The sequence below is a fragment of the Barbus barbus genome (genome assembly GCF_936440315.1).
Source record: "Barbus barbus genome assembly, chromosome: 29".
Lineage (NCBI taxonomy): Eukaryota > Metazoa > Chordata > Actinopteri > Cypriniformes > Cyprinidae > Barbus > Barbus barbus.
This window is the reverse complement of record NC_136757.1, coordinates 30,117,120-30,261,095: the sequence shown is the minus strand read 5'-3', so window position 1 is coordinate 30,261,095 and position 143,976 is coordinate 30,117,120. Positions and strand designations below refer to the sequence as shown.

The 143,976-nt window shown below is 36.8% G+C and overlaps 5 protein-coding genes and 1 long non-coding RNA gene across 7 annotated transcripts in view; 4 read left to right on the top strand and 2 right to left on the bottom strand.

Moving 5' to 3' along the window:
- Nucleotides 1-11,038, top strand: part of sncaip (synuclein, alpha interacting protein) — a 23,549-nt gene extending 12,511 nt beyond the window's left edge. The window contains exons 8-10 of the mRNA XM_079384777.1: nt 1-162; nt 4,591-4,677; nt 9,568-11,038. The exon at nt 1-162 is cut by the window's left edge and continues 8 nt beyond it. Of these exons, the coding sequence (XP_079240903.1) occupies nt 1-162; nt 4,591-4,677; nt 9,568-10,297 (979 nt within the window). The 3' untranslated portion in view covers nt 10,298-11,038. The remainder of the gene's footprint in view (nt 163-4,590; nt 4,678-9,567) is intronic.
- An 11,538-nt stretch (nt 11,039-22,576) lies between these two features.
- Nucleotides 22,577-43,576, top strand: snx2 (sorting nexin 2). 2 transcript variants are annotated; one of them, XM_079384776.1, is made up of 15 exons: nt 22,577-22,950; nt 27,389-27,494; nt 30,182-30,318; nt 31,771-31,840; nt 32,244-32,287; nt 32,366-32,507; nt 32,581-32,659; nt 33,620-33,695; nt 36,555-36,668; nt 37,524-37,617; nt 39,893-40,098; nt 40,929-41,072; nt 42,244-42,324; nt 42,411-42,482; nt 43,011-43,576. In XM_079384776.1, the coding sequence occupies exons 1-15, from the start codon at nt 22,867-22,869 to the stop codon at nt 43,059-43,061; spliced, it is 1,500 nt and encodes a 499-aa protein (XP_079240902.1). In that variant the 5' UTR covers nt 22,577-22,866; the 3' UTR covers nt 43,062-43,576. The 2 variants fall into 2 exon arrangements, 1 of the variants encoding a protein (XP_079240902.1); XR_013782358.1 differs by having other exon boundaries at nt 22,796-22,950; nt 40,929-41,805; nt 41,916-42,324.
- Nucleotides 43,577-47,664: 4,088 nt separating this feature from the next.
- Nucleotides 47,665-94,710, top strand: LOC306849611. Its single transcript, XR_013782357.1, has 5 exons — nt 47,665-47,862; nt 60,444-60,514; nt 62,624-62,752; nt 80,984-81,245; nt 94,031-94,710. It is a non-coding gene; the product is annotated as an uncharacterized lncRNA (long non-coding RNA).
- On the bottom strand, nt 85,255-99,401 carry LOC306849610 (peptidyl-prolyl cis-trans isomerase C-like). Its single transcript, XM_079384775.1, has 5 exons — nt 99,202-99,401; nt 97,433-97,546; nt 97,250-97,343; nt 94,040-94,224; nt 85,255-86,947 (listed from the first exon to the last, which is right to left on the bottom strand). The coding sequence occupies exons 1-5, from the start codon at nt 99,304-99,306 to the stop codon at nt 86,819-86,821; spliced, it is 627 nt and encodes a 208-aa protein (XP_079240901.1). The 5' UTR covers nt 99,307-99,401; the 3' UTR covers nt 85,255-86,818.
- A 5,348-nt stretch (nt 99,402-104,749) lies between these two features.
- prdm6 (PR domain containing 6) lies at nt 104,750-134,598 on the top strand (the record flags this gene model as incomplete). Its single annotated transcript, XM_079383983.1, has 7 exons — nt 104,750-105,167; nt 107,446-107,753; nt 118,439-118,566; nt 120,525-120,649; nt 125,118-125,463; nt 129,909-130,085; nt 134,484-134,598. Exons 1-7 carry the CDS (start codon nt 104,777-104,779, stop codon nt 134,596-134,598), a joined length of 1,590 nt encoding a protein of 529 aa, XP_079240109.1. The 5' UTR covers nt 104,750-104,776.
- A 7,863-nt stretch (nt 134,599-142,461) lies between these two features.
- The window catches only part of cep120 (centrosomal protein 120), a 31,671-nt gene continuing 30,156 nt past the window's right edge, over nt 142,462-143,976 (bottom strand). The window contains exons 19-20 of the mRNA XM_079385022.1: nt 143,580-143,725; nt 142,462-142,931 (exon numbers count right to left, since the gene is read on the bottom strand). Of these exons, the coding sequence (XP_079241148.1) occupies nt 142,751-142,931; nt 143,580-143,725 (327 nt within the window). The 3' untranslated portion in view covers nt 142,462-142,750. The remainder of the gene's footprint in view (nt 142,932-143,579; nt 143,726-143,976) is intronic.

Here is a 143,976-nt window from a genome sequence, read left to right as displayed (position 1 = left end):
GGAGTACGGCTCAAACGTGACGGTGCAGAACCAGCAGGGCGAGCGTCCGTCCCAGAGTGCCGAGCGGCAGGGTCACAGCACCTGCTCCAGGTATCTGGTGGTGGTGGAGACCTGCATGTCTCTGGCCTCGCAGGTGGTCAAACTGACCAAACAGCTGCACGAGTAAGAGCCTTCAATCAGCTGATGTCTAGAGCACATTATATATCTGACTCTGCAGCACAAAAGCTGTCATGAGTAACACAGGTATATTTATATCAATAGCCAACAATACATTGTATGGATCAAAATTATACATTTTTCTTTTATGACAAAAATCATTAGGATATTAAGATCATGTTCCATGAAGATATTTAGTACATTTCCTACCATAAATATATCAAAACTTCATTTTTGATTAGTAATATGCATTGCTAAGAACTTCATTTGAACAACTTTAAAGGAGATTTTCTCAATACGTGACCCTGGACCACAAAACCACTCATAAGGGTCAATTTATTTTAATTGAGAATTATACTTCTTCTGAAAGCTGAATAAATAATCTCTCCATTGATGTATGGTTTGTTATGATAGCACAATATTTGTCTGAGATACAACTATTAGAAAATCTGGAATCTGAGGGAGCAAAAAAATCTAAATATTGAGAAAATCTCCTTTAAAGTTGTTCAAATGAAGTTCTTAGCAATGCATATTACTAATCAAAAATGAAGTTTTGATATATTTACGGTAGGAGATTTACTAAATATCTTCATGGAACATGATCTTAATATCCTAATGATTTTTGGCATAAAAGAGAAATGTATAATTTTGATCCATACAATGTATTGTTGGCTATTGCTACAAATACACCTGTGTTACTCATGACTGCTTTTGTGCTCCAGGGACACATGTTGGTTGCATGTCTAGAGGACATTAGATCTTGGATGTCTTTAACTTTTTTATGCTTAAATTGTAGTAAAACAGAAGTTATTGTATTTGTACCTCAGGTGAATAAGGCAAATGTAAACCATAATTTGGGATATTTGAACTCCTTCATTAAAATTTGGGAGTCCTCTTCAGGGCTCGCAAAATTTGTAAATCCCTGGTATCCCTTCGGGCAGGTACTCTTCAGATTCTGGTAGCCCGAAAATTATTTTAACTAGCCCAAATAAAATAAAGATCATAAATGTCAATCAAAAACATTTTCAATACACGAATATCAAGGAAAGAGTTTTATTTGACTATTTACAAGGTATCTGCAGAATTCTCCATTTAACGTATTAAAAACTCTTCAGTATAGTTGTATCAAATTTAAGGACCCGTGGGAGCAATGTTCCTCTAATTGTTTTCTTTCTGAGCAAAACTTCTCTATCGGGGGTCATTTCTGTCTCCTGAGCAAAAGCATTCTTTACACCAGACCTGTACAGCACGCACACACAAGTGTGTAACTTTAACTTTAATGTGCTATTTATATTTGATTTGATCCTTGATGTAAATAAATGATGTATATTTTAGGTTAAAGAGGAAACATGTTTACTGAACAATACACTGCAGTTCAACAGTTTGGATCAATAAAGTTTTTTAAAGAGGTTTCTTATGCTCATCAAGGCTGTATCTATTTGATAAAAAAATACTGAATATTATTTCACAAAATAATATTGTGCAATATTGCAATTTCAAATAAATGTTTTCTATTTTAATATACTTTAAAATGTAATTAATTCCTGTGAAGCGAAGCAGTATTTTCAGAGTCACATGATCCTTCAGAAATCATTCTAATATACTGATTTATAATCAATGCTGGAAACACTTTACTGCTTTTTTATTTTATTTTATTTTATATACTGTATTTTTTGGGACGTGGGATATTTTAAAAAAACAAAAAGTTAAAAAGAACAGTGTTTAGTCAAAATAGAGATTTTGTTACAATATAAACTCTTCAAAAGTTTGGGGTCAGAAATTTTTTTCTTTCTTTTTAAAGATACTTTAAAAAAGTTTAAAGAAAGTTAAATAAACTTTATTCAGCAAGGATGTGTTAAATGGATCAAATTGATAGTAAAGAATAAATGCTATTTTGAATAAATGCTGTTCTTTTAAACTTTTGATTAATCAACGAATCAAAGAAAAAGAAAAACAGGTTCCAAAATAAATATGAAGCAGCAGAACCGTTTCAACACTGATAATAAATCAGTATATTATAATGATTTCTGAAGGATCATGGGACACTGCTGGAGTAATGATGCTGAAAATACAGCTGCAGATCACAGAAATAAATGCTGTTTTATAGTATAGGTATTAAAATAGGAAACCAATATTAGAAATTGCAATAATATTTCACTATATCACTATTTTTTCTGTATTTTTTAAATGAACACAGCCTTGATGAGCAAGAGACTCAAAAACAAGGTCAATTATTATCAGGTTTATAATATAGCCCTAACATAATATATCATCAAAACAAACTATTTAAACTGATAGAATAGAAACGAAACTGAAGCCAAACTGAAGCTGAGATCTGGAAGTTAAATAGGGGTGGCACGGTACACAGATGTCACGGTTCGGTACGTACCTCGGTTCGGGGGTCACGGTTCGATACAATTTTGGTACAACAGGGAAAAAAAAGACATCTACTTTGCTCAGTTTCATTTATTTTGAAAATGCTAAATATTATTACATGTTATATATATAAAATCTGTTTTGTTTTCATTGTGAGTGTACACAAATAAAAGCAGACCTTTAACTACAAGCAACAGCACAAATAAAAATACAATAGAGTAAAGATACAAATAAAATAATCAGTGATTTTCAGGGGTTTTTTAGGTACAGAAATTGAAGTATGATTAAAGTAATCAAAGGTAAAACAGCATTGCATATTTGACTGTATAAATTAAAGATTACTCTTTATTAAAGTTACAAAAGCGATTCAATCAAGAGCAGTGAGTGATTTCTTTGTTGTTGCTGTTTATTTAATATTAACTGTCACTTTAAGAGAAAGCACTGATACTGTACGCCCAGCCGGCTATGTCTGCTATAGGATACTTACCAAGACGGGCATTTTGACAGAATTTTGTGTGAATTTATCCATTAAAACACAATACTTCAGAGAGAGCTTCATATTTGCGCGCGTTCTGAGGCGCAGGTTTGTGCGCTTCTGATGAGCGCACGCACAAATCTTCTCACTGCGCGCGCGAGCTCGCGTCCTCTGGCTTTTAAATATTTGAGCTGGCAAAGCTTACATGACTTTAGTCTAAACACCGATATCAACGTGTGCTGTTCAGGTCTCACCTGTGCGCGCGCTATCAGCACCCGGGTGATGACGGAATAAATGCTCATATTCCAGCATACGGCATTGAACAAGAGTGAATGATTTGTCCACTTATTTTTTTTTTTTCTTTCTCATCGCTGTTGTTATAATGTACTGGGAAGCCAGAATGCGCATCCATTAACAGAAACATACATTAGCCGAACCCTATTTGTTTTACGTGTTATTTATAACTAACCACATGCGTTGTCAGAATTCAGTTGAACCGCGGTCCTAGCGCGTGCCGAACCGTGTGTGGAGAACCGTGCGGTTCGGTTTTTTTCCGCGAACCGTGCCACCCCTAAAGTTAAATATAAAAGCGTGAACATATGAATTCTTCTATATCTGTCTAAACATGGTTCTGAAGTACAGTTTGTACAATACTCTTGTGTGAGACTGAACATGTTTCAGAGTTTTGTTACCCATCCTCCTCTATTTCCAGCACTTAATCAAGCCACTCTTCTTTAATAATGAGGACGTTTTATTTCAGATGTCATTGTGTTTGTGTCGTCTCTCGTGTTGAGCGCACCGCAACCATTGAAGTATTCAGTTTCTACAGCGACTCATTTGGTGCATATCGTTCTCTTTCTATGAAACCTGTAAACCACATTCACCGGCTCTAACTCTGTCGTGACATCAGCTCTATAGCGGTTTGCCCGAGCATTGCTATTCGTTCCCTTTTACTGGCGCCATTCAATCAAATGGCTTCCCAACTCATTTTTGTGCGCGAGGCACATTATTTCTCCTGCGCGGCCACGGTGGAAGAAGAGCGCGCTCAGTTTAGAGGGAACACTGCGTGGGAGCCCTGTATTTAAGGCCCGTCGGGCAGGCAGTGATACATGTTGGTAGCCCGACTGGAAAACACAATAGCCCCGGGACGTCGGGCTAGCGATTTTGCGAGCCCTGCTCTTAGAAACCTCCCTACACTGCAAAAAATGATTCTCAGAAAATATCTGCCAATGGGCCAAGAAAAATCATATTGTTTAACCTTTGAATCAAGATTATATTTCTTACCCCATTGGCAGAGATATTTGCTTGTTTTAAGTAAAAAAAAAGTTTTTAATTTTTTTAGAAAGCAAGACTTAATATCTTAAGTCATTTTACTTGTCCAGTAAATGCATCTTGATTCAAGAATGTTTAGATATTTATACTAGAAAACAAGCAGAAACACTAAGTAAGAGAATCATGTTTTGCAGTGCTGCTGTTTTGTTTACCGGTGCTTAATAAATACATGAAATACATGAATGATTGATGTGTTTCATGAACATGAGCGCTGAGTGACCTGAGGATGTGTGTGTTTCTGACTTTGGCAGACAAGCGACGGCACGAGTCGCTCTACAGAACCAGCTTCATCTGCTGCTGCAGACACACGAGCTCAACGGCAGGCCGCCGTCGCCCAGGTCTGATATTACATTACTCATGTCTCTGATTCATGTCTGACAGACAGAAGCAGGGGATTTTGGCTCCATCCTTTCATTGAAGAAAACTGTGGTCAGATATACACAAAGAAACTCAAAGATCTTCACGACAGCACGCCAAAATAAAAGTTTGGTTTAACTTGAAGAAATTATGACAGAAATATATACTATTGCACAGTAGAATGTACAAACCCGATTCCAAAAAAGTTGGGACACTGTACAAATTGTGAATAAAAACAGAATGCAATGATGTGGAAGTTTCAAATTTCAATATTTTATTCAGAATACAACATAGATGACATATCAAATGTTTAAACTGAGAAACTGTATCATTTTAAGGGAAAAATAATTTTATTTTAAATTTCATGGCATCAACACATCTCAAAAAAGTTGGGACAAGGTCATGTTTACCACTGTGTGGCATCCCCTCTTCTTTTTATAACAGTCTGCAAACGTCTGGGGACTGAGGAGACAAGTTGCTCAAGTTTAGGAATAGGAATGTTGTCCCATTCTTGTCTAATACAGGCTTCTAGTTGCTCAACTGTCTTAGGTCTTCTTTGTCGCATCTTCCTCTTTATGATACGCCAAATGTTTTCTATGGGTGAAAGATCTGGACTGCAGGCTGGCCATTTCAGTACCCGGATCCTCCTTCTACGCAGCCATGATGTTGTAATTGATGCAGTATGTGGTCTGGCATTGTCATATTGGAAAATGCAAGGTCTTCCCTGAAAGAGACAACGTCTGGATGGGAGCATATGTCGTTCTAGAACTTGGATATATCTTTCAGCATTGATGGTGCCATTCCAGATGTGTAAGCTGCCCATGCCACACGCACTCATGCAACCCCATACCATCAGAGATGCAGGCTTCTGAACTGAGCGCTGATAACAACTTGGGTTGTCCTTGTCCTCTTTAGTCCGGATGACATGGCGTCCCAGTTTTCCAAAAAGAACTTCAAATTTAGATTCGTCTGACAACAGAACAGTTTTCCACTTTGCCACAGTCCATTTTAAATAAGCCTTGGCCCAGAGAAAACGCCTGCGCTTCTGGATCATGTTTAGATATGGCTTCTTTTTTGACCTATAGAGTTTTAGCCGGCAACGGCGAATGGCACGGTGGATTGTGTTCACCGACAATGTTTTCTGGAAGTATTCCTGAGCCCATGTTGTGATTTCCATTACAGTAGCATTCCTGTATGTGATGCAGTGCCGTCTAAGGGCCCGAAGATCACGGGCATCCAGTATGGTTTTCCGGCCTTGACCCTTACGCACAGAGATTGTTCCAGATTCTCTGAATCTTTGGATGATATTATGCACTGTAGATGATGATAACTTCAAACTCTTCGCAATTTTTCTCTGAGAAACTCCTTTCTGATATTGCTCCACTATTTTTCGCCGCAGCATTGGGGGAATTGGTGATCCTCTTGCCATCTTGACTTCTGAGAGACACTGCCACTCTGGGAGGCTCTTTTTATACCCAATCATGTTGCCAATTGACCTAATAAGTTGCAAATTGGTCCTCCAGCTGTTCCTTATATGTACATTTAACTTTTCCGGCCTCTTATTGTTACCTGTCCCAACTTTTTTGGAATGTGTAGCTCTCATGAAATCCAAAATGAGCCAATATTTGGCATGACATTTCAAAATGTTCAAGTTCAAGTTGAGCTTTATTGTGATTCCGCTACATGTGGGGACATACAGTGGAACGAAATGTCGTGCCTCGCAGGACCACGGTGCTACATAAATACAGACATACAACAATGAAGTAAAAAACTCTATAAACCTATACACAACTAACCTACTGACAGATTTAACTATAAGTATACTATATATAAGTATTTACCCTATACAAACTAAAAATTAGAAGATAAAAAATACAAACTATACGAATGCTTCACAAATACTGTACATGTGCAAAGAGAGACATTTGAGTCAGCAGCTGGTTGGGGAACAGTGCAGGATGATTTGTAGTGCATGAGCATGTAAACATACATATATTGCTGAGTCTTTTGTGGGATTGTGTACACGCCGCAGTGTGTGTAAGTGTCCATAGTGCACATAGAGGAGAGTGTGGTTTGTACAGGCCCACTCACCTGTGTGTAGCACACTTCGAATTGCGCACAAAAAAAAAAAAAAAAGATTCCATACAGTTTTTCCTTTGGTGTGGTAAGGTTGGGGGGCATGGTCCATGTTACAGGAGGTAGGGGTTTACATGGGGTTTCAGAGGGGGGCGGGGTGGTTTGAGTTCAGGGCTCTCACAGCCTGGGGGGAAAAGCTGTTGAGCAGTCTGGCGGAGCGGGCTCTGATGCTCCGGTACCGTCTTCCTGAAGGTAGGAGCTGGAAGAGACTGTGGGAGGGATGGGTGGAGTCCTTCACGATGCTGTTGGTTTTGCTGGAGCATCGTGTAAGGAAAATGTCCAGGATGGAGGGGAGAGGGGCACCGATGATCTTTGCAGCTGTGTTCACTGTCCGCTGGAGGGTCTTGCGGTCAGCAGCGATGCAGTTCCCGTACCAGACAGCGATGCAGCTGGTCAGCACACTCTCAATGGTGCCTCTGTAGAATGTGGTGAGGATGGGTGGAGGGAGACTTGCTCTTTTCAGCCGGCGGAGAAAGTGTAGCTGTTGTGCCTTTTTGGAGAGTGACATGGTGTTGGTGGTCCAGGTGAGATCCTCTGTGATGTGCACCCCCAGGAATTTAGTGCTGCTGACTCTCTCCACAGTCGAGCTGTCGATGGTCAGCGGAGTTTCTTCTGAAGTCCATCACAACCTCCTTTGTCTTCTCCACATTGAGGGACAGATTGTTAGTGCCACACCATTCAGCCAGCTGTGCCACTTCCTCTCTGTAGTGCGTTTCATCGTTGTTGCTGATGAGACCTACCACTGTTGTGTCATCAGCAAACTTGATGATGTGGTTGGAGCTGAACTTGGCAGTGCAGTCGTGGGTCAGCAGTGTGAAGAGCAGCGGGCTGAGCACACAGCCTTGTGGGGCACCTGTGCTCAGTGTTGTAGTGCTCGAGGTGTTGTGGCCGACACGGACTGACTGAGGTCTTCCGGTTACAAAGTCCAGGATCCAGTTACACAGGGAATTGTTAAGGCCCAGCAGGTTTAGTTTATTTAGTTTATTTAGTCTCACTTTCAACATTTGATATGTTATCTATATTCTATTGTGAATAAAATATAAGTTTATGAGATTTGTAAAATATTGCATTCCTTTTTATTCGTAATTTGTACAGTGTCCCAACTTTTTTGGAATTGGGTTTGTACTTAGTAACAACAAAAATGTGTGTAGTAATAATACAATTTATTAAAACACACAGAAACTCAAAGGCCTTTGTAAGAACCAAACAAAATAAAAGTTTAGTTTAAATTGAAGAAATTAACAGAAAGATATAATGTACTAATTAAAGTAGTAATTACAATAATAATATTCATGTTTAACAATTTTTGATCATGTTTTAATTTACAACAGTTTGCCAAAAAAAATTAAACGAGTTCCTTGAATTTCATTTGAGTAGGTTTTATGCTTTTTTTGTTTACCATCATTATTGATAGGTTTATATTAAATCCAGAAAAAAAACATTATAAAAATAAAACACATTTCATAGGGCACTATTATTGTTAACATATTAATAAATTTAAATAAATTCAAAAGCTTTATGAATTCAATTGATTACACATCCTTTTTGATGGAAATTTGATTAAAACATAATCCAGAAAAATTAATAAATAAAATGCATTTCAAAGGGCACTATTTTTAAAATGTTAATAAATTAAGAACTTTTATGGATTCAGTTGATTTGATGTCCTTTGTCATTATTTAAATTGAATTAAACCGTTAAATGGAATCCAAAAAATATATAAAATATATAAAGCAGCATTATTGTTCATATGTTAATAAATTGTTTAATTTATATTTTTATGAATTCAATTGATTAGACAGTCTTTTCAAATTAAATTTAATTAAACCACAAAAGGTCCAGAAAAATGACAACAGAAAATTAGGGCAGTCGTGGCCTAATGAATAGAGAGTTGGACTTGTAACCTGAAGGTTGTGGGTTCGAGTCTCGGGCCGGCAGGGATTGTAGGTGGGGGAGTGAATAACCAACACTCTCTCCCTCAATACCACGACTGAGGTGAGACCCTTGAGCAAGGCACCAAACCCCCAACTGCTCCGGGTGTATGTTCACTACTGTGTGTACACTTGGATGGGTTAAATGCAGAACACAAATTCTGAGTATGGGTCACACACCACTTCCCCCCCCTTTTTATAAAACACAGAATTAGGGAAAAGTAAAGCACAACTTTTATGGCACTATTATTGTAAATAATTAAAATGTTAAACCTTTATTAATTCAATTAATTAGACATCATTTCAGTTACTAAAATGTAATTAAAACACTAAAAAATGATTCTCTTAGTGTTTTTGTCTTTTTTTCTAGTATAAATATCAAAACATTCTTGAATCAAGATGAATTTACTGTACAAGTAAAATCACTTAAGATATTATGTCTTGTTTTCTAAAAAAAAAAAAACATTTTTTTTTTTTTTAATTTTGTTAGTTTTTGCTTAAAACAAGCAGAAATATGTCAATGGTGTAAGAAAAATCATCTTAATTCAAAGACTAAACAAGATTATTATTCTTACTCCATATTTCTGCTTGTTTTAAGCAAAAACTAACAAACCTGATTTTTTTTTAGAAAACAAGACTTAATATCTTAAATCATTTCACTTGTCCAGTAAATGCATCTTGATTCAAGAATGTTTAGATATGTATTCTAGAAAACCAGACAGAAACACGGAGTAAGAGCAGGATGTATTAGGGAGGCGCAGCCTGGATGTGTTTGTCTCACAGACGTCTCTCTCGTCTCCTCAGCTCTCATGTGGAGTCGTGGCCTGAGATGATGCTGACGGCCGAAGCGGCTCCTGATAACGGTCAGTGGACGCTGAAGCAGAGACACATGGACTCTGATGCTGTCCAGTGCAAGCTGCTGGGAAAAGATCCGGCCGGGGAGGCGGGGCCTGCAGCCGGACCAATGAGACGGCTGGGGCCGGGCGAGAGGCGGGAACTCAAGCTGGCACATCTCAAGCAGATCATGCAGCGTTCGCTCAGCGAATCGGACGCAGAAGAGTCCAAACCGCCCCGACCCGAGCGGCCCACGCAGCTGTCCATCGCAGAGCCCGACGAAAACAAGCACAAGTTCTCAACACACAGAACTTCCAAATCCCTGGACGCTTGCAACCCGTCTCCGTCGTCAGACCACAGCGACCCAGAAACCAAAACCGAAGAGCTTCCCGACGGCCAGAAGCTCACCACCAGTCCCAAAAGCGCCCTCAAGTCTCCGTCCTCTCGCAGAAAAACCTCGCAGAACCTCAAACTGAGGGTCACGTTTGACGAGCCACCGCGGAAAGATGGACCAGCGCCGGATGCCAAAGTCCCGTCCGGAAAAGACAAGCCGGAGACCAGCAAACGAGTGTTTGGGACGTTTCGCTCCATCATGGAAACCCTGAGCGGAAACCAGAACAGCAACAACAACAACGCTCAGAGCGCCGGCAAACACAGCGGAGCGTCCGGGAAGAAGAGCAAAAGCAAGACGAGCGACTGATGTTACACAAGAAACAGATTCAAATCCAGACTCTTTAGAAACCAGCTGCTCGATCACAGCAACCTTTTCCACACTGCAGAAAAATCTGCTTTAGTCTCGTTTACTGGTATAAACATCTAAACATTCTTGAATCGAGATGCATTTACTGTACAAGTGACATGATTTAAGATATTAGTCTTGTTTTCTGTAAAAAAAAAGAAGTATCAATTTTGTTAGTTTTTCCCTAAAACAAGCAAAATTGAGCCTTTGAATTGAGATTATTTTGATCCTTAAACTGTCTTAATATCTTAAATCATGTTACTTGTCCAGTAAATGCATCTTGATTCAAGAATGTTAGATGTTTATTCTAGAAAACCAGACTAAGAATATATATATTTTGCAGTGCACACTATTTGCTGTGTATATAAGAACACACTTGTTTTGAAATAGTAATTTTGCAATACTGTGATTTTGTACAGACTCAGTAATCCACAAGCAGACCGTACAGCGAACCAATCCTGTTCTTTATTCAATGATAGCGTGCACAGAACTCCTGAATCCAACGCTGCACCTTCAGTTTCTCATTTATTTCATAACTCTAATACCTTTATATGTAATCTGTATTGTTTTGACTTAAAGTATGGATTTATAATTTAACTATCATGTTTGAATGCAAGAAACACTATATTATTGGAATCATTGTAACGACATTTGGTGATTAAAATAAAGACGTTTTCAACTGAGCTAATTATCAAACGAGGGAAGAAACGTTCAATTAATGAATCGAGAAAACATTCAAGTGTTTCCGCAGGTCTGAAAAATTCATCCTTCCACAAATTAAATCAGCAGAAATCTCCAGTTATGGCATTAATTATTACATGCATTGCCAAAAAATAATCTATTTGTCTTCTAAACATCCTTAAATGAAAAAACATTTACTGGAGATGCTAAATGAGGATTTGAAGTCTTGAAGTAAGAAGGGGAATGAAAACTTGTTTTTGCTTTGAATTAAGTAGATTTGTATCTCATTGACAGAGATTTGTTCTTGTTTTAATCATAAACTCACTTCATTTTGATCCATTTATCAGAAAACAAGACTGCAAAATGATTCTGAGTGTTTCTGCTTGTTTTCTAGAATAAATATCTGAACATTCTTGAATCAAGATGCATTTACTGGACAAGTGACATGATTTAAGATATTAAGTCTTGTTTTCTGTAAAAATATATATATATATATTTTTTTATGCTTAAATTGTAGTAAAACAGAAGTTATTGTATTTGTACCTCAGGTGAATAAGGCAAATGTAAACCATAATTTGGGATATTTCTTAAATCATTTGACTTGTCCAGTAAATGCATCTTGATTCAAGAACGTTAGATATTTATTCTAGAAAACCAGACAGAAACACTGAGTAAGAGAAGGATTTTCTGCATGAAACAGAACCCCTGTGGGGCTGATCACACAAGTGGTCGTCATGCATTAGTGTGAATTTGACACGAATGCATTCAGCAGATGCTTTTATTGATGAGAAGGAGGGATATTTGCTCCGATCGGCCCGTGAGCGAGTTTCCCCGGAGAAATGAGCTCTGAATGGAGTTTAATGCTTGTGAAAGGAGAATATTTGACTCCAGGAGCCGATATGTGCAGATGTGTGATGCTGAGCTGATGAATTAGAGCTTGTTTGCTGGAGCTCGGCTCTGAAACAGCAGCTTTAATTGGAGCCGGATGAGAGAGAGAGAGACTGTGTTTAAGACTGTTGTGCAGCATGAAAATGGAGCAGACGAGCGCTTGATTTGACAGGAGGAGAGTCGTCTATAGATTTTTGTGTCCATTGTTTGGGCTTATTTGTGTGCTGCTTTACTCAGTCAATCAAATATAATTGACACCGCTGGGCTGCTGTTGTTTCTGGATGAAAACAGCTGCGGGAAACGATGGGAAAAGGTTTCTGCCAGAACGGTGACAATTCCTCAGCCGTCAAGCGCATTAATTGATGCCGTGACACAGATGAGGGATAATAATGTAATCAACCTTTAATTGTGCCGCTTCTGTTCCTGCTCCATCAAACAACATCCACACGCCGTCACAATCTGGAGAATAGTTCTGCATTCTGTGTCTGTTTGGAACCAAAGATTGTTGTTTTATAAAATGGCCATAACTTTTTAAAACTAAAAACAAATTATATCTGATCAGCAACTTCAGATTAATGAGTGAATGTGAAAACAAAATCAGATTTGAATATTAATGTTGTTACTCCTGTTTTATTAATTAAAACATGAAGAAATTATTTGATACTTTACACACAAACCACACCAAAAACTATTATGCAAAAAATACACAGATATGTTTTTCAGCATTGATGAGAAATTTCATTTAAATATATAACTGTATGAAATTTATAAGAACATATAATCTGAAAATGACCAGTATTAACCCCATTGCACTGCAAAGAATGATCCTCTTAGTGTTTCTGTCTGGTTTTCTAGAATAAAAGTTCTTGAATCGAGATGCATTTACTGGGCAAGTCAAATGATTTAAGATATTGAGTCTTGTTTTCAAAATTAAATTTTTTGCTTAAAACAAGCACAAATATCTGCCAATAGGGTCAGAAAAATCATCTTAATTCAAAGACTAAACAAGATTATTATTCTTACCCCATTGGCAGATATTTTTGTTTGTTTTAAGGAAAAACTAACAAAATTTATATATATTTTTACAGAAAACAAGACTTAATATCTTAAATCGTTTTACTTGTCATTTTTTTGCAGTGTGGCATGGAATTTGTGACTCAATGTTGCTCAAAAACAGTCCAAACTTATGAAACCTGCATATTTATTTCTAAATGTTACTCTGAAAAGTTTTCAGACAAAATACATTCATTTCACTTTCAGATGAAAAAGTGGTCAATTTTTCATGCTGCAGTGGCGACACAAATATTCATGCTAATCAATCAAATTCAGTCCAAAAGTGTGAGATATGGGGTAACGATGAAAAATATTTTACAAAGAGTGTATTAACACTAATATTAATTAATTGGTAATTTTACAAAAAGTATTTTTAACACCTAATGGAAGTAATTGAAAAAAAAGGGTATGTATCTTGAGGGTCTTAAAGCATTTGCAAACTTTCGTTCCCTTACTAAAAACTGCTTTTTTTTTACGTTTTTCTGGGTTAATTGCATCAGTCAGATTATGGTCTGTCAGTATATTGATGAATTAATAATGATGATGTTTGTGCTGTAGAGAAGCAGAACTCATCCATGTGAGAATCAGCAGCTTTGATTTCTGTCAAATTTATTAAGTTTCAAAGAGTTCATAAAGAGACGGCTAACGATGATATACTGTTTCTGCTTCCTGATGCATGTTTAACTTCAGTGATGTTTGGTGACTTTTTATTGAACTTTCCATTTTTCTGAAGAACAGCAGACAGTTTAAGTGTTCAGGACAAACAAGGGACTCGTGAACAACTATCACTAAACAAACAATCACAGCTGTGGATCATTCAGGGAACAACAGTGTTAAAAATCAAGGGGATGTAAACTTTTGAACGAAAAAATCATTAGGATATTAAGATCATGTTCCATGAAGATATTTAGTAAATTTCCTACCGTAAATATATCAAAACTTAATTTTTGATTAGTAATATGCATTGCTAAGAACTTCATTTGAACAACTTTAAAGATGATTTTCTCAATATTTAGATTTTTTTGCTCCCTCAGATTCCAGATTTTCTAATAGTTGTATCTCAGACAAATATTGTCCTATCCTAACAAACCATACATCAATGGAGAGATTATTTATTCCGATTTCAGATGATGTACAAATCTCAATTTCAAAAAATTTACCCTTATGACTGGTTTTGTGCTCCAGGGTCACACACACACATGTCTGTATGTATGTATGTGTATATATATATATATATATATATACAGTGGGGATCGAAAGTTTGGGAACCCCTTGCAGAATCTGTGAAAATGTGGATAATTTTACCAAAATAAGAGAGATCATACAAAATGCATGTTATTTTTTATTTAGTACTGTCCTGAGTAAGATATTTTCCATAAAAGATGTTAACATATAGTCAACAAGACAAAAAAATAGCTGAAATTATTAAAATAACCACATTCAAAAGTTTAATACTGTGTGTGGTTACCTGGATGATCTACGACTGTTTTTTTGTTTTGTGATGGTTGTTCATGAGTCCCTTGTTTGTTCTGAACAGTTCAACTGTTCTTCAGAAAAATCCTCCAGGTCCTGCAGAATCTTCAGTTTTCCAGCATCTTTTGCATATTTGAACCCTTTCCAGCAGTAACTGTATGATTTTGAGATCCACCTTTTCACGCTGAGGATGATTGAGGAACTCAAACACAACAATTAAAAAAGGTTCAAACATTCACTGATGCTCCTGAAGGAAACATGATGCATTAAGAGCCGGGGGGTGAAAACTTTTTGAATTTGAAGATCAAGGTAAATTGTACTTCATTTGTCTTCCAGGAAACATGCAAGTATCTTCTGTCGCGTCAGAAAGGCAGTACTAAATGGAAAAATATGATATTTTAACAAAATAAGAAAAATTTGTACATCTTCATCCTGTTCAAAAGTTTTCACCCCCGGCTCTTAATGCATCGTGTTTCCTTCTGGAACATCAGTGAATGTTTGAACCTTTTATAATTGTTGTGTTTGAGTCTAACAAGTGGGAGGCACATATGCAAACTGTTGTAATTCCTACACCGTTCACCTGATTTGGATGTAAATACCCTCAAATTAAAGCTGACAGTCTGCAGTTAAAGCACATCTTGTTCGTTTCATTTGAAATCCATTGTGGTGGTGTATAGAGACAAAAATGTTAGAATTGTGTCGATGTCCCAATATTTATGGACCTGACTGCATATATATATATGTGTGTGTATGTATATATATATATATTTATTTATTTTTATTTCCCATTAATGTCCTATTCCTATAGCAGCCATTTACACTACAAATGTGACTTTTTTAAAAAGCATTCAGTCATTGTTTTTGTGCATGTGCTCAACAAGTGCCACAAAAGTTTGAAGGGGAAAAAAATCAAAGTAAAACTTTCCAGTCACTAGTGATCGAACAGCAGCAGAGGGTTAAATATAAAAAGGGTTCATGAGGAAATGAATGACTATCACATGTGTTTGTTTTCGTCACCGTGAGAGAATGAAGCTGAACCCGATCGGCAGTAAATGATCCGGATGTTTGTCAGGATCCGCCGCTTCATATTTATCAGATATCGATCACTACAGCGCGTTTGATGTCAGTGCTTTTGTCTGTTCGCTCCGGCGTCTCTGGCAGTTCTTCATTGGCCTGCGATGGCTCCCTTAACCTGTTTCATTGATCTCGGGCCCCGGGCCCCTGGAGAACCGCGGCATCATTTGGTGCCGTGTTCCTCCATCCACCTTATTTGTTGTAAATAGCAGCTCATTACATGAAGCGTCCTGTCACGGCTCAGCGGCGGCGCTGCAGAAACACGTCCCTCAGGAGCTCCAGACGGACGTTTGAGAGACGCTGGAGCTTCTGCTCTGACAGATGCGCTCATACTGTATTTACTGAGGAGCTGGATGTTCATCTGTCTGTGTGCCTTCATCTAAAAGAGTCATTTCCAGAATAAAACCGAGCTGCTGATGCTTCAGTGACTGAGCGTTTGTCTTGTGTTTGACTCCACACTGCAGAACATGATTCTCTTACTCCGTGTTTCTGCTTGTTTTCTAGAATAAATATCTAAACATTCTTGAATCAAGATGCATTTACTGGACAAGTGAAGAAAAATTATCTTAATTCAAAGACTAAACAAGATTATTTTTCTTGCCCCATTAGCAGATATTTTTGCTTGTTTTAAGGAAAAACTAAATTATTGTTTTGTTTTTTGACAGAAAACAAGACATAATATCTTAAGTGATTTTACTTGTACAGTAAATGCATCTTGATTCAAGAATGTTTACATATTTATTCTAGAAAACAAGCAGAAATACGAAGTAAGAGAATCATGTTTTTGCAGTGCAGTGATTCTGAACCCTCATGTTCCTGTTTCTTTTTGCACAAACGTTAGTTATTGTTTTCACATTGGACCGGATTGTTTTGTTCACACAGCATAACAACTTCACCAAAAATATTTATTTTTTTGCATGTTCAGCTGCTTCACCCATTTGCTCTTTTTTTTAATCACATAAACGAATACAATTAGATACAACAATAATTTTCTTAAATATTTATTACAATATATACTGATAAACTCTTCAATGTTGTGAGAGACTGGATGCTTTTGACTGATTTCTATTGAACTGCAGCTCAAACTATTTTCAAATATAGTGAATTAAGCTACAAACGCCATAATAAAGCACAATGTTTCCATCTAACATGTATTTTGAGCTGCAGCTCATTATATTAATGCAGTGTTTCACTAGTTTGCAGTAAACCAGAGACCTCACTGAATATGTTCATAGATTTGTGTTGGATGTCTTTGGAATGGAAATATGGATATTTTATTTATCAACATCATACTTCTTTCGCTTATTTCAGTTAATGTCATGAAACTAACGACCTAAGCTAGTAGTAGTGCTAACAGTTTGACTCTGATCACTGTTTGGTTCATCTCATACCGAGCTACAGGCAGAAACTTAAATCTGCAATACCTGTATTAAGATCTGTTAAAAGATGGACTAATGAAACAGAGCAAGCCTGTTTCTCTCTCACTGATTGGACTGTTTTTGAAGCCGCTGCCACTGATCTGGACGAGCTCACAGAGACTGTAACATCTTATATCAGTTTCTGTGAGGACATGTGCATTCCTAACAGGACTCATCTAATCTATAACAATGACAAACCATGGTTCACTGCCAAACTCAGACAGCTCCGTCAGGCCAAAGAAGATGCGAAAAGGGGGATAAAGTCTTGTACAAACAGGCCAAACACACACTGGAAAAGGAGATCAGAGTGGCAAAGAGGAATTATTCTGACAAACTAAGGAAAAAATTATCTTCCAGTGATCCTGCTTCAGTGTGGATAGGAATGAAGGATATCACCAGCTACAAGACACCATCCCCCAGCACTGTGGAGAATCAACACCTGGCAGACGACTTAAACGAGTTTTATTGTCGTTTTGAAAGATCACCCCACACCCGCCCAGAACACCCCTCCACACAACCATTCACACCTCCAGCAACCCCTCTCTCCCCCAAACGAAGGAAAGAAGGAAAGCACCTGGTCCAGATGGTGTGTCACCTGTCTGCCTAAAAATCTGTGCTGACCAGCTGGCCCCCATCTTCACACAGATCTTCAACAGATCACTGGAGCTGTGTGAAGTCCCCTCATGCTTCAAACGCTCCACCATCATCCCCGTCCCAAAGAAACACAAAATTACTGGACTTAATGACTACAGACCAGTGGCCCTAACGTCTGTAGCCATGAAATCATTCGAAAGACTGGCTTTGGCTTATCTGAAGGACATCACTGGACCCTTACTGGACCCCCTGCAGGTCTGTGGATGATGCAGTCAACATGGGACTGCATTATGTTCTGCAACATCTAGACAGACCAGGGACTTATGTGAGGATCCTGTTTGTGGACTTCAGCTCCGCTTTTAACACCATCATCACGGAAACCCTTCAAAATAAATAACTCAGCTCTCCGTCCCCACCTCCGTCTGCCAGTGGATCAACAGCTTCCTGACAGACAGACAGCAGTTAGTAAAGCTTGGTAAATACACATCCAGCACTCGCACCATCAGCACTGGAGCTCCTCAGGGCTGCGTACTCTCCCCACTGTTCTTCTCCCTCTACTCCAGCGACTGCACATCTAAAGACCCCTCTGTCAAGCTCCTGAAGTTCGCAGATGACACCACACTGATCGGCCTCATCCAGGACGGTGACGAGTCTGCTTACAGACAGGAGGTTCAGGAGCTGGCTGTCTGGTGCAGTCTTAACAACCTGGAGCTTAACACGCTCAAAACTGTGGAGATGATCGTGGACTTCAGGAGAACTGTGCACTGTGACTGCAGTGGAGTCATTCAGATTCCTGGGCACCACCATCTCCCAGGACCTGAAGTGGGATATTCACATAGACTCCATTGTCAGGAAGGCCCAGCAGAGGTTGTACTTTCTTCGCCAGCTGAGGAAGTTCAACCTGCCACAGGACTTACTGAAACAGTTCTACTCTGCCATCATTGAATCCATCCTCTGCACTTCAATAACTGTCTGGTTCAGCTCAGCTATCAAATCTGACCTCAGAAGACTACGGAGGGTAGTCCGGACTGCTGAGCGAATCATTGGTACAACCCTCCCCACTCTCCAAGAACTGTACTTTTCCCGAGTGAGCAAAAGGGCTGGTAAAATCACTCTGGACCCCTCACATCCAGCACACTCCCTCTTTGAACTGTTACCATCTGGTCGACGCTACAGAGCTCTGTGCACCAGAACGACCAGACACAGGAACAGTTTCTTCCCTCAGGCAATACATCTCATGAACACTCAACAAATAAACGTGGAACACACAACTCTATTATACATTATTTATTCACCACACATACTTATTTTTTCATTTCAAATTTGCACATATCAGACCTGTACACACATAGTTGTCTATATTATATATTGTTTTTTCTGCTTTGTACATTGCCTATTTGGATATTATTCTTTTATTATCTGTGTCCTGTCCTGTTACTGTCCTTCTGTTGCACTGTGGAGCTTCTGTCACTACAACAAATTCCTTGTATGTGTAAACATACTTGGCCAATAAAGCTCACTCTGATTCTCATTCTGAAGATGCGAAAATCAGAGAAACAGACAAACCGAATCATTTGTGTGAGTCATTTACACTGAAACCGCTCCAACTGATTCAAACTCAAGATTCTCTAGCAAACACCAGATCAAAAAATAAATTGGGGAAGTCGTGGCCTAATTTACAATCATGTAGGGGGTCGCTCCTCAACCACCACCAGTGTGCAGCATCCACCTGAATGATGTGACGGCAGCCACACTACAACGGTGCCGGTGCCAGCACACACACACATATACACACACACACACACACACACACACACACACGTTTATCTAAATGGGTTCATTCCATAGGCGTAATGGTTTTTATACTGAACAAACTGTGTGTGCTATTGCCCTACACCTAAACTTAGCCCTCACAGGAGACTTTGTGCATTTTTACAATTTCAAAAAAAACTTTTTTTAGTTTATTTTTAAACTCATTTTACAAATGAGGACGTCCCCAAAGGGAAGTTTTTATATGGTTAAGTAGGTACGCACACACACACATACTATATGACTTTTATTTATCAGATGAACACAAAGTAAATCATCTAAACTAAATAATCTCTCTTCTTATAAGACAAGTATGGGACGTCCAAAAATGACACTTCAAAAACTACACAAAGTGAATATGACAGTAACTCATACAACCTCTGTTAATGAATCAATATTTTCAATATAATATCAATATGAAGAAAGAAAGTCATAAATATCTGGGACCACATGAGAATCTTAATTTTTGGGTGAACTATCACTTTTAATAACAATGTGATGACGTGCTTAGAAACATATTCCAGACAGAATGCAAGAATGAGCTGAATTAATGAGGAGTCATAGAATTAAAACAGACAACATTAACGTTTTGAAAGGCCACTTTTTTGTGTTTTCTACGTCACTGTCTAAAAGGATAATTCATCTTTTAATTGTTTATTTGGGGCATTTTTATTTGGGTTTTTCTCAGCAAATATTGCTACATAATTATTAGTGACTAATTATATGAATTAATGAGCAAATCATGCAATTATTAAGATTTAAAAAAAATCATTGAGAGTCCAAATTCCTACTCAATGCGTCACATAATGACATATTATTATTATTATTAATAATACTTCTCCATTACCTGGTAAGAACATCACAACATGAATTACAATTAAGCAAACATACAATGTTCATTTAAACAGTTTTTTGGAGATTTGTAGCATTTAATAAAAAAATAATTCCCACAAAAATCTTAATTATATTTAAATTTTCCTCACTGATTTTATTTGCACTCAATCTTGTGCTTCCAGCCAATATATTACACAGCTAACACCTCTATCACAACAGAACGAATAATGAATAGACTTTTTTGGGGGAAAACACAACTTAGCTACCTCAACATGCTTCCTCAGATTTGATGGTGAACTTCTGAAGCCAGATATTGAGCTGATGAAAGTCATAACTGAAGTAGAACTGTGTGCTTGATGCATTGGTCTCACGTCAAGCGTGCACTTTTGAGCTTCCGTTTACCATATTTAATGTGCATAAGATAAAATAAAAAGGTAATGTACTTTTTAAATTGAAATAAAATTGTAGTAAAATTGAGTAAAAATAAATTTTTTTCTTCAGAAATGTAATCAAGTAAAAGTATAAGTAGTCAGTTTAAATTGTACTTGAATAAAGTAAAAATCCCCCAAAATAATACTTAAGTAATCAAGTAAAATTACTCAAGTATTTTACACCTCTGCTAGTTTATGAGAGAGTGTGTGTGTGTGTGTGTGTGTGAGTGAGTGCATGAGAGAGTGTGTGTGTGTGAGTGAGTGCATGAATGTGTGTGTGTGTGTGTGAGTGAGTGCATGAATGTGTGTGTGTGTGTGTGTGTGTGTGAGTGCATGAGAGAGTGTGTGTGTGTGTGTGTGTGTGTGTGTGTGTGTGTGTGAGTGAGTGCATGAATGTGTGTGTGTGTGTGTGTGTGTGTGAGTGCATGAGAGAGTGTGTGTGTGTGTGTGTGTGAGTGAGTGCATGAGAGAGTGTGTGTGTGTGTGTGTGTAAGTGAGTGCATGAGAGAGTGTGTGTGTGTGTGTGTGTGTGTGTGTGAGTGAGTGCATGAGAGAGTGTGTGTGTGTGTGTGTGTGAGTGAGTGCATGAGAGAGTGTGTGTGTGTGTGTGTGTGTGTGTGTGTGTAAGTGAGTGCATGAGAGAGTGTGTGTGTGTGTGTGTGTGTGTGTGAGTGAGTGCATGAGAGAGTGTGTGTGTGTGTGTGTGTGAGTGAGTGCATGAATGTGTGTGTGTGTGTGTGTGTGTGTGAGTGCATGCATGAGAGAGTGTGTGTGTGTGTGAGAGTGAGTGCATGAGAGAGTGTGTGTGTGTGAGTGAGTGCATGAATGTGTGTGTGTGTGTGTGTGAGTGAGTGCATGAATGTGTGTGTGTGTGTGTGTGAGTGAGTGCATGAGAGTGTGTGTGTGTGTGAGTGAGTGCATGAATGTGTGTGTGTGTGTGTGTGAGTGAGTGCATGAATGTGTGTGTGTGTGTGTGTGTGTGTGAGTGCATGAGAGAGTGTGTGTGTGTGTGTGTGTGAGTGAGTGCATGAGAGAGTGTGTGTGTGTGTGTGTGTAAGTGAGTGCATGAGAGAGTGTGTGTGTGTGTGTGTGTGTGTGTGAGTGAGTGCATGAGAGAGTGTGTGTGTGTGTGTGTGAGTGAGTGCATGAATGTGTGTGTGTGTGTGTGTGTGTGTGAGTGCATGAGAGAGTGTGTGTGTGTGTGTGTGTGTGTGTGAGTGAGTGCATGAGAGAGTGTGTTTGTGTGTGTGTGAGTGAGTGCATGAGAGAGTGTGTGTGTGTGTGTGTGTGTGTGTGAGTGAGTGCATGAATGTGTGTGTGTGTGTGTGTGAGTGCATGAGAGAGTGTGTTTGTGTGTGTGTGAGTGAGTGCATGAGAGAGTGTGTGTGTGTGTGTGTGTGTGTGTGAGTGAGTGCATGAATGTGTGTGTGTGTGTGTGTGTGTGTGTGAGTGCATGAGAGAGTGTGTGTGTGTGTGTGGTGAGTGAGTGCATGAGAGAGTGTGTGTGTGTGTGTGTGTGTGTGTGTGTGTGTGTGTGTAGTGCATGAGAGAGTGTGTGTGTGTGTGTGTGTGTGAGTGAGTGCATGTGTGTGTGTGTGTGTGTGTGTGTGCACACCTGAGTGTGTGTGTGTGTGTGTGTGTGTGTGTGTGTGTGCACACCTGAGAGTGTGTGTGTGTTTGTTTGTTTGTGAGTGTGTGTGTGTGTACACCTGAGTGTGTGTGTGTGTGCGTATGTGTGTGTGCACACCTGAGAGTGTGTGTGTGTTTGTTTGTTTGTGAGTGTGTGTGTGTCTGTGTGTGAGTGAGTGCATGAGAGAGTGTGTGTGTGTGTGTGTGCACACCTGAGAGTGTGTGTGTGTGTGTGTGTGCACACCTGAGAGTGTGTATGTGTGAGTGAGTGTGTGTGTGTGTGTGTGTGTGCATGCCTGAGAGTGTGTGTGTGTGTGTGTGTGTTTGTTTGTTTGTGAGTGTGTGTGTGAGTGTGTGTGTGTGTGTGTGTGTGTGTGTGTGTGTGTGTGTGTGTGTGTGTGTGTGTGTGTGTGTGAGTGGGTGTGTGTGTGTGTGCACACACCTGAGAATGTGTGTGTGTTTGTGTGAGTGTGTGTGTGAGTGAGTGTGTGTGTGTGTGTGTGGGGGGGGGGGGGTGTTGTGGGCGTTCTGCGCTGTGAGGGCGGAGCATGAGCTGCATGAAGCGCTTCTGTCATGAGACTGAGACTGGGTCACATGACAGGCTCATCACACTCTCGCTCAGTTTCTCCGGCTGTTATTGTGGAAGATGGCGGAGGAGAGGGATCCTCCAGCGCTGTCGGGTTCTGCTCAGACGGAGGGCGACGAGGATCTGTTCGTCAGCGCGATGGAGGTGAGATGAAGCTGCTGTCGCGTTCACCGACCCCCCGCGGCCGATCGACACGCCCTTCTGCTCACACACTCTAATCACAAATCAATATTCATAATCAGCCAAACATCAGCGGCGTATTTCCATCTGATTCTGACAGATTTCATTGAATTTCATGAGAGTAGAGATGCGAGTGCGCATGCGCAGCAGGGTTCTCTCCGCACATCAACACTGCGTCGCGTCAGCGCAGACTCGCGGTATTACCGTCGACAGATCGAATCATCGTCATCAGTTCACATTAGAAGCGTGTTCCGTTCACATTAGATTCGCAAACCAAACTGATAACGTGAGGAAGCCAAAGTAAGAGTAAAACATGATTTTTGTATAATTTTTTATCTGATTTGGCCAATAAACTTAAAATAATATTAGTGTTATTTTGACATTTGCCCAAGTATGTCATATTTTTTTTATTATAAAAAAAAAAAAAAAAAAATACAGCATCGTGGTATTCTCTGTGTGGAACAGCAATGTTATGTTTAAATATGCAAATGAGGCATTATCTCATTAAATATGCATCAATTTGAATGCATTTCCAGCACATACATCAGAAGATCGGATGAATCCAGGGTCATAATTCTCGTCATATTAGAGTTAAAGGTTTTTCTAGAAGGGATTCTGGATTTCTCTTATTATCACTGAAAATACTGTCAACAGACTGAAATCAAACACATTTTACCATGTTTTTAGGAGTGAAATGTATAAACCAGTGTGAATGACATATGAACAAACCTTCAGAATATAGAGAGGAATAAAACTATAAAGTTTGCTGTTTGTAAGAGAAAATAAACTCTTACGGATTGTGTTTGAAATCTACAAATATACAAATGCAATAAAATAAACACTTCAGTGTGTGTTTTGCATGTTTTCTTTCCAGTAGACTGAAAGAAGACACGATATGGAAATAGAGCAAAAGCTCAGAAAACTATAAGTGCATGAAACATCAGTTTTGCTTATGCTTCTGTGAAATGAATGTAAGAATATCTCCGTCATAAGCGCCAGATGAGATCTGCTCATGTGATGTTTACACCCCGTCAGCAGATTCTGAGACCCTTCACTCTTCCTGTGCTTCTGGTCACGGGTTTGTCCTGAGAGAGGAACACGTTTATGACAGGAGTGAGTGAACATTAACTTTAATGAGCTGAGGAGAAGAGGCGAGAGTCACAGTAACTGATGGAACTGATCTTCATTTGTGACTCTATTAGTTCCTGCAGATCTACTGAACAAACTCGGATCTAAAGGAAAAAAGAAAACATTTAGTTACAAAGCTTATAATAACTATATATATTTAAAATAATTAAAATAATATTATTATATAATATAATATTATATATTATTAAAATTATAATATTATTTTATAATATACTGTATGATTGTATAATATGATATTATTAAAATTATAATATTGTTTTATAAAATAGATCTAATAATATATATTTTAAAATTTTAATATTTTTTATAAAATATATATTTAAAAATTATAATATAATATTATTTTATAATATTATGTATTATTGTATAATATAATAAATATTATTACAATTCTAATATTACTTTAGAATATATAATAATATTATATATTTTAAAATTATAATATTGTTAAAAAAATTATATAATATATATTTTAATGTTATAATATTATTTTATAATATATTATTATATAATAATAATAATATATATTTTAAAGTTATATTATTTTATAAAATATAATAATATTAAATGTTTTAAAATTATAATATTATGTTATTATATATTATTATATAATATAATAATAGTATATATTTTAAAATTATAATATTATTTTATAATACAATGTAATATTGTATTATAATAATATATATTATTAAAATTAAAGGGGAAAGGGGGAAAGGGAAGTGGTGTGTGGCCAAGTATGGTGACCCATACTCTGAATTTGTGTTCTGCATTTAACCCATCCAAGTGTACACTCAGTAGTGAACATACACCCGGAGCAGTTGGGGGTTCGGTGCCTTGCTCAAGGGTCTCACCTCAGTCGTGGTATTGAGGGAGAGAGTGTTGGTTATTCACTCCCCCCACCTACAATCCCTGCCGGACCTGAGACTCGAACCCACAACCTTCAGGTTACAAGTCCAACTCTCCCATTAGGCCGTGTGTGTGCGTGCGTGTGTGTGTTCTGCGCTGTGAGGCCACGAAAATAATATATTTTTATATAATATAATAATATTCAGAATGAGCTTTATTGGCCGAGTATGTTTACACATACAAGGAATTTGTTGTAGTGACAGAAGCTCCACAGTGCAACAGAAAGACAGCAACAGGACAGGACACAGGTAATAAAAGAATAATATACAAATATTCAAATAGGCAATGTACAAAACAGCAAAAACACAATATATAATATAGACAACTATGTATATACAGGTCAAGTATGTGCAAATAGAAATGAGAAAATTAAAATTAGTGAGTGTGGTGAATGGATAGTGTATTAGAGTTGTGTGTTCCCCGTTTATTGTTGAGTGTTCATGAGATGGATTGCCTGAGGGAAGAAACTGTTCCTGTGTCTGGTCGTTCTGCTGCTCAGAGCTCTGTAGCGTCGACCAGACGGTAACAGTTCAAAGAGGGAGTGTGCTGGATGTGAGGGGTCCAGAGTGATTTTACCAGCCCTTTTGCTCACTCTGGATAAGTACAGTTCTTGGAGAGAGGGGAGGGTTGTACCAATGATTCTCTCAGCAGTCCAGACTACCCTCCGTAGTCTTCTGAGGTCAGATTTGGTAGCTGAGCTGAACCAGACAGTTATTGAGGTGCAGAGGATGGATTCAATGATGGCAGAGTAGAACTGTTTCAGTAAGTCCTGTGGCAGGTTGAACTTCCTCAGCTGGTGAAGAAAGTACAACCTCTGCTGGGCCTTCCTGACAATGGAGTCAATGTGAATATCCCACTTCAGGTCCTGGGAGATGGTGGTGCCCAGGAATCTGAATGACTCCACTGCAGTCACAGTGCTGTTCATGATGGTGAGTGCGGGGAGAGCAGGGGGGTTTCTCCTGAAGTCCACGATCATCTCCACAGTTTTGAGCGTGTTAAGCTCCAGGTTGTTGAGACTGCACCAGACAGCCAGCTCCTGAACCTCCTGTCTGTAAGCAGACTCATCACCGTCCTGGATGAGGCCGATCAGTGTGGTGTCGTCTGCAAACTTCAGGAGCTTGACAGAGGGGTCTTTAGATGTGTAGTCGTTGGTGTAGAGGGAGAAGAGCAGTGGGGAGAGAACGCAGCCCTGAGGAGCTTCAGTGCTGATGGTTCGAGTGCTGGATGTGAATTTGCCAAGCTTTACTAACTGCTGTCTGTCTGTCAGGAAGCTGTTGATCCACTGGCAGACGGAGGTGGGGACGGAGAGCTGAGTTAGGTTATTCTGAAGGGTTTCCGTGATGATGGTGTTAAAAGCGGAGCTGAAGTCCACAAACAGGATCCTCACATAAGTCCCTGGTCTGTCCAGATGCTGCAGGATGAAGTGCAGTCCCATGTTGACTGCATCATCCACAGACCTGTTTGCTCTGTAGGCAAACTGCAGGGGGTCCAGTAATGGTCCAGTGATGGACTTCAGATGAGCCAAAACCAGTCTTTCAAATGATTTCATGGCTACAGACGTTAGAGCCACAGGTCTGTAGTCATTGTTATAGATTAGATGAGTCCTGGTAGGAATGCACATGTCCTCACAGAAACTGATATAAGATGTTACAGTCTCTGTGAGCTCGTCCAGATCAGTGGCAGCGGCTTCAAAAACACTCCAATCAGTGAGGTCGAAACACATTCAAAATATATTATTTTATTATATAATATAATAATAGTATATATTTTATATATTTTAAAATTATAATATTATTTTTATCATGTAATATATGTTATTACAATTATAATATTATTTTAGAATATATAATATCATATATTTTAAAACTATAATATTATTTTAGAATATATATATATATATTCTAAACTTAAATTATTTTATAATATATTATATATTGTAAAATTATTTTATTTTAGAATATATTTTTATATAATATAATGCAATTATATATTTTAAAATTATAATATTATTTTAGAATATATTATTATATAATAAAATAATATTATATATTATTAAAGATTTAATATTATTGTTTCAGCTGAGCTGAAGTGTGAGGAGTGTCACTTCCAGCTTTTTTTAGTGGGAAATGAGCTTCATTTTTTCAGGGTGAAACTAACAGTATTATTAGAGTATTATTGTTAGATTTAGATGATTTACAGTTTTCCAGATTGATGATTATTTTTGTGATCTCCTGACTTAGCTTTGAATGTTTGTGCTGTAAAGTGTTGGTTGGTTGATTCATCTCTGGCCGGTTGTTGTATTGTCTCTGATGCGGCTGACAGAACACTGTGTTTTCTCTCTCAGTCTCCAGAAGCGGCTCATCTGCCTGCAGAAGACATCAGCCCCAGCTCTAATGGACCCAAAGCAGAGCCCATGCTGCTGGACGACGACCCCGATGACCTCTTCGCTGGTCTGTGACTCTATAATCAGAGTTTGATTATAACGCAGTCCCACTCTCTCTATATGTTAAAATCAGTCTCCAATCCAGTAATGAGCCGTTTACATATTCAGAATCTGGAGCTTCAGGATTGGATAGTTTTGAGAATGTTCTGTTTCGATTGGCTCACAGTTTGAGGCACAGCAGAACATTGATGTCACATATTCTACGGTTCAAATGTTTGTGGTCAGATATATATTTTTTTTTAATGAAAGAAATTAATACTTTTATTCATCATTGATGCACTAAAATGATCAAAGGTGACGGTAGGCATTTATAATGTTACAAAATTTATCTTTCAAATAAATACTGTTCTTCTGAACTTTCTATTCATCTGTGAATCCTGAAAAAAAGGAATCACAAAAATGAATTCCACAAAAATATGAAGCAGCACAACTGTTTTCAACATTGATAAGTGTGTGTGTGTATATACAGTGGTGTGAAAAAGTGTTGCCCTCTTCCTGATTTTTTATTTTTTTGCATGTTTGTCACACTTTAATGTTTCAGATCAAACAAATTTAAATATTAATCAAAGATAACACAAGTAAACACAACATGCAGTTTTTGAATGAAGTTTTTTTTATTATGAAGGGAAAACTAAATCCAAACCCACATGGCCCTGTGTGAAAAAGTGCTTGCCCCCTAAACCTAATAACTGGTTGGGCCACCCTTAGCAGCAACAACTGCAATCAAGCGTTTGTGTCCTTTATGTTCTTTTAGCTCAGCGGCGGTTTTCGTCTTGGAACTCTGTCATGCAGGCCATTTTTGCCCCGTCTCTTTCTTATGGTGGAGTCATGAACACTCACCTTAACTGAGGCAAGTGAGGCCTGCAGCTCTTTAGATGTTGTTGTGGGATTTTTTTTCCCCTTCATAAGAAAAAACCCTTCATTTAAAAACTGCATGTTGTGTTTACTTGTGTTATCTTTGATTAATATTTGAATTTTTTTCAAAAAATTTACTAATCAGCCAATCACATGGCAGCAACTCAATGCATTTAGGCATCTAGATGTGGTGAAGAGACTTGCTGAAGTTCAAACCGAGCATCAGAATGGGGAAGAAAGGGGATTTAAGTGACTTTGAACATGGAATGGTTGTTGGTGCCAGACGGGCTGGTCTGAGTATTTCAAAAACTGCTGATCTACTGGGATTTTCACGCACAACCATCTCTAGGGTTTACAGAGAATGGTCAGAAAAAGAGAAAATATCCAGTGAGCGGCAGTTGTGTGGATGAAAATGCCTTGTTGATGTCATAGGTCAGAGGAGAATGGGCAGACTGGTTAGAGATGATAGAAAGGCAACAGTTACTCAAATAACCACTCGTTACAACCAAGGTATGCAGCATACCATCTCTGAACGCACAACACGTCGAACCCTGAAGCAGATGGGCTACAGCAGCAGAAGACCACACCGGGTGCCGCTCCTGTCAGCTAAGAACAGGAAACGGAGGCTACAATTCACACAGGCTCACCAAAACTGAACAATAGAAGACTGGAGAAACGTTGCCTGGTCTGATGAGTCTCGATTTCTGCTGCAACATTCAGATGATAGGGTCAGAATTTGGTGTAAAGAACATGAAAGCATGGATCCATCCTGCCTTGTCTCAATGGTGCAGGCTGGTGGTGGTGGTGTAATGGTGTGGGGGGTGTTTTCTTGGCACACTTTGGGCCCTTAGTACCAATTGAGCATCGTTTAAACGCCACCGCCTGCCTGAGTATTGTTGCTGACCATGTCCATCCCTTTATGACCACCATGTACCCATCTTCTGATGGCTACTTCCAGCAGGATAATGCACCATGTCACAAAGCTCGAATCATCTCAGACTGGTTTCTTGAACATGACAATGAGTTCACTTTCATCAAATGACCTCCACAGTCACCAGATCTCAACCCAATAGAGCAGCTTTGGGATGTGGTGGAATGGGAGATTCTCATCATGGACGTGCAGCCGACAAATCTGCAGCAACTGCGTGATGCTATCATGTCAATATGGACCAAAATCTCTGAGGAATGTTTCCAGCACCTTGTTGAATCTGTGCCACGAAGAGTTAAGCCAGTTCTGAAGGCAAAAGGGGTACGACCCGGTACTAGTAAGATGTACCTAATAAAGTGGCCAGTGAGTGTATATTTATATAGTAATTTTTATTCTTATGTCTACTTTTTTCTTTCTATTCTCTTGTTTATGTATTATTTTTATTTATTTATTTCCCTGGAGCTCCTGGAGTCTATCTATCTTCTTTGTTTTTTTATTTTTACTCTTAGCCCTAGTTTTTGTTGTATATTTTATATGTATATTTCATTGATGATAACAATCATGTTTGTTGAGCAGTAAATCAGTATATTATAATGATTTCTGAAGATCATGTGACTCTGAAGACTGCAGTAATGATGCTGAAAATACAGCTGCAGATCACAGAAATACATTACAGTTTAACACATATTCACAGAGAAAACAGCTGCTTTAAATTCTAATAATATTTAAAAAAAATTTACTGGATTTTTGATCAAATAAATGGAGCCTGGGTGAACAGAAGAGACTTCTTTCAGAAACATAATAAATTGCATATTGCATTACAGCCCATGTTTTGTTAATAATCAGCTGAAGTATATAAGCCTGGTTTTCTCAGCAGCGTTTCTTTAACTCAGATTATTTCTGTCTGTCAGAAGCGACGGAGGAGGTGTCTCTGGACAGTCCAGAGCGGCAGCCGATCCTCTCGGATGGACCATCGCCCGCCATCACGCCCGTGACGCCCGTCATGATCAGCCCCAGAGTGGACATGTTTGACCGCTCGCCGGACCAGGTGAAGCATGCTTTACTGTCATCTCATCTCATTCTCCTCATATCTGACAGAAGATGCGGTTTAACTCACAGAATCACATCCAGTTGGACTATATTTCACTGTTTTCTAATATTACAGATTGCTATTGTTATGAATTTGATCTAATAGTATGTTATTTCTGAGTCATTGGAGTGTTTTTGAGAGATTGATTAGAAGGAATCAGTTCAAGAGTCATCTGTGAATGATTCAGACTCCACTGTTTTCAGACAGGTTTCCTAAACACTTCAAACCTCTCACTCTGTGTTCAGCTCAGATTAGAAGATGCCACATCAACAAATACTATAGTCATTTACAGTAAATACTGTAGTGTTTTGAACCATACTGTAGTATAGTAAAGTGTATTATACTGTATATTTGATAGTATTTCCAACACTTTGAGCATGCTGTAGTATTAACTATAGTGACCTGATCAACTCTAATAAATCCTGTAGTTATCTGTAGTTTTTACTGCAGTAAACTGTAGTGTATTGTAGTATAATATACCCTATAGTTGTAGAAAACTTGAGTAATGTGTTTATATTACTATAGTTGTTCTATTACCACAGCTACTATAGAATTACCACAACACATTCATTCAAGTACTTTACTATAGTATGGTTCAGAAACACTATAATATTTACTATAAATTACTATAGTATTTTTTTCATGTGACCTGTTCTGGCAAAATGAGTCACAATGAGCAAAAATGAGTTTTTTTTCTCATTCTCTATTGAAAGCCCTTCAGAATGATGCATGATTTGTTGGAATCAGACGAAACATAACTGAGCTCCAGCTGTACATTTAGACAAAAACTGATTTAAAGTTTCCTGAAGGTTCCAAAGCAAAATCACCAGCAACATTACATCTTTCCCCACTTCCTTTCTTAATAATCATCATTCAGAATCACAATATAGATGTTTTTAATGTATCTTTGTTGTTATAAATAAGAGCCAATGCAAACTTTCCTTAATAATAATTACTAGATTAATAATCAAAATATAGCTATTTTTTATTTTCTCTTTTTTGTTATAAATAACAGCCAATGCAAAAAAAAGAAGAAATATAAGAAAGAAACAAGTGTATAGTGTATTACTTTTTTATTTTACATCAAACATAAGCATTCAAGTAAGAAAAACAAATAGTAAAATATAAAAATCACTTAAGTGTGTTCATTAAAAATGAATAGATTAAATTACTGCCGTAAATCTGTGTATAGTGTGCGCTTCGGATGAGAATCAGAAAACATACAAATAAAGATGATTATAGATGTTTAATTATTATTTGGAGCATTGGGATCGCTAGACGAGGGGAGCTTAATGAACTCGTTTTTGTGAAAACCATCAAATTCGACCAAAATAAAACAAATTCACTTTTTTTTTGCCTGTAGCTCAAAACTGACCCGTTTCTCATATTCACTGGGTTTTTCCTCTCTAGGATGAAGATGAAGAGGAAAACAGGGACACGTTTGACATCCAGATCTCCGTATCTGACCCTGAGAAAGTTGGTAAGGTGGACGCGGTCAATCGATAGACCTTTTCAAATGTTATCAGGAGCAGGATTCGCTCTGAGCTGCGTTTAGCGACTACAACACCGGAAACTAAACTAAACCAAGAGTGTACTTTTACATTCATGATGCCTACATACTCCCTGCTAGAAAAACTCAAGCGTTAAACATGTTTACAGTCGCTCATTTAGAGCATTCATCCTTTCATTCACCATGTTTTTGGTCAGAAATCAATTTCTGTGACGTTTTGCCCCAAAATATCAGTCAGAGTGAATGTTGATGAACACACTCGCGTCCGTCTCGTATAACCTTGCAGTTTCCTTCAGTATATATATATATTACCACATTTTCTTGTGTATTTGTGCACACATGGTGATTGTGATGAATTTCTTTGTTTTTCTAGGTGACGGCATGAATGCGTACATGGTCTATAAAGTGTCGACCAAAGTAAGAAAGGCTTCAGATTCTGGTCTGAGATGCTGTGGATCTTCTGGAAGAATTGTGACTCATTCTCTGTGTTTGCAGACCAGTCTGTCCATATTCAGCAGAGACGAGGTCTCCGTCAAGAGGCGCTTCAGTGATTTTCTGGGTTTGCACAGTAAATTAGCCTCCAAGTACATGCACATCGGCTACATCGTTCCTCCTGCGCCTGAGAAGAGCATTGTGGGTAAGTCCATGCAGGAATCATCAGAGACGTGTTCTGCTGGCGTCAGATTCATGATGAATGGTGTGTTTTTCAGGAATGACGAAGGTCAAAGTGGGGAAAGAGGATCTGTCATCAGTGGAGTTTGTAGAGAAGAGAAGATCTGCTTTGGAAAGGTATTCAAACTAATTATTTTAATGAGATGTGCATTCATTTAGTCACTGATTTTAGTTTCGTTCAGCGCCAGCACAAGGGCTGGGTTGATTTCTTGATTTTAATCGATTCTCATTTTGATGAACCGATATCGAAATGATCTGCGCTGTTTTATAAAAGTTAATGTTCGAATAAAATATTATTTGTAGCTCCACCCATCCAATAATCCTAATAATCCTAGTGCTTCGTTACTTTAAGTCTCAGCTTTCAAATTCTGTCAGTTTTATCACTAAATTCAAGCGATAAATGTGTTTTTGTGGCTCTTCAGTGTTGGGTTAACACATTACACTGACAAATATGATTCTCTTACTCAGTGTTTCTGTCTTGTTTTCTAGAATAAATATCTAAACATTCTTGAATCAAGATGCATTTACTGTACAAGTAACATGATTTAAGATATTAAGTGTCTTCTGTAAAAAAAAAAAACATTGTTAGTTTTTCCTTAAAACAAGCAAAAATATCTACCAATGGAGCAAGAAAAATAATCATGTTTAGCCTTTGAATTAAGATGATTTTTCTTGCCCCGTTGGCAGATATTTCTGCTTGTTTTAAGGAACAACTAACAATGTTTTTTTTAACAATGTTAGTCTCTGCAGTCTGGTGTTTTCTGTTCGGCTGATGCGCTGGAAAGATCACTCGTGTTCTGCTCTTTTGTGGCTAAAAGGTTAAGCAAGAAATATTAGATAAATAATTATGGAGGTTTGCTGCTGTCCTGCTGTTCTCGCTGCTGCAATCCTGGTTTTGCACAAACTGATGAATCGAATGAAAATTACAGTTAAGTGAGGCGCTGACATTTCTCTGGCCTTTTTATCGGGCAGCTGACTGACGTGAAGGTCAGCGGCTCGGCCGGCGCTCCTCGGCTCTGCTGTAGACTTCATCTGCTACAGAACTGGATCCTGATGGGAGATGTGTTTGTGTTGCAGGTATCTGCTGAGGACCGCCAAACACCCGGCGCTGCTCAAAGACCCCGATGTCCTGCAGTTTCTGGAGAGTTCAGAGGTACCTTTGCCGTTTCTGCAGACGATAGATGTTTTATATGGGGTCGTCGTAATATCAGACAGTTACTGAGCTGCTCCTGGATTTTATTCCCATATGAATCCGCTACATAAGTCGTTTTTCCCATTGCATGTGCAGTTTACAGCATTTTGTAGCTTTAATAAATTGGCATTAACAATAACTAGAGGTAAAAGCTACTATTGACAAATTGCTAAAAAATTTACCGTTTCTTATATGGAAGCTCATTTCTGACACATAAGAAATGGTCAACAAAAAAGTCAATTGTGGGATGAAAAAAAAAAATGCAATCTCCTTTTTTTTTTTTTTTTTCACACAATTATGACTTTTCTTTTTTGAGAAAAACAGTCAGTATTGATAGATCTGAACACTGAATGATCAGTGCAAGAAATAAACTTAGAATTGCAAGAAATAAACTTAGAATTGCAAGAAATAAACTTAGAATTGCAAGAAATAAACTCTGAATTGCAACAAATAAACTCTGAATTGCAACAAATAAACTCTGAATTGCAACAAATAAACTCTGAATTGCAAAAAAATAAACTCTGAATTGAGAAATAAACTCTGAATTGCACAAAAATAAACTCTGAATTGCACAAAAATAAACTCTGAATTGCACAAAAATAAACTCTGAATTGCGAGAAATAAACTCTGAATTGCGAGAAATAAACTCTGAATTGAGAAATAAACTCTGAATTGAGAAATAAACTCTGAATTGCAAGAAATAAACTCTGAATTGAGAAATAAACTCTGAATTGAGAAATAAACTCTGAATTGAGAAATAAACTCTGAATTGCAAGAAATAAACTCTGAATTGAGAAATAAACTCTGAATTGCGAGAAATAAACTCTGAATTGAGAAATAAACTGTGAATTGAGAAATAAACTCTGAATTGAGAAATAAACTCTGAATTGCAAGAAATAAACTCTGAATTGAGAAATAAACTCTGAATTGAGAAATAAACTCTGAATTGAGAAATAAACTCTGAATTGAGAAATAAACTCTGAATTGAGAAATAAACTCTGAATTGAGAAATAAACTCTGAATTGAGAAATAAACTCTGAATTGAGAAATAAACTATGAATTACGAGAAATAAACTATGAATTACGAGAAATAAACTCAGAATTGCGAGAAATAAACTCTGAATTGCGAGAAATAAACTCTGAATTGCGAGAAATAAACTCAGAATTGTGAGAAATAAACTCAGAATTGAGAAATAAACTCTGAATTGCGAGAAATAAACTCAGAATTGTGAGAAATAAACTCAGAATTGAGAAATAAACTCTGAATTGCGAGAAATAAACTCAGAATTGAGAAATAAACTCTGAATTGCGAGAAATAAACTCTGAATTGCGAGAAATAAACTCTGAATTGAGAAATAAACTCTGAATTGCGAGAAATAAACTCTGAATTGCGAGAAATAAACTCAGAATTGAGAAATAAACTCAGAATTGTGAGAAATAAACTCAGAATTGAGAAATAAACTCTGAATTGCGAGAAATAAACTCAGAATTGTGAGAAATAAACTCAGAATTGAGAAATAAACTCTGAATTGCGAGAAATAAACTCAGAATTGAGAAATAAACTCTGAATTGCGAGAAATAAACTCTGAATTGCGAGAAATAAACTCTGAATTGAGAAATAAACTCTGAATTGCGAGAAATAAACTGAATTGCAAGAAATATAAACTAAGAATTGACAGATATAAATTCAGAATTGCATGAAGCTCAAAACTGCAAGATATAAACTTACCAAAGATATAAAATTACCATAAACTTGCAATTCTGAGAAAAATGTCTTTAAAAAATCTAAAAAAACCTCAATTATCTTTTGTAGTTTTATTTTTTTTATTCTGCTGCAGAAACAAAAATTCAGAATTAAGAGAGATTCACTCAAAATTGTTACAATTGTGCATAATTTCGCAGTTATCTTTTTTGTTTTATTCCTCGGCGGAAACAAGCTTCAGTATGAATGTGAATGTCTTGACTGTTTAAAGCACTTCAAATGATTGTAAAAACATGCATGCAGATGTTTTTGTGTTTTCTCCATTAAATTCAAGTGAGAAGTACACTATATTATGTACAGTGCTGCTCATAAAGTCACCCGTTGAAAAATGATTCTCTTACTCAGTGTTTCTGTCTTGTTTTCTAGAATAAATATCTAAGCATTCTTGAATCAAGATGCATTTACTGGACAAGTGAAATGATTTAAGATATTAAGTCTTGTTTTTTGTAAAAAAAAATATACAAATTTTGTGAGTTTTTGCTGAAAACAAGCAAAAATATCTGCCAATGTCTTACCCCATTGGCAGATATTTCTGCTTGTTTTCAGCAAAAACTAACTTTTTTATTTTTATTTTATTTTTTTTTAGAAAAGACTTAATATGTAAGTAAATGCATCTTGATTCAAGAATGCTTAGATATTTATACTAGAAAACAAGACAAACACTGAGTAAGAGGATCATTTTTTCCGTGTGATCACCTCCTGAATAACACACCGAACAGATCCAATGCATTTCTGCTTCTCCGGTCTCTGATTTTCTCTTTATAGGCCCAAAAGCGGCTTTGGCGTGAGCGCCGAGAATGTCTGTATTAAGTATGTATAATGGAAGACTGCAGCAATTGTAAAGGGCTAAACGCTCGGGCCGATTGAAAGCTATTTTTGCCCGCGGGCCCTCTGAGAGTTTTCCAGGGTGAAGCGTATTAAATTGGACCGGCATTGAAATGTACGGGACTGGAGAAAATCCCGGTGCGTGGCGGGAGGAGAAACGCTCCCCACGGGACGAGGTCTGAGCCGCGGCCTGTTAACCGGTTTGTTTGCCCTTATTTGTCATTTTATCCCAGCTGCCGCGAGCGGTTAGCACACAGGCGCTGAGTGGGGCCGGAATATTGAGGATGGTAAACAAAGCGGCCGACGCTGTCAACAAAATGACAATCAAGATGAATGAATCGGATGCGGTAAGGCTCTGATTTTTGGACTTGAATAATGAGATGAATTAATGAGCTGCTCTCTGGCTGCAATCCTAAGTGTGTGTGTGTGTGTGTGTGTGTGTGAGAGAGAGAGAGAGAGAGAGAGCGGGGGTCAGGACATGTGACACGATTGTGCTCTTTATACACTGAACACAGCTTACAGTCAGTACAGTGTCACACATCCAGCACACTTACATGGAAACATGGATATAACACAGCTTATAACAGCATATATAGGTTCGTAACTGGCTTCCATGAAGAACCTTTGACAGCCTTTCAAATGCTCAAAAGATTCTTTAGATTACGCTGCAAAATATTATTCTCTTACTCAGTGTTTCTGTCTTGTTTTCTAGTATAAATATCTAAACATTCTTGAATCAAGATGAATTTACTGTACAAGTAACATGATTTAAGATATTGTCTTTCTAAAAAAAAAAAAAAAAAAAAAAAATATAGTTTTTCCTTAAAACAAGCAAAAATATCTACTAATGGGGTGAGAAAGATAATCTTAATTCTAAGGCTAAACAATTGGCAGATATTTTTGCTTGTTTTAAGGAAAAACTAACAAAAAAAATACAGAAACAAGACATTATATCTTAAATCATTTTACTTGTCAAGTAAATGCGTCTTGATTGAAGAATTTTAGAAATTATTTTTTAGATATTTATACTAGAAAACAAGACAAAAATACTAAGTAAGAGAATACATTTTTGCAGTGTGGAAATGTTATTCACACTAAACTTTGTTTTTTTTTATTATTATTAAAGAACTGAGTACTGAGCTTTATTTTTAAGCATGCGTAGCGTTATATTGATGGTTTCTTCACTGTGTTTGTGTATAAAGTGGTTTGAGGAGAAACAGCAGCAGTTTGAGAATCTGGACGTTCAGCTCAGAAAGCTTCACGCTAGTGTGGAATCACTGGTGTTTCACAGGAAGGGTAATAATACTAATAACATCATATAAATATTAAGAACACATGTTTCATGAGCTATCTTTATGATCTGATACACTAATAGTCAAAAGTTTGGGGTCAGTGTTTTTTGAGTCTCTTTTGCTCACCAAGGCTGCATTTATTTGATCAAATATACAGTAAAAATGTGAAATTATCATTTAAAACGGCTGTTTTCTATGTGAATATCAGCTGTTTTAAATTCTAATAATATTTAACCATTTTTACTGTATTATTGATTAAATAAATGCAACTATTGATGAACAAAAGAGACTTTGTAATTATTCCAAACTTTTGATTGGATCATACAGCGGGTGAAATAAGTATTGAACACGTCACCATTTTTCTCAGTAAATTTATTTCTAAAGATGCTGTTCACATGAAATTTTCACCAGATGTCGATAACAACCCAAGTAATCCATACATGCTAAGAAAACAAAAATAGAAATGAAGTTATGTGTAATAATATGGAATGACGCAGGGAAAAAGTATAGAACACATGAAGAAAGGGAGGTGCAAAAAGGCATGGAAAGCCAAGACTCCAACAGAAATGATCAGTAATTATTATTATTTTATCCAAAGCGATTTACAAATGAAGACAACAGAAACAATCGATTGTAGTATTAAAACAACTAAAAAAAAAAAAAACAAATAGTGCAAATTTTTTCTTAAATTCAAGTAGTAATGGATTTTATTTACACTAAGTGAAAATAGCAGTCTTTTTTAGCAATATGTTATTTAGTGCAAATAGCTATAGATTATATTTACACTATGCAGGATTTTCTGCTATTTATACTACTTGTCGCAAAATAGTGGCAATTATCTGCACTTCAGTATTGTATTACATTATAAACCAGTACGCAATAATAACATATTGAGTGTAAATTATCATTTTAATTCAAATTATTAAATGGATGCCACCTTATTGATACAATAAAGCCCTCCCTACATCTACCCTAACCGATACTTTATTTTCAACTTTTTGGTTATTTCTTTAATTTTTATTGACAATAAATGCTTTTACGATGTGATATGAGATTTGAAAAGGGAGAAAAAAAGTTTGGCAAAAGGCGGATTCTAACCCAAGTCGATCGCGTCAAAAAGCACGCGCTTTACCATCTGCGCCACTGGATCTTACGATATAAAGCCGTTTTTTATAAGTTTGACAGGCCCTTTCACACGTTGGTGGGGACTTAGTGTAAATAGTCTCTGCCAAAAGGTGTAGGACACTCCATTTACATTATCAAAGATCATTATCATTAGCAGAATTAAAGCACTCTCAAAAACTCCCATTAATCACTGAAGTTGCTTACATTGTGAAATTAATATCTTGCTTACATCATAAGCACTTCTGCACTTTGTTGTTTCTGATGCGAGAAATCGGCAGAGAGCAGAATTCATTCAGGGAGCGCTGAACAAAACCGCTGCGATGACTCATCTGGACGCCTCTTATTGGTCATTGTACTCATAAACTCAACAGAATCACGTGTGATTGGTTATAGGGTGCTGTAGAAACACTCGGCTGTCTCTGGCTCCGTGACAGCCAGCGAAGATGAGCGAACAATTTAGCAGCTGATGATGAGCCGCACTGAATGATCTAATCACACCGGTGTGACTGTTTATTAAATATAAAAAATATTAGTTGGCTATTTATTGTCTTTTGGAAGCTGCATTCAAAATCCACTTGCCTCAAAAATCTGAGGGGAAATCACGGTCCGGGAGTAGCGGTGTTTCGGCTGGGCCCCCTCTGGTCCAGTCCCCGGGGCCCGTGTGTTAATCCGTCCCTGAAGCAAACTCTCGACTGGTTTCAGAGAAAGCAAACGGCCAGCCAATCACCGGACTTGAATCCAATAGAAAATAAGAATAAAGATCAGAGTTCATAGAAGAGATCCACAGATCCTTCAAGATTCGAAGACTAAATCACAGCTGAGCAACGCATGCCACTAGTTTCTCCTGCAGGAGGCGTCTTGAAGCTGTCGTCACCAACAAACGCTTTTGTACAAAGTATTAAATACATTTCAGTAGTTTTTCCCTGCGTCATTCCATTTTATTACACAGAACTTAATTTCTATTTGCTTTGTTTTCTTTGCATGTATGGATTACTTGGGTTGTCATCGACATCTGGTGAAAATTTCATCAACAGCATCTTTAGAAATAACTGAGAATAATGGTGATGTGTTCAATACTTACTTTACCTGCTGTAAATGCTGCAGAGACTCCTCACTGTTGAGCATCATGTTGCTGTTCTCTCTCTGACTCTCAGAGCTGTCTGTGAACACGGCGTCGTTCGCTAAAAGCGCGGCGATGCTGGGGAACTCGGAGGATCACACGGCGCTGTCGCGAGCTCTGTCACAGCTGGCCGAGGTGGAGGAGAAGATCGACCAGCTGCATCAGGACCAGGCCTTCGCTGACTTCTACCTGTTCTCAGAGCTGCTGGGAGACTATGTGCGGCTCATCACCGCCGTTAAAGTGAGCAGAAGACATCAGGAACGTTTCATACGGCTGTTTTTCCAATTAACTTCATTTACTGTCGTTTTCTGACAAGGCAAACATAAAAGATGCACTGCAAAAAATTATTTTAGTGTTTCTGTCTTGCTTTCTAGTATAAATATCTAAACATTCTTGAATCAAGATGCATTTACTGGACAAGTAACATGACTTAATATTGTCTTGTTTTCTGTAAAAAAAAAAATAAATAGTCAAGTTGTTAGTTTTTCCTTAAAACAAGCAAAAAATATCTGCCAATGGGGTAAGAAAACTAATCTTAATTCAAAGACTAAACAAGATTATTTTTATTACCCCATTGGCGGATATTTTTTGCTTGTTTTAAGGAAAAACTAACAACTTGATTATTATTTTTTTTTTTTTAGAAAACAAGACAATATTAAGTTATTTTACTTGTCCAGTAAATGCATCTTGATTCAAGAATGATTAGATATTTATACTAGAAAACAAGACAGAAATACAAAGTAAGAGAATGATTTTTTGCAGTGTATTTCCAAAAGAGAAAATCGAATCGGATGAAGCCGCTCTCGTTTGTTTCATTCACAGGATCATGCAAACAGAATCATTTGCTTGTTATTTAATATTTGCATCCTAACTATAATGACAAACAGTATGTTACTGTGATGTAAAATCACTCCTGGTGTGATATGAGGATTGCTCATGACATTTTGGCTGTGAAAGTACTAAAGCAGAACTCATTAATACATACAAGGCTATTTTTGGTTTCCTAAAACCCCATTCATGAGTGGAGGGCTTCATGATTTGAGTAGTTTAGTCATGTGTCTGTGCTTCAGGGTGTGTTTGACCAGCGGATGAAAACATGGGCCAAATGGCAAGATGCTCAGGTGATGCTGCAGCGCAAGAGAGAAGCCGAAGCCAAACTACAGTACGCCAACAAACCTGACAAACTGCAGCAGGCCAAAGACGAGATCAAGGAGGTACAGAACACCACAAACTCATAATGAGAGCGCATGAGTTCATGTGAGCCGCGCTGGGGCTGATGGGAGTTATCCAGCACGTTTCTTTCCCTTCCCTTCGGTTCATTCATATCTCTACTGTTTTTACCTCGAGTCACCTGACAGCTGCAGGACTTCATGACAGTTATTGATTCTTTTAAGCACGAAACCTTTTCAGCCTTTTTAATTTCTGCATTTTCCCCATCACGCCCCACGAAGGAGATCGAGGAGGTAGGACCCTCGCTTTGATTTGATTTGCTGTCTCCATCCGTCTCTTACACTCCTCACACATACTTATATTTGCATTATGTAGATCAGAGCCTAATTATGGATTCATCAGACGCACGTGACATGCTTACAAACACTACAGCGTCTTTTCCACTCTTTAACCTCTCACTTTAAAGGAATAGTTCAGCCGAAATGAAAATGTGCTCAAGATCAGGATGAGTTTATTTCTTCATCAGGTTTGTAGAAATGTGTCTCTGCATCAGTGTCTCAGCAATGGATGCTCTGCAGTGAATGGGTGCCGTCAGAATGAGAGTCCAAACAGCTGATAAAAACATCACAATAATCCACACCACTCCAGTCCATCAGTTAACATCTGGAGAAGATAAAAGCTGAAACAAATCCAGCATTAAGACGCTTTTAACTCAAATACCATAGAGTCCATAATCCATAATAACTCTTCCTCCAGTGAAAAAGTGCATCTCCTGTTGTCTCTCACATCAAAATTGGATTATTGTGATGTTTTTATCAGCTGTTTGGACTCTCATTCTGACGGCACCCATTCACTGCAGAGCATCCATTGCTGAGACACTGATGCAGAGACACATTTCTACAAACCTGAAGAAGTTCAGCACATTTCATCTTTAGGGGAACTCTTCCTTCACCAGCTGCTGGTTCATTTGTAGTATTTAATAAAAGCTGATATCCTGTGTTTAGTTGTAGTTTTTAATGCAGGATTCATTGTAGTTCACGCCCTTACTCCATAACTCATCATCATACGCTCACTAGACCTTCTGACCTGATGTGACTGTTTGTTCTGCTGATGACGGCCAGTTTTTCAGCTCTTTGTGTTTGTCACACACCCACACACACACACACACACACTGAAGTCATAAAGCCTCTTGTGTTTCTGTGTGTGTGTGTTTAGTGGGAAGGTAAAGTGCAGCAGGGTGAAAGAGATTTTGAGCAGATATCAAAAAACATCCGGCGAGAGGTTGGGCGATTCGAGGTGAGTTCAGCTGTCAGCGTGTCTTTGCTCTCGCTGTTAAACCCAACGCTGGTTTCTCTGACTTCAGTGTCTCTTTCTCTTCACAGAAAGACAGAGTGAAGGATTTCAAAGTCGTCATCATTAAATATCTGGAGTCACTAGTTCACACACAGCAGCAGGTACATGATCGGAGGAAAGAAGCATGTTCTCCAGATCAGAAGCACTGCAAATCATTCTCTTACTCCGTGTTTCTGTCTTGTTTTCTAGAATAAATATCTAAACATTCTTGAATCAAGATGCATTTACTGGACAAGTAAAATGATTTAAGATATTAGTCTTGTTTTTAGTACACTGAAAAAAATGAAACAACATTTAAGGTAAATAATTTTATTTTAGCTACATTTAAATTTAAAAAAAAATGTGAACGTTAGTCAACTGAATTAGTTTATTTAAATGTAGCTAAAATAAATTGATTGCCACCACTTACCTTAATACATTTAGTAAATTCAATGGTTTTTTTTTTTTCAGTTTAAAAAAATATAAAAATTGTTAGTTTTTCCTTAAAAAAAGCAAAAATATCTACCACTGGAGTAAGAAAAATATTCTTGTTTAGCCTTTGAATTAAGATTATTTTCGTATTATTTTCGTATAATAATTTGTAGTGAGCTCTAAAAGTTAATTTCATGTTTGTTTTGTCTGTTTTTCAGCAAATAAAATATTGGGAGGCGTTCTTACCCGAAGCCAAAGCGATCGCATAATTCATCAAACCACCGTCTTTCTTTATTCCACAGTATGATCATGCAAGAAACATCTGCACAGACTTAATGAAACCTAATGATAACACTACATTAATAAAAGCAGAATCTGAATCTCTTTGTACCTGTTTGGTGTCTGAAGATCAGCGTGGTCTCTTCACTCCGATGAAGATGCAGCGATCGGCTCATTCAGCTCAGATTGTGCGTTGCATTAGGCAATGATCCGGCAGGGGAAGGCCTTCTGAAGCTATTTCTGTTCTGCTTTGTCTCGTATGTACAGAATGAAGCATTATTCTCTCATAATCAGTATTTAAGAGCATCAATAATTGACGAGGCTTCTGGTAGCTCGTGCACGATGGACGGATATACATATGTATATTTTTTTTATTTTGCTTTGTAGCCTGAAATTGAGACGTTTCAGTTGATTCATTGTTCTAACAGATTTTTAATCACAAGTATTTTTTACTCTACATTCCTGTGCAACAATATCTGAATCTTAATAAAGGAATGGATCGGTATCAGAACTCGACTTCATGTTTTTGGCTTGTAGTTTCTGCACGCTAGAAACAAAAGTGTTGCTCAAAAAATAAACACATAATAATGTAACAGTTTGCATTAATCTTTTGGAGTTATGATGATTTCTAATAAAATTGTTTAACCAGCAAACTACACTTAGTTAGAAGAACTTAATATTTTGTTATAGAAACATAAATTTTAAATTGATGACTCAAAAAATATTAAGATAACTAATTTTTCAACAATTGAATGGTGGCCCTGGAATTAAAATTGCTATAATTTATTAATTATTTTGCATAAATTTGAGCTTATATGGTTAATGCAGCTTGCAGTTTCACCAGCAGTGGTTGGTAGTAATGCATTACCAAGTAATTAAGTTTCTGTCAAAGTAAATGATTACTCTTAATTATTCTGTAATTTATTTACAGTTATTTCTGATGTAATTGCATTAAATAACACATAAGCTAAAAATTCTATATAAAACCTATATAATTATATAGAATTATATAATTCTATATAAATTAAAATGCAACCTTGTCCATTTAAATACTTCAAGAACAGCTTGTGCAGTTTTATTTTATTTATTTGACAGAAATAAAAGCTATTCTTGTATTGTTGGTTGAGGTTGATATGGGATTTAGAAAGTAATTATAAGTAATGCAATACTTTTCAGAGATAGTAATGAGTACAGTAATCTAATTACACTGATGAAGATGTAATTATAAGCTCTACTTTTTAGCACAATGATAATCACATAAACTTAAACATTTAAACAAAAAAAATAAACAAACAGTCACAAGTCTCTCCATTTACTAAATAACTAAAAACAACATGAATTCAACATTTATCCTCCTTATCCAGTTCTATGCAAAGCATAATGGGAATTAGAAATGCACTTATAAAGACGATTTATTAACTTACTGTAACATATTTAATAAATTAATAAATTTGCATGCAATATTAAGTTCATGTAATTGCATTGTCAACAGAACTCATCAAAATAAGGTTTGCAACTTCGATTTCAACCATGCATTTTTGAAAAAAGTTGATAAAGTTAATATATGTTTTTCTAGTTCTGTTCTAAAGTAAAAACAAACCCCTGGAGAAGTCCTGGAGATCTGTGAATGTGTTCTTCATCTCTTTCAGAAGCTCTGCCTCTATAGATCTGTGCATTTAGTTTGTAGTTTTTCAGAGAGAGAGAGCGAGCAGATGAACATCTGTCACATCGCTGCTTAAACAGAGAAATAAAAGAAAGCGTGTTCTTGACAGGCCCCGCCGAGCATTTCAGCGCTCTGCATATACGTCAAAAAGCTTGGGCCCGTCCTCGCCTCTGTCCCGTTGTATTGGCAAGCTGTCATAGCAGCCGTCGCATTAGGAGCTGCTTCATGATGAAGGCTGTCGTGTGCTTCTGTAGATCTGCAGAAGTGCCTCTGATGGCGTTTCTCATCTGAATGGCTGATGCTTCACCTGCAGGTGTTTCTAATAGTGCAGGTGAGTCTCTGTCTGTCTGTCTGGGGCTGCTTCCGAAGAAAATGAGTCTTAGTTTTAGGATCTTTAAGGTGTGTTTCACATTACTGAACATTACATTCACATGTTCATATAGTCCTGCAGTGAGATGAAGGTAAATATGTTTATATTGTTATGACTGTGATTTACGTAGTTCTTCATGTTCTGTTTGGTGATTCTTGTTAGATTCAGATTATTGTGATATAGTCATATTTCTGTGATTTTGCAGTCAAGTTACTGTATTAAAAAGTTCTCATTTAAATTCACATAAAGGCAGTGAAACAAATCCTGCCAATACTTTTGAAGTAAATAATACCCTTTTCACATCATAGTAATGAGACATTTTTGCATCACAGTACTGATCATTTTGAGGGGAATATCCACAAATATATATTTTAAAAATATTTTTAATTATATACAAAAAACATGGACAAAATATATTTGCTAAAGAGTGTTTAACAATACGTAAATATATTTTCCACCAATATATTTCTGGACTTTTTTTTTTTTTTTGTAAATATAAATAAATGTTCACAATACATTCACATCACATTGGAAGGAAAAATGACTTGTTGTCTATAACACTTGTGAACATATGCATTTGAATAAAAAAATCAGCAAGGAACATACTTTACCATGTAAAACATATATATAAATACAGTATTACAATATATAGAAAAATGAATCATTATTAAATAATTATACATCTAGTTTTGATCTCTAGTCAATCCATATAAATAAATATATGTGTGTGTGTGTGTGTGTGTATGTATGTATATATTATATATAAATATATACAGTGCCCTCCATAAGTATTGGAACAGTAAAGACTAAATTGCTCTGTTGGCTGTGGAGTCAAGACATTTGCAAATATGATTAAAAGATGAATATGAGACAAAACTACAGAATGTCACATTTTATTATTAGCCATTTCAACACATAGATATTTTACCAAATAAAAAGAACAGCACTTTTAGAGTTCATCCCACTCATTGATGTGAGCATAAGTATTGGGACAGTTGAACATAAGGCAGATATAAAAGATTAAAAGCTATTATTTAGTTGCAGATCCCTTGCACACAATCACAGCAGTGAGTCTGTGACCCATAGACATCACCAGACTCTTGCTCTCATCCTTTGAAATACTTTTCCCAGCCTTTAATGAAGCCAATTCCAATTGTTGCTTGTTTTGGGGAGTTTCTGCCTTTACTCTCCTCTTCAGCTGGTGAAATTCATGTTCAATCAGATTTAAATCTGGAGATTGACTTGGGCAATCCAACACTTTCCATTTCTTTGCTCTTATAAACTCCTTGACTGAACTGCTGGGTGTTTTGGGTCATTGTCCTGATGCAATATGAAGCACTTCCCAATGAATCTGGTGGCATTTTCTTGAATATTGGTAGGCAAGATGGTTTTGTACCCTTCCAAATTCATTCTGCTACTGTCATCATACATTAAGTCATCAGTAAAGTTGAGAGGGTCTGTTCCAGAGACAGCCATGCATGCCCATGCCATGACACCACCTCCACCATGCTTTACAGATGAGGCTGTATGCTTGGGATCATTGCAGTTCGCATCACTTAGATAAAGGTTCATCTTTGTCTCATCGGTCCATAAACACAGTCCAAAACTCTTCTGGCTCACCTTTGTGCTGTTTTGCAAACTCTAATCTTGCCTTTCTATGTTTGGTGCTGGTCAGAGGTTTGCATCTTGCTGTGTAGCATCTGTAATTCTGTGTCAAAGTCTCCTGAGGACAGTAGATTGTCAGAGCATCACCCAGCTTTCTGGAAGTTGTTGGTGATTTTACAGACATGTCTTTTAGGAGTCATTTTCACAGCTTTTATGATTTGTCTGTGATCAACTACTGTTGTTTTCTCAGCCGATCAGGTCGTTGTTGGTTGCTGGTGTCGCTGGTGGTTTCCAAACTCTTGATTTCTCCATGCCCTTTGTTTTTGCTAGAGCTCTAACTGACTTCCTCTTTTCTTTTAGCATCCAAAATGCTTGCTTTTCTCCCTCGTCTTCATCCTGGTTTGTGTGTGTCATCATCGAATGCAAGATTCAGAATACAGAAGTAATGGATATAACTGATACGACACATTCCCTGCTTTTAATATCTGAAGAATTAATGCAACAGGACACAGCTGATCACTTAAAAAGACCTGAGAGGCAACTGCTCCAATACTTATGGAGGGCACTGTATATAATAGCCTATAGGTATATATGTATAGGGTAATATAAGGCTGGGAATGTGTTTTTGTTTTTTGTGTGTCTGATTCTGTAGGCCATGAAATTATGTAAAACTCACATAAAGAATAATTCATGGTAATTTATGTAATTCATTGTGTGCATTTTTTTTTTTTTTTTTTCGCTAAGGAGCAACATTTTTTACTTTTGTTCTTTTGGGTCATTTGACTGTTTGCGTGAATCATACAGTAACAACTTTATTAAAGGATTTTTGTAAATAATTATAACACACTTGACCTAAAATCATCTTTTAAATAATGATAAACACCCAAACCACTTCATTTGCATGTAACCGGAAAACGCCGAGCATAGACACCATATAAGGAGAAGGTGGAAACGCAGACCAGGCTCGTATTTGATTGGCTAATTTTGTTGTTTGCGCTTCTGATTATTTAAACATTTCGGCGGGAAGATTTTGAGGAATAACGGATCTGTGCGTCACTCAAGAACGAGTTTCTTCTGTGGAGCACCGAATATTGTAAGAAATCTCTCGTGTTTATGTTTTTACCGTCAAAGGACAGGTTTGGAAGACACGAGGGTGAGTCATTAATGACAGAAAGATGGCTTATTTGATGAAATGTTGATGTAAAGACTCGGAATGTAGTACGAGTCACATGAACTGCTTTTATCAAGTTTCTCAGATGCTTTGTCCTTTATTAAGAACATTATAATACTGGTTTGGACTGAGGGTGACAGAAAGATCATTTTTACTCAATTATTGTGGTACAGTTAGCCAAACTGCTGGAGATAAAGTGTTATGTTGATGGTAATATAAAGCCAGTACATTGCAGCTGTCAGCGTGTTTGCTAGGATTCTTACACTATTCTTCTGGGGCTGAGCTTGAAAAAAATAATCATAATTGTTGATAAACTTCTTGTTTTGTCAATGAACACATGTAAAACCTTTTTAATATGAAATATCAAAATACATGAGACAGTCAAAAATCCAGTAAACAGAATCTTCTCATTTGGTTGTTTTTGGGGAACCGAATAAGAACTTTCTGGGAACGTTCTCTGTAGAATGTTCAGAACATAGTGAAAACATTGTTAATAGTTCTTGAACGTTCTCCAGTCCTACAGGAGTATCTTTATGTAAAGAAAACTCTCCAGGTTAACCAATGTTAGGATCTTTGTTGTGGGAATCATAAACTAACGCTCCCATAACATTCTGCGAACCAAAAACTCTTAGCTGGGGCAACATTAATTTAGGAATTTCTCTAATGACAGATAATTAGAGCTCTTTAAGTAAATCTGCAGGAGCACTGAAGTACTGCATGTGTGATGTACTGCATATTTAAATCACAATTACATTCAGACCAAACGACTCTTAATAATCATCTGCATTGGAAGAGAACCTGGAAATTCAATCGGACTTGTAGCAAAAACACATTTAGTGAAAATACTTTCTGAAACACACACACATAACCTATACCACAACTGATAAAACGTTGTCTGGCTTTTATTTATCGTATCTCCAAATAGCAGTGTTATGTGGTGTTATGGTCAGAATACAGTGACCTTACTTGATCAAACGCACCGCAGGCCTTCAGATAAGAGGAGCAATATAAGAGCCAATGAAGAGAGCGGCCTGTAATTATTTGTGTCCTGTCAGGAGAAGGGCCTCTGGACCCCTGCGATTCAAATCTGGAGCTCGGAGGAACCAGAACGAGACAAATATCAGGCCGCTCTCGCGACACCGCTGAAATTGCATCAGTTTGTCATGAACGCTGCTGCCAGCCGCACAAACTATATCATCTGCTTGCAAATGCGAATCATTAGTTCTCTGTGGGTGAAACATCTCTTTGGTCTCATAGTTCTGTAATAACTGCAAATGAAATATATCCATTTTATATTTCCTCTCCGTTTATTTATTTCCGCTGTTACAGATATAATTCACAAGGTTTTATCTCCATGATTTGATATTAATTAACCGTGACTGTGATCACTACTTCAGTTAAAATTCAGTTTTTTGTCCTCAAAGAAACACTGTTTTTGAGGAATCGCTCCGCATGCATGTTTCCTGATTTGGCAAATTTGAAGTTCACCGTCATGTTGGCAAGCGGTGTGATAATTCATTTCTCTTATCTGTTTGTGAAGTTCTTTATAATCCAATGCCTGCTCATTTTCAGCAGGTAAGAGAAATGATTTCTGTGGCCGGAGCTTTGTGTGTGTGTGTGTGTGTGTGTGTTCGTTTCGGTCTCGTGAGGGTCAGAGCTGATGAAACTCCAGCGTATCAGATGTAGTGTGTTGCATTCGATGTGGATAAACACAGGTGACTATTAAAGTGCATTGAAAATGAGAGGTCATGGCTAAACAGGTGTACAAATCAACTCAAGTCACATAGTGCTTTATGGAGTACAGATTGTTCCAAAGCAGCTTCACATTAATAAACAGGAAAATAACAGAATTGATGATGGAAACTTCTTTAAATATGAAACAAATCCAAATTTCATAGTGTTGGTTCCTGATGCATTTTTCCCATAGGAATTATTAAAAAGTCTTGGTTCAAGCATTATAAGCCGTGAACCAAACCAACCAGCTACGAAGCAAAAATTGGACAAAAGCACAAAGGTACAAGACTGTGTAGCTACTTGAGGGAAAGAACTACAATGAAGCATTGCAAATTACCTCTGGTGCTGCAGTCATTTTTGACCCAAAAAATTACTTACTTAATTATGAAACTTGGTAAAGGGTTTGGCACTTGCTATGTGAACAGAAGAAAAAATCGTGGATGTGATTTAACAAGGTGATAAAATAGTCTCTCTTGCACTGTTTACGGTCATAAATGATTGCATTGGAAACCAATGGGAAAGTAATTTAATTTAGTGGAAACGTTTGTTACGGCTCCCAAACAAAATATATATTTTTGTCTTATCAACCTCAAATTTGGAACACAGCTTGTTTAGATTTATGGCTTTGATTTTCTCAGTCGATTATCTCTCGAGCTTTAGATTAAAACATGTTTTGGAGAGTGTATTAAAATTTAAGTGCATATAAAATGTGATAATAGTTTTTATATGCATTTTTTAATAATAATAATAAATTTTTTTTTTTTTACTCTTCAGCAATAATCTACCAAGTGACTTCTTTAAGAAGAAATCAAACTTAATTCTGTGCTCCAAAGCATTCAAGATATAATAAATGTATCATAGCTTTTCCATAAATCTAATTTAGTACAATAAAATCCCCTAAAGTTACAAAATATTAAATAAAAAACACGATCAAACCAAGATGTAGTATATTAAGTTTTTTGAGAGTGTATGGAGGCCAACCTGATTATATCATTTGCGGTGGTTAATGGTGGAATTTGCTGCACGGCATCATGGGTAATGTAGCTTTTCACCACAAATTTCACTGTTAAACAATTATTTTAAATTTAAGTTGAAAAAATGCTGGCTAACGGCTTCAGCAGAATCATATATGACCAGTTAACAACTTCGGTCTGTCTAACGTATCTCACGACCAATTCATATGTATTTTACGAGGTGGCTAATTCGTATGACCTCACTCGTACGATTTGTCTAAACCCGGGTAGGTTTAGGGGCGGGGTTAGGTGTAGGTCATTCGTACAAACTCATACGAATTGGCAACTCGTAAAATATGTACGATTTAGCAAGATTCGTATGAATTTGTATGAGTGAGGTCGTACGAATTCGTATAAATTAGCCACCTCGTAAAATAAAATATGTACGAATTGCCGTGAGATCGGGCTGTTCTGTCTGTAAAGGTTTATAAATTATCGTTAAAAATCAGTTTCCTATGGAGAAAATGAATGGGGTTTTTACTTCCGGAACAGACTGTTGCGCTCTATTCTAAAGCAGCTCTAATAAGACAATATTCAGCTCAATTCAGTGTTGATTCGATTCAGTTCAATAACAGTATAAAGTTCATCCATTATGAAACAAGTTCAATTCAGCTTTAAGCAGCTCTACTGACGACAATCGTGTTATTATTCATGTGATCAGACGTGGAGCAGATCACCGGTTTCATGTGTTTTCTGTGCTTCCCCTGCTCTGTTAATTGTGTATTTGCATGCATTAGCGCTCTTTAATAGAGGCAGTCGTGCCCTCGCCTGATTTCAATGTTTCTTAAAAATATCGATCTCCACTAATTGACTTTCTGTCTGAGGCCTAATGATTAAACTCAAACTGCAACCTTTGCTTTGAATTCGTGAACTCCCACGAGACCCTTTAAGCAAATTCAGAGAATATGAGCATGGGACGCTCATAAACGCTCACGATACGAGACGTCAGACGAGCTTTACTGGAATGAAAGAAAAACAGCGCAGTGTTTTCCATTCAGAAGAATCTAGTTCATCAGATCCGGCTCGTTTTTCTTGATTTTATTTGACTGCCAACGTAGACGGCAAGCGTTTCAGTACATTTCGGCGCCGGTGGAAGTATTGACTGCTCATTTGCATACATAAATCTATTGGCGATGTGACATTCGTCAATGAATCTCCAGCCACACACAAGGCTGCTGACTCGTGCGCACTGCATTATCATTTGTGACGAGCGTTTAATGAACTCTGACAGCCGCTGTCACCTGATGTTTATGGCATCTAGCTTTTCAGATGCATTTCATATATTTTCCAGTCAAACACAATGAATATGATATCCAGTGCATGCTGTTGAAGGAAGTCCACTGCAAAAAATAATTTTCTTAGTATTTTTGTCTTGTTTTCTGGAATAATTATCTAAACATTCTTGAATCAAGATGCATTTACTTGACAAGTAAAATATGTCCCTGCAGCACAAAAGCAGTCATGAGTAACACAGGTATATCTGTAGCAATAGCCAACAATACATTGTATGGATCAAAATTATACATTTCTCTTTTATGACAAAAATCATTAGGATATTAAGATCATGTTCCATGAAGATATTTAGTAAATTTCCTACCGTAAATATATCAAAACTTCATTTTTGATTAGTAATATGCATTGCTAAGAACTTCATTTGAACAACTTTAAAGGAGATTTTCTCAATATTTAGATTTTCTTGCTCCCTCAGATTCCAGATTTTCTAATAGTTGTATCTCAGACAAATATTGTTCTGTCCTAGCAAACCATTTATTCAGCTTTCAGGGGATGTATAAATCTAAATTTAGAAAAAATATATCCTTATGATTGGTTTTGTGGTCCAGGGTTAAGATATTAAGGCTTGTTTTCTAAAAAAATTTACAAAAACGAGCAAAGATATCTTCCAATGGAGTAAGAAAAATAAGTCTTTTTTTTACAGAAAACAAGACTTAAGATCTTAAATCATTTTACTTGTACAGCAAATGCATCTTCATTCAAGAACTTTTAGATATTTATACTAGAAAACAAGACAAAAACACAGAGTAAGAGAATAATTTTTTGCAGCTGCTCTGCATAAAACAGCTCGTTTGCTATTTTCACTGCTTTGATCTGGAGTTTAATTTATGGACGTGTAAAGTGCTTTTGCTTTGATTCAACAGCTGATGAGAGATTCCTGGCTGTTTCTTTTGTTGTGTTGTGCTAAAGGTCAGAATGCTGTGGGAATTCATTTAATTGTGAGACGCGGGCCGCTGGCAGTGTCAAATGACTTTGGCCGTGAGTTCTTCCCATTTCATTAGCTGGCCGTTCTCCAATCCCTCACCCCGTAAATGCTCCGTGACACGCTCTGCGTTTAGTATGCAACAGATTATGAACGACCGCGGCGAGAAGTTAATAGGCGCTATGAGCGGCAGGCCCGGACCCATCAACATCTTTACCAACCAATCAGCGGGTCTTTAACGCCACAGAAATACAGCTGATGTAATGAAGTCGTGTTCTTTAAGGCGCCCGGCCTCTTTTAGCTATAACCTTATCTGCTCCATTGAATAGTTTTACGCTGATCAATAAACAGTTTTCTGTGGCCTTTTGCTGGTGTCACTTGTCATTGGAGAATGTAAATGCGTGTCAGAAACTAGCCTGACAGTTTCCCTTTGCTATATTACGAACGAGAGAAAAAGCCCATCAGCAATAAAACAGATGATGGCCGGTTCGATGCGATAGCGCTGCTGTTATTCCGGTGGCGTCGTGCCATTTAAAGTTGCATGGTTTTAACCAGGCTGATGAATCCATTTACAGATGATCTGCATCACAGGAGCGTTTGCGCTGTCTCGCCGGTTCAGCCCTGATGATGGATAATAGACTATTCTGTTTCACTAATATTTCAGCATGTGCATGTACATTTATAAATGCAGAAATCATTTTCTTCCTCAGTATTTCTGTCTGGTTTGCAGTAGAAATATCTAAACATTCTTAAATCAAGATACATTTACTAGAAAGCCAAAATGACTTATGATATGAAGTCTTGTTTTCTAAGAAATGCATTAAAAATAAGTGTGTTTATGCTGAAAACAATAACAAATATCTGCCAATGGGATCAGAAAATACACTGCAAAAAATGATTCTCTTAGTGTTTTTGTCTTGTTTTCTAGTATAAATATCTAAATATTCTTGAATCAGGATGCATTTACTGTACAAGTAAAACGATTTAAGATATTAAGTCTTGTTTTATAAAAAAAAAAAAAAAAACTTTAGTTTTTGCTTAAAACAAGCAAAAATATCTGCCAATGGGGCAAGAAAAATAATCTTGTTTAGCCTTTGAATTTAGATTATTTTTCTTACCTCATTAGCAGATATTTTATCTTGTTTTCAGCAAAAACTAACAACATTTTTTTTTTTTTTCATAAAACAAGACTTAATATCTTAAATCGTTTTACTTGTACAGTAAATGCATCCTGATTCAAGAATATTTAGATATTTATACTAGAAAACAAGACAGAAACACTAAGTAAGAGAATAATTTTTTTGCAGTGTATTTTCTGATCCCATTGGCAGATATTCTTTTCAGCATAAACTCTTATTTTTAATGCATTTCTTAGAAAACAAGACTTCATATCTTAAGTCATTTTGGCTTTCCAGTAAATGTATCTTGATTTAAGAATGTTTAGATATTTGTATTGGAAAACAAGACAAAAATATTGATTACGAAAATAAATTTTTTGCAGTGAAAGCTGTTAAAATAAATTTTTTTAATCATGCATCCACCTTATTTTGAACACATGTACGCTATTTTCTATAAATGTGCAAGGGTTCTGTTTCATTAGGCACCTTTGGTAAATAATTAGATGAATATCAAAGTTCAGTAAATGCTAAAACTATTTACGCTACAAATTTACTACACTATTTAGGCCAGTTTGTTTATATTATGACAATATATAAAAATACACCTGTTTGCAATATAAAGCAGCATAACAGACTGTTTTTGCACAGCTAAAATAACTGGAAGCAAATGAAATCTGAAGCAAGCAGCCGCTTTCATGTTAAACATAAGGTGTCTATTACAGGCTCCGCCGGAGTACACAAACTATTCAAAGATATTACAAAAGATTATATTACGATGGCCATGATGCTCTGTTAACCTTTGACCTGTTCTGTAAACTCCTTTATTGACACCGTTCTGCCGTCAATGACACAAAAGTGCTCACGTATGCTAAACAGATATTGATTATTAACATTAGGGAAAGTCATAATTTGAAAGGGACTGAAGTAATTCTTCACATTTGCAAGGAATGCAATATTTTATTCTGTTTCGTTCGGCTGCTTCATAAGCTTCACTGTGTTTTTTATTTAAGTCTCTCTTCTACAGAGTCTTTCTGAGCTGTATCTGCTCTCCCAGCACAACTTCTTCTGCTTATTAAGATTTCAAAGATACAAACCGTGGTTCAGTAATTGCTTTCTTGAATCTGCCTTTAATAATTACACGTGGCAAACCAGCAGTGAAAATTAGAAAGGCAGAGACTAATGGAAAACTAGATTTTTTCACTGAATTAGAGAGCGGGACGATCCATATATTGACAATCCATCAAGATGAACGAGATCAGGAAAAGTGTTTTGGACTGTCCGGGAACAGCGAGGCAAACTGGGTGTGATGCAACGTGGCACCGAGGATGCTGGGAAAACACAGAGAGAGAGAGATAGAACGAGCATCGCTGATACTGATGCACAAACACACACGAGCATCTGAGCTCTTCAGTCTGGAGACGGCAGAATATCTTCATTAGTCAAAATTAATGCACATCCAGAGCTGGAAATCTGAATGTTTAATCTAAACAGCCCAAGCTGACATTGCCGTGTGTTTCTTAGACTTTTAAAAGAAGAAATTTGAACTTGTGTTTTCAACCTGGAATTACTTCATAACTGCAGTTCTAGAAAATTAATATTAATCTACAATTGAACACTACGGGCAAAACTGTTGTGTTTTCATGCACTGGTCAATTCTGGTATTAATTCCTTAGAAAACACATTTGAGTGTTTATTTTATTGCAATTTATCTATTTGCGGCTGTAGATTTCAATCGCAATCCATATCTTTAAAGATTTTTTTCTCTTACAAACACCAAACTTTACAGTTTTATTCTTCTCTATATTCTTAAGGTTTGTTCATAATTCATTCACAACATTTCACTCCTAAAAACACGGTGAAAATGTGTTTTTATTTTCTGTCTGTTGGCAGTATTTTCTGATTTATGGAGTGATGAAAAGAAGAATTTATGAATCTGGATTTATCCGATGTTCCGGAAATGTATGCAGATTAGTGCATATTTAATTAGACCATGCCCTTATTTGCATATTTGAACATTTCAGAAAGCTTGTAATGTACTGTGATTAATTAATTGGGTAAGTATGGTGATATACGTTAGTTCAAATAACAGATATAAAAAAGTTAGGCTAAATAGTAATTATAGAAATAGTTAAAAAGTCTATTTACTTGTGTGAAATGGACAGCACAATTAATCACAATTTGTATTTTACTCCTTTGCAATTTTTAATCATTATGTACTTAGTCAGTGATCCACATTTCAGCATTTTTATAGGTTGGTCATTTGTTTTGTAAAGGGCTTGTATAGATGAATTTATTGGTAGATATTTCTACTGTATCTGGTGTAACTCTTATGCAGAATCTACACATTTAATAACAGTTGATACTAATATTAGAAATAAGTCACACAGAGACATCTAAAGGTGAACAGTGTTTATTTGGAGGTTTAATGATTCATGTGATCCTGTCATAAACAGTGAACAATTTTATTTTATTCTATACACTATTTATTTATTTATTTGCCTACTTATATATTTATTGACTTATTTATTGATATATATATTTCTTTATTTATTGCTCTATTTATTCATATATTTATCTGTGTTAATACATCACCTAAATTTCATACTTGCCTGTACTTACCTCTGGGTGAGCTCTTTTACTGTATATTATTATAGTTTACACCTAATACAAAGGGTACTTACATATACTTACCTGGAGTGGTGAGATCCTTTACTGTGAGTCCATTTACAGCATCCATCCCATCCTGTAACATGCATGCTTAGATCATATGTAAAGTTAATGCTAGAGGGGAATAATAAATTGAATATATTGTCGAGAGACTTATTACCAGAACCCGGTGCTCCACCCAGAACTTGGGAAGAAGTAAATCCTACAAGGGTAGGGGGCGCTATATATAGTTCACATTTGATGCTTAATACTATAGAAAAGCAATAAAAGTTCTTCAGTTAGAGTGTTTTCAGCTTATTTTCATATAAAAAATATGGCATGCAGTTGCTTTAAACAATGGTATAAACATCATTCAATGATAATAATATTAAAATTTTTAACATAATCGTGCAGCCCTTACATGAAATATTGATTTGAGTTAAATTTTGTGCCTGAAACATGTTTACAGTCATTATACACATATATTTAAGCCATCACAATCACATATTCCAGAGAGAAATGTGAGTTTTGTCATCATATGAAGCTTCGCAGTTATTCTTCTCTCCTGAAGTTTCTTCCAAACTTCTGACGTTTGTTCAGTTCCTGTCAGTAAAATCCGACCCAGAGCATCCGCTCACGTTTACAGATCCACGTCTTTCCCCGCTTGACGCAAAGGTACAAATTACATGATTATGATGTATCATGTATTCGCAAAAGTCTCTTTGTTTGGGAGAAAAATCAATAGCAGAGCTCCTGGAGCGCCTCTTCCTCGCCGTAACGTTTCCAGATAGGACGGCTCTAGAATTGCTGATTCTACATTTAGAATGACAGTGATTCATATGGTGCTGCTGTCTGGTTAGCCGGCTAACTTATACCTGAGGGTCTCCAGCTGACATTTCATCTACAACTTTGGGAAAGGTTAAGGGCCGCGGGGCTGCGAGCTGCAGGAAACCTTTAGCATCGGCTTATTTTTAGACTCCGGACGAAAAACTCTGCTTTGTTTGGACTCGTCTGCCTCCAGAGGGCCGATGAGTAATTTAGCAGCTCTGTTTTACAGGAGCCGTAAACAGGTAAAGTTGTTGAACTAGAGAAAGACCTGTTTCTGTTTTAAAAACAAGGTCGGCGGGGATTGCAAACGAATAATCACATCGGTTTAATTCCACGTGTCACGGATTATGAGGACGAGGGTTTCGTCTCTCATCATGTGTTCATATGTATTGAGCGGATTTAAGAAAAACTGTATGCTGTTTCAGATGCAGTGAGCCGTTCCCCTCCCCCACCGCTCCACCTCTGACCTCTGACCCCGGGACGCCCCCCGCCGCATGTGTTTTGGTTGTAATTAGGGTGGCCGGTGCACCTGGTGTTGACCTCAGTCTCGCTGCGGGACGATCGGCGTCACAGACGGACGGATGCTGGCTTTATGTGCGCCGCTGTAATTGCTTGTACTGTTGCACCCAGAAAAACACACAATTACAGCATTCAAACATGATTTTGACATTTTCTGGAGAACGTGTGTGTGGTGCGTTCTTGTGCAAACCCACCGATGTTCTGGGTAGTGTTATTTTAGTAAATATATTCAATGAGATTTTCTGTTTTTGTTGAAGTTTCTGTAATTTTAGTTGATTTTGTTTTTGTCATTTTAGAGGTTTTTTTTTATTTATTTTTTTTATATGTCTATAGTTTTTATTAAGTTATAATTAGTTTGTATAAAATAGTTTGTTTAGTTTTAGTTTTTTTACTATTTAAACAAAACAATTGTTGCCTTGGCAAATAGCTAAAATATAAGTTTGTTATAGTTAATTTTATTTAAGCTAACATTTATTTTATTTCAAGCAACAAAATTGTTTCCTTCGCAGCTAGCTAAAATATAATAAGTTCAATGTTTTTTATTTTATTTAAGCTAACATTTATGTTATTTCAAGTAACAATTTTTTTTTTTTAATTGCGACTTTTCTCCAAAGTCCGTCTTCTTTTCCTGAATTGTGAGTTTAAAAATGTAAATGTAAATGTAAACTCACTAACTAGCTATTTTGAGAAATTCTGAATTTATATCTCGCAATTCTCTTTTTTTTCCACCACGTTATTAAAAAAATAAAAAATAAAAAAGGCAATTGTGACTTTTTTATCACATAATTGTGTCTTTTCTTGCAATTCACCGTTTGATTGACAGGCGATCTGACCAATCATATCATCGAATCTGCCATTCTGTCTGATAAACAATCCAGACAGGAGAGTAAATTAACGTCAGACTTGAACTTGAAAAATGCTGTGTATTTACGTATTTGCGCAGTTAAACAAGATACCTTCTGATGTTCATTCATGTTTATTTTGTGCTATTTTTATGCTGTTTTGTTTGTCGGCACGTTGTCAGTTAGCTCTTTGCTCTGTGATGTATTTTTCTCTTCATGAGAACATGATGTGTGGCGTGAGAACAGCATGGCTTGTCAGACATAGCAACAGTAACTAAGGAGGGCGGGTCAGTTGCGAGTTAAATTTTTTTGAAATTTTGACCATATTTCTAAGAACAGTGAAAAAAAGTTGCAATTACATATTTTATTTTATTTATTAATTTTTTCATATAAAACACCATTTTCATGTAGCAGTGAAGGCCCGCCTACTCGCCTGTCAATCAATCGCTGTGCTACAAGTGTTTTATACTTTACCAGTTACATGCAACTTCAATCCCATTCAAAACATCATTTATCATTAGATTTTTTTGTGTTGTTTTACACTTTAACAGCAGGCTGGAGCTCAGTGACAGTGAGTGATGGTCTGTATGTGCTGTAGCTGGTGTAATGCAGCTCCGGGGTCAGAGGTCACAGCTGCAGTATTTTTTACTTCCTTTGCCTTTATCCAGGCAGAATAAAAGAGTGTGTGTTTTTGTAAATGCAAACACTGGCAGTGTAAATGTGTAACGATGTTTCACCTGAGGAAGGTCGCCCTCGCTGTATTTATCTTGTAAGCAGCTCCAGCTCTCCTGGAAAACAGGCTTGTCTTCAGTGTGTCTTCATTCAGCTCCAGCTGTTCTTAATGCTTCCTGTCCAGAGCCTGCGAGCGCAGGAAGTGCTGCTCTGAAAACACACTTTAGCTTTTATAAATTCTTCCTGTGAAGTATTGCACGTACTGTATGATGTTTCTGTGCAGTCTGTCTCAGTTAACTGCTCAATAAGTCTTTGAAAACAGTGTTGAGTGGAACAGGTGTGTGTTTCTCTAGCGTATCAGTTTTTGTTTCAAGTCATTTTTCTGATTATTTATTTACAAGATATGATTATGAATAAATTAATACATTTTTTATATAAAGTACTGATGCAAATGCAGCTTTTAATGTACAGATATGATTGCACAGTAATTTAGTGAAGAACTAATGTTTATAATCCAAGAACATTCAGTCTATTAGATACTCAGTTCCCTTTTTTCAGTTTTTTTAACGATTAATTATAATCCAGATTATATATTTTTTTTACTTTATTTTTTCAGAGTATTAATTAATTAATTACGTTTTTACACAATGTTTTACTTTAATCAAAATATAAACACACCTATTAATTTAATCATTTAATGAAGAACCGATGTGTACATAATGCCACAAACTTATTATTTTTACATTTTATTTTTTCAGATTGTTTTCCCATTTTATTTTATTTTTTCTAATTTTCATTTCTCGTGGGTTTTTTGTTTGTTTGCTTGATTTTTTTTTTTTCAAATAATGTTTCTCAGTTTTCCCTTTTTTTCAGATTATTTATCATTCATTTTTTGCACCGAATATAAGCAGCGGATTGGTATAATAATCATCTGATGTGTTGGAGATTCTGAACTGCACTTGTGTTTGTTTTACAGTGAATAAGATCAGCTGTACGTCGAGACGGCATGTGATCGCTGAGTGAGCGTCGTAACGGCCCGTGCTAGCGGTGAGCTTTCCTCTAGTTTTTCTTCTTCATTAAGTGCGCTCTGAAGAGTGTTAAATAATATTAATGACTGGGAGAGTCGTTACTTACCTGGCTTTGCGCCGGCTCAAGTGATTTTATCGATCGGCGCCGGGATGTGGCACAGAACGGCAGATTATTCTGCCTCTGATATTATCAGCAGCTTAAATAAGTTGATTAGCACAAGCGCTATCTTTAAATAGATCTGGATGATGATGTTGATTGGGTGGAGCAGGACGCCATCCATCTTTTTGATCTGCTAATAACTGGAATCCATCACTGCTCGCCGCTCTCCTCTTGCTCTCTCCTGAGTGCGCAGGTTTTTAGGAGAACCGACCCAGGAATGTAGGACAGCGAGAAGCGCTCTGTTATCTGTCAGCGGTCATCAACACAATCATCTACATAAACACACAGCAAACTTCTGTGACGTGACTATTTGTGTCCGCTGATCTTCTGCTCTGTGTGACTGGAGTCCAAACAGAGAAACTTTCTGTGTTACGGCCAATAAATGACTGTTATAATCTGAAAAAACATCAAGTAGAACACAGAAAAATATAATCTGGACAAAAGGGAAACAAAAAAATGAAAGAAAATACAAATAAAATAATCTGAAAAAAGGAGAATTAAGTATCTAATAAACTGATGGATTAGAGCGGATCGGGAAACACCTCGAGCCGGGAGTCGCTCAGAGCCGAAGTGACAAAACCAGGTCAAATTAGACTATATATTATATTATTATATCAGAATAAAACTTTATTTTCTATAGCCCCTTTAAAGACTGCATCTAAAAGCACTTTACAACAAGACAACAAAAGAGATATGCGAACATGCATTCCTCAAAAAGAAATGCATTTAATGCACAATACAAATAAAAACATGATATGAACTGTAAACATTCTGTAATTATTTGCATGCTTTTCATGTATTAAAATTCTGTATTATGTTGCACAGATGTATTAAAACTAAAACACTAAAAGCTGAAAATCTGACATTATACTGTTCGTTTTGAGACTTGCACAATATTAATTTTAACAGTGTTACTAAATTATTAGTGTTTTTAACTTTGAGTGTTAGATGACAGAAAATGTAATCTAAATGCAAAAATTGGAGAACTTAGCTTGTACAAATTAAATATACAACATCAGTCAATATGTATTTAATTTTGATTAATACTGGCATAATAGGATTTTTTTTTTAAATTTTAATCATACATTAAATTTAAAGATTCTATAATTGTTATCATTACTAATGTTGTTTTAAGTATATATGTATAATTTTGTATGTTGATTTGTTTTTAAGACAAAATTGTTACTGTAAACAATATATTGAAATGATATTGTAATCATAATTGTTTTGTAAAATGTAAACACTGTTGATTTTGCCATGAATATAGCCATTGCTGCTGATGGTGTTAAATCCTAAATAAATAGATAATAAATAAATAAATATTGACTGATGCTGATACATATGTGACTCTGGAGCACAAAAGCAGTCATGAGTAGCACAGGTATATTTGTAGCATACAAATTTTTGATTAGTAATATGCATTGCTAAGAACTTCATTTGAACAACTTTAAAGGAGATTTTCTCAATATTTAGATTTTTTTGTTCCCTCAGATTCCAGATTTTCTAATAGTTGTATCTCAGACAAATATTGTCCTAACAAACCATACATCAATGGAAAGATTATTTATTCAGATTATGACTGGTTTTGTGATCCAGGGTCACATATATGGTGCATAAAATCACTAATATAGTCCAATAACTGCAGATAAATCTGCATGCCTGTTTGAGATTCCTACTGAATCAGTTCGTTCGTTCATTTGCACTGATCGCTGGTGTAAGTGCAGTTAAACTTCAAACAAAGCAGCCTTATTCTCTCCGCTCCGAGCGATATTGATATTGTTGGTTGTTTTTTTACAGGCTGGCAGAAGCTTTTCCTGCTTAGCCAACTGTGAACAGAACGCTCTGCCTTAATTTGATTAAACACTTTGTTAGGAACAGCAATTAATGCACTTTCTCTGGCCATTTTTAATAGCTCGCAGCAATTAATACATTGGATCTTGTTAATTATTCTGCTGTTTTTGGTCATAGGTGATGGTTCCAGCGGAGATGTTGTTCAGGGGGGGGCGAGAGCGCTGTCACGGCCTGAAAGCTCAGCACACTTGAAGCTGGAATCCATTTATTCCCCAGGCCAGGCCTAATTACCCCTCTCTGCCACAGGTACGGAGCGCCTTCATCCCAGCCCGAGCCCGTTTGCACCCAACCAATAGGAAAAGATTAATTGTTTGCTTTCTTTTGTATCTCCGGGGACACGGGTCACTTAATAAAGAAAAATAATTCTCCCTCGCACCCGATTGGGCTTATTTCCCCAAAATGTGTGTGGACACGAGCACGGGAGGCTTTTGTTCTTGTTAGCCATTACATTCGGAGGGGGAATGATACGGGAATGAAGGAAAATTGATGAGCATCGAAGCGCCATTGGGCACGAGTTGTATCATCATTTGTACGGCTGTTTCGCTTTAATTCCTCATTATGGAAGCAAAATTAGGCCGGCCGGTGGCTCGCTCGCTTGCTGTTCTCCATTGGACACATAATAACGCAAAAATAGAGGTGCAATTAGAGATCTGTGTTAATTGAGCACCGCAGCATTTGCTGAGTGAACACATCACAGCCAGAAAGGCATTAATGGCAAACGCTCAACGCAGAGGTCAATAAACACATGCGGAAATGCAAATGGCACTGTAACGTGTCAGATAAGTGACCTTTTGTGGAAAAAGACTCGGTCGAAATGATTCACCGACACCCCACTAGACAATATTTTGACAAACTATTTCCCCGTCTAAATACTGTAAAGCTGATATAAAGCCACCCAGCTCTATATCAAGCCGATGTAAAGCTGCTTTGACACAATTTGCATTGTTAAAAGCTCTATACAAATAATACTGACTTGACTTGACTAGAGCAGCGTCTGAAGAATTAAAGGCATTTATGTTTGCAAATTAAGCTCCTTTCAGATGTTTTACTTGTTTTCTTTCTGTCAAGCGATTACAATTTTTCATCTAATTAATTACACGGTATACCGATTAATAAATTCATCACACATCAAATTTGGCTGAGAATTTACCCCCCAAAAGTCATTATTGTGTTAAATGAGAAAAGCATTGAATACACATTACAAAAAGTAGTTTTAGAAAGAAATATTTAGATTCAACATTACATAATAATGCTGATTGAAGTATTAAATGATTTTGAAAAGAATGAAATGATACTCTAAATATGAAAATAAAAGCGCCAGTAGTTGGCAGCAAGTCACTGTCTTAATGAGTGAGTCATTGAATCATTCACTCAACCAGTTTGTGCAAACGACTGATTCATTCAGAAAACAAAGCAGGTGACTGTCTTTATGAAACAGTCACTGAATCATTCACTCACTTGATTCATTTAAACAGCTTTTCTTTCTGTTTAAATTATGCTTTCTTTGGATTGTTTGACTATTCAAAAGAAAATACAGGAAAATATTACGTAATTAATTTATGTTTTCTGTTAGCTAAATTTCACATTCAGAAACAAACGTTTACTGGCTCTAAACCTCTATTTTCTTTATTCAAAGTTGATTTAGATACGTATGTGGAAACTATCCAAAATTCCGCTAATTTGAAAGCTATGAAAACTGTATCTCTGTATTCATCCTTTGTGTCTTCTTAAGATGTAATTTTATTACCTTATTTTTTTGTTAACCCTGGCAAGTCTGAGTGTATATTCAGGAATTGTATTATTTTTTAATTTTTATTTTGTGTTTGTGTATAATTGTAACTGTACTGTCATAATGTTTGTACTGTTTAATTAAAAAAAATTATAATAATAAAAACAATTCTTTAGATTCACAAAAAAAAAAAAATCTCTTTATGAATGTCACTGAATCATTAACTCAATCGATTCGTTCAAACGCCTGATTAAGTGATTGCTTTTATGAATGAGTCACTGAATCATTAACTCACTCGATTCGTTCAAACGCCTGATTAAGTGACTGTTTTTATGAATGAGTCACTGAATCATTGACTCACTCGATTCGTTCAAACGCCTGATTAAGTGACTGCTTTTATGAATGAGTCACTGAATCATTGACTCACTCGATTCGTTCAAACGCCTGATTAAGTGACTGCTTTTATGAATGAGTCACTGAATCATTAACTCACTCGATTCGTTCAAACGCCTGATTAAGTGATTGCTTTTATGAATGAGTCACTGAATCATTAACTCACTCGATTCGTTCAAACGCCTGATTAAGTGACTGTTTTTATGAATGAGTCACTGAATCATTGACTCACTCGATTCGTTCAAACGCCTGATTAAGTGACTGCTTTTATGAATGAGTCACTGAATCATTAACTCACTCGATTCGTTCAAACGCCTGATTAAGTGACTGCTTTTATGAATGAGTCACTGAATCATTGACTCACTCGATTCGTTCAAACGCCTGATTAAGTGACTGCTTTTATGAATGAGTCACTGAATCATTAACTCACTCGATTCGTTCAAACGCCTGATTAAGTGACTGCTTTTATGAATGAGTCACTGAATCATTAACTCACTCGATTCGTTCAAACGCCTGATTAAGTGACTGCTTTTATGAACGAGTCACTGAATCATTAACTCACTCGATTCGTTCAAATGCCTGATTAAGTGACTGCTTTTATGAATGAGTCACTGAATCATTGACTCACTCGATTTGTTCAAACGCCTGATTAAGTGACTGCTTTTATGATGAGTCCCTGAATCACTGTCTCACTTGATTCGTTCAAAGCCATGGATTAATTCAGTAATGAATCATCGCTGTGTGTTTCTCGGCGACACTCAACAGTTCTGCTTTGGCTTTGATTGGAAATATTTTCATTTGCAAAATTGTGCAAAAACAGACAATATTGAATCTAAAACACAGTATTAATGTCTTGTTTATTGAACCGTTGTAAATCACATCTGCAGTGGTGCAGATATTGGAGAGAAACAGCACTCTTGCTAGTGTGATATTGCTAAACTATATAATATGATATAAATATAAGAAGGTGATTTTTTTACCCTCATATCTTGAATTTTAGGCTCATATAACTGCATTCTAATAGTCAGTCACTTTGCATCATATCCATCAGACACTGCATTAATGTAAGATGCCTCATTTTAACATGTTAAATCATCAGCCCGAGTTTTCTTATTATTAGTTTATCAAATAATGCCTGGTGTTATTGATGCATTTGGGTCTTTTTCACATCCAGACACTGAAAGCGACTTCTGGTTTTCTGTGCCGGATCAAAGAAGACGGATGTCGGGCGATTGGGCCGCTGACATAATGCACTGTGGCACGCAGCTTGCTTTTATTAGCACAAGCCTGTTATTTCCCCGCGACTCTAAGTGTAGACGGGCAGTGATAAATGCTGTCGCACACGCTTGATGCGATTCATTTGTCAACGGCCTGAAAAAGGTTAATCAGTATTCTCTAGCCAGGTTACGGCCCTCCGTCTCCTTCTCAGCAGTAATTGTGGTCCTGTTACGGACAAACGTGCAGCTGGGGACCCGAGTTACGTGCAATTATATTTCTGTCCATCTGCAGGGGAAAAATCATAATCATAACAGCAAACACAACGCTTGCATAACGTCGGCTTGCTTTCATAATTTATACTGCGAGTATTTCACACGCAGACCTGAATGACCATGGGAAACGCTGGGGAAAATCAATGTAAATTCATATTTCATAAGGCCATAATTGCGTTTGAAAGTGTGGGGTGGTCGTTTGTTTCAGCGGACGGCTGCTGACAGTACCATACATTTGAGCTCCAGCTCTTATTTCATCTCACAGGCCTTCGATTTCCCAGCGCTCGTCTTTTTACTGAAAACAAGGGGTTTGTTGTCAAAGAAAATGAGGCTTTTTTTTAACACTTGACAACGTTCTATCATCTGTGAAGTTATCGATTTGCCAGTGTTTTAACCATCAAACTGGATCTGTTTGAGCGACTCTGGTTTTTAAACAATTTCTTTGACAGGCGAGGCGTCACAGCAATTGCCCTGCTTTTAAAGACAGTATTTCAATTTGCCGAGAGCCCTTCAAGTGAAGCGCGGGGCCCCTTTGAAGGAGTATCAGAGCGCCGAGGGGCCGACAGAGTTGTCACGCTACGAGCAAGCTAAAAAATGAAGCGCCTTTGCTTTATAGATTGCTGTTAGGTCAACAAAACGTTGGCAGCATTGATTAACTTGACAGTGAATGCAGCAGTACATTTATCACTAATAGCCGGAGCGCAGAATATCTAATAAGAGCCAAACAATCCGCGTCTTCCCAAACGCGTCCGTCCAAAAAAACAGGAGCCAGACGTGCCCCACTGTCATTAATTGAAGCTAAAAAGTGGATTCTGTCTTATCTGGCTCTCGCAGCGGTTAAAGAGTTCAGAAAGCCGGCTCGGGGATTGTGTTGTTGGGACTCTGATTTGCATGAGCGGCTGTAAAACACTCTGACCGCACGTCACAGTTTCGCAGAGAGCCTCATCGATTTGTTGTCACCTGGGCATCAGCTTCACTCCTAGGATTCAATTTTTTTTTCCGCTCGTTTTGCATACGCTATCGACCCAGAGCGGGTAAATGAGCAGAACACGCAGAGACCGGAGGATGAATTGTTTACTCGCATAAAAATAACCTTTCAATAGTGGAAGATGCATGGCGCGGGCCTGTGCTGGCGTTCTGCTGCCCCAAGCAGATGGCATTCAGCTGCTATTGATCCGGCACCAGAACCGGCCTGTCCATCCCAAAGCCTTCCTAGAAATTAAGAGACACGCGGCCGATCGAGACACTTCATAAACGCCAGCCGTGTATTCAGCAGCGGCTCGTCACTTGATTTGATGCATGTGATAAAATATCATCTTCACTGCTGATTTAACCCAGTAAAACCTGAGTTTTTGAAATGGAACATGCATTGGGCTTTTATGGCTCATATATGTCCCTGCAGCACAAAAGCAGTCATGAGTAACACAGGTATATTTGTAGCAATAGCCAACAATCTATATTGTACCTATGATCTAAATTGTATGATCTAAATATCAGTCGTTGCTCTATATCTCCAGTAATATGTCTCAGTAAGATGAGACTGAAATGATCCAAACATATAATGCAATGCTGATTGAGAGATGAAGAAATAAACGCTCCTCAGAAGATGTGAGATGAAGATCATTCCTCCGCTGAGGAACAGTGAAAGTAAAGCTTCTGGAAACAAACGCTCCTCAAAAGATCCTGATGATCAGATTTGAGACGCACTGATTTTTCTAAAAAATGATTGCTGGAGAATCAAGTAAAGCTGAGCTGCTTCAGTCCAGTAAGAGTTCATCTGGAGATATGACTGCAGTTATTCTGATGTTTACTTGATAAAATCAGTCAAGATTTGACACGAGAAGCAGCAGCTGAAGCTGGACGCTTCTACAATTACACTAAAAGAGCTTTTACTGGATAATAAACCCTAAACGACAGAATAAACCCTAAAATCAGACGATAGAAGACATGAGGAGACTGAGTTTTCATGTTGATCATTTAGAGGCCTTAGAAATTTGCATATCAAATATTATACAGTAGGATTTATAAGGTTAAATTTACAGGATTTACTTTTTATTCTATAAAAAAAACCCCGACCCTTTAAGACTGGCATTCTATTTATTTTCTAACTGCTTGTTTTCTTAAAAAAAGGCCTCTAACACTAACGTTCTCTATTCTCTTTCTATTCTATCTACTTGTAGTCTTTTTATTTATTATATAATTAACAACTACAAAAAACTTAAGCTAACTGAGACTTCTCACAGCACTTGCATATGATTGCTCTTTTGTTGATTTTGATTGCTTCTATTGTCCTCGTTTGTCTGCTAAAAGCGTCTGCTAAAGGACTAAATATAAAGAAGTGTTTGATATACAGCGTATCTGCATATTTATCTGTTGTTGTTATTTCAGAGTGATCATCAGTGTAACTAAACAGTCGTAATTAGATTACAAATGTTTAATGCAAAATACAGTAAAAATCTAGCTACAATCTCGCTATAATTTTTTACTAAATGAACACAAGGATGAATTACTTATTGCTATTCATATTCACCAGTATAATAGTAATAACTCATTGCTAATATTGCTGTTTAATACAAAATTGTAATTAAATAAATGCATTTGTGTTCCACAAAGGAAAGTGATAGAGGTTTGGAACAACATGAGCGTCAGTAATAATGACAGGATTTAGACAAACACTGCAAAAACTTTCTTACTTTGTGTTTCTGTCTTGTTTTCTAGTATAAATATCTAAACATTCTTGAATCAAGATGAATTTACTGGACAAGTAAAATGATTTAAGATATTAAGTCTTGCTTTCTGTAAAAACAAAACAATCAAAATGTTGTTAATTTCTCCTTGAAAGAAGCAAAAAATATCTGCCAATGGTACAAGAAAAATAATCTTGTTTAGCCTTTGAATTAAGATTTTTTTCTTACCCCATTGGTAGATATTTTTTGCTTCTTTCAAGGAAAAACTAACAAAATTTAGATTATTTTTTTTAGAAAACAAGACTTAATCTTACATCATTTCATTTGTCAAGTAAATGCATCTTGATTCAAGAATGTTTAGATATTTATGCTAGAAAACAAGACAGAAACACTGTTGCTTTATTTGATATCAGCGGTGAATGTATTGGATGCATCGTCCAGTCCTGCTATTAACCCTTGTATTATGTTCGATTTTCGGGTACAATTTTGATGGAGCGGGTCAAATTGACCCTAATTGAATTCAATGCAATTCCCTAAATATCACATTATGAAAAACAAGGAGGAATCAGGTATGAACAGAACAATTTTAATATGAGCATTTGCCAGACATTGCAAACAATTAATAACAAAAAGTATGATTTTCAAAAATGTTTTACCACAATTTTTTAAACATGTTTGTTTTAACAAATGTTGAAAATAAACTACTGTAACTTTTAACATTTTAAATTTTTTATTCAACATTTTTTTTTTTTTTTTTTTCACATTTATGTTCAAAACATCCTAAATAAACAATTGAATATTGCTGTGAAATGAAATTAATTTTTTTTTTTTCCATAAACTGGCTTAAGTCGTGACGTATTGTCAAGTATGGTGACCCATACTCGAAATTGGTGCTCTGCGTTTAACCCATCCAAGTGCACACACACAGCAGTGAGTAGTGAACACACACACACACACACACGCACGCACGCGCGCACGCACACGCACACGCACACACCCGGAGCAGTGGGCAGCCATGCTGCGGCGCCCGGGGAGCAGTTGGGGGTTCGGTGCCTTGCTCAAGGGCACCTCAGTCGTGGTATTGAGGGTGGAGAGAGCGCTGTACATTCACTCCCCCCACCTACAATCCCTGCCGGCCGGGGACTCGAACCCGCAACCTTTCCATTACGAGTCCGACTCTCTAACCATTAGGCCACGGCTTCCCTATACAGGCTCTTTTGTTCTTTAGGATCACGGAACAATATAAAAAAGTCACTCTTGACAGGATGTGCACAAAGCAAGCATGTGCTTTCTAGAGATGAACTTCTTGCATTTTACACACATGGTGCTGGTTTTGGTGTCATGTTTGGTGGGGCACACCTCACATCTTTTCCTCTTTTTCCCATCACCTGTATTCACCTCTGGATTTTCTGTGGGTCTGGATTCATCTGCTCTGGCTGATTCTACCAAAGCTGCAGCTGCTGGTGCTCGAGGTGGGCGGGAGCGTCACTGGATTTCAGGTGTGATGAGTGCTTTTCCAAGCTCCTCCAAGAAAGTCGACGTTTGCACAGCTTGCTCTCATTCCAGTTTGGGTTGATCTCACGCCACAGGACAAAGGCATTATATGCTGACACATCCAGGATGTTATAGAAGACCACCAAAGGCCAATGGGCAGTCTTACGCTGGCAGCTGTACGCTGATGTGACTTTGTCCAAGTTATTAACTCCTCCTTTCGTGGAATTATAGTCCAGTACCATTTCTGGCTTCAGGTCCCTTCTTGCACTCAGTGTTGCATCTCTGTGCATTGTACTCATCACAAGCACATTTCTTTTTTTTTTTGGACAGTAGGAAGCAATTGTTGCAGTTTCAGAGAAAGCAAACTTTGACGAATACAGCATTCTGTCCTTCATATCCACAATCTCTCTGGGAAGCTCAGGCTTGTTTTTTTTAATTGTTCCAATCATAGTCAGCTTTCGCTTGAGTAGCTCTTCACCAAGTTTGTAGGATGTAAAGAAGTTGTCACAGGTTATGCAGTGACCTTGCAGCCCTTCACTCATTTGAAGAACAACCCGCATCCCCTGGTTTCTCTCAGGTGTTTCACCTAGTGGCTTGCCTGTGTAAATTTGCATGTTGTATGCATAGCTGGATTTGGCATCGCAGGCTGCCCAAATTTTAATGCCATATTTTGCAGGCTTTTTGGGCATGTACTGGCGAAAAGGACAGCGTCCTCTGAATGGAACAAGGCGTTCATCCACTGTGACGTCATCCACATCCACTGTCTGGGTGGTGATGGCGCAGTGGATAAGACACATGCCGTTGGTGTGAGAGACCCGGGTTCGAATCCACTGTGAGGCACCAGTGTGTCCCTGAGCAAGACACTTAACCCCTAGTTGCTCCAGAGGCGTGCGACCTCTGACATATATAGCAATTGTAAGTCGCTTTGGATAAAAGCGTCAGCTAAATGAATAAGAGTAAATGTGACGTGTGGTCCAGGATTGTACATTAGAGGCAGGATATCAATCCATTTATCCCATACATCCCTAACTGCAGCTAATTTCAGACTCTATAATCTCTGAAATTACTTCTTTGACTATTAATCTTTTTGAGCTAATTTTTCCTGCTGTCTCTGTCAAAGTCTGCTGCAACACTGAGCAAAAGTGTGGGAATACTTTCACAGGGGAGTGAGAAACAGACATAACAAAACATACATCAAAAGAAATGTTTTTATTTTGTCTGTGCAGCTGCCTTTGAACAAATGCAAGTGTGTCATTCTAACCTATATAAAAGACTGGAATATAAAACTAATTAAAATAGTTTTTCATGTAACTTGAGAGAAAGTAGAAAGTAGACCTTAGTTTTACAAAGTTTTTTCAGATACACTGAACATAATGATAGCTCATTTTTACCATTTGTGTGAGAAAATCTTTTTTCAGTACTGAAAATAGTGAGGAAAAGTTCGGGGTGGTATAAAAACTCCACCATAACAACACATATCCAATAAATATATTTAATTTGGGTCTGTAGTTCCTTTGGAATAAAAAAAAAAAAAGTGGGTCAAATTGACCCGCGAACATCAAAATCGTTAGAAAATGATTTGTGTACACTTCAAAACACATCAGTGTATCCTCACTTTGCATGCATGTTCATGGCCCTAAATGGGAAAAAGTCACAAAATTTCTTGAAGAAAAAGATAAGTTAGGTAGCATTTCATATCTGTTGAAAATAGAAATGATAGTTCACTTTTACCATTTTTGTCTGAGCAAGTCCTTTTCAGTACTGAATATAGTGAGGAAAAGCTAATTTTTCCCTTTCCAGGGTAGGAAAAACACCAACATAACAATATATACCCAATAAATATATTTAATTTGGGTCTGTACAGTTGCCTTGGATCAAAAAAAAAAGTGGGTCAAATTGACCCGCGAACATCAAAATCGTCAGAAAATGATTTGTGTACACTTCAAAACACATCAGTGTATCCTCACTTTGCATGCATGTTCATGGCCCTAAATGGGAAAAAGTCACAAAATTTCTTGAAGAAAAAGATAAGTTAGGTAGCATTTCATATCTGTTGAAAATAGAAATGATAGTTCACTTTTATTATTTTTGTCTGAGCAAGTCCTTTTCAGTACTGAATATAGTGAGGAAAAGCTAATTTTTCCCTTTCCAGGGTAGGAAAAACACCAACATAACAATATATACCCAATAAATATATTTAATTTGGGTCTGTACAGTTGCCTTGGATCAAAAAAAAAAGTGGGTCAAATTGACCCGTGAACATCAAAATCGTCAGAAAATGATTTGTGTACACTTCAAAACACATCAGTGTATCCTCACTTTGCATGCATGTTCATGGCCCTAAATGGGAAAAAGTCACAAAATTTCTTGAAGAAAAAGATAAGTTAGGTAGCATTTCATATCTGTTGAAAATAGAAATGATAGTTCACTTTTATCATTTTTGTCTGAGCAAGTCCTTTTCAGTACTGAATATAGTGAGGAAAAGCAAATTTTTCCCTTTCCAGGGTAGGAAAAACACCAACATAACAATATATACCCAATAAATATATTTAATTTGGGTCTGTACAGTTGCCTTGGATCAAAAAAAAATGTGGGTCAAATTGACCCGTGAACATCAAAATCGTCAGAAAATTATTTGTGTACACTTCAAAACACATCAGTGTATCCTCACTTTGCATGCATGTTCATGGCCCTAAATGGGAAAAAGTCACAAAATTTCTTGAAGAAAAAGATAAGTTAGGTAGTATTTCATATCCGTTGAAAATAGAAATGATAGTTCACTTTTACCATCTTTGTCTGAGAAAGTCCTTTTCAGTACTGAATATAGTGAGGAAAAGCTAATTTTTTCCCTTTCCAGGGTAGGAAAAACACCAACATAACAATATATACCCAATAAATATATTTAATTTGGGTCTGTACAGTTGCCTTGGAACAAAAAAAAAAGTGGGTCAAATTGGCCCGCGAACATTAAAATCGTCAGAAAATTATTTGTGTAAACTTCAAAACACATTAGTGTATCCTCACTTTGCATGCATGTTCATGGCCCTAAATGAGAAAAAGTCACAAAATATCAAGAATAAAATCACAGGTTAACTGGTATTCCCGACAGCTCAAAAATCTAAATGGGTCAAATTGACCCGGAACATAATACAAGGGTTAACATGAGTGGCGTTGTCATGCGTCCGAATGACTGAATGGAAATCATCAGGCGATAATGAAGTGCTGATGCGCGATCAGGTTAACCGTACCAGCATCCATTGTTTCAGGGGTGTCTGCGTCTCAGCGTCACCGTCTCCCCGAGCCCCGGCCCTCGGCGCTAATTAGTTTCAGAGGGAGCCGAGAACGAGCCCTTCCCACACATCCGAGAGAGAAGAGCTCACATTAGCCAGACAAATACAGAGCAGCCGGCTGTAAAACTGCCGTATCGAGGGCGTCTAGAGAGCATCAGATCCTCGGACACCGCAATCTGTTTTCATTTGCCCTGCACCAAACTTCTCCAGAGCAGAACCTCTGGTTTCCGGTGTCCTGCCAAGGTACTTACCCCTGATCAAAAGTATACACTCTTAAAAATAAAGGTGCTTCATGATGCCATAGAGGAACCTTTTTGTCTAACTGGTTCCATGAAGAACCTTTAACATCTGAAGAACCTTTCAAGCTTTTTTGTGACGAAAGAAGGTTCTTCAGATTATAAAAAGGTAAGAAAGAGAACGTTCTTTTAAGAACCTTTGGCTGAATGGTTCTTTGTGGAACCAAAAATGGTTCTTCTATGGCATCGCTGTGAAAAACCTTTTATTTTTAAGAGTGTATCCCCGGTCGAAACATTCTTGAATCAAAGATTTAAGATATTATGTCTTGTATTCCATAAAAAAATACAAAAAAGTGAGTTTTTGTTAAAAACAAGCAAAAATATCTGCCAATGGGGTAAAAAAAAATAATCTTGTTTAGTCTTTGAATTAAGATTATTTTTAAGCAAAACCTAACAAAATTTTTATATTTTTTTTTAGAAAACAAGACATAATATCTTAAATCATTTTACTTGTCAAATAAATGCATCTTGATTCAAGAATGTTTAGATATTTATAGAAAACAAGACAAAAACACTAAGAGAATATTTTTTTGCAGTGCTCTTTCCACAGTGAATTATTTTCAAAATCATTTAATAATGCATTGCATTTAAATACACAAAAGCAATTGCAGTATACTTGTCTTATAAGAATATGCTAAAATATGTACCCCCCCCCCCCCCATATCATGTCTAATAGCAGTGAATATGGACAAGTTTCTTGTCACCTGGCAAAAGTCATAGTGGGATACATATCTTTTCAGACCGTATTTTCTCCCGGGGATACACGTTTTATCAGGGGTAATTACCTTGGCACAAGCGACGGTCAGACCACCGGCCTGATTTTACAGCATGATTAGTGGTGCTGGGAATATTCAAACAGCTGCTTCTTCAGGTGATTCTCGGTCCAGCCTCAAATCGGCTGATTTATTAAGCAACACTTTCTTTTCTGGCTTCTGAGGCCGTGATAAATGTGGCGCTATGCATAAATTTACCACCACGGCTCCGGCGTGAACACTTTATCTTAATGATTAAACATTGCCCTGATCAGTGGCCTAACTGCTTTCATCTATCCTGCTCGACTAAACTCTGTCAGCGTCGTTTTAGAGTATTTAAGGGCTTTTTGTCAACTGGAAGCGTCTTTCAAGCATAGGATGGCCAAAGAGAAAGACAGTTTGGAGGATGCAAATCTGAACAATAATCACAAACATGTAAGCAGTGACAGAAACTTTCCCTAGTGAGAAATAAATATACTTATTAAATATATTTCATGCTAAATATAGCCTACTATAAATACATTTTCATATTTATGTACTTAATAAAATGTCCTGCAATTTTACTTTTAGTATACTTGAAGTCTGCTAAATTGGAACAACTAATTTTGTACTTAATGCACTTTAATTGTGCAGAAGTAGTGCTGAGGTACAATTAAAGATATGCTTATATGTTTTACTGTGCTAAAGTGGAACTATTGCGAGTATTCTTCAGGTACACTTTAAATATTTATATCATATAATCCTCATCAAGTGTCATTAAAACACATTTTAGACTTAATATTATGAAAAGTGCATTGTGCACAAGTAGTATGCTAAGTAAAGTTGAATTATAATTTTTATATTAGTAAATCTCAAGTTATCTGTCAGTAAATATGTTAATAGATTTGAACTATATGTAGTATAAAATAAATGTATTTTAAATATATTACTGTTTTACTAGGGTTGCCAGAACATTTCCATATTTAAATCGATTTCCTTTACAAAGGCAACTTTTCTAAATTCAGTAAGTGCATTTAGAATAATAATAGGGCTGTAACCAATCAAATGAAATGAGACAGAATCCATCTTTGCCCTGCAGAAGTGGCACAGAAGTTGCATCTGAAGTGGCATTTAGATGTATTTACACAGACTGTTTACAACTGCATAAATAGTGATATGAGATTTATGATTTGATAACAAATATTGATTTCTTAACTCTTCTGAAGTTAAAACATTGGTATTATGTTGTCTAAAAATGAATGTAAACATGTTTGAAAACATGGCATCTTTTTTGTTATTTTGAACAATTGTCATTTCATGCTCTAAATAACAACATTTTTGTTTAAAAATGGGAGGAAATGTGATCAGTAGTTTATAAAATAAAGCAAAAATTACAATTTACTCAAACACATAACTATAAATCGTAAATAAAGTGGTCTCTGTATGCTCTCTCTCTCTCTCTCTCTCTCTCTCTCTCTCTCTCTCTCTCTCTCTCTCTCTCTCTCTATATATATATATATATATTAAAGTAAATCTACCAGTAGGTGGCACTCGTCTTTAATGAGTGAGTCATTGGTTCATTAATTGAAATTATTTCAGGAATGAAGCAAATGTCTGTCTTTATGAATAAGTCATTGAATCATTGACTCAACCAATTCATTCAAAAATGCTTTGTTGATCAGAGATGCAAACATTCAGCTGTGCAAAAACGGTTTAAATTGGCAATATTGTGTCTAAAATGTAATACTGTGTTGCTTAATATGAATATTTTTCTGCTGAACATAAAAAAATATATATTTTGAAGAATGGGTAATTGAAGAGTTAATGATTCCTATTGACTTCCATAGTATGAAAAAAATACTGTATACCAGCAGCTGTTTGGTTACCAACATTCTTCAAAAATATGTCGTTTTGTGTTTATCAGAAGAAAGAAACTCAAACCGGTTCAGAACAACTCAAAAATGATTTTCTTACTTAGTATTTTTGTTTTGTTTTCTAGTATAAATATCTAAACATATATATATATATATATCAAAATTTTGTTAGTTTTTCCTTAAAGCAAGCAAAAATATCTGCCAATGGGGAAAGTAAAATAATCTTGTCCAGTCTTTGAATTAAGATTATTTTTCTTGCCCCATTGGCAGATATTTTTGCTTGTTTTAACCAAAAACTAACAAAATTTTGATTTTTTTTTTTTTTAGAAAACAAGACTAAATATCTTAAATAATTTTGCTTGTCAAGTAAATTAATCCCTTTAAATTTAGCCTAGGTTTTAAATCTATTTATTTATTAATTATATCCCATTGGATAAAGTGAGAAGGACAAAAACATGACCGATGGCCACTGTATTCAAGCCTTTCTTTTCCTTTGTCTTCATCCGTTCATGCCGCCTGCAAAAAAGTGGAGGGCGTTTGATCCGAAGCGGCTTGAGTTCACATATAAATAGTTCCTTTGGGCCCCGAGCTCCACGCGGTCGAGGCTGTTTTGGCAGCGAATGCAGTCGTAGTCTGCGCTGGGAGAAGCGTGCTCTCCGCTTACCGCGGTAATTGGCTGATGAAGAGTCTCGGGCCCTAAAAAGAATGTCAGGGTTCGATTTCCCGGGATCCTGAGTGAGGATATGTCACCATTTACGCTGCTTTCGGGTGACACTGGCTCTTGGCAGAAACTCTGGGGAAATCATTACTCTGTTTATACCTCTCCCCTGTCGCACCGCGCTTCCCTTTGATATTTTCACAATGTTTTTCCACTGAGTGATGGTACCTCACCGGGGTCGGGGAGAACAAGTCCCTTTTGTAAATTTGTGACAAAATTTTAACGGGCAAAAGAGAAAAAGGCAGACAATTGGTGACGCGTAGCGGGAAGCCGCTGAGAGGCTTGAAGGGAGGATCAATGCTGTCCAGCCACGGCCGTAGCCAGCTATGAGGTCACCGAGGTCCGGACCTCGGTCATTTTTTTTTGTATTCAAAAATAAAATCTCAAGCTCTCTGAATGATTATTTAGCCGTTTAAACCACCTCATATCACATGAGTGTTTGCAATTCATGTTGCTGCGAGAAGCTAGCGCAGTGAACGGCGCTTGAGAGCGCGTTGAGTGAGAGCGCGGGTGCAGTCTCCGTTTGTTGCCAGATCCACCTATTATACGTGTTTTTGACTCGTTTTTCCAATTTATTGTGACACTTTGGGACGTTTATAAAGTGGAAAGTTCAACGTTAGTGTTAGTGATATATTCTTATTTACAAAACACAAGCTTTGAACTTATTTCGGATATCTTTTTCTTTCTTTTTGTAATTGCTTGTTTTTCGTAGCAATATCTGGCAACATTGTACATTCATAAAAAAAGCTTATAGACAATCTGTAACTTAATTGCTGACAGGAAGATACCACAATCGGTAAGACAAACGCAGTGATCATCGTTAATATCTAAAAGAAATGTATAACACTATCAAAAACAATAGCATAATACAAATCTGTTTGTTACAGAATGAAATAGGCTAACTTACTATGCCAAATAACGTTAACGTTACTGGCCAGCAGACGTCTCATGCTCTTTAGTTAACCTTAAGTCATCAAAAAACATTAATTAAAGCAGTGTTTCTCAACTGGTGGGTCGCAAAAACGTTTTGAGTGGGTCGCGGAGTGTGCAGTCAAAGAAACAACAAACGTAATTCTGTTTTTTCTGACGCTAGACTATTATTTTGAAAGACGTGCGTGAAAGCGGTTGACTCTTCTATCAGTAGGCCTACCTGAGAAAAACGCTTTTTCCTCATTCAGTATCTACGGTCAAATGAGATGTTGTCAAGTTTTATGTCGGTGTCATTATTCTAACGTTATTTTTATAACTTGTTATAAAATAAAAATTCCCTCACCTAAAAAAAAAAAACTTTCCAGTCCTGTCAGTCATACTGTGCTGGTTGCGCGCACTCTTCAATTACACTGCAAATTTACCATGGTAACAGACCTTAACCCTCAAAATGCCACTTTATTTTCACTGTGTTTTTTTGTAATGTATTTCTAAATGACTGTGGTCTCATCACATACCAACTTATTAACAAAAACTGTTTTGGAATTGCTACCTTACCTTTACCTGTCACCTTATACCTCATTCTCATCAGTATGTGCATTTTCTTATATACAGTGTGTATGTGTGTGTGTGTGTGTATATATATATATATATATGCAAAAGCCTCTAAGTGCCATCTGAAAATTTCTTCTAGAATGGTCATTTTTATCAAGCTCGTATATTTAAGTTCAGTAATTTCACTTAAATGACAATTAATAGGTCATTTTAATTGTCATTTAAGTGAAATTACTGAACTTAAATATACGAGCTTGATAAAAATTATCATTCTAGAAGAAATTTTCAGACGGCATATATATATATATATATATATATATATATATATATATATATATATATATATATGTATATATATATGTATGTCAATTTCCAAAAAAAAAAGGGTCGCAGCTTAATGTCCATGGTAAAATGTGGGTTCAATGGCCTAACCAGTTGACAACCACTGCATTAGAGCACAGCCAAAGTTATTATTACTTATCCATATAGCAATGTTTATTATGGAAATCTATTACAGTAATCAGTATTGTTACATAGCCCATTGTGATGCAATAAAGAAGGTCTAATTTAACAATATTTATCCTCCAAAACAGACAGAACAGAGAGAGTGTAGAATGGCAAAAAGGTTCCGGCAAAATACATTAGATGTATTTCTTAAAAAAAAGCCTAAATTGAAAGACACACACACACACAAACACGCGCACACACACACACACACACAGAGAAACACTATAGCAAATAGCCTGTAAATAGTTTGTAACATGTAAAACATTATATTGAATAAAAAATATTTCACAATCATCTACATGTCTGTCTATTTTGAAGTTTAGGCTATATGTAGTACATTTGTGGGTGTTATTATAGCACAATTCTTAACACCTTACTTCGGACCTCACTAATTTTCAAACCCTGGTTACGGCCTTGTGTCCAGCAGGTGTCTTCTCAGAGTAAAGAGATGCTGCTATTGATTTCTGGGGCCGCAGCCACATTTTTAGACCGGATTGCTTTGAGCGCGCTGAATTTGGGCTTTTTCTACAACGTGAATAATGTTTCAATACTTTTTGCACTGCAAATTAAACTTTAATGACCCTGTGCTTTTGTGTATTTATTAAAAACTTTCTTCTGCTTATTAAGGCTGTATTTATTTGATTAAATATACAGTAAATACAGTAAAAATGTGAAATATTATTACGATTTAAAATAGCCATTTTCTATGTGAATATGTGTTAAAGTGTAATTTATTTCTGTGATCACAGCTGTATTTTCAGCATCATTACTCCAGTCTTCAGTGTCACATGATCTTCAGAAATCATAATAATATACTGATTTACTGCTCATACCAATCAAATGTTTGGGATATGAAAGATTCAAAATAAAATAACACTTATTTATCACGGATGCATTAAAGTAATCAAAAGTGACAGTAAAGACATTTATAATGTTACAAAATGTTTCTATTATAAATAAATAAATTTCTATTTATCTGTGAATCCTGAAAAATAAAATGTAGCACAGTTTCTACAAAAATATTGTGCAGCACAACTGTGTTCAACATTGATAATAATCAGAAATGTTTGTTGATCAGTAAATCAGTATATTATTATGATTTCTGAAGATCATGTGACACTGAAGACTGGAGTAATGATGCTGAAAATACAGCTGCACATCACACATATTCACATAGAAAACAGCTGTTTTACATTAGAATAATATTTCAGAATTTTACTGCATTTTTGATCAAATAAAAGCAGCTTTGGTGAGCAGAAGAGACTTCTGAAATTAAACATTAATCAAAATGTATAAATGTGAGTCTGTCACTAACTGAATAACTGCGCAGACGTCTGATCCGATCTGTCAGACACGTCAGCGTGATGATTCCAGCTCTAATTGTAAAGACCTGCAGGACTGGGAGCTCTGGGTAATAATTGTCAGAGTTACACCGGGTTAGACGTGTCATTACAGGGACGTCAATACGGCAGAAACTGAGAGGAGATCTGTAAATGATTCGCTTGTCAGCGGAGAGACTTTAGCTCTTAAACGCTCCCGCCGTAATCAATATGCAACGCTGACAATATTAAATAAAAGCAGACATTAAAATGTTAGAGGAGGATGCATTTGATGATTGATAATCATCTTATAAACATAGGCCTGTTTTTTTCAGTCAGCAGTGCTGATCTAATAGAAAGAGAGCCATGTGAAACAGAAGTGTAAGGAGTTTCTGAGCTCTGCCTCTATCAGGGGCAGTTTAAGATGGTTTCTGCCAGGCTGATTTGTCTGCTCTTGACCTTTCCAGCAAACTGTCCCATCATGCAGCAGGAGCGCTCCTGAGGGACTCCAGCTCTGCTGATAATGAAGCCTGTCATCTCCGCTCACCTCCACGCCGGACACACTTCCAGCTCCAAACGGCTCCTGCATCGATTCCCTGCTATTTTCCAAAGCGGCTCTGTGCGTCTGGCTGAAATACCCTCCCAGAGCTCCTCGGAGCCGCACTTGTTGGTTGAAGATGTTGTAACAGGTCACAGTGGAGACGTCAGTGTCTGCGTGCCTCAAGATCTGTGAGTTTGTGCTTTATTTAACCTCACACTGTCGGAGTAAAACATCACTTTATAGGTAAAGGGTTCAACTGAAACAGCGAGGTCCGATTACTCTTTTAGATTTAGTAAAAAAAAAAAACAAGATAAAAAACAGGGTCTTAAATCAAGCTCTTAAATCAGAGCAGAAAGTGTTAAATTCTTGAAGTCGCATTAAATGTTACATGCTTTGATAAAAATGAATCTCTTCCACTGTATTTTTTTGTTTTTATTCCCAGTACATATAAACATCCATTTTTATTTAGTCAATTAGCAGACGCTTTTATCCAAAGCAACTTACAAATGATGACAATAGAAGCAATTAGAATCAACAAAAGAGCAATAATATGCAAGAGCTGTAACAAGTCTCTAGCTTAACACAGTACACGTAGCAAGGTTTATATATATATATATACAGGGCTGGACTGGGGTTAAAATTCGGTCCTGGACAAATCTGGCCCATCCGGCCCACGGTTCCTCGTGAATGTTTTGCTGGGTCATAGGGCCTTAAATTGGAGTAAATTAATAAATAAAACAGGACAGAAACTAATAATGATAGATATTACTGAATTCTTAATAATAAACTTAATAATGCATTTTTGTCCCATAGAAAGGAACTTGACAGTAAAGCAATGATTTTGAGCTAAAATGCAGAAAATGTACTGCATTAAATTCAATTCAATTCTGTCATTATTGCCTCACTCTCATGCCGTTCCAAACCTGTATGACTTACTTTCTTCTGTGGAACACAAAAGAAGATAATCTGTAGAATGCTATAAAACCACTTTGGTTACCCTTGATTTCTACTGTATTCTACTCTTTGTATACTGCACAGAAATTTCTTGAATTTCTTGAAATTTTGAATGACATGATGATGAGTAAATGATGACCATTTTAATTTTTGGGTGAACTATCCCTTTAAGAACTTTAACATTAGTAAATAGTAAAGTAAAGTATGTTAAATTATCCTTTGCCCTAATGAAATTGAATGTAGTTCATAAAATCCAGAGTTTAACTGACTGTTAGTAAGATGGTGGTCACAACAAGTAAAACCATGGTCCTCATTAGGCAAGGCAAGTTTATTTATATAGCACATTTCATACACAGTGGTAATTCAAAGTGCTTTACATAAAAGAAAGTGAAATAGACATTAAAAATCAATAAAAACATGGAAATAAAAATAATAAAAACAAGGAATTTTAAAATGATATAGAAATTGATTTAAAATAAATTTAAAGAAAATGATTACCATATGGTTTTAAAATAAATAACAACAACAAATTATGGAATTTGTAATAATGATAATAATAAAAAAAACTAAACATGTAAAAAATACAACTTCCCCAATATTTAATATAAGTAATAACAGTAGGCTAACATTTATAATAAATGCACTCAAAACAAGCAGTTAGAAAAGGAATTGAGCGTGCAAGTGTTAGAGGGTCAAGTCAACAAATAGATCAAATAGAATTAGAATAGAGCGTGCAAGTGTTAGTGGGTCAAGTCAACAAATAGATCAAATAGAATTAGAATAGAGCGTGCAAGAGTTAGAGGGTCAAGTCAACAAATAGATCAAACAGAATTAGAATAGAGCGTGCAAGTGTTAGAGGGTCAAGTCAACAAATAGATCAAATAGAATTAGAATAGAGCGTGCAAGTGTTAGTGGGTCAAGTCAACAAATAGATCAAATAGAATTAGAATAGAGCGTGCAAGTGTTAGAGGGTCAAGTCAACAAATAGATCAAATAGAATTAGAATAGAGCGTGCAAGAGTTAGAGGGTCAAGTCAACAAATAAATCAAATAGAATTAGAATAGAGCGTGCAAGTGTTAGAGGGTCAAGTCAACAAATAGATCAAATATAATTAGAATAGATGGTCAAGTCAACAAATAGATCAAATAGAATTAGAATAGAGCGTGCAAGTGTAGAGGGTCAAGTCAACAAATAGATCAAATATAATTAGAATAGATGGTCAAGTCAACAAATAGATCAAATAGAATTAGAATAGAGCGTGCAAGAGTTAGATGGTCAAGTCAACAGATAGATCAAATAGAATTAGAATAGAGCGTGCAAGTGTTAGAGGGTCAAGTCAACAAATAGATCAAATAGAATTAGAATAGAGCGTGCAAGTGTTAGAGGGTCAAGTCAACAAATAGATCAAATAGAATTAGAATAGAGCGTGCAAGTGTTAGAGGGTCAAGTCAACAAATAGATCAAATAGAATTAGAATAGAGCGTGCAAGTGTTAGAGGGTCAAGTCAACAAATAGATCAAATAGAATTAGAATAGAGCGTGCAAGAGTTAGAGGGTCAAGTCAACAAATAGATCAAACAGAATTAGAATAGAGCGTGCAAGAGTTAGAGGGTCAAGTCAACAAATAGATCAAACAGAATTAGAATAGAGCGTGCAAGTGTTAGAGGGTCAAGTCAACAAATAGATCAAATAGAATTAGAATAGAGCGTGCAAGTGTTAGAGGGTCAAGTCAACAAATAGATCAAATTTTTTTTTTTTTTTTTTTTTTTTCGACGTATTGTCAAGTATGGTGACCCATACTCGAAATTGGTGCTCTGCGTTTAACCCATCCAAGTGCACACACACAGCAGTGAGTAGTGAACAAATGCACACACACACACACACACACACACACCGTGAACACACACCCGGAGCAGTGGGCAGCCATGCTGCAGCGCCCGGGGAGCAGTTGGGGGTTCGGTGCCTTGCTCAGGGGCACCTCAGTCGTGGTATTGAGGGTGGAGAGAGCGCTGGACATTCACTCCCCCCACCTACAATTCCTGCCGGCCGGGGGCTCGAACTCGCAACCTTTCGATTACGAGTCCGACTCTCTAACCATTAGGCCACGACTTCCCCCCAAATAGAATTAGAATAGAGCGTGCAAGTGTTAGAGGGTCAAGTCAACAAATAGATCAAATAGAATTAGAATAGATGGTCAAGTCAACAAATAGATCAAATAGAATTAGAATAGAGCGTGCAAGTGTAGAGGGTCAAGTCAACAAATAGATCAAATAGAATTAGAATAGATGGTCAAGTCAACAAATAGATCAAATAGAATTAGAATAGAGCGTGCAAGTGTTAGTGGGTCAAGTCAACAAATAGATCAAATAGAATTAGAATAGAGCGTGCAAGTGTTAGTGGGTCAAGTCAACAAATAGATCAAATATAATTAGAATAGATGGTCAAGTCAACAAATAGATCAAATAGAATTAGAATAGAGCGTGCAAGAGTTAGAGGGTCAAATAAAGATGGATTACATCCTTATAACAAAACAAAATACATTGAGATGCAAAATTAAGATATTTTTCTGAGAACTTTAAAACTAAAGCTATTATTTTTTTTTACTTAAAATAAAATAAATATATACAAAAACACTCTTTAGATGTACTAAAATACCTAAACCTTCAACTGAAAATAAAGAACTATATATATATACACATATTTAAAAAACAAAAACAAACAAAAAAACAACAACAACAACCAATAAACATTAATTTAAAAAAAAACTAATACAACTGACAAAACAATAAAATTACTAAAACTTTAAGTAAAATGAAAATGATAATTTAAAAATAAAAACCAATTAAAAAACTACTTAACTGGTTGGTAGGTTAAAATGTTTAATAAGACAACTCATTGTGTAGACATTTACATTTATTGTGTTCCCTTTCTTACAAAGGTCTTTAAAAAGTCTTAGTTACCTTCATAAAACCTGCAAAATAAAGGTGTGTGGATCTCAGAAACCTGACATTCTCATTACTGTAATGCTGATTAATTCAGTTTCAGTGGAAACGCTTTACATTAGTTAACATGAACAATACTTCCCCAGCATTTATTAATCTTAGTTAATGTGAATTCCAGGATTTACTAATACATCATTAATGGTCCTGAACTAACAATGAACAGTTGTATTTTTATGTGATAAAACACTGCTACTGTTCATGCTCTGATGTTTTTCATGGAAATAAAGGACGGAAAACACATTCAGAAGAAAAGTATTTTATTTTCAGAGCGCAGCATTATTGATCAAGTCCACATGAAATCAAACCCAACTCCATTTACGCTCTTAATTAATGGTTCTGCTTTTATTGTGAATGAAGCTCTTTTCCCCATCCATTCAGCTGCTTTTGTTTCATTCTGAAATACATCACGATACAGTGATAAAATAAGCTGTGTTTCATGCTGATTTTAAGGATCGCAAACAAAACAGATTTGTGTTTAGCAAAGCCATATTTAATATAAATGATATGGTTGATTATGAAACTTTCTTTCAGACAGAAAAAATATACAGGCTACAGTCAAACCAAAATTTATTCAGACACCTTCAACATTTCTCACATCATAGCACAGTTTATTCGCTGTAGTTTAGAAAATGGTAATAAAATATGAGAAGAACTCATGGTTGAACTGCGTCAGAACAAACTGATCTTGATAATGTCAGATAACTTTGATAGAAAGGTAATGAATTGGGTTGAATAGCTGAACTCTGCAGTAAACGTCCTACAGTGTGATAAAGTGCTGCGCAGTGTGTGTTATTAGTGTGAAACACACACACTTCTCTGACCCGTGCTGGCTGAATGAGTGTGAATGCACTCGGGCTAATTTTGAAAAGAATTTGAGGTTTTCACAAAAACGAGTTCATTAAGCCCTCGCCTAGTGATCCCAATGCTCCAAACAGTAATTAAACATCTAAAATCATCTTTATTTGTACGTTTTTCAAGTTGTAGGTTTATTGTTGCAAAGCACAGCATTCCAGCTTTATGAATATTCATAATGAATTTTCGATGACATGAGTCCAAACCAGTGAAAAATGATTTTCAAACCCATGCTGATGAAAACAAAGCGATCGTGCTGACATTTGCACAGAGTGTGCATAAGACGCGTGATCTCCCTATAGAGAACATTATTGAGAAATATATCTTGGCGATATTCACACAAGCATAATCTGTTATGTCTTACATGAACGTTTAGTTAATGTTTGGGGAAAAATCTGATGTGTAACATTATATTAGATCCATGCATTACAGTAGGTCTCAATATAGATCTGTCTGTTAATCAAACATTAACAGAAAAGACAGAATCACTCGCTCCTCTTGATTAAACTACTGTTTATTTGCAACTTTCTTCTAATTTTTAATAACAAAGATACAATAAAAACAGCTATATCCTGATGAATAATATAGTAAATATTATTAAGAAAAGAATTGGAGGAGAATATGCAACGTTGCTAAATGATTTTGCTTTAACTTGATTTTTCTCTAAATCAACTCTGCTGACTCCATCGCCTTCAAATGGTCATTTTTTGTCCGATTCCAACAAGTCATGTGTCATTTTGAACGCATTTTAATGGTATTTAAATGAAAATTTGCTCATTCTGACTCATTTTGCCAGCACGGGTCACATTTGGCCGTATGATGGTGTGATTTCTCTGTAGGAAAGAAACTTACAAAAAGTGTCTGCATAGTAAGAGAAGAATGCAATGAAGATACGATCACAGCACGACTCAACCACAGTAGATATGAATATATGAAGACAGAAATCATAACAGTTCACCATCCCTCCACTTCCACCACGAAGGGCTCTTTGAGCTTGATCTTGCCGCTGTTGACGATCACACACTCGGTGTAGGGCAGGTTACGATCGTTAGTGTCCTGGAGCTCGATGGTGTGAACCACAGACTGAAAGAAACAGTTTGTTTCAGACCTGATGAGCTTGATATTGAACTCAAGTCACCTTTATTTCTATACAAAGCAGCTTTACAGTGATAGATGAGAAAATAGTGATTCAATGATGCAAACAGAATTCAATTCTGCTGTAAAAAGATAATACTAAACAGTCATTATTCAGTTGAAATCAGTTCATTGTTTTATCAACTACTAACTGCTGACCATTGAACTACAATTTTAATCAACACTGAAACCAAATTGAGTTGAATAATGACACTTTAGCATTTTTAGAGCAGCTTTACAGCTGAAATTATTAATTTCATAATTAAAGAACTTTGATACATTAAAATTTGTTTCCCTGTTTAATTACATTGTAAAAAGTGGTAACCTTTTATTACTTTAAAGAGCTATTTCTAAGGTAAGTGGTTGCAAACAATTTAATGTAGCTAAAATAAATTAATTGCAACCACTTACCTTAAAAAAATTTAGTAAATTCAATAAATATATTTTTTTTTCAATGTACTTGAACTCATAAAAATCAATGTTGGTGTAAAATTGGTGTAAATCAATGTCTATGGGTCAAAGACAAGAATGGGTTTTCAAGCAACAAATAATACATTTCAAGCATCAAAAAAAAATAAAAAAAAATAATACAGCTTTAAATTTAAAAATGTATACTTTAAATTTAGAATGTGTGCAGTTTAATTTTATTTTTTATTTCTGAGTAAAAAATATGACCATTGTACATTTTTACCATGATTTACTGAAGTCGCCCACTAAAATGTAATTGTGTAACAATAATTCATACAACAAAAAATCTCGTCAGGCATACTTAGAACCAGAATCATTATTTTAAAAATGCAGTGCACTCCTAAAATACTAATTAATTATTTAATACTAATTAATCTTTACCAATTATCACCATGATCCTTCAAACTAGGTTTGACTCATTCATCAGCAAGACGTTTTAAATCATTTTCAAATGTAATACAATTTAGTATGCTCATTTATTATTATTATTATAAAGAGCAGGTCAGAATAAGTACATTTCATTTTTACATAAATATATCTGTTACACTGAACGATAGTGAAGAATTATTTCAACATTTTATTTTCACTAAAACTATTTGGAAACATAAATGCATTTATTATGCTTTGTGTATATAAAATCACTTTTGTGAATTTAATTTGATGTGAACACCAAAATGAGATGTCTCGTCTTTGACCCGTATGCAATAGGTTTAGGAATGTTAATTATGGCTTGATTAAAACTAGTTTTTTGTTAGCATTGCTTCAGTGTATGGTGAAGCTGCTCTGAAACGATCTGTACTGTATAAAGCACTAACACTGCAAAAAATGACTTCTTGAATCAAGATACATTTACTTGACAAGTAAAATGGTTTAAAATATAAAGTCTTGTTTACTAAAAACATAATCATAATTTTGTTAGTTTTTGCTTAAAACAAGCAAAAATATCTGCTAATGGGGCAAGAAAAATAATCTTAATTCAAAGGCTAAACAAGATAATTTTTCTTGCCCCATTGGCAGATATTTTTGCTTGTTTTAAGCAAAAACTAACAACATTTTTTTTTTTTTTTTACAAGTAATTTTACTTGTACAGTAAATTCATCTTGATTCAAGAATGTTAAACATTATTCACTCTGTGTGTGTGTGTGTGTGTGTGTGTGTGTTAGTAAACAGGTGTAATGGGTGTTCTCTTTCATAGGTTCACTCAGCGCTGCGTAGCTTTACGCAATGGGAACACCCCCAGGTGTAACGATTGTCTGAAGCCCTTATAGAATCACGCTGATGGCGCGAGATACCGCCCTACGTCATACGTGATTGACATAGACCCGCGCTCGCACCATCTTACCCCTCAGATTTTCCTCTCTTCAGAAGCGTTCACTTCTCGCGGTTTTTCTGGCCCATTTTCTCGACAACGTTTTAGTCTGGGATTCTTTCCACTTCAGTGACCGCATCTGTGGAATTGTTATTTTCCTAGCAGTGAGTGGAATGGACTTTAGTCGGTGCCAACCGCCGTGCTCTAGCCTTATCGCGAGTGACGGCCAACTCAGTAAGTGCATCAAACCTTGCGCGCTAGACTCGTGCCTTTTGATCGAGAATCTGCTGTTCTCTCACGCCACGCCACCCGGAGGCCTACTCCCTCCGCGAAGCTGCAGCCTAGAGTTCGGATGCGGAGCTCGAGTCTATGGATAGTGAGCAGTTTTCACTTTCTCTCCCTCCATCACCTGGGCGTCACCGCGCGAATTCTCCGGTCCAGTTTTCTCACGGCTGTCTTGCACCCAGCCCGGAGGCACGGGAAGCCGTTTCCTTCGGTTGGAGGATATTTTATATACTGCGGCCTCCGACTCTGAGAACTTCGGAGCACGTCACTCGACGTTCTCCCGCCTAGTGGCCAGGAGGCGCGGCCTTCTCCAGCCTATACTGAACTCGTGGACGTTTTGGCGCGCACCACTGAGAAGTTGAGCTTAGACTGGCCGGCCTCGCGAGTCCCAGTCATCTAAGCTCGACGAGCGTTTCCTCAGTGGCTCTGGCTCATGCCCAGCGAGGAGAAAGCTGCCTTTCTTCCCTGACCTGTATCATGAGGTTTCCAGGTCTCGGAAGCAGCCATTCTCCTCACGCCTCACTAATGTGGTGGCCGCTGACTTCACCAACCTCGTTGGTTCTGTGGAGCAGGGGTATGCCGCAGTCCTGGCGATTGAGGACACGCTCGCTGCACACCTCTCGCCGACTTCCGCCCCCTCGTGGAAGTCCCACCCTCTCCTTCCGTCCAGGACGTGTAGAACCACCTCTGCTTTGATCGGTAAGTCCTACATGGCAGCGGGACAGGCAGGTGCGGCTCTCCACACTATGGCCATTCTTCAGGCCTACCAAGCGGAGGTACTGAAGGAGATGGATGAGGGGGACGGTGTGACCCCCGAAGCTGTTAAGGAGCTTCGCAGGGCTACCGACTTGGCCCTTCGTGCTACTAAGCATACAGTGCGGGCGGTTGGGCGCAGTGTGGCAGGCTTGGTGGCTGAATCTGACAGAGATCAGGGAGAAGGCTTTCCTCCTTGATGCCCCTATCTCCAGCTCTGGCTTATTTGAAGACGCAGTTAACACCGTCATTGATAAGTTCAGGGCTTCTAAAACGCAGTCAGCTGCAATTCAGCAGTTCATGCCACGTAGTGCACGTGAACCGGTCTCTGCCTCTGCCTCGTCCTCTAGGGAGCGCCTGGCCCCCAAAAAAGAGCCAGTCGGTAGAGTGAGCGATCTGGTTTATCCCCCACCGTACACGGTACACACCAGCGCCCCCACAAGCGTGTAGATCTAAAACGCCTGAACAAGCCCCTGTGGCGGCTTCTTCGGGTCGCTCCTCATCTGCGTATCAGGAAGAGGAGAGCTCCCCCCGCCTTGTTGGATCGCGACGGACCGCTAAAACGTATCTGTCCATCTCTGAGATGCTCTCCTCCACCAGCTACGCCATCCTCGCTGCTAGTGACGTCTCGAGGAGCGCAGGCCACTTCCCCTCTTCGGCGACCGTTGAAGGTAAGAGACACTTCAGGTTTTCTCCCCTCAGAGTTGATGCAGGTTGCAGACATTGTCTCCAGCAAAACCAACAGCATCGTGAAGGACTCCACCCATCCCTCCCACAGTCTCTTCCAGCTCCTACCATCAGGTAGACGGTACCGGAGCATCAGAGCCCGCTCCGCTAGACTGCTCAACAGCTTTTTCCCCTAGGCTGTGAGAGCGCTGAACTCAAATCACCCCGCCCCCCTCTGAAACCCCATGCAAACCCCTACCTCCTGAAACATGGACCACCCCCCACCCCAAACACCCCCCCAATCTTACCACACCAAAGAAAAAAACTATATGGAACTTTTTTTTGTGCAATTCGAAGTGTGTCATTTTTTGTGCAATTCGAAGTGTGTCACACACAGGGGAGTGGGCCTGTACAAACCACCTGTAGTAACACTCTCCTCTACGTGCACTAGACACTTTAAACACACTGCTGCGTGTACACAATGCCACAAAAGACTCAGCAATATATGTATGTTTACATGCTCATGCACTACAAATCATCCTGCACTGTTCCCCAGCCAGCTGCTTGACTCACAGTGTTTCTCTTTGCACATGTATGGTATTTATGTGAAGCATTCGTATAGTTTGCATTTTTTTACTTTTATTTTTTAGTTTGTATAGGGTAAATATTTATATATAGTATACTTATAGTTAAAATCTGTCAATAGGTTAGTTGAGTATAGGTTTATAGTGTTTTTTGCTACACAGGAAGTTCCTCAGGTTCACCTTCGGGGGAAAGGCTTACCAATACAGGTTCTTCCCTTTGGGCTAGCTTTGGCCCCAAGGACGTTCACCAAGTGCATGTATGCGGCTCTAGCCCCATCGAGGCTCCAGGGCATCCGGATCCTCAACTACCTGGACAACTGGCTCATTTTAGCCAGTTCCAGGGAGCAGGTGATTCATCACAGGGACTCTCTCCTTCTCCACCTTCGCGCGCTTGACCTCCGGCTGAATGGCCAGAAGAGCATGCTCACTCTAGCCCAGCAGACCACATTTTTGGGGGTCTGTCTGGACTCAACCTCGATGCAGGCCCATCTTGGGTAGAAAGCATCCAATCATGCTCGGCCCACTTCAGGCTAGGCCATCGCATGTCAGTGGGCCTGTGTCGCAGGCTCCTAGGCCTCATGGCAGTGGCTTCCCCGGTTCTTCCCTTGGGGCTGCTCCATATGAGACCGTTTCTCTGGTGGATGAAGTCCCTGGGTATTCGCCCCTCTTGGCCGTCCCTCCACCTACTAAGAGTGTCAGGCGCCTGTCTCCGTGCCCTCTTAGTGTGGCGGGACCCCAATTTTCTCCAGAAAGGAGTGAGTATGGGGGTAGTTTGTCGTCGACAAATGACAGATGCTTCCCTCTCAGGGTGGGGGGGGCGGTCTTCGAGGGAAGGCCAGTTGAGAGCGGCTCATCTAGCTCTCACTCACTTTCTTCCGTTCCTGGCGCACTCTCATGTCATTGTCAGGATGGACAACATGGCGGTGGTGTCTCACATCAATCGCCAGGGGGGCTCCAGATCGCGCACCCTCAACAGGCATGCGCCAGCTTCTTCTTTGGGCACAGGACAAATTTTTGTCCCTGAGAGCGGTCCGTGTCCCAGGAGTCCTGAACCTAGCGGCAGACTTTCTGTCGAGACAGAAACTCAGGTCGGGGGAATGGATGCTGAATCGCCGGACAATGGATCAGATTTGGGAATGATTCGGCATGGCTGAGGTGGACCTCTTTTGTGTCTCAGGAGTTGACCCAATGCCCCCTTTGGTTCTCCCTCTCTCACCCTACCTCTCTGGGGATAGATGCGCTAGCGCACCCCTGGCCGGACATGAATCTGTATGCTTTCTCTCCAGTCAAGCTCATCCCAGTGGTATTGTGCAGGGTGAAGACATACGGAGTCCGCCTTCTCCTAGTAGCCCTGTTCTGGCCTTCCCAGACGTGGTTCTCGGAGTTGGTCTCCCTTCTGGAGGGCAAGCCGTGGGAGATTCCAGTCAGGAAAGACCTGCTATGTCAGCTTCAGGGCAGAATTTGGCACCCACGTCCAGAGATCTGGAAGTTGTGGGTATGGCCGATCATAGGTCGCCCTTAGCTTTTGATCTCTCAGATGGAGCCTGTGAGACCATTAATAGTGCCAGGGCCCTTTCCACTAGGAAGCTCTACTCCTCCAAATGGAGGGTTTGTGAATCCTGGTGCTTGGTTCATGCTGTAGAGCCAGTTAACTGCCCGGTTGGTTCAGTGCTTGAGTTCCTACAAGATAAGTTTTCGGCTGGAGCGGCCGCTACCACCCTGAGAGTCTACGTTGCGGCTATCACTGCTCGAAGCGACTCGGACGATGTCCCGATGGGTAGACATCGTTTGGTGTCCTCCTTTATGCATGGGGTTAAGTGCTTGAGGCTGGTTCGTCCTCCTAGTTTCCCTTCTTGGAACCTTTCTGTTGTCCTGAATGGGTTGCTGGAGCCTCCTTTAGAGCCTCTAGAGTCAGCTCCCGTGAGGATTCTGGTATGAAAGGTTACTCTTTTGTTGGCGTTGGCCTCGTTTAAGCGTGTGGGAAATCTGCAGGCTCTGTCTGTCAGCGAGTCCTGCATTGAGTTTGCTCCTGGTCTGGTCAAGGCATTTTTAAGATCTAGGCCTGGATATGTCCCCAAAGTTCTCTCTACGTCTTTTCGTTCACAGGTGGCAGTGCTGCAGGCTTTCTCTCCCTTCTCTTTGAGTGAGGGCGATGATTTTCATCTGTTCTGCCCTGTTAGAGCCCTGAAGATGTATGTGGACCATTCCAGCCAGTGGCGCAAGTCCCTACAGCTGTTGGTGTGTTTTGGTGCAGGCCGCAAAGGGCTAGCCACGTCTAAACACACAATATCCCACTGGGTTAGGGATGCTATTTCGTTAGCCTATGAGGTGCACAGTCTGCCTTCACCTCTAGACATCAGAGCTCATTCCACCAGAGGGGTTGCCTCCTCCCACGCTTTGTTTAGAGGGGTTCCCCTGGAAGACATTTGTATGGCAGCAGGTTGGTCCTGTTCCCATACTTTTGTGAGGTTCTATAACCTCGATGTGAATACAGCTCCTGGTTCCCAGGTTCTTTCTGTTTGAGCCAGCTGTGTTTTTGGTGTACTGGTCTGTAACGGGCCAGATCTGGCAGCGCGTTTGCTTGGCGTGTGTGGTATATTGTTCCCATTGCGTAAAGCTATGCAGCGTTGAGTGAACCTATGAAAGAGAACGTCTCGGGTTACTTACGTAACCCATGTTCTCTGAGTAGGGAACGAGACGCTGTGTCCGCTGCAAAGCTCCTCTTGTTGTCGACCTGCTTCTTCGACAGGAAAATCTGAGGGGTAAGATCTATGTCAATCCCGTATGACGTAGGGGCGGTATCTCGCGCCATCAGCCAATGAATTGGCGTGATTCTATAAGGGCTTCAGACAATCGTCACACCTGGGGGTGTTCCCATTGCCTAAAGCTATGCAGCGTCTCGTTCCCTACTCAGAGAACATGGGTTACGCAAGTAACCCAAGACACTTTTCTCTCTCTCTTCTGCAGGAATCATACCATCCCCTCCAAGACTTTGCCAAACACCACGTGTTTTCCGTCCAGCCATGGCGCTCTGGCTAAAGTAATGAAGAACTGCGAGCCGTTGGTGTCCGGCCCAGCATTTGCCATGCTGACCCAACCTGCGCCCAGATGCTTCAGCCTGAAGTTCTCATCTGCAAACGTGCTTCCATAGATGCTTTTATCTGAAAGACACAGGAATTAGAGGAATTATTCACTTGATGATCTTCCACACACCTCCTGAATATATGCACAACATCAGGTTTGACATCTTTTTAAATGAGCATCTGCATAGTTTTGGACCTGTTCCTCACACAGCTGTCATACTTTTTGGAGTTCAACACAAGATACGTTTCCATGCACCCAAATAATCAGTTTAGAATCAGATTGATGGCTCAATCAGACTGAAAAGCCTTCATATAAACACCTTTGATGATCGAATTTAATCTGATTGAAATGGGGTGTATGTTTACACATGCTTATAGTTATTTATGTCTCGCATCTTATGAACTGATCACTGGAAGAGACTTAATATTTACTAAATATTTGCTAAAATGTTTTTCATATAAGTCTACTTTCTTTTTTTAGACGTGTCATCATCATCAAGGTGAAAATTACAATTATACTGACTGACCAAATGCTTAAGTTCATATAAACCAGTGTTATTTTAGTATCATTGATATACTATTGTAGTTTTTATTAATATTTTGAATTTGTTTTTATTTTTACATATTCTGTTTAGAAAAAGTTTTTATAGATTTTTTTTAGGTTTTAGCGATTTTGTGTTTATTACGTTTTTTTATTCCTAAATGTCTAGTTTTTTTAATGTTTATTTAGTTATTTTAGTACGTTTATTTAGGTTTTAGCAATTTTGTGTTAAATATATATATATATATATAGTGCCCTCTAAAAGTATTGGAACAATGAGGCCAATTCCTTTATTTTTGCTGTAGACTGAAAACATTTGGGTTTGACTTCAAAAGATGAATATGAGGTGAGAGATTAACATTTCAGCTTTTATTTACAGGTATTTTCATCTGGATCTGATACACAACTTAGAAGATAGCACCTTTTGTTTGAACCCACACATTTTTCATGTTACCAAAAGTATTGGAACAGATAGAATTAGCATAGATTAAAGTGAAAAAGACTTAATATTTAGTTGCAAATCCTTTGCTTTCAATAACTGCATCAAGCCTGTGACCCATTGACATCACCAAACTTCTGCATTCTTCTTTTGTGATGCTTTTCCAGGCTTTCACCGCAGCCTCTTTCAGTTTTGGGGGGTTACTCCTTCAGTCTCTTCTTTAGCAGGTAAAATGCATCCTCTACAGGGTTTAAGTGGAGATTGGCTTGGCCAGTCTAAAACCTTCCACTTCTTGCCCCTGATGAACTCCTGTGTTGTTATGGCACTATGTTTTGGGTCATTATCTTGCTGCATGATGAAGGATCTCCCAATCAGTTTGGTTGCATCTTTCTGTAAATTGTCAGACAAAATATTTCTGTAGACTTCTGAGTTAATTTTGCTGCTGCCATCATGTGTTACATCATTAATGAAGATTAATGAGCCTGTCCCAGAAGAAGTGATGAAAGCCCAAGCCATTACATTACTTATGTAGTGTACTATAATGTACACCTGTGTACACTGTGTTTCAGATGAGCTCGTATGTTTGGGATCATGAGCAGATCCTTTCTTTCTCCAAACTTTAGCCTTTCCATCACTTTGGTCCATAAAATCAGTCCATAAAACCTTGTCCCAGAATTTGAGGCTCGTCTGCTATTCTTCTTGCTAATGAGTGGTTTGCATCTTCTGGTGTAGCCTCTGTACTTTTGTTGAACAGTAGATTGTGATGCCTTCACTCCTGCCCTCTGGAGGTTGTTGCTGATGTCACTAACAGTTGTTTTAGGGTCTTTCTTTACAGCTGTCACAATGTTTCTGTCATCAACTGCAGATGTTTTCCTTGATCTACCCGTTTGAGGTGTTACTTAGTACACCAGTGGTTTCTTTCTTCCTCAGGAGATTCTAAATGGTTGCACTTGCTATTGCCAGTGTTTGTACAATGGTTTGATTGTTTTTTCATCTTCTCTCAGCTTCACAATTGCTAGTTTTTCACCCATAGACACCTCTCTGGTTTTCATGCTGGTTACACGTCTAACTAACTATAAATGCAGTCTGCACGGATCTGAAACTGAGCGCAGACATTCAGTGCTATTTATTGTTTGAATAATCAATTAATAGGACATACGAGGGCAACAAAACACACCTGTCAGTCACATGTTCAATACTTTTGGTAACATGAAAAATGGGTGGGTTCAAACAAAAGGTGCTATCTTGTTGTGTATCAGATCCAGATGAAAATACCTGTAAATAAAAGCTGAAATGTTAATCTCTCACCTCATATTCATCTTTTGATGTCAAACCCAAATGTTTTCAGTCTACAGCAAAAATAAAGGAATTGGCCTCACTGTTCCAATACTTTTGGAGGGCATTGTATATGTATATATATATATTATTTTTTTTTATTATTGTAAGCTTTCCATTGCTGTATGGTTTGTTAGGATAGAACAATATTTGTCTGAGATACAACTATTAGAAAATCTGGAATCTGAGGGAGCAAAAAAATCTAAATATTGAGAAAATCTCCTTTAAAGTTGTTCAAATGAAGTTCTTAGCAATGCATATTACTAATCAAAAATTAAGTTTTGATATATATGGAGAGCACTGCAATAAATGATTCTCTTACTCAGTGTTTTTGTCTGGTTTTCTAGAATAAATATCTAAACATTCTTGGATCAAGATCATTTACTGTTCAAGTAAAATGATTTAAGATATTAGTCTTGTTTTCTGTAAAAAAAAATATATACAACTTTTTGTTACTTTTTCCTTAAAACAAGCAAAAATATCTGCCAATGGGGCAAAAAAAAATATATTGTTAGCCTTTGAATTAAGATGATTTTTCTTGCCCCATTGGCAGATATTTTTGCTTGTTTTAAGGAAAAACTAACAAAATGTTGATTTAATATTTTTTAGAAAACAAGACTTAATATCTTAAATAATTGTTACTTGTGAAGTAAATGCATCTTGATTCAAGAATGTTTAGATATTTATACTAGAAAACAAGACAAAAACACTAAGTAAAGAAATATTTTTTTTGCAGTGAGTAAATTAACTAATGCTGGTTTTCTAGAGCTGAAGTCACTCGTTCTCACGTCCTGTTCCGTCTCCAGCGGAGAAATCTCCTCCTTGGATCATGAAGTCCTTGATAACCCGATGGAACTTGCTGCCTTTGTAGCCGTAACCCTTCTGAAGAGAGGATCTGTGTCAGAGCAGCATGCTGCTGTATGGATTCACGTGTTTCAGATGTGTGTCACGAGGATGATGGGAGTTTTTACCTCTCCTGTGGCGAGAGCCACAAAGTTCTGCGCGGTCAGCGGAGCGACCTCTCCAAACAAACCAATCACGATCCTGCCAACCTCGTGTCCTCCAACAGTGATGTCAAAAAACACCTGCAGCACAAACACACCTCAGACAACCAGCACCTTCACCATTCACAGCCAAACATCCCAGATCAGCTGTGTGTGTGTGTGTGTGTGTGTGTGTGTGTGTGTGTGTGCACTCTTAAAAATAAAGGTGCTTCACGATGCCATAGAAGAACCTTTTTTTTCTAAATGGTTCCATAAAGAACCTTTAACATCTGAAGAACCTTTCTGTTTCACAAAAGCTTCTTTGTGGCGAAAGAAGTTTCTTCAGATTATAAAAAGGTAAGAAAGAGATGGTTCTTTAAAGAACCTTTGACTGAATGGCTCTTTGTGGAACCAAAAATGGTTCTTCTGTGGCATCGCTGTGAAAAACCTTTTAAGCACCTTTATTTTTAAGTGTGTGTGTGTAATACTAATAAATATATATATATATATATACACACACACATTGCCGTTCAAAAGTTTGGGATCAGTAAGATTTTTTATGTTTTTTTAAAGAAGTCTCTAATGCTCATCAAGGCTGCATTTATTTGATCAAAAATAAAAAACAGTAATATTGTGAAATATTGTTGCAATTTAAAATAACGTTTTTTTGTTATTTTAATATACTTTAAACTGTAATGTATTTCTGTGATCTGCAGCTGTATTTCCAGCATCATTACTGCAGTCTTCAGTGTCACATGATCTTCAGAAATCATAATAATATACTGATTTACTGCTCAACAAACATTATTATTATTATCAATGTTGAACACAGTTGTGCTGCTTATTTTTATTTTATTTTTTTGGAAGTTGTGACTTTTTTCAGGATTCTTTGATAAATAAAAAGTTAAAAAGAACAGTATTTATTTAAAATAGAATCCTTTTCTAACACTTTACAATACTGTTCAAAAGTTTGGGGTCAGTAAATGTTTTTTAAAAGTATTAATACTTTTATTCAGGAAGGATGTTAAAAGTGATAAAAAAAAGTTTCTAACTCATATTCTTTGAAAATATTTCTATTTTGAATTAAAGAATCCTGAAAAAAGTATCACAGGTTCCAAAATATATATATGAAGCAGCACAACTGTGTTCAACATTGATAATAATCAGAAATGTTTGTTGATCAGTAAATCAGTATATTATTATGATTTCTGAAGATCATGTGACACTAAAGACTGGAGTAATGATGCTGAAAATACAGCTGCAGATCACAGAAATACATTACAGATTAACACATATTCACATAGAAAACAGCCGTTTTAAAATGATAAAAATATCTCACTAATATATATATATATATATCAAATAAATGCAGATGAGCAGAAGAGATTTCTTTAAAACATTAAAAATCTTACTGATCCCAAACTTTTGAAAGCCAGTGCATCTACGAATTTAAGCATTTGCAAATATGCAAAAGTGTATTATACTATTAACTAACATAATCAGCTTATTCGCTCATGATGCTGCATTGCTGTGTGTTTCTGTAAATCTTCATATATGACGCAGTCCAGGAACGCAGCGCGTCGCGTCGAGATGGAATGAACAGAACAGATGCATTGCCGGACACGCATGCGCGCGATCTCTCATCGCTTAAAAGACAAAAACACTACCGATACGCCGCAGGTTTAGTTCATGTAGAAGCGGATGGATGATTGTATGGCGGACGCGTCGCGGAGAATGCTGCAGGACGCGCGTCTCACCTTGTCCGTCACTCGCGGTCCCGTCCGCGTTTTAAAATCAATGGCGCTTCCTAAAAACGGCAAATAGAGGAGCGCAAACGCGCGCCAGAGCTGATGTTGATGCATCTCTCTGAATATGGACGCGATGCGAGCGCGGATTTGACTGAAGAGAAGCAGCGGATTCCGTGACGCGCGCGTCTTCCTGGATGACGCTCCGCCTCCCGCGCGCGTCACCGTCTCAGGAATTTATTTACGTACACGCATATTAATCTACAACAAGACACCGATTTATAAAGAATAGTATTCATCAATATACAGAACAACGGAGAAATGTCAATAAATAAGAAAAAAATGGTGCAGAAACATTTTGACTCAAAAATTGCAAGTAAATTTCACAAAAAAACGACATTTAAAACATTGAATTAAATGTGTAATTTGAAGTATAGCCTAGAAGAACAGTGTTCTGTCATAAAACACTCCAATTATCTGTGTTTTATTGATATTTTTGGAAAATATGGATTTGTATTTTTTTGTTGAAAAGTCAGTTTTCAATGTTTTTTTTGGAACAGGATAGCTGGTCTAAACATGAGATAGTAGTCTACCAGCTAACTACCACGCACAGCTATCACTTTAAACTGTAGGTTTGATTTTTAAAAACATTTGGAATAAATAGTATTTCTGATGGTGTGGTTCACTGCTGTAGAAGCTGAATGAATACACTCTTAAAACAAAGCTCCTTCAATTGTCTTCATTGGTTCCTTGAAAACCTTTAACATCAACGGAGCCTTTACATTGCAATCAAACAAAAACCTTCTTCAGAGTTCGTAAATGTTCTTCACATTGCAGTGAAGCAATAGAAGAATCATTTTTGGTTCCACCTTTCAGAACCTTTCAGTGAACAGCTACTTAGAACCATTTTTCATCAATGTGAAGATTATTTTTATAATCTGAAGAACATTTTTCTTAGTGGTTCTCTGGATGTTTAAGGTTCTTTATTTTTAAGAGTAAAAAGAATGGTTCTTTCAGAAACACTGAAAGGTTTTTTGGGGAGCCCACACTGCTTCTTCTATGGCTTCGCTGTGAAAACCTTTTGTTATTTGTAAGAGTGTTGGTAAGTAGGCCTAGAAATCTTTTATAGTATTTATATTTGGTGTCGTATAAATCCTGTTCTAATCGGGTTTATTCTCTGCAGTGTTTCCTCAAAGCACACGGTCCGAGGGCCGCGGGTCCCTTAATCAGGTCAAGTGCGCGCTTCATTACACTCGCTGGTAGCTGCCATGTAAAGCACCAAACCTCATCTCAGAAGGCCTGACCCAGGAGAGCTCGCTGTAATGGCTTCTGCGCTGATGGGTGGTCTAATCATCGGCCCAGACGTGAATGTTAGTCTATTTCGTTCAGCGCTGGTGTTTTACGGGAAACACTGTGAAACCGGCTCTACCAGATGCTCAGATGTGCAGGTTTGGTATGTATTTTACAGGTTATTCCAGCACACTAACAGATGAAATGAGGAAGATGCTTCAAAACCAAGACCAGCCTGACAAAAAATACTAAATAAATAGACTTAAACAGTTAAAGGTAAATGTGCAACATAACAGGAAATTAAATCCAAAATATAAATGAATGGATTTTAAAAAATAGTTTAAATGTGACAATCCTTAAATGCATACATACATATATATGTGACCCTGGACTACAAAACCAGTCGTAGGGGTAATTCTTCTCAAATCACCTGAAAGCTGAATAAATAATCTTTCCATTGATGTATGGTTTGTTATGATCGGACAATATTTGGCTGAGATACAACTATTAGAAAATCTGAGGGAGCAAAAAAATCTAAATATTGAGAAAATGTCCTTTAAAGTTGTTCAAATGAAGTTCTTAGCAATGCATATTACTAATCAAAAATGAAGTTTTGATATATTTACGGTAGGAAATTTACTAAATATCTTCATGGAACATGATCTTAATATCCTAATGATTTTTGGCATAAAAGAGAAATGTATAATTTTGACCCATACAATGTATTGTTGGCTATTTCTACAAATATACCTGTGCTACTCATTTTGTGCTGCAGGGTCATAATTATTATTATATATATGAAGAGTTCAGATGCAAAATTCTCTAAATCTTTATCAGACTCCTATGTTCAGATATTTCACTTTAATTGCAAAGGACCTATACATTTCAGTAAAATTACTGAACCTAAACATAGGAGCCTGATAAAATTGCTCATTTTAGATTAAAATATACTGTATACAGTAGTTTAAATCAGCTTCACTCGCTCATATGTTCTGGCAACAGTGGTTTCATGAAGAAATTTAAACATCCATGGGATCTTTCCATTGATCAGAAGGTTCTTTATAGTGGAAAAAAGGTTCTTTGCAAGAAAAAAAGGTTCTTAAGAACTGATCATTGAATGGTTCTTCAATGGCATCACTGTTCAAACACTCTTTTGGAACCTATATATATGTGTATATATATATATATGTGTATATATATATACATGCAGTCAGTGTTTTGTTTAATGTCACCCTTTTCTCTCTTTTTTTTCCTTACAGGGATCTTGAGAGAGAATTCAACTACAGGCAGTGGCTTAAGAAATCACTGCAAAAATGTTGTTGAATTGCCAGAAAATTGTGTTTAATAAATAAGCTCCTCAGGTATGGTTTTGTAAATATAATTCCACGTGTTTCATCATGACGACGAGTGGACTTCCATTGATGGTTTGGTTATCGTGTGCTCGTATGATTGCGGTTCATCCAGCTTCAGTTCTGTCAGGACGCGTTACAGGGATTCTGAGGACTCAAAGAGAGCAGAGCTTCAGAGCCCATTCAAGCTCCAGTCACTGAGCTCGATTGAGAGAGACAGAAGGAGAAAGAGCAGTGCTCTCTCGCTGATGGCATCTTCAGATCTGCTTCACACTGACGTCTGCATGTCTTCACTGCTCCTGCCAGCGGCTGATGGATCAGAAATGAGGTGATGTGGTGTGACTCCAGGAGGTCTAAATAAGAAAAACTCAAATATGTTCTAAGAGTGTTTTACTAATGTTCCCATTATGATATGAAAACATTGTTTCTGAGTGTTTTCAGAATGCCTGATTGTTTTAAAAACATCTTGGTTATGAGATTGTTAGAGAAAACATTAAGGGGACGTTCAGTTATGATTTTGCAAACGTTATGGAAACGTTCCGTTTGAATGTCCTCTAAACCATCTCAAACAAGTATGTAACATTAGACTAACATGTTAAGACCAACTAAACTGTTTCAGAAACCATTTTTTTGAATGATGAATAAATAATGTTTCTCATAACTTTGAGAAAACCTTGCCAGACATTCTCTGTTATCAATATCTCTTTCCTTTAATCAGACTAAACTAAACTAAACTAAACTCGTGTTTGTTGCATGCGAGTACAGTCTCTAGTGCGTTTGATAGAAGGACAGAGACATATTTTAATATTTAATAAAGCTGAGCGAGTATATTTCATATTTTGGCAGGAACGAAAGCGAGGCTGTGAAAGACTCAAGTACTGTGTGTTCAGTGTTGATTACCGATTGTTTAACTGATGCTCCATGATACAGTTCTGAAAACGGCGTAATGTCGGGCTTTTATACCGTGCTGCAGCTGAAACCCCTCGCTTTAAACGCGTTCAGTTCAACATGCGGCTAAACTGACTTTAGGATATTTACCGGAATGAGCTGGAGATAAAGCAGACCTTAATTCTGTCTAATTCAAACATGCAGAGCTAATTAGGCTAATCGATATTAAAATGAGTTTGTATCAGTGCTGGGTAACTGATGTTTGATGTGCCGTTATCTGCGAGAATCAAGGACACAGAAGTATTTAAAGAACTAACTCTCTGCTATCAAACCACACAAAAGCGCTTTAACATCATTAACAGGATGGAAAACACACTCGAGGCACTAATAGAAACCTCGCTGTTTTTGCAGTGGGTTATTAACAGGCAATTTATTATACATTTGAGTTGCAACATCAGCACGAGCATCATCTGAATATATGTCTATATTAATGAATAATATACTCAGCAAGCCGTGACCTTAACACTATAATAAGAGGCGCTGGTGGCCGGACTCCTGCCAAAGCACCGTCCATTTGTCTTTCAGCCATCAGCAGAATTCATTAAGAAGAGATGCAAAGGGTCTAAGAGTGAATGTCAAACAGCAGTCTATGTGCATGAAAGACACACCTAAACACTTCTCACGCGCTGCAAATATACAAATGAAGCCCAAGTTAACGCTCATTTTTAATAATCCGTTTTTTTGGCACAGAAGATGATATATTTGTGCAGTTAATGTATTGATCTGTTCTGCCCCTCGAGTGCACTTTATTTCACCGGTCATTTATCAAAGAATAAAAACACCAATACGCTGTCATAATAGCACTGTTATTTAGAAGTGTGACAGCTATTAATGCTTTAAAGCGTAGCTTCGACATGCATTATTGTTATTTAAATAATAACAATCATTTAATGAAAGAAAATGGAATTTAATCGTGTTTTGATTTAATTTGAATGATAATTGCGCCATGAAGCTAGCCTAAAATAAAGCTTTCTCGCCAAAGAAAAATCTAAATCCGCGCGTTGTTCTTGCTCACATTCTTAAAGAGTGAAATGCGTTTGTAGACAAGAATTCATTTTCAGACGATTATGTTTGTGTTTTGGCTCGTTATCAATCTGCCGAGACCTCTAGATGACGAATGGGCCTGTCAGAATGTTGCCAGTCAAAACATTTACCCCTCCTCTGCTGTAAAATACCCCACATTCAGATATAGAGCGCTTTCCCAAAACTTTCTCAAGCGTCTGGAAGGAAGGCTGGGAAACTAGTTAGGCATCTTATCTGGTGCGTCAAGCGAGAGACTTAAAGAAATAGACTAATATAATTATCAAATGCCTGATTCATAGAGTCATTTATTATCATGCAAACTCAAATAGACAATTCCGACAATCATTTATGATTCCAGCAACTTTGAGAAACCAAAAAAAAAAAAAACACGTAAAAAAAAAACACGTTTTTTTGTTGTTTTTTTGTTTTGTTTTTGTGATATGCAATGCGTGAACGCGCATAGAGTCATTTATTATCATGCAAACTCAAATAGACAATTCCGACGATCATTTATGATTCCAGCAACTTTCCGATAACAAAGGAAAGAGTTTTTTGTGCAACGCTGGACAATGCGTGCACGCGCTAATCTAATCTAATGCATGATCCGCCTCTTTAAAAAAAAAAGTAATGCCAAATTAAAACCAAGCGCTCGGATCACTTAGAGGCGCGTGCTCGTGCGGGAGCGCGCTGCGCGTGCACGCGCCGACAGGGGTTCGAGCGGAGCTCTTGGTCAATACTGAGCTGTTGTGAGTGTCCAAGAGTCACAGCCTGGACTCTTCTGACAGGGTAAGTGTGTTTCCCTCGCGAGCACAAACATGCGGCGCGAGCGCAGACGCTTCTTCACTTCGCTCAGTGTTTTAATGTGTTTAAACGCGCGCCGCGGCCTGACTAGTTAAGTTAACCAGCGACTCTTTTCTGAAGAGCACATGAAAGTCCATCATCATCATCCATCATCTGTGCTGCTGTTACAGTCGGACATGCTGAAGCCGGGCGAGCCGAGCGGTTCTGCTTTCCTCAAAGTGGACCAGACCTACATCCAGCACTGGCAGCAGCTCTTCCCCCAGAATAGCGCACTGAAAGCCGCCTCTCTGCCGCCTCCGGTGCCGCTGCAGAGACCCAGCCTGATCTCCTCCAGCTCCAGCTCCTCCACCGCGTCTCCCGCGGGTCAGATCGCGCTGTTCGGACAGACTCTGAGCTCCGACGGCGGCGGATCATCTCAAGCCAAAGAACTTTGTTTGTCGTCCAACTTTAAGAACGATAAAGGATCGCGGCTGAAGCTGAGCTCCGAGGAGCTGGACTATTATCTGTATGGACAGCAGCGGATGGAGATCATCCCGCTCAACAACCACAACGGAGACCTCAACAACCGTATGTAGCTTTATGCTCTTTCATAACACACACACACACACACACACACACACACACACACACACACTCTATTAGAAATAAAGAGGAGGAAAGAAGGGTCACATGCATGGGAACTTTCTAAAACATCGGCGTTCTGATGCTTTGAAGAAGCGCAACACGCCTCAGAAGAACCTATAATCAAGCATCAGCATATCCTACAGACTATATAGTGTTTCAAACTCAAAACACTTAGCAGCTCGAGACTGAAATATGCTTCTGGAAAACAGCAGAACTCGTGAAGAACATTATTGTTTTGGGAGAGTGTTTGACAAAACGAGCGCTTTAATAAGAGCTAATAGTTATTGAGAAAAAAGTCAATTTACGTGTTGTTGCGATTTAGAAAATATATTTAAATGAATGCTATATTTAAGAGAATAATTTAGTTTTATGGTCTAGCCTACATTATATTAGGCTACTGCATTACTGCTAGTTCATCTTCTTAAAACAGGTTCTTAGTATTTTTATAATGGGCCGATGATTGTGATGTGCATCTGATTTTTCTGAATTCTCTGTTGGTCGAATTGAGTTTATTCTCAGGCAGGTGCGGGTGCAGTTTTCTGGTTTTAAAACAGATCAATGCGAAATTATCGACGAGCGGTATCGAATATCATGAAATTATTTACTGAAATTAAGGAAATGATCACAAATTAAAATCAATTCGAATAAAACAAAATCGACATTCACATTGAAGAAAAGGCTTTTTAATCTCGGCCTTATTTTAAAACGCGTATTCAATGAATAAACATGTTTAGCTGATTTGTAGCCTGTATTTCAATTGGCTGAGATGTCTTAAATATTTGTAATTAAAAATCAAATATATGATAATAACATTGATTGTTAATGTCAACAACTGAAATCATTTTTACTCTGCATTCTTTTGAATCTTTAATTGCGAAGTAGATTTTGTCCCGTTATATTTCCGATATTTTTTCTGGATAATTAATTAATCGCTTTGATGCACGGATGGAAATAGGCTACTGTATGAGTGTGAGATGTGAAAGCTGGTGAGTGATCAGCAGATCTTCGTCGATAAATGCAGCAGCACATGAGGGATGAGCGGACAACACACAATTAATTGCTGTATAGTTTTGTAGAGTGAGTCCGGATCACTGATCGATCTGCTCCATCGGCCCACATTCATCATCCCAGCACGGGACATGTGTGTCTCCGGGGGACAGTGAGACTTCTTTATCTACATGCGGGATTCTGAGCCCATATTTCAGGGCAGTGCAGCTCATTTATAAAGCGCTTTACAGACCTACACATGTAGGCTATACTTTAACACGCAGCTTCGTTTGCGCGGCGATTTTCAGACGCAAAACACAATAAAGAATATTCTGATGCACATTACAAAATCAGACAAACATGATTCGAGACTAAAGCGCATCTACAAAGCAACTAAAGTCAGTTTAGAAGACGATGCACATTGCGATTTATTTCTGTAGGTCACTTTAAAGAGCGCAAAAGAAATCATGTTTTAAGGGATATCTCACTCATAATATGTTTAAAAAGGCTACTGGATACAATTTAAGCTAGTTGTAGTTTTTTTGCATGAAGTCAATCATTTGAAGTCAAATGCACAATATTTTTTTTTTTTTGCAGAAAGTCAAAGTCAATTTTGCATAATACAAAAATTTATGTTTTTTATTTTGCATAAAGTCAGTAATTTTAAATCTAATGCACAGAATTGTTTGTGCATAATTGTTGTTTATTGCATAAAGTCAATAATTTCACGTAAATTGCACGTTTTTTGTGCATAAAGTCAATAATTTGCAGTCAAATGCTCAAAAATCGGTTTTGCTTCATCTAAAATCAGTCATTTAAAGTCAAATGCACAAAATCTTTTTTGGCATAATTTCTGTTTTTCTAAATCTGTTTTTGCACAATTTAAAGTCACTAATTTAACGTCAGTTTTTTTGTGCATAAAGTCAATCATTTATAGGCACAAACGTGACACAAATAGAAGCACTTTTTTTGAGTGATTACTATTGTGAAATGATTGAACACTGTCTTATTTAAAAGCTGATAAATGCATATATTTTTACATTTAAAGCTTTTTGTTCAGTCTATACCAACACAACCGTTTCAAGCGCAGTAGCAGAAATGTCTTCATGCACCAGCTGACAAAAGCACAATTTAAAGTTTGTTTGTGACTCAGTGAAGGGGATCTTGGGGGCCGTTTCGGGGTCCCATCTGTGTGCGGGTAAATAACCGGCCCTCTCGCTGTGCCGTCCCTCAGGCTGTGACATGTGTGCGGACAACCGGAACGGCGAGTGCCCCATGCACGGACCCCTGCACTCGCTGCGGAGGCTAGTGGGGACCAGCAGCTCCTCGGTGGCCGTTCCTCCTCCAGAGGTCCCGGAGTGGCTGAGGGATCTGCCCCGTGAGGTGTGTCTGTGCACCAGCACCGTCCCGGGTCTGGGATACGGCATCTGTGCGGCCCAGCGCATCCCACAGGGCACCTGGATCGGGCCCTTCCAGGGCATCTCGCTGCCGCTGGAGAAGGTGCAGTCGGGATCCGTGCGAAACACAAGACACTTATGGGAGGTGAGCGTGTGCATGTGTGTGTGTGTGTGTGTGTGTGTGTGTGAATGCATGTCAAACACAAAGAGGGGCGGGTGAGAAAAAGCCCAAACACACTAACTAAAGGTCAGCAGCTTCACCTCTGATACCAGCTGACAGACAGAGAGAGTGCAGATGGATCATCAATTATCAGCTCTGTAAATATAGACATGGACAGACACGTACTGTATGCATGGAACATTATTTCTGTCATAGAAAAAAAAATAAAATAAACTGTGCAAGATGTTAACTCGCAATTCTAAGAAGGAAAGTCAGAGCTGAGATACTGTATAACCTGACAACTGCAAAAATAAAAGGCAGAATTGTGAGCTAAAATGTCACAATTACTCTTTTTATTTTAATTTTTTTAATTATATGATAGAAATAGGTTTAAACAATTATATTGTGCATGGAAGCTTATTTTTGTTATGAAAACAGGTAATTGTGAAAAAAACATGCTATTGTGAGAAAAAAGTCTGAATTGTGAGATAAAAAGTAGTGATTACCGCTTTAATTTCTTAATAAAAAGCAATTACAAAATTTAAACTTAGAATTCTGAGAAAAAAGCTCAAAATTACAAGATATGAATTCAGAATTCAGTGAAAAAGACGTCAGAATTATGACTTATAACTTGCAATTGAGATATAAATGAGCAAGTCTGAGAAAATAAGTCAGAAATGCAAAATATAAACTTATTATTGCAAGAAAGAAAGTAGGAATTGTGAGATTAAAAAGTCATAATGACCTTTTTTTTCTGAAAATTGCAAGATACAAAACCAGAATTCTGAGGAAAAAAGTTGAAATTATGATTTGTAAGCTCAATTATAAAAGTCAAAATTGCAAAAAACAAACCCACAATTATGAGTTTATAACTTAGAATAGTAAGATGTAAACCAGTCTGAGAATAAAAGCTGCAGGCACCTTTTCTATATTTTTATTCCTGGGTGGAAACAAACGTCCATAGATGTGCATAAAGCTAAACTTCTTAGACTCTCAGAAGAAAGGAACAAAAGCTGCTAATATGCTCCAGTTAGGGGTGAATAAGGTCCAAAAGCTCTGTAGTTTTTCGGTGTGAAAGCTGCTGTGGTTTGTGATGGACGCTGAGGCAGAGATGTTGTTGGTGGTCTGGTTCGGTGTGACGTCAGCTTCTACAGTATAAATTCCTCTGGATTAGAGCAGACGTCTGAGAGCAGAGAATGAACACAAACATCTTCTGCGAGGAGCGGCGACTGAACTAAAATAGCAGCGGAGCGCCGCTGAATGATTCTCTGGAGTGTGTCAGAAATCACCGCTAATGGCAAATGAATCAGCGGCTGGATTTGGCAGAGTGTTATTGGTGCTCGGTAGCTCGACTGATTAATATTTCCCCTGTTAGATCATCTATTAGTTTAATATTAGCGAAACGGATCGCACGGCGCGCTCATTACGGCCGATTCAGCGCTTGATTAAGACTGTCTGTCTGACCTTTTATTGACGGTGTTATTACGGCTGCTGCTGTCAGATTGCTGATGTATGGAAGTCTGCCGGGTTAAACACCTGATAGCAGCCATTTGTTCAGTCAATTAGGAGCAAATAAAGCTGATAGTTCATCTGCTGTTTCTTTAAATGACAGAGATAATGATAGTCCAGGTGTGAGTTCATATTAGAGAAACACACACGTGTGTTTATGAGATTTATAAATCAGCTTTCTATTGATGTATGGTTTGTTAGGACAATATTTGGCCGAGATCCTCTTTTGGTTCCTCTTTTGTACAGCACAGTGGTCAACTCTTGTTGTTTATTTGTGCTTTATAAGTGAATAAATGAAAATGAATAAAATGAGATACAACTATTAGAAAATCTGGAATCTGAGGGAGCAAAACAATCTAAATATTGAGAAAATCTCCTTTAAAGTTGTTCAAATGAAGTTCTTAGCAATGCATATTACTAATCAATAATGAAGTTTTGATATATTTATGGTAGGAAATTTCCTAAATATCTTGATGGAACATGATCTTAATATCCTAATGATTTTTGGCATAAAAGAGAAATGTATAATTTTGATCCATACAATGTATTGTTGGTTATTCCTATGTTACTCATGACTGCTTTTGTGCTGCAGGGACACATATCAGGGCTGTTAAGCAATTACATTTTTAAATTTGAATGTATTATTATTTCAATATTTGTATTAATTTTAAAATGTAATTAATATTTTTACATGATTGATTAATCACAAATTAATCCCATATCAATTTGGGCTGAGAAATCATCCCCAAAAGATCACTTAAAGTATTTATTATGTTAAATGAGAAAAGCATTGAATAGACATTAAAAAAAGGAGCATTAGAAAGAAACAATTTGATTCAACTTTGCAAAGGAAATGTAAAAGTTGAAGGAAGTTGAATCGAATTGTTTCTTTCTAATGCTACTTTTTTTAAATAAATTTTTTTAAATGAATAGAAACATTGAAATAATAAACCATTCAAATGATAATAAATGGATACTAAAAAATGAATACTGAAATATGAAACAACACTAAATATTAAACTGTCTTAATGTCATTGAATCATTCATTCAACTGATTCGTTCAAACGGCTGATTCATTCAGAAACGAACCAAGTAACTGTCTTCATGAAAGAGCCACCGAATGATTGAGTCACATGATTCGTTCAAACAGCTGATTCATTCAGAAACGAATCACTGCTGTGTGTCGATCAGAGATGCTCAGCTGTTCTGCTGTGGCTTTGATTGGAACTATTTTCATGTGCAAAACAGATAATATTGTGTCTAAAACACAATATAAACTTCATGTTTATTGAACTGTTGTATAAATCAGTATCACGTTTGCAGTTGAGCAGATATTGGGGAGAAACAGCACTCTTGCTGGTGTGATATTGATAAAATACCAATCAAACGTTTTTGATCAGTAAGATTTTTAATGTTTTTTTTTAAAGAAGTCTCTTCTGCTCACCAAGCCTACATTGATTTGATAAAAAATACAGCAAAGGTAGTAATATTGTTTAATATTTTTACTATTTAAAATATCTGTTTCTATGTGAATATGTGTTAAAGTGTAATGTATTTCTGTGATCTGCAGCTGTATTTTCAGCATCATTACTCCAGTCTTCAGTGTCACATGATCTTCAGAAATCATTATAATATACTGATTTACTGATCAACAAACATTTCTGATTATTATCAATGTTGAACACAGAGTTTTTCTTTTCTTTTCATGTTTCTTTAACGAATAGAAAGTTCAGAAGAACAGCATTTATCTGAAACAAAAATAATCTTTTGTTACATTATAAATGTCTTTATCATCACTTTTGATCAATTTAAAGTATCCTTGCTAAATAAAAGTGCTAATTTCTGTACCCCCCCCCCCCCCCAAAAAAAAATTAATAATTATACTGACCTTAAGCTTTTGAAAGTTATAATATTACAAAAGCTTTTTATTTCAGATAAATGCTAATCTTTGGATCTTTCTTTTCATCAAACAATCCTGAATTTTGTTTTACTCAACTGTTTTCAACATTGATAATAATCAGAAATGTTTGTTGATCAGTAAATCAGTATATTATTATGATTTCTGAAGATCATGTGACACTGAAGACTGGAGTAATGATGCTGAAAATACAGCAGCAGATCACAGAAATACATTACAGTTTAACACATATTCACACAGAAAACAGCTGCTTTAAATTATAATAATATTAAACAATATTACTGCCTTTGCTGTATTTTTGATCAAATCAATGCAGGCTTGGTGAGCAGAAGAGAATTCGTTAAAAACATAAAAAATCAAAAGCGTTTGACTGGTGGTGTATATCATATGATATAAATATAAGAAGGTGATTTTTTGCAGTCATATCTTGAATTTTAGGCTCATATAACTTCATTCTAATAGTCAGTCAGTCCTGCATCATGTTCATCAGACACTGCATCAGTGTATAGTGATGGATAGGTCTGGACGGGCTCTGCCTTAAATGCATTTTAACACGTTATTTATTCCATAATTAACTGCACCAAATGAAGGTGTTAAATAGACAGCCTAGTGTACGTCTGTATGTATATGAGGAATAAATCAGATGTAAACACAGGTGAAGCGCTGCGTGTTTATTCTGGGGATTGGAGTCTGTCAGTTCCGGATTACTCCGGATTTTCCCACCCTGAGTCTGGAATGCTTTTCTAAAGAATATTGTACACACGTCTCTCGTCGATATTGCCCATTATCAGCCATATTTACCAGCTATAAATCCAGCCAATGGCTCTGTTTGGTGGTGTTTGACCGTCAGCGTGTCCAACTCAAACATCTCTCCCAGTAAATAGCGTGTCTTGTCATGATGCCCTGAGCGCAGCACGAGTAATGTGACGTTTATGAACTAAACACTGTACCTGTGCTGTTTTACTGCGCTTAAATATACTGCAGCGAGTGTCTCTGGACGTCTTTCAGGAGAACTGCGAGGAGATCTTCTGTCATGGAGGAAGATGACTTTTAAAGGAACAGTCGCCCAAAAAAAGATCATTCTGTCATCATTTACTCTTCCTCATGTCTTTCCAAACCTGTATGAGTTTCTTTCTTCTGTTCAATACGAGATAAGATATTCTAAAGAATGAAGAACCGAACCATTTCTGGTCCCCGTTGACTTCTGTAGTATTTTTGTCCCAAAATCGTTTTGAAACCAGAATTGGCATTTTTGGGTGGACTATCCCTTTAAAAGCTGTTATATTTTACTATCATTGAGATTATATTGTAGTTTTTATTAATAGTTTGAATTAGTTAATTAATTATTTTATTTAAATTTTTGTTAAAGTTTTAGTACGTTTTTTTGTGTGTGCTTTTGTCTTTTTTATTAGATTTTCTAATATGAGTTTTTATTTTATTTAATTTTTGGTACATGAAGTTAAGCTATATGAAAATAGAGGAAATGTGGTTGTTATTTTTATATTTTCAGTTTTTTATTTTTACATTTTTGTTAACCTCGCAGTAATTTTACAGTGTTTTACAATTGTTGTTTGTGTTTTTTAATGTCTATATATTGTAATTATTCTTTTTTTATTTGAGTTTGAGTTATTTTTAATACATCAAGTTGAACTAAATGAAAAATTTATGAAAGTTTACTTAAATTTTTGTTGAAGTTTTAGTAACTTTGTGTGTTTTTGTTGGTGTTTTTTATTATTTCTTGAGAAATGTTGCTTTCGGAACTTGTTTAATTAATTAATTAATAGCATCATACTCTCTTAGGCTGGCGGTTCTGTTTCAGAAAGGCAGATTGTGAAAACACTTGGACTGAATGCTTTTATGAAACACAAATATTTCCAGTCTCTGCAGATGTGGGTGATGGAAATGATATTTTCTGATGCTCGTCTGCCGTGATTGGCTGAGCGTGATGATGTCATGGCCACGGGCCGCCGGCCAGGATAATTATTTGATTTCTGCTCTTGTTGAACGTGGCTCCACGCTGTAATTTGTCACTGAAGTTATTTTATGCTTCACTTGTGTCTGTGTTGTGAAAGAAAGCATCTCTAAGCGTATCAGAGCTTCATCTGAACGCAGAACACGCTGGATCTGAGGAATGAGTCTCGCTGTGTTTTCATTGGAGGTTTTTATGGTTGCTTCGTGTTATTTTAAGACTTGTTTAGTCTGTACGTCTGACTTTAAGCGCTTATATTACGCATATTGACATCCAGCTTGGCCTGTTATGATATTATTATGATGTGAACACTGTTATGATATTAGAAAGGACTGTATTTAACAGACATAGATATCCGTTTCAGCTTTGTTCTGATAGTCGCTGACAGCAGAGAAAAATCCATAATCATATAAACAGAGCAATTCCTAAAAATTAAATAAACCCTTTTAATGGTATTTAGTCAGAATAGCAATATAATTAGGCTACAATACTAAATGCAAGCTAAACTTTGTGCATCCAATTTATCAAATTAATTTCTAATGTTTAATAATTATACAGTATTTGTCTCAGTGTTTGTTCTGCTGTTACATTACATTTTAAATATTAATCAGCAGTTTTATTAACCAGGCTGTCATGTTAATCATTTAGCATATAATTAGATCTATGCTATTTGAAAACATGTATACACTTGATGTTTGATTTTAAGGGCTTTTTTTTCTTTTCTTTTTGCCGGATTTGCAATTTTGTCACATTGCCACTCAATGGCTTTTATTTATTTATGTTTATTTTTATTAATCTCTTTAATCAGAAATCTTTTATCGGAGTGTCCTGGCCTAGATAGGCAGCAAAATAGCAAAAGTTATGTATTTATTTATTCTTTCATTGATTAACCTTTATTTTACTACGAAAGTCTTTCTAAAATCAAAAATATATAGTGTACTTGCCAATATAGGCAGCAAATAGCAAAAACAAATATATATATATATATATTTATTTAACTAGGAAAGCTTTTATGAGAGCAAAAATCACTTTTACAAGAGTTTCCTGGCCAAAATAGCAGCAAAATAATATAATAAAAATAATATTTATATATTTATTTATTTATTATTTATTTATTTACCTGCCTCTCTATCTATCTACTTATTTGCCATTATATTAATTAATTAATTAACCTTCATATTTATATTTATTCATTACCCTTTATTTAACCAGGAAAGTCTTTGAGATAAACAAGATAAGCAGGGAAATAAAAGTGCTAAATAAAGCCACAAACACACATAAAACAGCATTAAAACATCTGAAGAGCGATGAGTAAAGTCAGGAGCTGAAACTCAGAAACAGCGCTGTATATGTTTTCCTCAGGAAATCTTCTGAATATGATCGTAACAGTTCCTCTGGATCAGTGATGGGTTTGTGTTTCACATCACTCGTGTGGTTGAGTGTGTAATGCAGTGCTATGAACACAGAAAGGCTGAGAGAGTTTTAATATGATAACGAGCGGCTCTATCTCCTCCAGAGACGTGTTTGCATGCTCTCTGCGTGTTCCTGTGATAAAGCGCCGCGGCCGGCCTGATTTACTCGCTGTAATGAGGGCAGGAGGTCAGAGCGGCTGTGGCCCGGTCACCAGCGCTCAGATCAGCTCTATTTACAGCCGTCTATGTTCTATTGAACCCGTCTGCAGAGACTGAGCAGTGAGTAACACAGTGACCGAGCAGAGTCCACATTAGCATCAGCTGCTGATTTACATCATTGCATTTACATTTAGTCATTTAGTAGACGCTTCTATCCAAAGCAATGGAAGCAATCAAAACCAACAAAAGAGCAATGATATGCAGTGCTATAACAAGACTCAGTTAGCTTAGCACAGTACACATATATAATTAATAAAAAGAAAACAATATAGAATACAAAAAGAATAGAGAAGCTAGTGTTAGTTAAAGAAGAAGAAAACAAGCAGTTAGTAAATGAATAGAGTGCAAGTCTAACAGGGACCTAGAATAGAATTAGAATAGAGCGTGCTAGAGTTAGAGTCAAATAAGAGCTGTGTTTTAGCCGATTAGATTTATATTCCTCCTGGTTCACGTGTCATTATCAGCGTTATTTTGTTTCATTCAGATACTATTGCAATTTTTATTAAGAGTTTGAATTAGGTTTTATTTTTGTTATGTATTTATTAGAATTTCTGCTAAAGTTTATTTTTGTTGTTAAAGTTAAATGTTTGTTTTTATTAGATTTTTGTAAAAATATGTCTGTATAGTTGTTATTATTTTTATTTTAGTTTTAGATATTTTTGTACATCATGTTAAACTAAATAAAAATGAGTTGAATTAAAATTTTAAGTGTTTAAAGTTGAAGATTTTTTATTAGTTTTTAGTATCAATGAGATATTATTCTAGTTTTTATTAATAGTCAAAATTATTTTTTATTTTTATATTTTCTGTTTTTATTTTAATTGTTGTTAAAAGACTAGTATTTTTTGTCATTTTGTTATTAGTTTTCTTACAAAAAAAGATAAAAGTATTGTTTAAGCCTACAGACATATTTAAATTATATTTATGTAGTTTTAATTATTAAATTTTTTTATTTCAGTTTTAATTATTTTAGTACGTCAAGTTAAACTATGAAAATGAGACATGTTTCTTTGGGAACTCGTTAAATTAAAATATTTTTTATTTTATTTGACTTTATTTCAGTTAACATTTATTTTATTTTAAGGTTTTATCCTTCATTTATGCTACAGCTGCAGGGTTCAGGGCAGATACACTGGAAATTATTTATCAAAGTTGTTTGGATTATTGGATTACATTTTACAAGAAAAACTGTTTCTCTGTTACTGAGTTACTCTCTGTGTTATTGATTAAATTTACTAGCAATTTCTGAGTAAAATTAGTTTCCTGCAGCAGTGTAGGAAATAAAGCAAAAGTCCCTCGTTGTGGTAGTTTGTGTGAAATCCATCAGATCACATTCATCAGAGGCGTCACACACAGAGAGCTGTCAGTCAAAGACAGTTTTCTGCTCCGCGTTCACAGCTGATGCTCAAACAGAGATCACAGGATCAGACCGAGAGACTCTGAGAGAAACCAGTGACGGTCACGAGATGTGTGTTTGTGTTCAGTCTAAGATATCACGTCTATCATTTCATCTCGTATGTGTTTTCTGATCTGGTTCTGTTTTACTTGTATCAGACTGTTTTTGTGGAGGTAGTGACCCGCGAGATTCCCAAACGCTTTCGTCAGCCGAAGCACTTTGAGCTGAAACATGTTCTTGAAGTTCCCCTGAGATGTTCCCTTAATGTTTTCATTTACATCTGCATTTATGCATTTAGCAGATGCACTTATCCAACGTGATTTACTATAGAGAAACATAAGTGAGCTAGATTAGCAAAACAAGAGTGTGTGTGTGTGTGTTTGTGTGTGTGTGTGTGTGTGTGTGTGTGTGTGTGTGTGTGTGTGTGGTGTGGTGTGGTGTGTGTGTGTGTGTGTGTGTGAGAGAGATGTGTGTGTGTGTGTGTGTGTGTGTGGTGTGTGTGTGTGTGTGTGAGAGAGATGTGTGTGTGTGTGTGAGATGTGTGTGTGTGTGTGTGTGTGTGTGTGTGGTGTGGTGTGTGTGTGTGTGTGTGTGTGTGTGTGTGTGGTGTGGTGTGTGTGTGTGTGTGTGTGTGAGAGAGATGTGTGTGTGTGTGTGTGGTGTGAGATGTGTGTGGTGTGTGTGTGTGTGTGTGTGTGTGTGTGAGATGTGTGTGTGTGTGTGTGGTGTGAGGTGTGTGTGTGTGTGTGTGTGGTGTGAGATGTGTGTGTGTGTGTGTGTGTGTGTGAGATGTGTGTGTGTGTGTGTGTGTGTGTGTGTGTGTGCGTGTGTGTGGGAGTGCGTGTGTGAGATATGTGTGTGTGTGAGATATGTGTGTGTGTGTGTGTGGGAGGTGTGTGTGTGTGTGTGTGTGCGTGTGTGTGAGTGAGATGTGTGTGTGTGTGTGTGTGTGTGTGAGAGAGATGTGTGTGTGTGTGTGTGAGTGAGATGTGTGTGTGTGTGTGTGTGAGTGAGGTGTGTGTGTGTGTGTGGGAGGTGTGTGTGTGTGTGTGTGCGTGTGTGTGAGTGAGATGTGTGTGTGTGTGTGTGTGTGTGTGTGTGTGTGTGTGTGTGAGAGAGGTGTGTGTGTGTGTGTGAGTGAGATGTGTGTGTGTGTGTGTGTGTGTGAGTGAGGTGTGTGTGTGTGTGTGTGTGTGAGTGAGATGTGTGTGTGTGTGTGTGAGTGAGATGTGTGTGTGTGAGAGAGTGAGATGTGTGTGTGTGTGTGTGTGTGTGTGAGTGAGATGTGTGTGTGTGTGTGTGTGTGTGTGTGAGTGAAATGTGTGTGTGTGTGTGTGTGTGTGTGTGAGTGAGATGTGTGTGTGTGTGTGTGTGTGTGAGTGAGGTGTGTGTGTGTGTGTGTGTGAGTGAGATGTGTGTGTGTGTGTGTGAGTGAGATGTGTGTGTGTGAGAGAGTGAGATGTGTGTGTGTGTGTGTGTGTGTGAGTGAGATGTGTGTGTGTGTGTGTGTGTGTGTGTGTGAGTGAAATGTGTGTGTGTGTGTGTGTGTGTGTGTGTGAGTGAGATGTGTGTGTGTGTGTGTGTGAGAGAGTGAGATGTCGTCGTGCTAGTCGTGAGTTGAGAGAGTGAGATGCTGTGTGTGCTGTGGCTGCTGATTGAGTGATAGTGTGGTGTGTAGTGTGATAGTGTAGTGAGTGGTATGTGTGCTGAGTGAAATGTGCAGTCGTGGTTGTTGGTCAGAAATTCTCAGCAATGTTCTGGCAATGTTCTCTCAACATTATGAAAAAACATTCTTCAGTAATGGAATAGAACGTTCATTTGGAGTTTTCTGTTCTTTAATAACATTCTCAAACTGTTAGCACAAATACATTATTGATACATTGTTTGTAGAATATTGCTCTGAAACATTTTAGCTGGATGTTTATCTGAATGTTTTTTAAATGTCACTAACTGTTCACAGAACATTCAAAAGTAACGTTCCCATAATGTTTGCAAAATGATAAAATGGACATTTCTTTAATGTTTCTTCTAACATTAAAAAGTTATTCAAACATTTCAAAACTGGAATGTTCTAAGAACATTCAGAAATGAACTTTTAATACTTAATGTGAACGTTAGCAAAAGAGACTGAAATATTGAGCACTGCAGGTTATTTGACGATGACAGCAGGTTTATCTGATTATCTTTATATAAAAGCACAGCACAAAGACGAGGAGGACTGAGAGGGACTGTGTTTGTCTCTTGCAGATTTACGATCAGGAGGGAACCTTACAGCACTTTATTGACGGGAACGAGCCCAGTAAGTCGAGCTGGATGAGGTACATCCGCTGCGCCAGACACTGTGGAGAGCAGAACATGATGGTGGTGCAGTACAGGTAGAGAAACTCAACTAACTTAACTAAACCAACCCACACGCAACACCTGACTAACCATCCCAAAACCTCCTTATAAATAAAAACAGTATAAAAATTGAGTAAATAAAGTTAGTTTTTTTTTTATTCTAAAAATGCAAAATGTTTTCTGTTGGTTTTAGTTTATAGTATTTATAACTAGCTGTATATAAAAACAATAAATTCCATGCAATGTCCTTATTTAGTTGAATAAGCGTGTGTTAGTTTGTGTCTGATGATGTTCAGAGTTTTTATTATTGAGCTGATCTTCTTCATGAAAGCGTGTGTTGTAGTGCGGCTCCAGATCATCTGTTATGATTTGCAATATCTCGATGGAATCCTCTTCAAAGCCGCCGGTGATGGATGGAGTCTGAGTTGGCTGTTTGGTTTGCTCTGACGGTAACGTCCGCTGGCATCTCCTGCGCAGGGGGCATCCCGCCGGCGGCTTCATGTCTCAACCAACCGCAGCAGTAAATCGCTGTAAGCGCGCTTTGATCTGCGCAGATTCATGCGTGTTTGGGAGGTGACGGCAGGCTTGTAAGAGCCGGTGTTGGTTTACACGGTCTGAGCGTGTGCAGGACCACCCATTGCTCCCCAAACAGCCTCTTTCAGCGGCCCGCCGACTCATTGAGTCCCACTGCATTCACTGGAGCGCTGCAGTGTTTATGTTGAGCGAAGCCGAGCTGAGAACTGTGTTTTCTCTCTCTCTCTCGCTTATGAGATGCTGCTGATTTATGGACTCGGCTCTTGTTTTATTTTGATGTCGTGGTGGAAAGAATTAATAAAATGCACCGATCTCAGCACTTCCACCAAGACCAAAGAGTCAAATGTTTGTAGGTTTTTCTCCTCCGCTCACGCGTCTGTCAGTGAAAGCAGAGGATGGATAGGGTTAGGGTTAGTCCTTCTAATAATGGAACATGATCTTGATATCTTAATGATTTTTGGCATAAAAGAAAAAATTATAATTTTGACCCATACAATGTATTGTTGGCTATTGCTACAAATATGGCGGCCAGATCTTCTGGAATTTACTGCTGGCTCTGATGTCTCTATATTGGTTAAACATGAGATATAATTAGTACGGGGTAAATCTAACGGGCAGTCGCTGGTCTCATTAATCTATTATTTGTTCCAGAGCAAATAGAGGGCAAAATCTCATCACGTCATATTTTATATAACTTTAATGCTGTATATCAGAGCGCTGCCTTTGTACTTTTCTGACTGAATTGCCTAGCAACTTTTATAATGGCTGTTGTTTGTTAAAATTATTGTTCAACAAATATATAAATAATAGTAGTATTTAATAATAGTATTTATCATTGGGAACCGTTCTGTGTGTTCATACATACATTTAGTTACATTGTTCTGCCATTAGATGGCAACAAGAGACTGTTTTTACAAGTTAGCAGTAAAGACTTTTATATTAAAAGAGACTGAAACGCAACAACAGCTTGTAACCAACCAACAAATGCACAGATCAGTGCTGTCTTTGGAAATCACCCTTAACAGATGAAAGGATAGTACAATAAAGATATCGCTTTCCTCAGCGGACATTCAAATGAATGTTTTATTGTGAAAATCAAGGATGACGATAAATTCAAGCATGATGATGAATAATTTAATATTTTATGCTGGATTTAAATATTTTAGTCATTGTATAGTCAGATGTCATTTTGATTTCTAAGCATTGTTCAATTCAGTTCAATTCAAATTTATTTGTATAACGCTTTTCACGATACAGATCGTTGCAAAGCAGCTTTAAAGAATATTTTAAGTTTCTACGTTATATTTAGGAGTAGGTTATTAGTGGTGACTATGGCAGAAATGTACAGTAAAAATCATGCAGTTAGTTACAAATTACATGTAATCAAACAGACTGGAATGATTATATGTTTCCATTAAACTTTGCGATTGCGATTAAACATTGTGTTTGAATGTTTTAGGTCGTGTATCTTCTACCGGGCGTGTGCAGATATTCCTCGAGGAACGGAGCTCCTGGTTTGGTACAACGACAGCTACACGTCTTTCTTCGGGATCCCACTGCAGTGCGTCGCACAAGATGAAAACTGTAAGATCATCTGAACCATTCACACACGTGTTAATCCCACTACAGACACGCTGATGCTTCTTTGAGGAATTATAAGTGTGTTTTCCATGATTTTGTCATCTGTCGCATCAGTAGCATTCAGATTCAGATGTTTGTTGTCACATTTAGTCGCTGCCACATGAACAAATCTCATCCAGAATAGTTCAGTTTCAATTTCTTCTTTTTAAGAAGTTCACGCTGGTTCTGCTCAGTTTCGGTGGTTTTGGTAGATGTTTCACCTACATTACAGATGTAGATGTTGAGTATTTAGTCTCACAGGAGCTCCTGATTAGTGCGTCTGATTCAAGATAACAATTTTGATTTATTAAATGTTAAACTAGTCAGTTTAGAAAATGTAACCACAACATGTAACATTTTCTTAAAAACGCATAAAACCATCTGGTTCGGTAACACTTAAAGCCTTTATATAATGCATTATAAAGGGTTTCATAATGTATGTTCTAATACATTTTATCTTTTCATGCATAATTGTAACAAAAGTTCAAATGCATCATAATATTTGAAGGTTTGCTTGTCTTGTGTTTTAATACATTGCACTTTCTAAAGGTGTAATAATGAATAGATTAGTATTATAATATGAAGAGTTTATTTGCAAAAACAGATTTAATTTTCAAAAATCATGTTTTTTATGTTATCGTGTTTTTATTGTTTTTTATTGTTAGTTAGCTGTATTTGTTAGTTATCTTTTACCTAATCAAAATAACCCAACTGCAGTTTGATTGAGATTAATTGATTGAGATTAATTGGAATGCATGATATATGAAGGCAAATATTGTCTTAAACATATCCTATATGTTCATAAATAATTTATAATTAGAAAAATGCTAAGTATTTCTTAGCCAAAACATTCAGTTTTAGAGATTGAGTTTAAGTTGAGTCGATTCAAGCTCTTTCTGGCTGTCAGTGTAACAGCAGTAATAGATGAATATTAACAGTGAATGAAAACAGCTTTCAGTCTGTCAGCATCATCAAATATCACACATACAGTAGCAGTTCTGCACTGCTTTCTGCTTTTCCATTGCTTTTCTATGTAAACTTGTGCTTGACTGTAGCATTGCGTCGCGTTTCGCTCATGAAACGCCACCTAAAGGTTAAAACGTAACACACAAATTAGTAATGTGTTTGACTTATTAACGTTTATTAGATTTATTTGTGTTTTTTAAAGCACAAAAGAGAACTCACACTGTTTTTGTGCATGCGCTCAGACACTGAACAGAACACGGTCAAGTAAAGTGAAGTTTTAGCTCAAGGTGCGCTTAAACGGTCAAATACATGCAAAACTGTCAAAATGCGGCGCTAAGTGATCATTCACATAAACCCTCGTTGATTACGTCTTAAGTGAACATAAACAGTTGAGAATGAAAATACATGTGTAACAGTAAATTGGATCTTAAAGTGACAGCAGTCTAATATTCCTGCTGCTGTCTGTGTGCTTAATATGACTCAAACAACAAAAGACAAAGAGAAAAGCACTCACCACTGTTGACTGAAGCATCTTGTAGCTTTAATAAGAAACAAAGCAAGTTTAATTCTTACAGTGAAGACTATTTTACATTTGATTATTCAAGTTCTGTAGTAGGCTGTTAGCGGAAGATTTTAGACTTGCATAAAAACACACTCATTTTGTTTGTATACGCTTTTATTGTATTTGTCCTTTTGATTTTTGTTTTTATTGTTTTACTAAGTGTTTAGTATTTTTCAGCAATGTTTGAGGACTTTTTTTACACAAATGAGTTACCCTGGTATTCTGCTGTGGTATTGAGAATTATGAAGTTTTGCTTTATCTAAAATAGTGAAAAGTTCTAAAATGTGAAAAGTAGATAATATATTACAGAAAATATATATTTGATATATATCGCTATCTTTGATTAAATCACTCATATATAGTTAAACATGTCTAATGTTTGCTAATATTTTTTTACATTTTTTACATTTAAATTAGGGATGCACAATATTATCGGAACGTTATCGGAATTAAAAACAAATATGCCGATATGCTTTGGCGATAAGATGGATAGCTCACATGTGCTCAGCGTGTGATAGTGATAAGATTATATCAGCAATTGTAAAGCAATTTTTTGCTTTAGACCATCTATTAATGTTAAAACCACAAATAAAATGTTAAGGTTTCAACAGCATCTGTCAGAGAAACAAAAAACACAGCAGAGATGGATTTTATTACAGCTATTTTCAAGGCTTTCAATGTACTCTCATAAAAATATAACTTTAATAAAGTTTAAACCAAAATGAAAAATAATTTGTTTATAATTTCTGCACAGGAGAGACTTGGTGGAAATATATTTAGATATCGGCATCAGCTATTGGCCAAAAATGATTTGAAAAATATCGGCATATCGGATATCGGCAAAAATGTAATATCGTGCATTTATGAATGAATTAATGGATAAATCAGAAGAATCGCCCAGCTCAGTGTTCATGCATGTTCTCCCAGCGAAGGCTGTTGCTGGAGGAGAGAGCGAGTCTGACAGTCCAGTGTTTACAGCAGACAGACTTTATGAGCTCAGTCTGCTTACTGTTGTGTTTAGACAGAGCTCTCTACAGCGTGTCGTGTGATCTGAGAGATGTGCTGTTGAGAAATACTGCGAGAGAGGAGCTCTTCGCTGATCAGAAGCTGTTTTGACACTTTGTCTGTGGAGCTCAGGATTCATGTTTGAGTCTGAATATATGAAGTTCAGTTCAGTCTAATCTCAGGTCTGCGGCTGACGCTCAGCGGTGATCAGACGATTTCTGGAGATTCATGCTTCATGCTGCATCCAATGCGCTGGCGTTATTGAGTTAGAGCGCTCTCACATGTCTCGTCTTACAGTCGGCTAATTCAGTGTTTATGTGCACAGTATGCGGTGTGATGATGAATTTGGAATGTGGTTCAGCCTTTCTGAACATAAAGTGTCTTTGATAGCATCTGAGGACTGAGGTTCCTCGTCCAAGATCTGACTCTATGGCTGATTCTCTAAAGCTGTTTTGTCATTTTTAGAATAAATAAACTTATTACATTTATTTTTAAAGATATACAGTTATTTAATTGCCAATTTAAGAAATTGTTCAGATGATTTATGTCTGTGTGACCAATTAAATTATACATGAGCATTCAAAAGTTTGGGGTCAGTAAGATTTTTTTTTAAAAGAAATGAACACTTTCAAATATTGACAGTAAAGACATTTATAATGATTTCTATTTCAAATAAATTTTGTTCTTTTGAATTTTGAAATTTTGTTCTTTTGAATCTGTGAATCCTGAAAAATAACAAAATACACAAAAATATTGTGCAGCACAAATGTTTTCAACATTGATAATAATCAGAAATGTTTGTTGATCAGTAAATCAGTATATTATTATGATTTCTGAAGATCATGTGACACTGAAGACTGGAGTAATGATGCTGGAAATACAGCTGCAGATCACAGAAATAAATTACACTTTAACACATATTCACAGAGAAAACAGATATTTTAAATTACAATAATATTTCACATTTTCTACTCTATTTTTGATCAAATGAATGCAGCTTTGGTGAGCAGAAGAGACTTCTTTCAAAAACATTGAAAACCCCCTTCTGAATATTAGTGTATATAAATGAGTGTAATTGATCAATGACTCTCTGCACAGATCGTCAGATTTTGAAATGAATTTTCACTCCAGTGTAATTTCAGTATCATTGACTTACTGTTGTAGTATTAGATTTTATTTTTATATTTTATGTCTTCATTTTTGAAGTATTTTTAGTAATTTTTATATGTTTTTTTATATTTATGTATTTATTTATTTAAATATGGCTATATTGGTTTTATTTATTTTATTCACTAGTTTTAGTTCATTTACTTTAAGGTATTTTAGTACTTCAAGAAAATAAGAAAAGTTGCCTTGGCTAACTGAGTTGCTTTTTTACAGTTTCTATTTTTATAAAATATTTGATAAATGTAAAAAATATATTTTTGTAATATTTTATTTTATTTAGGTTAATATTTATATTATTTTAAGTAATAAAAATATACTTTTTTGGAACACAATAGCCAACAATACATTGTATGAGTCAAAATTATACATTTCTCTCTTATGCCAAAAATCATTAGGATATTAAGATCATGTTCCATGAAGATATTTAGTAAATCTCCTACCATAAATATATCAAAACTTCATTTTTGATTAGTAATATGCATTGCTAAGAACTTCATTTGAACAACTTTAAAGGAGATTTTCTCAATATTTAGATTTTTTTGCTCCCTCAGATTCCAGATTTTCAAATAGTTGTCATAACAAACCTTACATCAATGGAAAGCTTGTTTATTCAGATGATGTATAAATCTCAATTTCAAAACTTTTTGTTATTTGGGTTCACATTTGTATTATTTGGAGTAACAGAGTGTTTCTCAGTTTGACTCAGATGTTCTGCTGCTGTTTCTGTGGCAGTGAACGTGCCGTCTACTGTCATCGAGGCCATGTCGCGTCAGGACTCGCTCCAGCCCTTCAGCAAGAGCCCCAAACCCTCGTCATCCTCCCTGATCCTGCCGCGCTCCATGGTCTTCCCTCAGTCGCCCTGCTCTCGGAGCTTCTCTCTGCTGGACAAGAGTCACGTCGAGTCTAGCCTGAGCCAGATGAGCGGGAAGAACCAGCGTGTTCTGGCCAGCCCGACCTCCACCAGCCAGCTGAGCTCCGAGTTCAGTGACTGGCATCTGTGGAAGTGCGGCCAGTGCTTTAAGACCTTCACGCAGAGGATCCTGCTGCAGATGCACGTGTGCACGCAGAACCCCGACAGGTACGAGCGCATGCTGATTTCTACATTACATTTAGTCATTTAGCAGACGCTTTTATCCAAAGTGACTTACAAATGAGGACAATGGAGGCAATCTAAATCAAGAAAAGAGCAAGTGACACGTCTCAGTTAGACTAACACAGTACACAGTTCACGGAGATCAACAGGACAATAACAGTGTTAAAGGGTTAGTTCACCCTTTTTTGCTTATTTGATCATTTTTATATGGTGTATTTTGATATTTTATTTGTTTATGTAAAGTGCTTTGAGAAGTAACATTTAAAGGCGCTATAGAAAAAAAGATGATTATTATTAGTATTATTTCAGATGAATCCAATCGGAGTTATATTAAAAATTGTCCTTGCTCTTCCAAGCTTTAGAGGCAGGTGTTTTTGTTCAACAGTCCAAAAGAAGTCAGATAAAGCGCATCATAAAACATGCCTCACACAGCTCCGGGGGGAGAATAAAGGCCTCCTGTAGCGAATCCATGCTTTTAAATATCCATATTTAAAACATTATAAACACTTTTTCTCTCACTTCCGCTAACTGTCATATGCAGAAGTCACCATTTTTGAGTGAACGAACCCTATAATGTTGCAAAATTCATCAATTATGAAAATAATTATATTGCAGCAGCTCTGCAGAAGACAATAGAGTCGTTATTTACATCAGTTCAGATTCAATTAAGCTCAGTAACAGTGTCAATGTTGCAAAGTTAATCAATTATAAAAATGTGATTCTTTAATTCATAATTCAAATTGAGTTATAAAGCAGCTCTACTGAACACACGTGTCTTAGTTCAGCTTAATCCAGTTCAATGTGGATTCAGGTCAAGAAGTCAATTTTGCAAAATGAATGAATGAATTATAAAACAAATTCAGTTCTTTAATTCTTAATTTGAAACTTGAGTCTTAACTATAAGCAGCTCTACAGAAGACATAAGTGTCATAATTCAATTCAGTTCCATGTTGATTCAATTCAGTTCATTAACAGAGTCCATGCTGCAAAATTGATCAATTATAAAATGAATTAAATTCTTCGATAAATTCTTAGCTTAAAATTAGATTCTTAACTGGTGCTAATTTTGTGTCTTTTATATAATATTACAGTATTTATTAATATGTTCAAACAGCCTTTATTTTAATATTTTGTTTTCATTGAATTTTTAGTTAAAGTTTTAGTAATTTTGTTGTGTTTTTGTAATTTTTTTGAAGTTTTTTATTTTTATTAATTAATTAATTAATTGTGTTTTTATTTTAAACCTTTTTTATGGTTTTAATGATAGATTCTAGAATTGTTGTAGAATTAGATAATTATGATTACTCTGTTCTTAACCATAAAGCAGCTTTATAGAAGACAAAAGTATCATAATTCAGTTCATTTCAGATTCAGTTCTGTAACCGTGTCGATGTTGCAAAGTTCAATTTAAAACCAATTCAAGTCTTAATTTAAAATTTGATTCTTAACCAGTGTTATTTTAGTATCAGTGAGATATTATAGTTTCTTATTCATATTTTGAATCCGTTTTATTTTTATTTTTTCTGTTTCCATTTCAATTGTAAAGTTTTAGTTATTTTGTTTTGTTTTTGTCACTTTTATTAGTTTTTGTTACTTTTAAATGTCTATAAGTTTTATTAATTTTTTTAAAGTTATTTTTGTGTCAAGTTAAACTAAATTAAAATTTTAATGTTTTCCTTGACTAGCTAAAAATGGAATATTATATTTGATTTTAGCTAAATTTTATTTAAAGTAACAGTTTTAATTTTAGTGTTTAGTATCTGTAAAAACCTGTTCTGAAGTATAAAGCAGCTCTACAGAAGACAAACGTGTCGTAAATCATTTCAAAAGCTTTGTCTATATTGCAAAATTCATCAATTATAAAAATGTTTTGATTCTTAATTCAAAACAGAAGACAATAGAGTCATAATAATTCAGTTCAAGTTCATTTCTGATCTGATAGTGTGAGTGCCGTTAAAAATCAGATTAAGATGAATTCTGGAGTTCTGATGATTCAGATCCGTCTTGATCTGTGTGAATCTGAACATCATGATGGGATTCGTTGGGAAACGTGACTCTTACGTCTTCATCTTAGCGCTGAGATCTTCACGTCTGGGGAAGACGTTTCTCCAGAATGTTCCTGAGATGATTTGGCCTCACAAAGCAAAATGTTTTCTGGTGTAACATCTCTAAACCTAATTAAACACGACCGAGCATGTATTGGAAAATATTTGCTTAGCTCTATTTTCCAGGCTGCGTTCAGTCCTATAAATCAGCAGCTGCGTCACAAAGAAATCCCCAGTCCAGAGGTGATGCAGAGGAAAACAGATGCCACTTATTCAATAAACTAATATTCATACAGAAGAAAAATGTTTGCGGGATGAAGTCGATGTGAGGCTTTGTCGATACTCAACTTTATGACCCTGAGGCGCAGATAAAATTTAGCTGAACGAGGCAATCCGGGACGCCGCGTGACTCGGGGAATCTGTGGAAAATGATCCCGCGGATGCTTTATGGCCTTTGGCTTATACATATTTATTGATGTTTAGTTTATATGTAGATTTGAGCAGGATAAATCACGGCATCATTGCGCTGCTGTGATCTGCTGATGCACAGGTGTTTTTCTTGTTTTTGTTTGCTCACATCAATCTCAGCGATGACACGTTTCATTAACGAGTAAAGAGCTATTTATTACCATATCGAGCAGAATAAATATTCTCCTGCTGTAAGACATTCAAGGAGTCGCTTTTGCTCTGAAACGATGCTGAAGCTGGGTTTGGAAGCGGCTGGTGGAGTCGGTGTTGGAGGCCCGGAGGGTTATTTATGTCCGTCCCGCTTCGGCCGCTGCAGCAATAAACAATAAGCCGACATTAATCACGCATGCTGCTGTAGTTAAAGCGCCGCACACATTCATCATCTGAAGATATTCAGCAGCACTGCGTCTGCAGACAGAAAAACTTCAGTCACACGCTCAGCTTCATCAGGAAACCTCTTCACATCACACACTTCATATGTGTTTGTATATAGACATATATAATCATTTATTTTTATTGTTTTTTTCTTTTTCAAAAACTATTTTTTACATTTCATTTGAAACTGCTAAACATTCCAGAAATCATGCTTTCCACCTCACAGCATTATTTCATGTAATATATATATATATGTGTGCATCTTCTGAAAGCCGAGTAAATAATATTTCCATTGATGTATGGTTTGTTAGGATCGGACAATATTTGTCTGAGATACAACTATTAGAAAATCTGGAATCTGAGGGAGCAAAAAAATCTAAATATTGAGAAAATCTCCTTTAAAGTTGTTCAAATGAAGTTCTTAGCAATGCATATTACTAATCAAAAATTAAGTTTTGATATATTTATGGTAGGAAATTTACAAAATATCTTCATGGAACATTATCTTAATATCCTAATGATTTTTGGCATAAAAGAGAAATTGATAATTTATATATATATATGTACACATGCACTAAATGGTTTTTCTTTAAAAAAAAAAGGTATTTGTGTAAGATGTGTTTTATAAATATATATATGTAAAATATATGTATAAAAATATATAAGATAAAGTATATATATCTGTGATAATTTAAGAAATGTTAACATATTTAGAATTTTTAAATGTTTTTCTGTCAAAAATAATTTTATATTTTTTTATAATAATTAAAAAAATCATATTATAATATATTATAAAATAATAAATGAATATCTTATAAAACATTATGAAGAGAATATACCAAAAATGAAAATTCTTGTTCCAAACCCGTAAGACCTTCGTTCATCTTCTGAACAAATTAAGATATTTTTGATGAAATCCGAGAGACATTCTGGAGAACATCACATTCGTAAACAGCATATGCGACGTATGTATGTGGATATATTGTTTACGCTCAGATCAAAGCGTAAACAATGTAAACAGTGTATCCATAGCATGTAAACAGCATACGTTGTTTATGTATGTGATTCTCTCCAAAAATGGTGCTATAGAGTGACACAGAGGAGATGAATTGTTGAATAAAGTCGTTATTTTTGTTTTCTTTGCGCACAAAAGTATTCTCGTAGCTTTGTAAAATTACGGTTGAACCGCTGATGTCACATGAATTATTTTAACGATGTCCTTGCTACGTTTCTGAGCCTTGATCGTGTTAGGATCCTTGCTGTCTATGAGAGAGGGTCAGAGAGCTCTCGGATTCCATCAAAAATATCTTAATTTGTGTTCAGAAGATGAACGAAGATCTTCCGGGTTTGGAACGACATGAGGGTGAATAATTAATGACAGAATTTTAATTTTTGGGTGAACTATCCCTTTAACTGGCCCTTCACTAATCCTGCACTGTGGTTGTTACCGCGGTAACGCGGCTCTGAGCCGGCCGGTGGTGTTGTGATGGATGCTCTGGTTCTGACGAGGGTCACTCACGCTCCGGACGCTCTGTGTTTCAGGCCGTATCAGTGCGGTCATTGCTCGCTGTCGTTCTCGCAGCCGTCCGAGCTGCGCAATCATGTGGTCACGCACTCCAGCGACCGGCCCTTCAAGTGCGGCTACTGCGGCCGAGCCTTCGCCGGAGCCACCACCCTCAACAACCACATCCGCACACACACCGGGGAGAAGCCTTTCAAGTAAGTAACAGTGAGTACCATCCATTCCTAAAACCGATCCGTCTGTTTCATCTCAATATCTGCATCCATCTCTGTACAGTCTATACACTTCAGTTTCTCCAACAAGCACGAGTCATGTTTTCAACCTCTCTAGTTTGGATCATTTTAATTTTAACAAAAAAAAAAAAAAAAAAAAAAATATATATATATATATATATATTTTAAACCACAGTATGTGTATATATATATATACACACACACACACACATTTTTTTAAACAATCTATATGTATTTTAAATATAAGTTTTCATATAATATTTATATGTTAAAGAAATTTTCATATATGCATATATAAAATTTGTCGTATTTCCAAGCTATCAGTTTTCTATATTTTAATTTTTTTAAATATACTTTATATCTAATTTTTTAGAGGTAAACAATTATGCATATGTGACAGGTGCTGGCAAAATGAGTAAGAATGAGCAAATTTTCAAAAATTTGTTATTTTTATTTTCACATTCTCCATTAAAATTACCTTCAAAATTATATATGACTTGTTGGAATTGGACAAAAAATGACGGAGCTGCAGCCGTTTGAAGGCGACAGAAAATCGAGTTAAAAGTTTTCTGAAGATTCCAAAGCAAAATCACTTGCTTTGGAAACATCATGCTTTGGGGCTGTTTTTCTGCAAAGGGACCAGGACGACTGATCCGTGTAAAGGAAAGAATGAATGGGGCCATGTATCGTGAGATTTTGAGTGCAAACCTCCTTCCATCAGCAAGGGCATTGAAGATGAAACGTGGCTGGGTCTTTCAGCATGACAATGATCCCAAACACACCGCCCGGGCAACGAAGGAGTGGCTTCATAAGAAGCATTTCAAGGTCCTGGAGTGGCCTAGCCAGTCTCCAGATCTCAACCCCATAGAACATCTCTGGAGGGAGATGAAAGTCCGTGTTGCCCAGCGACAGCCCCAAAACATCACTGCTCTAGAGGAGATCTGCATGGAGGAATGGGCCAAAATACCAGCAACAGTGTGTGAAAACCTTGAGAAGACTTACAGAAAACATTTGACCTCTGTCATTGCCAACAAAGGGTATATAACAAAGTATTGAGATTAACTTTTGTTCTTGACCAAATACTTATTTTCCACCATAATATGCAAATAAATTCATAAAAAATTCTCCAATGTGATTTCCTGGATTCTTCCCCCCATTCTGTCTCTCATAGTTGAAGTGTACCTATGATAAAAATTACAGGCCTCTCATCTTCTTAAGTGGGAGAACTTGCACAATTGCTGGCTGACTAAATACTTTTTGCCCAACTGTACATTGAGACCTACTGTAATGCATGGATCTAATATAATGTTACACATCAGATTTTTCCCCAAACATTAACTAAACGTTCATGTAAGACATAACAGATTATGTTTGTGTGAATCTCACCAAGACATATTTCTCAATAATGTTCTTTAAAGGGAGATTGTGCGTCTTATGCACACTCTTTGTTTAAAATTTTTATTGAATTGTTTTCATCAGCATGGGTTTGAAAATCATATTTCACTGGTTTGGACTCATATCATCGAGAATTCAATATGAATATTCATATGCGCTTTGCAACAATAAACCTACAACTTGAAAAACATACAACTAAAGATGATTTTAGATGTTTAATTACTGTTTGGAGCATTGGGATCACTAGAAGAGGGCTTAATGAACTCGTTTTTGTGAAAACCTCAAATTCGGTCATTTTTCGCTTCTTTCGCCTGCAGCTCAAATCTAGCCCGAGTGCATTCACACTCATTTTGCGGGTCACATATTTTCAAGCTCTCAATTTTTTATGTTTATTTTTAAAAATATACTTTTATATTTAATTACATTTTTTAGAAATTTATATTCTATATACACATATATTAGAATTATTTTTTTATATATATTCTATTCCATATATTTTTTATTTATATTTTTACATTTTTAAATATTTTCATATAATTTTACATAGGGTCAATATATATTTCTCGAAGCTTTTAATTTTTTTATTATTATTACTTTAAAAAAATACTAATTTATACATTTTTAATTTCATATGATACATTCTGTATATTCATGTTATAATTGACTCATTTCTCATTAACATAACATACAATGTTTTTGAAGAAGTAGTGCCACAGATTGGTTTGTTTCACAGTGATGTTCTCTGGCTCTTATAATTCATCTGAAGTCAGTTCCACCGCAGACTTTGACTAAAGACGAACGCTTAACCCGTTTCAGTCCTCATCATGAGAATATTGCTGCATGTTTCTTTGAAACGATTACTGCGACTGATGGATTGGTGTGATTTACACGTGACCCATTTCTCCAGCAAACACGTCATGCTTTCAGTGAAGCTCTTCAGCAATACTGATCCAAACCAGTAGAATTATCTAGAGTTTTTCTAGAGTTCAGCTTACCCAGATTCGGAGCTGAAAGCATGATGTGTTTTCTGTCGCGCTCCAGTAACAAATCAAGCGTCTAATAAGCAATCAGTGCAACATAAACGTGTCATCAGCGATTCAGCAAAGACAATCATCAGAAGCGCTCAGAAATCTTTATCTGATCAATAACCCTGAGCGTCTCTCATTGAGCCGATCTGCTCGACAGAACCAGGCTGCGGTTCCTCTGCTTCATCAGAGATTCACATCCATGCATTTAACACACGCTCGTATACAACACAAATATAATATAATATACATCTGGGATCATTTAAGCTATGTTAACATATTTAGAATTTTTAAATGTTTTTCTTTGTCAAAAATAATTTAATATTTTTTAATAATTGTATTTTTTTTAAATCATATTATAAAATAATAAATGAATATATTATAAAACATTATGAAGAAAATATACCAAAAATTGTGTCATTAATTACTCACCCTCATGTCGTTCCAAACCCGTAAGACCTTCGTTCATCTTCTGAACAAATGAAGATATTTCTGATGAAATCTGAGCACTGTGGTTGTTACATTATTTAATATAAAATATTTAATATAATATTTAATTATTTAAATATATTTAATGAAGTGATATCACATTTACTGGAGATAAATGTATATTAATATATAATATAATATAAATATATTATTCATTAAATGAGTTTATGCTTAAAACAAGAACAAATATCTGTTATTGGAGTCAGAAAATGAAACTTGTTTTCTTTGTTAAATGGATTTTTCTGACCCCGTTGTCAGATTATTTTTTAAACATTGTAAGCATTAACTCACTGAATTTTTTACAATTTTTGACAAAATAGGCCAAAAGTGAATAAAACAAGTGTAAATGACATGAGATATAAAGTCTGTGTCTCTTGGTTTATTAGTCTGAATGCAATCATAAGCGTTAATTGACTTTTATATTCATGCATTCAAGGCCTTAAGTGCCTGGTTTCCCAGCACAAATATCTCAACATCCTCAAATCAATATTCAGACATTTACTGGAAATAAATGTGAACAGCATTTATCTGAAACAGAAATCTTTTGTAACATTATTCATTTCTTTATCATCACTTTTGATCAATTTAAAGCATCCTTGCTAAATTAAAGTATTAATTTCTATAATTTATTTCCCCCCAAAAAATATTCTAATACATTGTGAAATAGTATCGCAATTGCTGTTCTGTTCAATCTTTTATTCATTAAATAATCCTGAAAAAATATCACAGGTGCCAAAAAAATATAAAACAGCACAACTGTTTTCAACAATAATCAGAAATGTTTGTTGAGCAGTAAATCAGTATATTATAATGATTTCTGAAGATCATGTGACACTGAAGACTGGAGTAATGATGCTGAAAATACAGCTGCAGATCACAGAAATACATTACATTTTAACACATATTCACATAGAAAATACTATTTCACAATATTACAGTTTTTCCTGTATTTTTGATCAAATAAATGCAGCCTTGATGAGCAGAAGAGACTCCCTTAAAAACATTAAAAATCTTACTGATCTCAAACTATTGAACAGTAGTGTATATATATATACTTTTAAGCATAAACTCACCTAATCTTTATATCTTGGTTTATTTATACTGAAAGCAGTCGTAAGCAGCATTCATGTATTTATTTCATAGCGACTGTTTGTTATTATTTTATCTTATGAAGTTGCTCGAATCAGCTTCAGATTTTATGTAAGTGTAGATTGAATGACTGATTCAGCTGAGACCCAAACCTCGTTTTGATCCTCAGAAAGCTGCTGTTGTTCTTGATCTGTGTGTGTGACACTGATGTGGGGCCGGGGCCGGGGCCCGCTCTGGACAGGGGTCTCCAGGGGCCGCCCATCCTCACGCATTATTGACAGGCTCTCTGTGTGTCTGCCATCAGGACCCACGATTACACAGCGGTCTGACCCGTGTGTGTGTGTGTGTGTGTGTGTGTGTGCAGGTGCGAGCGGTGCGAGCGCAGCTTCACGCAGGCCACTCAGCTCAGCCGACACCAGCGGATGCCCAACGAGTGCAAACCCATCAGCGAGAGCAGCGAATCAATCGAGGTGGATTAACTGATTGACCGGCCGGAATTAAACGGCAGGGAAAATCATGATTAAATGTCACGGACACTTAAGCAAAACCAAAGATTTCCTCGGAGAAACTCTCAATCACAACCAGAAAACCAAAAGCAGTAATAAAATAAGTGAGATGTTAAGAGATATTGATCCTGGCACAGATAGGGGCGGGGCTATCGGGGGCGGGGCTATCGGGGAGATTATTTATTCATGAGGTCCTGAAATGAGACTGTGATTGGAAGAACAGAACAGAACAGAAGAGCAACAGTCTTCAGCAATATTTCTGTCTTGCTTTCCAGTACAAATATCAAAATATAACTTAAATCAAGATACATTTACTGGAGATGCAGAATGACTTACGATATTAAGATGTTATTGATCAAAACTGAGCTTAAAATGAAAAAAATATTAGACGTCTTGTTTTTGAGAAATTAAGAGCGTTTATGCTTAAAACAATAATAATAATAATAATAATAATAAAAATCTACTAATAAGGTCAGAAAAAGAAATTTGCTTTCCATTTATTTAATTATGCTAATGCTTTTTTATTTAACTTATTTTAATTATTTTATTATTTTTTATTATATTAAAACACTTCATTTTGATAATTTTCTCAAAAACAAGTAATTTTGCATTTCCAGTGAATAACAATAATAATGTATTAACTCATTTAATACCAAATGTTTCCCAGACATGAAAATATCCAAATGATGTGTCATTAGCAACCCTTTGCAATAATCAATAATTATTTTTTTAAACTTTTTATGGAAAAGTGTGTGAAAAATGTTGTTTTATGGTTGGTCACAATTGTGACCGGTGGATATTAACCTCTGTCTGATCACATTTTAGCATTATTATTATGCATAAACCCTTCTACAACACTGATAGGAATACTGAGATAAAAGACTTTGAAACTTTCACACATTTCTTTCACAAAATAAATGTGAAACTGCACATATTTAATTGAGAGCCTTTATTTATTCCATATATAGATTTCACACATTTCCAGATATAGAGCTTTATAAATGAAAACATTCTTTACGGTCCAGTGCTAATAAATGGGTTAAATAAGACACTAATTAATAAATAAAAATATTATATAATAATACACACACACACACATACAAAGTATGTACAAATAATATATATATATACATATGACTGATAAAAGTGTCTACTAAATTATTAATTCTAGATGTAAATGATTAATTAACTATATATACAGTAATCAACATTTGAAGTGGATCAAAACCTTTCATCAAAATGATCCTAAACCCAAATGCATTCTTGTCTTTGGACAACTTTGATGAACTTTTTTGATCCACTTCAAATGTTGATTACTGTATATATATAATTTACATTTACAGTTAATCATTTAGTAGACAGTTTTATCAGTCATACACACACACACACACACACACATTAGCTTTTGTGTGTGTGTATACAGACAGATATTTGTACTGGCACACAAGATATAAAATAGAGGAAGAACGTTACTTTTTGCAGTGTTGAGGGTTTGCCCAGGATACAAAATTGATTCATATAATATATATATATATCTATAGATGTGGTTTTTGTCTTTGTGAGGCCGTGTGTCTCAAAGCAAAGCGCTGTTTGGACAGAAACGCATCACGTCTGTGTAACTGCACCATTAGCAGCATGACTTACAGTAACAAGGGTAGAGACCGCTTCACCAAAAATGACTTTCCTTTGTATAAAATGTAAATTCTGAATATTATATTTCTCCCATATCATGCTGTATGGCACTTTTGACAATTAATATGATTATTTAATACTTCCACATGTGAGGCGAATCATTGCGGTCACAGAGACTGAATGTGGGGTTTACTTTCTTATCCCAGATCAACTTTATATCTTGTGTTTCCTAGAGCTTTAATATGATTATGAGACACTTTCAATCAGTCATGGAGATCTTTCTGATGTTTCACTCAAACCAAAGTCACTGAATGCAGCTGCGCTCCTTTTCTAAACGCATCTCTTTAGTTTTGATGAATCATGTGAATCTGATAATCATGTCTTGTGCTGTATTTTCAGAATGTGTTCAGCTCAAATCCAGCTTTTGTTTGCATGATTTCAACATTTTTGTACATAAACCAAAAAAAACATAGGCCAAAAAATGTTCTTGTGAATAAAGTAATGACCAAACTTTGATTAACATTAAACTGGTCGACTGTATTTGATGAACCTTAAATGATCCTAAGTATTCATCCCTTGTGTTGAGTTTGGGTCATTTTATTTTTCCTGAAAATTTGTATTATTTGTATTTTGGGGGGCATTTTTTTCCCTGGTCAAAAACCTACAAAAAATGATAATTTCCTTGTTATGCTATATTGTCAACTTATTAAGTTAACTTATCAACTATAATGGCTTTTTTGTCAGCTTGTTTTCTTTCGATTGTTTTATTTTTTACATATATTTAACCCTCAGTCAAAAGTGACAGATTTTTTTTAAATATTATTTTATTTTTTTTAACTGAAACAAAAAAAGTTATAGAAGTTTAAGTTTATTATGAAAAATGCACAAAAGTACTTTTTCATAAATCTAAACAAGTAATGTTCCAAATTAGAGGTTGATATCACCAAAAATGAACTTTCAGTCAGATTTTGTTTGGGTGCAGTACCAAACGTTTCCACTAGGAGTGCCAAAACCTTAATCAAGTTCGTCTCATTCCGAGGAAGTAAAATTATTCAAATACAATGAAAAAAACTAAATGTACATTTTCTTTAGTCAGAAATGATTGTAGAGCAACAGAGGCCTCATTTATTAAGTGTGCGTACGCTCAGATTTGATCGTAGAGTGTGCGTACGCTTAAAATAAATAAAGGGGTGTTGATGGTGCAGTGGATAAGACACATGCCTTTGGTGTGAGAGACCCGGGTTCGAATCCACTGTGAGACACCAATGTGTCCCTGAGCAAGACACTTAACCCCTAGTTGCTCCAGAGGCGTGCGACCTCTGACATATATAGCAATTGTAAGTCGCTTTGGATAAAAGCGTCAGCTAAATAAATAAATGTAAATGTAAATCCACGCCAGCGCTCATATTTATAAAGACGGTCTTTGACGTGGAAAAGTGCTCAGTGTCACGTCAGGGTCTGAGCAGACTACACACTCTTTATTGTCGGAGTATTGCAGGTTTTTAAATATAAGCTGTTCTTGCAGCTCGTTGTTCTAAATTATGATGACTGGATTTTATATGTTAATGACATTAATTAGGAGTCGTTTACAAGCAGAGAGCTGAAACCATTCAGTTGGTTGCAAGTTCAAGATCATTTGTGATTCATAGATTTCACATCTGAAAGAGCCGCGTACGAGCGTTTTCTGTACGCATGTTCATTCTATTAATCAAACGTACGCATATTCGAGATATGATAAAATTATTATAAATATATTTTTGGCCATTTTTTGCATATTTTTGAAAATATATTTATATATAAAAAAACACTATATTTTTAAAAAAGCATTTAAATATATATATATATATATATATATATATATATTAATTTTTTTCCAAAAATTTGAGCACAAGTTAATAAATGTATATGTCACATTTGAATACAATTTTTATCATTTTGATTAAGTTTAAGAATTGGGTTGGATTGAGGATTTAGAATAAGATCTCCAGAATAAGACATTAATATGTGCTTTTTAAGTAATAATAAACAGCCAATATCCCAGTAATATTCATGTTAGTAACCAACTAGTTAATAGAGAATTGGACACTAAAGTGTTACTAATATTCTTATTAACTCACCAAAGTATTTCAGGTGAGAAGGGAACATAAAACGCATGGATTTTAAGGTTAGGCTTTAAATGTTGATGTTAAATCCACTATTGTATTTTATTTTATTGTATTGTATTTTATTGTATTGTATATTAATGTTCTGCAGTCTATACACTGTATTAAGCTCAAGTATATAAGAAGTAACTGTAATTAAATTACAGAAAAAATAAGAGTAATCCCTTATTTACTTTCTCAAGGGAAAAGTAATTAAATTACAGTAACTAATGACTTAGTAACTAGTTAGACCCAGCACTGGTCAGGAGTGTCTCGTTATGAACAGGGCTGTGAGTTTCGTCTTGTTCCTGCAGTCTCTGTCCATCGGTGATGAATCAGGGTCGGCTCCGGGGCCGGGGCCCCTGCGGGAAGGTCGTCTGCGTTTGGGCAGCTGTCCCGGGTTATACGTCTGACCCGAGCGCGTCTGATTTATTATCACGCAAACAGCAGAAACACTGATTTTCATGTGGAGCGCTTGAGCGTCGTGTGTTTGCTGATAAACGGCGTGAACGATCGGAGCGCATTACATCAACATTATTCCTGCGCTCTCTGGCCTTGTTGTGTTTGCTTTGGCTCAGCTGCTATTAGAGCAATAGTTACTCGTCTTAATATAGTTCGGCCCCCTGCTTCCGCTGTAGTCTTTGGACGGTCTCTGGACGTCCCTCCGCTGCCAATTACACACAATTACTAGAGTTCAAGGCGTTTAGTGATGGTGGTTTGTTTCTGAGAGATGAAGATGAACGAGATGCTGATTTATATTCTCGCTCATGGGAAACACACTCGATGTTCTGCTTGAAATACTCAACTGTTTATTTCTTCTTAAAAATTTGGTGGATGTTTCTCAACATGATCATGAATGTGAATGTTTCGACACATAGATGTTTTAGAAAGGCTTTTGGGTTGGGGTCATACTGACTCCTCCACCGACCCTCATTAGTTTCCATGCAGTTTGACAAAAATCAACACTTCGAAAAACAGCAAAGAGTCATGTGAAAAACTGAAAAGCGTTAGTATAGCTTGCCAAACACTAAAATATTAAAAAATACATGACAACTTTGAGATTTATATTCCGAATCATCCAAGGAACCCATATTGCTAAAAAAAAAAAAAAAATTATAAAAAAAAAAAAAAAAAAAAAAAATTTTTTTTATATATATATATAAACTATACAAAAATAGTATTTTTACCCATTATATTTAGTAAAATATTCTTATATAAATTTATTTTCATTTATATATATATATTTTTTTTTTTGTTTTTCAAAAATATTTTAAGTGCTTTATATGCTTTAATAAAAATGTATAATAATTAATAAACATCAGCAAGGAACACTGTAAAAAACAGTCATAAAAATACAATGTATAAAAGACATTAAAGTTTTCTATAATTTTAAATTATATTAACAATGATAAAAAAATACAATAGGCCTATATAAAATTTTTTTTTATCATTATTAATTCAGTTTTGGTCTGTAGTTTGCTATTCCTTCTACATTTGCATAGTGTAAATGTAGGCTATTGTAAGACTGAAAAATTATTATTTTTTGCCCCTGAAATGCATTTTGAAATTTTGGTTTGAAGGTTGAAACTAAATGTATTTCCCTACGGAAGTTGTGGCCTAATGGTTAGAGAGTCGGACTCGTAATCCAAAGGTTGTGGGTTCGAGTCTCGGGCCGGCAGGGATTGTAGGTGGGGGGAGTGAATGTCCAGCGCTCTCTCCACCATCAATACCACGACTGAGGTGCCCTTGAGCAAGACACCAAACCCCCAACTGCTCCCCGGGCGCTGCAGCATAAATGCTGCCCACTGCTCCGGTGTGTGTTCACTGCTGTGTGTGTGTGTTCACTGCTGTGTGTGTGTTCACTGCTGTGTGTGTGTGTGTGTGTGTGTGTGTTCACTGCTGTGTGTGTGCACGTTGGATGGGTTAAATGCAGAGCACGAATTCCGAGTATGGGTCACCATACTTGGCAGTATGGCACGTCACTTCACTAATGAACTTCATGGAAACCAATGCATTTCGACCCGCGACGCCAAAGCCGTAGCCAGTGTTTTAACACAACATCACTAACACAGTGTGGAGAATGTCTTTCCGTCTGAACATCGTGACGTTCTCGCCTGCGGTTTGGGGAAAGTGAACGCGTCCACCTGTTTTCTCTTGCACAAGTATTTTAATAATTCTTCAGACAGCAGAGCGTTCCCAGTTCTCGCATATTGTTCCCAGAGGAGCGTCGCGCGTTTGTAAAACAAATAGTGGAGATGTAGAGCATCCATCAGCGCCCGGCCATGGGAACGCAGGCCAAACAAATGATCAGATCAGAATTATTATTTTGAAAACATACATGTGAACGCGCTTTCGCTCGCTCTGGAATTTCCTGCTCTGAGGTCACACTTTCACAAGCAATTAGCAAGAAACTTGGACTTTCGTAAACGTCTCCAAAAAGTGTAATTGGAAACATGTAAAGTCTGTGAGAACCGCTGGATTTCGTTCTGGCGCTCGTTAGAGCTCTAATGAGGAGCGACTCTCTGTTGAAGAAAGCAGTGGTCTCTGAGGAGCCGTACAGTAGGAGAAACATCATCAACGCTCGGCTCCGAGTTCACCAGTTCAGGAACGTATTTATGAAACCATCAAACTCTGCTATCGTGAGCGCATTACAATAATACGACTGGTGGAAATATGCAGACGATAAACCGCATGAAAGCACTTACACTGTCAGCAGCAGAGTGTTATTCTTCCATTGAAAAAAGGCCCAAGTTAAGAGGAACACTTACAATAATATTAGTTCATAAAACGCTGTAATAAGCTTATTATGTGGAGGAATTGCTTCAGAGAACAGAGATGAACCGAGATGCTCATTTGTTCTGAGGCTCTGAACTGATGAACACAAACACATGAATCTTTAGAGCAGCCCGACTGCTTGCTTCTACAGTTACACTCAAAAACATCAATCATGCTCCGGTCCCAGGGCATTTTCTTTATCTCCCTGGTAAATTAAAAAAAAAAAAATATATATATATATAAATAATATAATTATATGTTATAATACAATTTTATATAATATATATATGTTAATATGATTCATAACTTTATAATTCTTTAAAATGTATATATGTATACACCGCCGCTCAAAGGTTTGAGATCAGTAAGATTTTTAATGTTTTTAAAGAAGTTTCTTCTGCTCATCAAGGCTGTATCTACTTGATCAAAAAGTTTCATTTTTATTATTGCAAATTAAAAGTTTTCTATGTGAATATCTATTAAACTGTAATGTATTTCTGTGATCTGCAGCTGTATTTTCAGCATCATTACTCCAGTCTTCAGTGTCACATGATCTTCAGAAATCATAATAATATACTGATTTATTATCAATGTTGAAACACTTCATATTGTTTTTTGGAACATGTGATACTTTTTTCTTTGATTCTTTGATGAATACAAAGTTAAAAAGAACAGCATTTGTTCAAAATAGAAATCTTTTCCAACAATATGAGTCTTTACAATGACATTTATTCATTTAACACATCCCTCCTGAATAAAAGTATTCATTTCTTTAACAAAAAATAAAAAATAAATAAAAAGTACTGACCCCAAACTTTTGAATAGCATTGTATATTGTAACACAAAATTTATTTTTTTTAATAAATGCTGTTATTTTTAACTTTTTATTAATCAAAAAATGCAGCAGCACAACTGTTTCCAGCATTGATAATAAATCAGTATATTATTATGATTTCTGAAGATCATGTGACACTGAAGACTGCAGTAATGATGCTGAAAATACAGCTGCAGATCACAGAAATACATTACAGTTTAAATTTATTAAAATAGAAAACCATTATTTTAAATTGCAACAATATTTCACAAAATAGCTGTTTTTTTCTGTATTTTTGATAAAATAGATACAGCCTTGATGAGCAGAAGAAACTTCTTTAAAAACATTAATAATCTTACAGATCCCAAACTTTTGAGCGGTAGTGCCAAATAAGAACCAAAACCTGTTCCGGACTGATTAAAATACTTTTTTCCTTTTTTCAAAAAACTCTGAGCTGCAACAAATACTCAAGGCAGAGTTTGAAAAGAGATAAAACAATATTTATTTAAACCCACAGATACAAACCTAGTACAAACACACACACACACACACACACACACACACACACACACCTCATGGACACAAACAATAAATAAAGTCACATATAAAAGGCTTATGAAGCTCTGAAGTGTTAATAATCCTGCAATGATTTGTTGAGAAGCAGTGCCACCTGCTGAAATCCCTCACATCTAACTGTGTGCAAACCCTGATGGAAGTGAATCACGTGAGGCGTCAGACTCGTCTGATGAATCTGACACTGATGTCAGGTGCTCCTGTGGCTCATGGCCTGCTGGATCTGTCGGTCGAGCTCAGAGATGATCCGGTCACTGTGTGTGTAGACGCCGGTGCGCAGCAGTGTGTCTCTCTCCTCCAGCAGACGCGTCACGTGTTCATCTGCGCTCTCGTTTACAGACTCGCTCTGCCTCTCCTCCTGCTGCTTCAGTCTGATCAGTCAATACATCAATCAATCAATCAGGCTTTATTAGCACGGCTGATGTCAGAGCAGCCCATAAAATATCACAATATAACCAGATCCAATGAGACACAGAACTACTGAAACATTTGATGATTTTGATGTTTCTGCTATAGGATTAAATAAATAATAATAATAATTGCAACAAATGTAGCTATTGCTCATTGTGAATGTTAAAGCATTGACTAAGGTTAACTAATGAGGTCTTATTGTAAAGTGTTACCTGTTGTCTTTATAATTCATTTGCATTTAATCTGTGGGAAATGTTTTGCTTTATACATTTGTTTCTGTATTGCTTTATTGCATTTAAACGTTCAGCTCTTTTTGATACAAGAAAAAAGTTATTAAAGCTGTTATACTGTATTATGACAACCCTTTTTTGCAATAACATTTCAATATCGTGATAATACCGTATACGGTGATAAAAGAATTAGCAATTAATCACAACATGAATATCTCAAATTGTGTTTCGGCGATCTCTCAGGCTGACGATAGGACAATATGACAAGTGAGCATATCACCCAACACTATACTGCAATCTGGTTTTTATTTTGGAAAATCATGCAGCCCTAGCAACTGATATAAATGACTGAAAGCAACACAAGCTTGGGTCACACACCTGTTGAGCTCGTTACGGATGTCCTGGAGCTCATGTTTCTCGTTCTTGACAGCCTCCTTCTCTTCAGCGGCCAGGTAGCGTAACCTCATGTGCTCCAGCTCCTGCTGCTGCTTCTTCAGGCGTGTCATAGCGTTCTCCTGCTCGCGCTAAACACACACACACACACACACGTTTCGGTGAATTGTGGGGACTTTCCATAGACTTCTATTGTTTTTACACTGACCAAACAATATTTTCTATCCCCTAACCCAGCGGTTCTCAATTCCAGTTCCCCGCTCTGCATATTTTGCATGTCTCTCTTAGTTAACACACCTGATTCAGATAATCAGCTCGTTAGAAGAGAGCTACGCATGAACTGTGCTCCGATCGACATGAGAAGTTTATTTCACTTCGGAAC

What these genes read in the sequence shown, in the direction of transcription:
- LOC306849610 (XM_079384775.1), bottom strand. Translation starts at nt 99,306, where the DNA reads ATGCATCAACATCAGCTCTGGCGCGCGTTTGCGCTCCTCTATTTGCCG. An exon ending in TGGCTCTCGCCACAGGAGAG is followed by an intron (nt 97,344 to 97,432) that starts GTAAAAACTCCC and finishes TCCTCTCTTCAG; the next exon opens with AAGGGTTACGGCTACAAAGG. An exon ending in GCAAAGTCTTGGAGGGGATG is followed by an intron (nt 86,948 to 94,039) that starts GTATGATTCCTG and finishes TGTTTCTTTCAG; the next exon opens with TCTGTGGTTCACACCATCGA.
- snx2 (XM_079384776.1), top strand. Translation starts at nt 22,867, where the DNA reads ATGGCGGAGGAGAGGGATCCTCCAGCGCTGTCGGGTTCTGCTCAGACG. An exon ending in AGAAGATCTGCTTTGGAAAG is followed by an intron (nt 32,660 to 33,619) that starts GTATTCAAACTA and finishes TTTGTGTTGCAG; the next exon opens with GTATCTGCTGAGGACCGCCA. An exon ending in AGTTTCTGGAGAGTTCAGAG is followed by an intron (nt 33,696 to 36,554) that starts GTACCTTTGCCG and finishes ATTTTATCCCAG; the next exon opens with CTGCCGCGAGCGGTTAGCAC.